At 50.9% G+C, this 136291-nt stretch overlaps 10 protein-coding genes across 44 annotated transcripts; 2 read left to right on the forward strand and 8 right to left on the reverse strand.

The window, feature by feature from the left end:
- Positions 1 to 1606: 1606 nt before the first annotated feature.
- On the reverse strand, positions 1607 to 39965 carry CNTFR (ciliary neurotrophic factor receptor). 5 transcript variants are annotated; one of them, XM_040481516.1, is made up of 10 exons: positions 39824 to 39963; positions 31958 to 32067; positions 19971 to 20055; positions 15518 to 15751; positions 8294 to 8411; positions 7953 to 8119; positions 6544 to 6707; positions 2921 to 3101; positions 2351 to 2519; positions 1607 to 2280 (listed from the first exon to the last, which is right to left on the reverse strand). In XM_040481516.1, exons 3-10 carry the CDS (start codon positions 20053 to 20055, stop codon positions 2199 to 2201), a joined length of 1200 nt encoding a protein of 399 aa, XP_040337450.1. In that variant the 5' UTR covers positions 31958 to 32067; positions 39824 to 39963; the 3' UTR covers positions 1607 to 2198. The 5 variants fall into 5 exon arrangements, with proteins under 5 accessions (XP_040337450.1, XP_040337452.1, XP_040337454.1 ...); XM_040481518.1 differs by having other exon boundaries at positions 1607 to 2259; positions 39824 to 39961; XM_040481520.1 differs by lacking the exon at positions 15518 to 15751 and having other exon boundaries at positions 39824 to 39965.
- Positions 39966 to 58469: 18504 nt separating this feature from the next.
- RPP25L (ribonuclease P/MRP subunit p25 like) lies at positions 58470 to 61950 on the reverse strand. 4 transcript variants are annotated; one of them, XM_040481525.1, is made up of 3 exons: positions 60990 to 61950; positions 60595 to 60663; positions 58470 to 59298 (listed from the first exon to the last, which is right to left on the reverse strand). In XM_040481525.1, the coding sequence occupies exon 3, from the start codon at positions 59262 to 59264 to the stop codon at positions 58773 to 58775; it is 492 nt and encodes a 163-aa protein (XP_040337459.1). In that variant the 5' UTR covers positions 59265 to 59298; positions 60595 to 60663; positions 60990 to 61950; the 3' UTR covers positions 58470 to 58772. The 4 variants fall into 4 exon arrangements, with proteins under 4 accessions (XP_040337459.1, XP_040337457.1, XP_040337455.1 ...); XM_040481523.1 differs by lacking the exon at positions 60990 to 61950 and adding an exon at positions 60760 to 60962; XM_040481521.1 differs by lacking the exon at positions 60595 to 60663.
- Positions 61951 to 62540: 590 nt separating this feature from the next.
- DCTN3 (dynactin subunit 3) lies at positions 62541 to 68383 on the reverse strand. Of its 11 annotated transcripts, none has more exons than XM_040481528.1 (8): positions 68224 to 68377; positions 66653 to 66737; positions 65861 to 65947; positions 64762 to 64857; positions 64558 to 64610; positions 63729 to 63787; positions 63048 to 63107; positions 62541 to 62858 (listed from the first exon to the last, which is right to left on the reverse strand). In XM_040481528.1, exons 1-8 carry the CDS (start codon positions 68317 to 68319, stop codon positions 62804 to 62806), a joined length of 591 nt encoding a protein of 196 aa, XP_040337462.1. In that variant the 5' UTR covers positions 68320 to 68377; the 3' UTR covers positions 62541 to 62803. The 11 variants fall into 11 exon arrangements, with proteins under 11 accessions (XP_040337462.1, XP_040337463.1, XP_040337460.1 ...); XM_040481529.1 differs by having other exon boundaries at positions 64774 to 64857; positions 68224 to 68376; XM_040481526.1 differs by lacking the exon at positions 64558 to 64610 and having other exon boundaries at positions 63690 to 63787; positions 68224 to 68378.
- An 803-nt stretch (positions 68384 to 69186) lies between these two features.
- Positions 69187 to 78339, reverse strand: ARID3C (AT-rich interaction domain 3C). 2 transcript variants are annotated; one of them, XM_040481538.1, is made up of 8 exons: positions 76867 to 78339; positions 75626 to 76012; positions 73699 to 73771; positions 71667 to 71850; positions 71238 to 71521; positions 70489 to 70671; positions 70168 to 70257; positions 69187 to 69707 (listed from the first exon to the last, which is right to left on the reverse strand). In XM_040481538.1, the coding sequence occupies exons 1-8, from the start codon at positions 77221 to 77223 to the stop codon at positions 69607 to 69609; spliced, it is 1659 nt and encodes a 552-aa protein (XP_040337472.1). In that variant the 5' UTR covers positions 77224 to 78339; the 3' UTR covers positions 69187 to 69606. The 2 variants fall into 2 exon arrangements, with proteins under 2 accessions (XP_040337472.1, XP_040337473.1); XM_040481539.1 differs by lacking the exon at positions 70168 to 70257.
- A 5517-nt stretch (positions 78340 to 83856) lies between these two features.
- On the reverse strand, positions 83857 to 86580 carry SIGMAR1 (sigma non-opioid intracellular receptor 1). Of its 3 annotated transcripts, XM_040481541.1 has the most exons (5): positions 86310 to 86580; positions 85965 to 86165; positions 85739 to 85831; positions 85044 to 85064; positions 84806 to 84921 (listed from the first exon to the last, which is right to left on the reverse strand). In XM_040481541.1, the coding sequence occupies exons 1-4, from the start codon at positions 86458 to 86460 to the stop codon at positions 85045 to 85047; spliced, it is 465 nt and encodes a 154-aa protein (XP_040337475.1). In that variant the 5' UTR covers positions 86461 to 86580; the 3' UTR covers positions 84806 to 84921; position 85044. The 3 variants fall into 3 exon arrangements, with proteins under 3 accessions (XP_040337474.1, XP_040337475.1, XP_040337476.1); XM_040481540.1 differs by lacking the exon at positions 85044 to 85064 and having other exon boundaries at positions 83857 to 84921; positions 86310 to 86460; XM_040481542.1 differs by lacking the exons at positions 84806 to 84921; positions 85044 to 85064 and adding an exon at positions 85071 to 85257.
- A 5217-nt stretch (positions 86581 to 91797) lies between these two features.
- On the forward strand, positions 91798 to 95134 carry GALT (galactose-1-phosphate uridylyltransferase). Of its 4 annotated transcripts, none has more exons than XM_040481562.1 (11): positions 91798 to 91932; positions 92238 to 92407; positions 92638 to 92713; positions 92800 to 92848; positions 92969 to 93098; positions 93252 to 93308; positions 93467 to 93589; positions 93868 to 94000; positions 94104 to 94187; positions 94506 to 94660; positions 94956 to 95134. In XM_040481562.1, the coding sequence occupies exons 1-11, from the start codon at positions 91851 to 91853 to the stop codon at positions 95034 to 95036; spliced, it is 1140 nt and encodes a 379-aa protein (XP_040337496.1). In that variant the 5' UTR covers positions 91798 to 91850; the 3' UTR covers positions 95037 to 95134. The 4 variants fall into 4 exon arrangements, with proteins under 4 accessions (XP_040337496.1, XP_040337499.1, XP_040337497.1 ...); XM_040481566.1 differs by lacking the exon at positions 91798 to 91932 and adding an exon at positions 91969 to 92076; XM_040481565.1 differs by lacking the exon at positions 94104 to 94187.
- Positions 95135 to 96686: 1552 nt separating this feature from the next.
- IL11RA (interleukin 11 receptor subunit alpha) lies at positions 96687 to 112838 on the forward strand. 8 transcript variants are annotated; one of them, XR_005792524.1, is made up of 15 exons: positions 96688 to 96797; positions 99758 to 99857; positions 100167 to 100227; positions 100953 to 101122; positions 101259 to 101373; positions 101751 to 101783; positions 101868 to 102034; positions 102709 to 102872; positions 103668 to 103809; positions 104076 to 104195; positions 104308 to 104404; positions 104657 to 104739; positions 108344 to 108437; positions 111550 to 111779; positions 112490 to 112602. XR_005792524.1 is itself a non-coding variant. In XM_040481549.1 (14 exons), the coding sequence occupies exons 2-14, from the start codon at positions 99758 to 99760 to the stop codon at positions 112647 to 112649; spliced, it is 1503 nt and encodes a 500-aa protein (XP_040337483.1). In that variant the 5' UTR covers positions 96688 to 96797; the 3' UTR covers positions 112650 to 112838. The 8 variants fall into 8 exon arrangements, 6 of the variants coding, with proteins under 6 accessions (XP_040337484.1, XP_040337483.1, XP_040337481.1 ...); XR_005792525.1 differs by lacking the exon at positions 108344 to 108437; XM_040481549.1 differs by lacking the exons at positions 108344 to 108437; positions 111550 to 111779 and adding an exon at positions 106634 to 106724 and having other exon boundaries at positions 112490 to 112838.
- On the reverse strand, positions 105751 to 106539 carry CCL27 (C-C motif chemokine ligand 27). Its single transcript, XM_040481568.1, has 3 exons — positions 106405 to 106539; positions 106129 to 106261; positions 105751 to 105930 (listed from the first exon to the last, which is right to left on the reverse strand). Exons 1-3 carry the CDS (start codon positions 106472 to 106474, stop codon positions 105786 to 105788), a joined length of 348 nt encoding a protein of 115 aa, XP_040337502.1. The 5' UTR covers positions 106475 to 106539; the 3' UTR covers positions 105751 to 105785.
- Positions 109317 to 111413, reverse strand: LOC121034615 (uncharacterized). Of its 5 annotated transcripts, none has more exons than XM_040481574.1 (4): positions 111305 to 111413; positions 109893 to 109960; positions 109604 to 109663; positions 109317 to 109483 (listed from the first exon to the last, which is right to left on the reverse strand). In XM_040481574.1, exons 2-4 carry the CDS (start codon positions 109937 to 109939, stop codon positions 109327 to 109329), a joined length of 264 nt encoding a protein of 87 aa, XP_040337508.1. In that variant the 5' UTR covers positions 109940 to 109960; positions 111305 to 111413; the 3' UTR covers positions 109317 to 109326. The 5 variants fall into 5 exon arrangements, with proteins under 5 accessions (XP_040337508.1, XP_040337505.1, XP_040337509.1 ...); XM_040481571.1 differs by lacking the exon at positions 111305 to 111413 and adding an exon at positions 110334 to 110434; XM_040481575.1 differs by lacking the exon at positions 111305 to 111413 and adding an exon at positions 110386 to 110414.
- A 20398-nt stretch (positions 112839 to 133236) lies between the features above and the next one.
- CCL19 (C-C motif chemokine ligand 19) lies at positions 133237 to 135067 on the reverse strand. Its single transcript, XM_040481569.1, has 4 exons — positions 134764 to 135067; positions 133926 to 134052; positions 133599 to 133692; positions 133237 to 133508 (listed from the first exon to the last, which is right to left on the reverse strand). Exons 1-4 carry the CDS (start codon positions 134822 to 134824, stop codon positions 133488 to 133490), a joined length of 303 nt encoding a protein of 100 aa, XP_040337503.1. The 5' UTR covers positions 134825 to 135067; the 3' UTR covers positions 133237 to 133487.
- Positions 135068 to 136291: the final 1224 nt, after the last annotated feature.

Here is a 136291-nt window from a genome sequence, read left to right on the forward strand (position 1 = left end):
CCACTACCACAAAGACAGGAAAGGCGGAGGCTCAGACCCATCCCAGGAATACAATGTCCTGGGTGAGAGTTTGTGACCCCCTCCTCCCTCCACCCGTTAAACCCAGAGTATAGGTTCAGGCCCAAGCCACACCTCACAGGAACCAGACAAACAGGCAAATAGGGGGTCCAGGGTACACAGGCAGGTCCACAGCCACTTCTCAGTATGTCCATCCTGGGAGCCTCTTCCTGTGAATGAGGAGTCATGCATTCCCACAGTTGAGACTACTGTGCTTGAAAAGCCACAGGCCCCTCTACCCTGATATCAGGCCTTTGCTTTCGATAGGATCTCCCACCTGGAACACCCCTCTCCTCCTGTAGTGCCTGGTCTGGAAGAGAGCTAGCCACCTTCACTCTGAGCCTCTCACCCAGCCCCAGGTCCTGTTGAGGCCTAACTCATCAGTGCTTGAGGCACTATGGATCCCTCCTCCTAGTGGCAGGGGAAGGGGCAGGGGCAGGCCTGGTGAGACCAGCAAGGAACCCATTTTCTGACCCTGCCTGAAAAAAGGGCTTGAATTGGCATATGTGTGTGTGGCATCATGGTATTAGCAGCTTAGTGTAGGTATGGTGCTCAGCACCTGCTGTGGGGAGTGTGTACACAAGTCAGTGTATCCATGGCTTTGACTCCATCTCTCTCTCGTCTCAGGAACCCAGAGCAAGGCCAACCCGGGTTGGGGCTCTGGTCTAATCCTTTCCTCCCATCCCCAGGCCAGAGGTACCTGCAAACTTGGCCCCAGACTTAGGCATCCTCAGCTGAGGAGCTGTGGTGGGGTGGTTTCTACAAGGGGGCTATACCTGAGCAGGCCTGGGGCAGCCATGAGCCCCTCCTCTGAGAAGAAATCAGAAGGATCTTGGAATTCTAGTTTGAAAACTAGAGGTGTGGGCAGGGTACAGGGCTGGACCAAAGACTGGGCACCCTGTAAACCCAAAGCCTGCTCCTCTCCCGCTCACATGAAGTCCTGACTGTAATCTAACGCTGGGGTGAATCTTGTACCCCACATTTCTAGTCCTGAAGCACAGGTCCAGTCCCTAGTCACATTCCAAGTGGCCTCCTTCAGGCAGCTTCCTGGCCTGCCCAGGCCCAGAACGCTCTGCGCTCTGTGCCTTGTAGCTCAGATGAGCCCCAGGCCTGACCTGCTAGAAGCCCTGGACTGTATCTCCTGGATGGCAGGGATGACAGTCTTTCCTACCCCAAGGATAAAGTCTGGCCACCTCCCTTCTTGCATCTCTAGCCTCTATGGGTAAAGCCTAGGCATTCGTGGAAGGCAGCTCTGGAGATGAGCCTTGACAGGCTGCTCCCGTCAGGATTCAGCAGCCTCTAGGACTGACTGGACATCCCCATGTGGACCTGCCTCACTGGAACCCCTCAGTCCCTGCAACTCTGTCCGTGGCCTCCAGGGAGCCCTATCCTCCAAAGAAGCGGAAAGCTCCACATGTCTGCCTGAGAGCTAAACTGCCTCTCCCCCCCATATGGATGCCCAACTAGAATTTCTTCCCTCCTCCAGGCCTAGAAGGGGAGAGATCCTTGGAAGAAGGAAACCCTCCCAAAGTGGGTCTGTTCCAAGGACTCATGAAATGGTGACGTTTAATGAGAACCCCCCCACCCTCCCACCCCTGTATATACAACTATAAAAAATTCAAATACAGCAAGTTACCATTGAGTCAGACTAGAAGGGACTGACAGGGCATTAAATACTGTGGGGTAGGAACAGGGAAAGGGGAGGGCCGTACAAAATGGGCAGAGGTGGGGGAGTGAAAAAGTGTGGGCACTGGGGGGAAGGGGTGGCTGGGCCCCCCCAGTGTCAGGAGCTTATAATCTGATGGTGGCAACAGAGACCCTGGGACAGACAGGAGGCTGGGGCAGGAGGAGAAATTATGGATGTGAGGGGATCCCCTCAGAACCCCCCCCCAAGGGCTCCTGGGAGTCGCTGGCGTTGGAGGTTCCAGCCCAAGGGGCCAGGGTGGGGGTAGGGGTGGGTCTTTGGTGGGTGGATTGGCTGCAAGGTCCTCCTCTCCCGAGGGAGGGAGGAGGGCCAGTGTGGTGTGGCAGGGCTAGGGGGCGGCAGGCCCGGGCCTGCCAGGGTCTCTACAAATTATGTCTGAAGAGAATGCAGAAGGTCCTCCTGCCCGTGTGCAAAATAGAAATTGGGGTCTGCGGGCTCAGCTCCGGCCTCCTGCTCCTCTGCAGGTGCGCTGGCATGTCCTCACGGGATGCCGGGCTCTGGGGAGACAGGGCAGGGGGCTGTGAGGGATGAGGGTGGGATAGGGATCCCCTCAGGTTCCCCTCTGCCACCCAACCTTACTTGACTTACCAGATCAGGAGACTGTTGGCAGTGGCGGCAGCAGCGGCCAGGGCCAGGGTCACAGGGACGCCGATTGAGAAAGGTGTCAAGGTTCCTCCGCCGCTGCCCAGCTCCCCAGGGTCACAAATCTTCGTGGTGGGTGGGGGTGCCAGTGAGCTGGTGGTGCTGGTCGTGGTCTCTGGGGAACATGGGGGTAACTCAGGGCAGGGCCAGGGCTACAGTCCAACCCAGCTCTGGGGGGTTTCATGAGGTGTATTGTTCCTGCTCCCTGTGTTAGACAGTGCTGCCTCTCCCATCAGACAGCCCCTGCTTCCTCTCTCAAACACATCCTGCCTCGCCCATCAGGCAGATCGTGCTTCCCCAAGGCTCACAGATGACCCCTCCACCCAATGGCCCCTACCAAGAATGTCCAGAGCAAGGACCAGGAACAGCATGGGCAGGACAGACAGACAGCAGTGAAGCAGCCACAGAGTGCCTGGGCTCTAAGGCTCTAAGTCCTGGGAGGAGTTGAAAGGCACAAGATAGAACCAGGCAACAGTGCAGGTCACTGAGAGAACAGGGGATGGGGGATGGGCTCACCCGGAGCCTGGGCCTCAGTGGTGAGGTGTCGTGGCTCCTCAGTCCAGGGCGTGGCATGGGCGGCCACACTCCAGTCACTCCATGTCCCAATCTCATTGTCCTTGGCCGCCACCTGGATGATGTACTCCTTCCCAGCATAGGCATCTGTGATGGTGTGCGCTGTGCCATCTGACAGCTCTACCTGCAGCCAGACCATGGGATGGGGGTAGGGGGCCCTGGGGGTCAGGAGAGTGAGGCACCCCCAGAGGAACTGAGAACACTTCTGAGCAGAGAAGAGTGAAGACCCCCCTGGAGGAAATGAGGACTTCCTTGGGAGAGAGAGGAGATATTAAGAATACTCCTCAAGGAAGGTAAAGACATGTCAGGGAGGAAACCCCGAGAGAGGGAAGACGATCCTAAAGGAGAGTAAGAAAATCTTTAAGGAGACTGGAAGCACCCCCAGGGGAACAGAAGGAGGACTTTGCTCATTGTCTCACTCTGTTGTCATCCCAGCTTCCTCACAGCCCTCAATCTGAGCCCTGATCTCAGCCCCTGCCTGGAGATGATAAGAGTAACAGGGTAAGAATGGGGATGGTGATATGCTGCCCTCTCCCATCAGAAAGCAGCATTAAAACAAAACAAAACAAAACAAAACAAAACAAACCAAAACAAGCAGCTTAGAAGGAAGGTTATGAACACAGTCATGGAACCAGGCTTCCTGAGTCCAAGTTTTAGTTCCACTCCTTACAAGCAAGTGACCAAGTTACTTAACCTCCATATGCCTTGCTGTGCTGATCTGTAAAATGGCATTTACGATCTATCTCACAGGGGTATAATGAGGACCAAACACACTTCAATCAGCTCTGTCATCATCATGGGTTCCAGCTCAGAGCCTGGCTTCCCAGTTGCCCAGTGCATCCACTTCTATTCAGGAAAACCTCAGTATGGTCGTCACCCTGCCTGAGGTGGACTGGGGTGGGGTGGGCAGCTCCCAAGAGGCAGGACAGCAGGGCAGCTGCTCCATTTCCTCCTGGAGGCATCGCCACCCCACCCCTGCGGAGGCCAGAACTATTCTGCTGGTCTCCCCCACCCTTCAGGCTGGCCTGCCTGTCCAGCGCCCCTCCCAGTCCCAGGCTGAGCTCTGGTTCATCTCAGCGGCACCCGCTGCCTCATTAAGCCTCCTCGTAAACAGGGGCAGCCGGCAGGGGCGGGGGGGGGGGGGGGGGGGGCTGCTCTGGGCCACGTCTGGCTTCAGGGCTTTTTTGGTCCCTGTTCCAATCTTCCTTCCCAGAAAACTGGGGTCTGGGCTACCTACCTGAAAGGCTGTGAGTACATGTGCACACGTGTATGTGCATTCATATGTGTGAAGGTGTGTCTAAGTACAGCAAGAAGCCCCTCCAATAATCCCCCCTCCTGCTCCCATCCCCATGGCCCTGAGGTGGCAGGCACTGGTAAAGGTCAGGGTCAGGGTGAAAGTCATTTGGGGCCCAGACCTGAGCTCAGTAAGTCCTACTCCCAGACCTAGAAGATTGGTGGGCCCCATAGACTCTCCTCCCCTGGAGTTGGGGCCCAGTTCCTCCTCTGGTCCCCTACACCCTTTTGCCCTGCAAAGACCCCCTCTTGCTGAGTAGTCCCAGCTCCTTCAGCTCCTTTTCCCTCTTGTCAGGATTTGACCCTCAGGCCTCTCCTTTGATTCTATCTCCCCAGATCTTCACAACTGTCTTTCCCCAAAGGGAGAGAGCTATGAAAAGCAGATCAGATTACCACTTATTGGTGGGCTTATGGTGGGCACCATACCTCTAGGAATGTGGCCCAGGAACCCAATCCTTTCTTGGCAGCCACATATCCTAAGACTGGGCCCTTCTTGCTGGGTTATCACTGATCCCTTAATCCATCCCCTTAAGAGAATGGCTCTTCCACTGGCAGGAATTCTCTAGTAACTGGCATCTGCCTAGCCTCAGAGTCCTCCGTCCAGTCGGCCGTAGCATATGTCAGGCATGCCCTTCAGCCTCCCTGCTGAGTTAGGGCAAGAACAGAAGATTCAGGGAACCCATGCTGGGTCCCTGTACTTGCCTCCTCCTTGTCCATGCTCAGATAGCCCCTGTGAGACCTCATGGTACCCATTCTTATATAATTCCTGGCCTGTATATTTCATTTCCTCCTGAAAATCCAAACAATGTTTTTTCTCCTCACCCCTCTCTACCCCCTCCCAATCATACACCTGCTCTTTTCCAATATTAAGGATAAGGGAGAGTAGATTGTATTCAGAGCAAAAGTCAAGCTCAAAAGAGCCATAAATCTAACCAACCACAATGCCAATGAGATATGGAACAGGGAAAGCACATGACAGGTCATACGTATTTTTTACCACAGAGTCTGCATATTTTGCTCTGTCCACATCAGTATGGGGGTCAGTTCTGTGGTGCATGGCCTTGGCATGTTAGTCACATGCATGTATGGAGCATGGTTCCTGCTAGGAACCACGTGTATGTATACATGCTCCCATGTGTGTGGTGGGCAGTATGCCAGGTCCACTATGAGGCGTGTGCGCTGCGATGCGCAGGGCTGCTGCCTGTAGCTCGTTAGCAGGGGAGGGGGGCTTGTGAAACTAGACCCTGGTTATTAGCAATGCATTAGGCGCGGGCAGCTGGCCAGGCAGGAGGGACTCCGGACTCTGTCAGGGAATATGTGAGCAGCCTTTGTGGGGGCCAGGCCTACAACCCGGACAGGCACCCTGGAATCGAATTACGCACTTTAAAGGCTAGCTGGAAGTGGGGCATGGGGAGATGGGGCTGGAGCCTGGTGGGTGGGTTGACCCCTGGGTGCCAGCCTGGGTTGGCCTGTGGCCCAGCCCCAGTCTGAGCCCACAGACCTCATGGGCCACAAAGAGCACCTACAACCCTAAGGGCCCTGGAATGTCAAAGGAGAGAGAACCTTAAATCTGCCCCAAACCCCTGGCTGCTCCCCTGAGCTACAGTAGCTTGATCAATACGTACTGAAAAGGTAGGTAGCCCAGACCACAGCCTGACCCCCATACCAGCCCTTATCCACTGCCTAGTTCCCAGCCTAGACTACCTTCTGATCTATAACCCTGAGCTGACCCCTAAGCTACATCTGACTTTGGAGCCCTGACACTAATCATGGCCTGAACTCTTACCCTGGAACAAGCTTGCCTCCACTGACTGATTCTGATCCCTCAAACCCTTGAGACTATGAGTCCTTGAGAATAAGAGCCGTCCTGCTCCTTGGGTCCAGTACAAGCCCACAGCCTGGGCCAGAGTGTATGAGGGAGACGCCTGATCACAGAGGAGAGCCAGAGGTAAGGAAAGGCAAATACTAACTAACTGCCCTGCCTGCCATCTCCCTTCCAGGATTTCTCCCCACTACCCTGGGTGCCACAAAAACAGATGTGTTCCCATCACACTAACAGAGGTCACTGGGAACCCCTTAGGGCCTCAGATCAGGATACTTCCCTCAGACCCATCCATCCTCCCAGGCCTATCTGATCCCTTCTCCCGGAGGAAAGCCTCTCTCGCTGCCCTCAGGCTTCACAGTGGAACAGCTATCAGCTGATACAGGTCGTATGGATATGCCACGTGGCTCTGATTCTGGCACTTGGGATCTGGGCAGGGCAGGGCACTCACATGCTGCCACTGGTCCAGGATGAGGGGTCGGTATCGCAGAAAGAACTTGAGAGGAAAGGACTCAGGGTCAGGCCAGGTTGAAGGGGTCTGCCAAGTCACCTCTAGCCGGCGAGGGTTGCTGGGAACTGGTCGGGCTACCACGTTTTCTGGAGGGTCAGGTTTCACTGTTAAGGAGACACAGCTTCATTACCACACTAATCTCTGGAAAAACCCCACTTTGTCAGCCCCAGTCACCATGTCCACCATCTCATATTGCCAATTCTTGTCATAACTGTCATGGTTGCCACCCCTCTTCTCCGTTGTCAGTTCTGGCAACCACCATTAACAACCATCTCATTATTTCAACCTCTCACATCCCTATTCCCACCAAGGACTGTCACTACAATCACTGTCACCAGCTCATGATAATGATATCCCAAATTTCATCCCATCATCCCAGCCCCATGCTCATGATGACCAGCATCCCAATTACCAAGTCTAAATGATGGCTCCACCATTACCAGCATCGCCTCCATTGTCATCTGGATCACCCCCTCCTGCACCAGCATCATACACTCCCCTCAAGCTCAGCATTTCACCTCAACTCTTCCAGTTCCAAATTGAGATAAAGTCTACCCTGGAAGAGTCTGGGTTTGAAGCTGCTCTGTGGGTCAAGGTTAAAAGACAGTCCACAGGTGTGGCAGATCTGGGTTGGACTCCTGACAGGAGTCTAAGGGCCCAGCTCATGTAGAAACAGTCTGGCTGGGGGATTCAGCCATGGCATGGAGGGCAGGCAGAGGGTCTGGCTGAGATGGAGAAGAAGCAGGCAAGGGGTCTGGCTGGGATTGGGGCAGGGGCAGGCAGAGGATCTGGATGGGGTGGAGCAGGGGCAGGCAGAGGGTCTGGCTGGGATTGGGGCAGGAGCAGGCAGAGGATTTGGATGAGATGGGGCAGGGGCAGGGGCAGGCAGAGGGTCTGGCTGGAGTGGGACAGGAGTAGGCAGAAGGGTCTGACTGGGATGGGGGTGGGGGTGAGGGCGGTATCTGTCCCAGTCCTGTCTCCTGTTCTGACACCTCATTCATCACAGGCCGTAAGGAAGCCATTAGCGGGGGGCGGGGGGTGGAGGCTGCAGCTGCACAAGGGTCTGGCCCAGGCTGCCCCCCCTCCCCCTCCTGAATACTCTGGGAGCCAGAGAGAGTATGGGAAGAGCTGCTGGAAAGGTCTCTTGGCCCCTACAGGTAAAGGACACCCACTCAAATATTCACAGGTATATACATGCCATGAACATATGTACACATGTATATACATTCCACATATACCTATGCACACATGTGACTATCCCCACCAATGCTCATATACACCTCTGGCACACCCCCACTCACACACTCCCACTGGAGTATGTTGCAGGGACCACCCCTCTCCCGACGCACCAATGGTGAACTCGTCGAAGGTGATAGCTGTAGCGTTGTGGCCCAGGGCATTGCTGACACTTATCGAGACCTTGTACTTGATGGTGGAGAACAGGTGCATGTAGCGGATGTGGCAGCGGTTCTTGAGGGCTGGGTCCTTCTCACAGACCATAATTTTGGATCCATGCCTGGGGAAGGGTGAGGCCCAGGCACTGTTACCAACATCAAGAGTCAGGTGGGGCAGAGGTTGGGGGAAGGTCAAGCCCAAGGCTGGGCTAGGGTCTGGACTGAGGGCATGGTGGGTGGCTGAAGGAGAGGTCAGAGGTCAGGGTTGAAACCGGGTCACAGGCAAGTCTACTCACAGCACGGTCACATTGAAGGTGTTGGGGATGTAGGTGGGGGTGGGCAGATGCCAGCTGCAGTAGAAGCCCTTGGGGTAAGTGTTGGAGCGGCAGCTGAGCACAGGCTCCCGCGGCGGCACTGGGGGTGAGGACAGCACAGTCAGGGTATTCTTGGAGCCCCTAGTCCCCTGCACTAGTGTGGGGACAGGTGGGCCCCAGAACCCCAGCTCTCCCCCCTTCAACCCATCAGCAATGCCAGAGGTTGGGGAGGGGTGGCTGTCAGCGAGGGTCTGAGGCTTCCCAGGCTGCAGACAGCCAGATGTTTAATTAAAGAAAAACAAGGCCTATATGAAGAGGGAGCCCCCCCCCACCTGCTCAATGGAGGCAGGAATTGTGGGGGAACAGGGGGCTGCGGGCCTCAGCTCATCAATCACAGGATGGAGATGATGTCTGGGGGAATCGGCCCCAGCCCCACATCTCCTGACACGTTGTGTCCATTCCCAGAGAAAAACTGTGCAACAGAAGCTGGTGGGGGGAGGGGGGCGCGGGGGCAGATGGTCCTGATTGGGTCCTCTGGTTGCGGGAGTAGTCAGAGTGAGCTCCCTGGAGAAAAGTCATCCCAGGCTTCCCCTCAGTAGAGATTAAGAAACACAAGGAGAGGCCTGGTGGTTCCACAGGAGCAATAGCACCGGGTGGCTGTACATGTGAGTATCTGTGTATAGGTGTCTAGGTGCGTGGGTATATATGTCACATGTGTCTCTGTGACATGAATGATCCACAATGGAATGTAGAGGTATCTATGGGCATGGCTCAGAATGTGTGGCCACGTAGGATTGCATGTGTGTGCATATGCCTGTTGAGAGGAAGCTACTGTTCCCTTGGTATATACCTCACTTCCAAGCCCTAGCCCCCAGCTCCTCCATCATAGACCCTTTAAGCAGTTCTTTTCTTGGTCAGCAGCTGCCTTCATTCTAGCATGGGGAGTCCCAGAGAGGGATGGGGATCTGCCTGGGGTCACACAGCAAGCTAGAGTTGGGACTGAACTCCAGGATGGGGATACCCACCTACATGACCACACATACACACTTGGGAAGTCCTTTCTGCTATCTAACCACACTTCTTGCTGCTGTGAGCACTTAGCCCAGCTGTCCCACCCTTAGGCATTGGGTAAGGCGTGAGGACAGCCGGCTCAGGTTCCTGGAAGGAGGCAACTTCTGTGATCTGACCCAGGCAAGGAATGTCCGTCAGTGGCTCCAGGGACACTGACACCTCCCTCCTGTGCCCCCCCCCCCCCCCCCCCCCCTGCCTGACAGGTGGACAGGAAATGGGAGGGGGGCAGTTCAATAAGCCAGGGACTGTGAAGGGGGGAGTGCATGTCTATGCTTGCTGAGTGACCATGGTGACACACAGGGAACTGTGGGCTTTCATCCACAGTGTACACGTGATGGTGACTGATTCTGTGTGATTGCATGTACATGTCCATTGTGTGTGAAGTATATGTGTATTGGGGCTGAAACCCTAGGGCCCAATCTGGCTTTGCAGCAAGAAAGATGAGGGGTCCAAGAGGCATCTGGGAACCTTGGGTGAATGTAGCAGCTAGAGTGGGCTGTGCTGTGGGCAAAGGCAGCTCCATGCCCCAGGGCTGCAGGGAAGAGCCAGAGCCCAGCTGAGCCCCCACAAGGGGCAACCTGCATTCTATCCACTGCTGTCTGCCTCCCCTGGGAAGCTTTCCTGGCCCCGTGTCCATCTTGTGTCTATTCCATGTTCATCCTGTGTGCCTCTGCTATCCCTTCCCTATCTGCCCAGGGGCACAGAGGCATGGGGGTGGGGTGGGGGGTGGCCAAGGACACAGGAAGTGCCTTGTGGGGGCCTGTAGGCCAGGCCAGAGTTGGCAGCCACCCCAGGAGGAAAGGACATTCCGAGGTCGGCTGAGAAGCCTCCACTCCCCCCTCCTGCCACCCCCCTCCTTACCCCCAGCTTCAAAGGAGAAGGGTGCTGGGGGTGGGGTGGGTACTGAAGGCTGCAGAGTCAGCTCCCTGCTGCCTGGGACTCTTTGGAGGGCAGAGCGGGCCATGGCACTGGACTCACAGGCCCCCTCCCCCAGCCAGCCTCCCCACTGACCAGTCCCCTACATTCCCTCTGACCATCCTCCCCACTGAGACCAGCCTCCCCCTCAAACCAGTTCCTCTCTCTGACTGGGCAGGTCATGGGGGACCGGGGGGCCAGGCAGGGCTTTGTCTGTCATCTGGCTACTCCTGCCTGGCCTTGGGCCCTGAGCAGGGAAGGGCTTGGGTTTCCTGACAGGGACCAGGTTTCTCAGAGGAAAAAGGAGGAAAGAAAAACAAAGAAAGGAAGAAAAGGAGTGACTTGCTGCAGCTGGAGCCCAGCTGAGGGGCCGGGTGGGCGGAGGTGGGGGTGCTATGAGAGACCAAGTGTGAGGTTGTGGGACAGTGTGTGATCAGGCCTGTTGTGAGTGTGCTGCAAGATGGGGAAGAAGCTGTTTTTAAGACACTGCAATTGTGAGGCTGTGCGTTAACTCTGAGAGGCTTCATGTGTGTGACTGAGACTGGGCAGTTGCGTAACTCTGCAATTGGCTGTGTGTGATTCCGGACAGGGCAGTTTGATTAAGACTGTCTGTATGTGTATGGCCAAGGGGCTGAGGTACTCTCTGAGAATGTGTGTAAGTGCACCATTGAGTCTGAAATGTAGTGACAGCAAGACGACATACCTGGAACACTATATAGGAGATGGAGCTTAAGCCTGAATATATTTTTTCAAACTGTGGGTGTGGGAAAGTGCCCAGAAGTTCAAGTATATTCACACGTATGAGCTGAACAACATGTGAAAACATGTTAGAGGCTCTGTGTGAGCAAAAGCTCAGAAGCAATTGTGTCATGTCACAGTCTGGTCATACAGACATATTCCTGGATGCCCAGGCATCCCAAGTTGCCCCTTGTGGGGGCTCCTGAGATGCCCAAGTGACTGCATCAGCCTGTGGCAGGATGTCCTTGGGTCCCATGCGGGGCCGTGTATGCGTGTACATTGCCCCCGCTGGCCCAGGGTTTGTTTGTTTTCCTCCTAATTGGCTTGTTTTTCCATGTCCAGTCCACCAAACCGCATGTTTTTCCTCTCATCTCGCCAGCCTGCCTGGGCTGGAGCCCCCGGCACGCACAAGGCCTGCCCGCCGGCCGGCCCAGAGAGGAGGAGAAACAGGCTGCCCACACCCCTGGCCAGGCCAGATCAGGCTGGGTGGGGCAGGGTGACCCTTCCAGCTCCAGCCCTGCCCAGGCCCCACCCACACTCCTCCTGTCTGGCATCAAATCCATGGCCTGCCCCAACCTTATCTCATGACATCTCTCAAGGCACCCCAACTTCTGGACTCCCACATACCCCTCTCCTGCCTTCCCACCTGTCCTTTTCCCCCAGACATCTTCAACCACAAGCTGCTCTTTCCTTCTCAGCCAAACAGGGCTGAGGGGGAAGAAGTACTGAACCAGGGGTTCTGGAGTTCCTTTCCTGACCAACCAAATATAGATATTTAAAAATTGGATAAGGAATTGTCCATTTTAAATTAGTAAATTACTCTGATTTGTTTTAGCTTAAAAACAGAAAGACACTGAATCAGCACTGTCTAGTAAACAAAAGGATGCTACTAAAGGTAACCCTGTGATCCCATTTCCTAATGTGGGTGGTCCTTCCATCATCCTGGGTGGGGGACTCCTTTGGGCTGTTTGTGAGCATCCACCTGAAGGCAGGGAGGTGAAAGTAGTTCAAGGATCAGTCTGGTTAATGGGACTTTCAAGAGTATATATATATTTTTTGAATGTTTATTTATTTTGAGAGAGAGAGAAAGCATGCATACTTGAGAGCAGGGGAGAGACAGAGAGAGAGAAAGAGAGAGAGAGAGAGAGAGAGAGGGAGAGAGAATCCCAAGCAGAATCCATGCTGTCAGTACAGAGCCCAATTTGGGGCTTGAGCTCATGAACCATGAGATCATGATCTGAGCCAAGATGAAGAGTTGGATGCTTAACCAACTGAGCCACCCAGCCGCCCCTCAAGAGGGTATTTTTATGATCAGTTTCCCTTAGAAATAGAAACATGAAAGTCATATATGTTTAGGATAAATATGAAATATTTTTTGGCTTGAATGACTTACAAATCAGGGTTAACTTTGTCCTGTTCTCTGAGTTCTGGCTAGAAGAAGAATAATTTGATATTGAGGGTTGCCAAACCCAGTCTCTTGTTACTAATATAAAGTGACTGAGACAATCATGATTAATGTGCCCTGTTCCTCTGACCACCAACTCTTTTTTTTTTTTTTTTTAATTTTTTTTTTCAACGTTTATTTATTTTTTGGGACAGAGAGAGACAGAGCATGAACGGGGGAGGGGCAGAGAGAGAGGGAGACACAGAATCGGAAACAGGCTCCAGGCTCCGAGCCATCAGCCCAGAGCCTGACACGGGGCTCGAACTCCCGGACCGCAAGATCGTGACCTGGCCGAAGTCGGACGCTTAACCGACTGCGCCACCCAGGCGCCCCTGACCACCAACTCTTTAGAAGGAAATAAGGCAATGAGAGATAAGTACCTGTTACTATAGCCAACTCATGACCAGCTCTCCTCTGACAAGCAGGGCCTGGGGAGTGGTCAGCACTACATATAAAAGGTCTGGGCTCTGGTGACAACAGGGCAGCTGTGGGCATGTCCTGTGGGTACAGACTACAGACATTACTTCCAGACCCTATTTCCCTCCAATGACCTCTCAAAGAAGATCAAGTCATTAGGAATGAGGGCCCATGATCACCAAGGCCTAACCATCATGGCCAGCTGTCTCCATCCTAAGGGCTTCTGGGACTCAAATTGAGAATACCAGGGTGTCAAATTGGTCTCATTCTTCTTCCATGGCACTCAGTGTATGACCTTTTCCGTGTGTAAGGACGTGGGGCTGGGCTGAGAGTTACACTTCCAATGGCCCTCCCTCATGGTGGGCCAGAGAGAATTTAGGTAGGCTGGTCCTGTATTTCTCAAGCTGGCCGACAGGGGTCATTCCACCCTTGGCTTGCAACTAAGATGGCTGGTTATGATTGCCATCTCTCTACTTTAAACACACAGAAGGCTTTTCTGTGTGAAAATGAATATCCCTACCAAAACATATTCTCACCCTTCCTCTAATCCCACTGGTGTGTCAGTGTTTTGTGGATAACCATGGGGAAACTTTCAGTCTAACATTTCCCATGGCTGTCCATACCAATCTCCTGACAATGGGCAAAAGGCCTGCTCTCAGGTCCCTCAAGCATCTCCTCCCCTCAGCAGCTCCCAGGGAATAAAGAAACCATCCTCAGAAAGTGGGGTGCATCACAAAAATTGGATGAGGCCAGCAAAACATGAATCTTTGGCTCAAGGAGAAAAGAAGTGAGCCTGTGAGGAAAGAATATTCTGTTGGTGGGTGCCTCTGGCTGAGATCCAGGTGCCTACTCAGCTGACCCTCAGCAACACTGATAAGCTCATCATTTCAACTTCTCCAACCTGTCTTCTGAATCACATTCACTCACTCCTTCTACCTTCCTGTTGGCTCCTTATCTCTTTTTGTGGCTCATCTCTCTCCATCAACCCTTTATAAAGTGATGGTCTTGAGGGCCCAGTTCTGGGTTCTCTTCTCTCCTCATCCCAGAGTCTCTCCCTTGGTCATGTCACCCCATCTAAGGCCTTTCTTACCCCATCCCCAGCCCAGGTCCCTTCTGAGTCCTAGACCCTCAGATCCACTGGCTATAGCCATCAACTCCCAGATGTCCCCTGAGTACCTCAACCCAACACATCTATAGGAGATGTTGGTGGTGCTGCAACAGATCTCTGGCCCATACCTACTGCCCTCTTCTGCATTTATTTGCCTAAGAGCTTTCATTGGTCACCAAAATCTGCATTGCCTGCTGAGGCATTAGGCCAAAGTGCAGGGGAATTAAAGCATCCCTGCCCTCACCTCCAGGAGACTCTTTCAACCAAGGATGGACAGGAGTTGGTATATAAGCTTCTGAGCTCCCTCACCCCCCAGGCAGGAATACTCCCAAGGTACATGTCTGCCTGGGCTCTCTGAGTTCTCCAAGGTTAAGCTGCAGCTGCCCAGAGGGTAACTGAATAATAGTGACTGGATAACTGTCTTTATTTGTCACCTTAACTTCCTTTTTCTATCACTTTCTCATTTCCTCACTGTGTTTCTGCCACCTGACAAATAAACTGCTTGCATACAAGTTCTCGTCTTGGAATCGGATTATCAGGAAACCCAAACTAAGACTACCTGCATACTACTGTCCAAATAGAATACACTATCTTTTCTTCCACTGACCCTTCCACCTTGCCTCTGTCACAGTGATTGGTAGCACTAACTGTCTTGACTCCTCCTGCTCTCTATTCTCCTGTCCTCTCTACCTCCAATCTACCACCAACTCCTGGAGGTCCAACCAGCCCCTCTCAACTTCCCCAACTCCATGCCCCAGTCCCTGATCCTCATCATCTCTCCCGCACCCAGCAACAGCCTCCTTCCTGCCCTGGCACTGCCCCATCCAACCTGTCTCTCTTCACCACAGTGAGAAGGATCTTTTAAGAAGGTAACCCTGATCATGTTACTCCCTAGCTTGTAGGATCATGATTTGCCCCATCCCCTCCTTTAGCTCCCTTTCCTCATTTACACCAGCCCCCCAGCCTTGAAGTCCTATAGTCATACCTAGCTCTCTGCCAGAAGTGACTTTTTCAATGTATCTTCCAAATCTCCCAAGTCTCCAGTGCCTTCCACTCCAGAAAGCCTTCTTTTTTTCCTTGGAGCCTCCCAGAGTGCCTATTCCTATACCCACAGAACCAGCCTCTGTGAGAGCACACCATGGAGTTGGCTCACTCCACCTTGGAGCAGTGACCCTAAGATTCCTCCCTACCAGGCCCCAGATAGGCCATGCCCTGCCAGCCCTCCCCTGCTCATCTTGTCATAGGCAGTATGATTTTCGGATCTCAAAGACCTCCAGGGGTGGGGTGGGGGTGAGATACCTGGGCAAAATGCCCAGGGGTCTGGACTCAGTGGGAAACACCGGGCTCAGAGGTCAGAAGAGAAGGCTAGGATAGGATCAGAAGGCAAGGGTCGGTGCTGCAGCCCGCCTCCCCAAAAGGAAGAGGACTTGATCTGAGCTAAGGGTCTGGGCCTCACGGACAGTCCTCTTGAGTGGAGTGGTAGGTCAGGTGAGGGCTTGGGAGCAACACTTACAGCCGACATGTAGTAGGACTTGGTGGTGCAGATGCCAAGAGTCACGGTGGAAGCAGGCATAGAGGCCGCTGTGGCCCAGTTCCAAGCCATGGAGCACAAGCTGAGAGCCGTTGAGCAGGTCAGGGGCTAGGTCTGTCCCATTTACCCTCCACGTCACCGCTGCATCCCAGTTTGCTGTCCCACACGGCAGAGTCACATCTGAACCTAGGCGCTCGTACTGCACGTGGGGTGCCTCTGTGGGGGGTGGGGAGAGCACAGGACAAAAGTCACAGGTCACAGAGCTGCCCGGGACCACCAGATGAAATGTGCGTGGATGAGACACTGTGAGGAGTCTAGACCAAGAGGCTCTATGTCTAATGGCCTATCAGGAGATGAGTGCATAAATGTTCTCTATGGCTGTGGAAGTGTACAGGTATGTGAATGTCTCCATATTTGTATGTGTGAGTGCACGTCTGGTGTTTTTATGCATGGATGGGTGATCTTCTACGTGTATATGTGTGAGAGAAAGTTTGTATAGCGTCCTGGGAGGGGTTAAATCTCACTGAAAACCAGGTCACTTTCAGTCACTAGGTCCTTTAGAAAGTTTTCTTGACCCCCCGTGACCCTAACCTCTTGCCACCTATAGGCCCAGCCCCAATCACTGACATCTGCTACCCAGGCAAGCTGGAGCTGAGGGGCCTTACTTCTGGACTCCTCCCTCTGTTTCTTGTCCCCATCTTTGTCTCCGGTCTTGCCACTCTCCCTCTCCCCAACTCTGGCCCCCCTGGCAAGCTAGCCCCTAACCTACCCTGCTTCAGCTATCAGGGCTTGGGCAGCAGCAGTATAAGGGAGATCCAGGATGGAAGCCCTAGGGAACTCCTGGCAGCTATCAACTTTGTGAGGCAGGAACTGCTGAGGTGGGGGTTGGGGAGAGTGCTGGGACCAAGAAAGCTCTCTGACCATTTCTCTCCTGCCCCCAGGAGGGGCCTGTCAGAGCCAAAAGCAAACCCCAGTTCTGGCCTCAGCAACCCAGGCGTGATGGACTGAGCCCAGGAGACTGGAGTGGAAGGGTGGGAGGGAGCACCTGTCAAGAGGCAGCACTAGGTGGGGGAGGTGAGTAAGACACAGAAAATCGGGGACACTGATCTACAGACAACAGCAGAGAAGCAAACATGTAGAGCTGGGTGATGTGAATCTAATCTCCTCGTTCCTCATCCTGCCCCCCAAGCCTGGAAGGACAGATGCTTCCCAGGTCTCAGCCAGATCTGTGGAGAAAGGGTGGAAGGGGAAGAGCAACGTGAGAGGGGGGCAGCGGTAGGGGGGGCTGCGGGATCCCTCGTTAACACTCCCTTACATCTCCCCTCCAGAGAGCCACCCCGCTGAGTTGGGGGATTTTCAGAGGCAATTCCTGTTAACGAGCCAATTAACTTGGGCCAGTGGCCTCTTAATTAGACTTGTTAACACCACCAGGACTACAGGGGGTAGGGATCCCCCTATGCCACCAGCCACCACCCCCTCACTGCAGCCCCCTGCCTGGTACTGCTTTTCTCTGTGCTGGAACATTTGTCCCTGTTTGCTGCCTCTGTCACCCTTCCTGTGCCAGGGTCTCTCTGTGTCTTCAGGTTTCTCCCCCGCTGCCTGTCTCTGTCTTGCCCCTCTCTGAGCCTCTCGGTCCCTGTCCCCTGTCAGAGGAGAGGGAAGTAGGAAACCCAGCCAGCCTTGACCACTCATCTGTGGGGGCCCGGGACCAGCCAAACAAAGGATGAACGGCGGAAGGGCGGTGGCTGGGGGCCTTAGAGGCCACAGCTGTGAGGCTGGACCAGAGACTGAATGGGGGCCTCCCCCTGACCAGGGGCCCAGTGTCCGAGGCTCAAGCCATAGAGCGCCCCCCCAATCCACCAGCCCTAGCCATTGAGCCCCCCTCCAGCCTCCCTTCTCAAAACTTGGGAGCTTCCAGGAAACATGCCAAGCCCCTCTCTCTCTGAGCCCTGCCCCCTCCCTCACTAACAGACATTCTGCATCCAGCTGCCTGAGGAGGAGGCTGAAAACTGACCGTAGGGGAGGGGGCGTGGCCACCATGGTCCCAGCGGCCACACGTCAACACTGACCAACAGCAGCTCAGAACTAACTTGGACCCAATGTGGTTCTTTAGTACTGCAGGGCAGGTACAGCCATAAGATGAGGAAACAGCCACCTAACAGCATAACAAACATAATGGCAACGGGATAACACTCCCAAGCACCCTGTCTGCCTCACAAAGGAAACAGAAACACAACCTGACAACAGTGACAAACCAACAATGTAAGGGCAGGGCAGGAATGAAAAAATGACAACACAATGACAGAAGACAACTACAGGCCACAATATGGAGGTAGAGGGGGCAATATGACATGACAATCACACACGATACACACTGTCACAATTGCTACAATAACAACAATGGCAATACACACAGCCATGCAACAGCTCCAAAGATGCCAATGATTTAATCCTTTGTTTCTGGATAGCTCTCCTCCCGCCCTGTGGGTGCCCCTACTGATGTGCTGTCCATTTCAGAAATTAAATCAAGCAGCAGGGGGAGGATGGGGTTCTTGGCCTTGACGCAGTGACAAATGCTCCAAAGGAATCAGCTGTGAAAAGGTTGTTAGAAGCCAGGATGAGAGACAGAGACAGGATGAGGTCATGGACATGGAGAACACAGAAGGACAGAGCTGACGGCTCCCTCACACCTGCGCACACAGGCTCACATGGGGACCACATGCCGGAAACAGTCCCCCCGGGCGTCCTAAGCAACTTCACGTCGCCACACACATAGGATAATGACAGTCACCACAAGAAGAACAAGCACACACAGAACAACCATCCACAAGGTCACAGCCACACAGGGACACCATCCCACTTCAGGGATGGTTAACACCTGATACAAGATGATCATATGCATGCACAGGGAGGGCACTGTCACCCAGAGGCACAGTTACACATAAGGGCACAGTCTCACATCTGGGAGACAATTTAACAGGGACACAAACATACAAAGAGACAGAAAGAAACCATCATAATATCACACATAGGGTACAATCTCAATTGCAAGGACAAAGCTCCACAAAGAGCATGGTCACACATAGACAATGTCACATGCAGGGCACAGTCCCCAAGGATACAACCACACAGAGAAATGTATTCAAACAAGGACATGGTCTCACTCACACAAGAGCATAGCCTAATGCACAAAGACAGTTATACTCTCAGAGATACAGACTTAACACTCAAGTCTTTGGTCACATGTGGCTCTGTCTTTACATGCAACACAGGGCAGAAGCCAAGCCAATGGGAGTGGCCACTGGCAGGTCTAAGCAGGTGAGGTCAGCACAAGAGCCCAAGATGGACTGACTGCAGGAGGGGGGTTAATGAGTTGACCTGGTGGTCCTTTCAGTCCCTGCCCACTGGGGAGCAGCCCTGAGGTGAGCTAGGCTCTTTCTGGGTCTCAGTGTCAGTCTTACAAGGAAGAAGCCACCAGAGCCTTGACCCACCACCCTCCTTGAACCCACACCCTTGAGGGTGACAGGATCTGCTCTGTGCCTGGGTCCCAGAGGTGCCCCACCTTCTCTGCCTCTACCTAATCCAGCCAAGGTTGGGGTGGGAGCAGAACCCATCCAAGGGGAAAGCTCCTGACAACTTAGAGCTTGCTCAAGGAGTTTCAGGGTCAGACCTTATACTGATGTGGCCATGTGAGGTGTGCCTCAAATGCAGTTTGAGCGCTGGTGGTCAAGTTAAGAGGGCACCTGTTTCCCAGAAGGGGTGCAGCATCTTGCTCTGTGGGCTGTGTGAAGAACTCAGCCTTCACTGGACAAATGGTAGGGGAAGGGCAGGAGGCTGCCAATGGCCCAGCCTGAGCAATCCCTGCCTCCTCCAATCATTCTAGCTGACTGACCTGTCCCCTTCCTTAGCATGCCTGCCCTCTCCCACTTGTCACCCTGCCCATCCTCACATCTTGTTATCAACCATCTCTGTCTCCATCTTCTCTCTAGGATAGGGGAAAGCAGTCTTGGCCACTGTCTCTCTCAGTGCCTTCCACTACACCCCCCACAAACCCCTAGGGGATCCCATTTCATCAGATTAACATACAGGCCCTACCTATAGCAGCCCCCAACTCCTATCTCACCTGCCCGTTACCCCACACAGCCACTCTAGTAGGAAGAGGAAGAGATTATCAAGCCAGAGATACCATCAGCACGGAACCACATGGAGTGACTGGAGGACTGTGCACATGAGATATCAGTGGGTCACCCAGCGTATCAGTGTCATATGACTTATGTCCTTCTGTGTGTTCATGTGTGGCAATGCCAGCAAGTGCCAGTATGTGGTCTTGGGTGGATGCACACAGCTGTGTGAGAAGGGTTCATGTTCAGCTCTGGGTGGGAGTCATCAGGGAGCACCATCCCACCCCCCCAGAATCCTCTCCTCCAACACTCACCCTGAGGACTGTGTCTCTGGGCGTAGACAACAGCAGTGGCGGCAGCAAGCACAGCACAGCAGGCCCACGGGACAGGAGCAGCCATCTGCTGGGAGAAATGGGGATAGGGGATGGCGGGGGAAGGAGAGGCATCAGCCCAGGCAGGAACCTCCTGGGAGCCCCTCCCTATTCTCAGGCAAGACTGGGAAATCCCAGCCCTAGGGCTAGGACACCTTGACCCCAAATGCCCTTCTTAATGGGGCTCAGGATTCTCTTCCAAGCAATAGAAAGCAACATTATTGGCATCTGTAGGCAAACATTTGCTAAGATGGTACAAGGCAACCTACAGTGGTTTGTTGTTCGATAAGGCTGCTGGTTGCAGGATGTAGTCAACCACGGATGAGTTATGGAACATTGGTTATGCTAGGGCCATTTTTATAAAAACAAAAATAACTTTACTGGTGAGGTTGGCTAATTAGCTATAAACATTGCAAACTGAAGGGTAATGTTTGAACTTAACACGAGGTCTATACTTCTCCAAATTGCCTTGAATGGAAGGCCCCCTGCTGTGCTCCTGGGGAGAAAGCCTGAAACCTGGATGGTTAGAAGCCCCTCATATCTGCACCCCCCCCCCACTTCCCCATGAGCCTTGCCACTGGGCTCTGTGATGTTCACAGCACCAGGGTACCAAGGTCAGATGTGGCTTTTGCTTTAGTGTACAGTGACCAGGAGAGAAAGGGTATTTCACATATAAGTCCTTGTTGGGGGACCCAGCCCATCCTTTACCCCAGACATGTGCCCCAGGAGCCTGAGACCCTCAGCCCAGCAGATGTGCATCAGTGTTTACACACACCTACATAGGTACACAAAGCACGGTGAGGATATGTCCCCACAAGTCAGGATGGTTCCAGTGGCCCCCTAATCTGTTATCCTGCTTCATGGGATGGATCCAACTGCACCCCAATCTACCCCAGCACACAATCATACCTGAGGGCAGGGAAATAACTATTCCCTACAGAAAAAGCCTCAAATATGACCCTTCTACCCTAGTGTGAGGAGACAGGGGGACTGTCAACCAGACAGAAGCAGAGATCTAGAAGAGGAATACTGCCAGACACTCAACCAGGGTGAGTGGTACTGTCAGAAATATAGCCTGAAATACAGCCAAGACACTGTGCAGAGAAACTGCCCAAAACAACCAGACAGAATCCCAGAGAAACAGCACACACAGTTGGAGATATACTAAAGACACTGTGTGAGGCACAATCAGATAAAACCAGAGAAACAGGTAGCTATAACCAGATAACCAGGCAGAGACATGGTCAGAGACTAACTGACATACAACCAAAGGATCCACCAGAAATACTGTAAAATGCTCAGCACATGCGAGCAAATGTACCACCAGAGAAAGAGCAAGAAACACAGGCAGAGAAACCATCAGCGACATAGCAAGAGAGCTAGAGACACTGTCAGAAACCATGCCAGAGAAACTGCCTGACACACAAGCAGAGAAATACCAGAGAAACTGATAGACACAAACAGGCATACACCCAAAAATACAGCTAGTGAGAGAGCCAGAGACATAGCCAGATGCTCAGTCAGGAAGTATCCACACCACTAAAAACACTGCCAGGGACACTCAGACACACAGACACACTGCCAGACACAGCCAGAGACACTGTCAGAAATACTGCCAGACAAACAGCCAGACATACAGCCAGAGAACTGCCAGAGAAACTGCAAACAGAGCTACAGCAGGGAGGAGACAAATGTGAGTGTCAGCCTGTAGCAGCGGGTGGGAGAACTGGAGAAAATCTGACTTCCGGGGGCTCCTTTATGGGAGAGGGTTCCTGCCTGCCTGTTGCTACACTAACCCCTCACCAGGTGAGTCCCCACATCTGCACCTGGTTGTCCTCCAGCCACAGCCACAGGTGCTCTGTCTGACTGCTCCTCCCTGGCACAGCTTGTCTCTCTAGGCCCTGGGTGGCTCTGGCTACCCCTCCCACATCAGTGACTCCCAGGGCCTTAGCTACCACTTGGCCTGACTCCTCTTGATCCTCAGCCACTCCCCTATCTTCAACTATTCCTCAGGCCTAGAAGGTTAAGACAATGGCCAAAGTCACAGTCAGCAAGCAGTGGGGCCAGGAAATGAACCCAGGAACTGTATGAATTCAGAAGGAGCTAAGGAGCAAAGGAGAGGGAGAGAGAGAGGCAAGAGGTTGGAGGCCTACCTAGTTCTCCACCTCAATCACTGCAGGTAGCCCTCAGATAGTCCCCCCCAGCACCTCTGCCATCTGTCCATGTCTTTCTCCACACAGCCAGGAAAATACTCTACCTTAGTTCCAGGCCCCACTGCCTACCACATGGGAGCAGGAATCAGGGCATGCGGAGGCAGAGGGGACCAAGGTTAGATCACAGGATGAAAGAAGAGGGACAGGGTGGCCCTCTGCTCCCAGCTCCTTCCTGGTCCCAGTTGGGAGTGCAGGGGAAAGGAGACAGCCTGGCATGAGTGTGCATGTATACAAGCATGCATGTATGCATGCACATGCAAACACACACACACACACACACACACACTCAGGCCCCCTCAGGGGGAGGGGTGGCTTCTTCATCAAAGTCGCCTCCATCAGCCCGATGAGTTACTGTAAGGGCCGGGCCCTGGGCCAACGGGGCTGCAGCCATGGGAGACGGGCGCTGCTGAAAGCAAGTGCTGCAGAGAGTGGGGGATGGGGTACCAAGACAGACACTGCATGGCTGGGGGCACCCAGAAAAGAGAAAGACCCAGGGAGGGGGGAGCATAGAGACAGGGAAAGAGGGAAAGCCATTAGCCAAGACCCAGGGGACAAGAAGATACCAAGATAGGGAGAAAGGGAAGAAGAGACCCGGGAAGAGAGATAGAGACCACAGGGTTGGGGCAGGGATTCAAGGGCAGAAGAAGGGATAGACCCAGAAAGCGTCTCTGTGTCTACCCTACAGCATCTCCCTAAGCCCATCCATCTCCCCCAGTGCAAAAGGAGGATAGTGTCCTTGCAGCGTTCCTGGGGGCTATAGGGTTTCTTTCTCCCTGGAGATATGAGTGCAGCTCTCAGGGAATTAGGGTAGACCAAAACCCCACCCTATCCCACCCCATCTCTGCCCCTGCAGATCCAAAAAGTCCCAAACCAATTTCATTTCCCCCTTCCCTCAAAGTCCCAACTGGGTCCATTCCCAGTTAGGGAAGTTGAGGCCAGAGGCATCCAGACTATAACCTCCGCCCTGCCCTAGCTCACCTCAGGCCACCCATTCCAGGGCAAAGAGTCTCTTTCCCAAGAATTTTCCAAGTCCACACCCCATGACTTTGGGATAGATCTGGAGGATAAATCCCATAAAGCTTCAGATAAGGGCTATGCAAACTGGCTGAGGCTCTCTGTAGACCCCTCCAGGGGGCCAGCCTGGCTTCCAGCCAGCCACAGCCCCACCATGAGGAGGCAACAGAGGGCACTCCACTAACAAGAAAGGAGGCCAGGACCTAGCAACCCAAACCCTGTTAGCACAAGGAGCCCAGAACCTCTCCTGACATAGAATCTCATAGTGTCATCGTTATACACACACAGGTGACACATCAAGAGACAAATCCTGGGCCCCAATTTACTGTCACTGTCCCACTGTGACACAAAGACACCATTACACAATGATAACAACACCCAGTGAACAGGGCACATTTCCATAGTTGACAACGACATATAGGGGTGTTGATAGTCTCTGTAGTGACAATAATGCAGTGAATGACAGTCACGTACAATGACACCAACAAATGGGGCAATGATACCTGTTGACACTGACACAATCACAGTGACAGTAATCTCAGAATCAAAGATGCAATGAGACTGACAGTCACATAGAGTAACAATGATGGTGTGTCCACAGTAACACAAGGATGTTGACAGTCAGACTCAGTAACACGGACAGTCATACAGGATAACACCAGCTCACAGTAATATTGGCACCACGGAGGCTGACAGTCACTAGCAGTGACACAGACAGACACAATGACAGACTCCCAATTAGGGAGCAACCTCAATTTCTCAGTTTGAGTCAGGCTTACGAGGGGCCCAAGACCCCTCTTGCCAGCTCCAGCAAACTTCCAGGTGCCCCGTGCCCCCCACCCTCATCCCCTGCCCAGCTAAAGGCAGAACCTGAGGGAGGGGAGGTATGAATTTGGAGAGCTCCTATTTATCCCTGCAGAAGGTTACACAAGCCCAACCCTCAGGAAACCCTGCTACATCCAGGGTTGAACTGAGGGGTTCTGAGCATCACTGGCTGGGGCCCAGCTCTAAATGTGAGTGTTGACATGCAACAATATGTTCTGAGCTTCAAGGCATTAGTTGGTATGGGTATGCTGAGGTCAGGTAGGCTCAATCTGGTCTGAACAATGAACGAGTAGGGAGGGCCCATGTGGTACTCCCCAAAATTAAAATCCAACCAAAGTCACTGGCCTGGACTACCCTTGCAGGGACTTACAGCAGGGTGAGTTCAGGAACATGCATATCTGCTGGGGGGCATCTGACCCATGGCATAGCCAAGGTGACATCTCCACAGCTTCTAGTCCCCCTAGGCAACCCCATACTCCAGAATCCTTCAGTGTGAGGGAAAAGACACTTTGTCCTAGGGCCTCGTCCCCCTCCTCTCTCCCGACAGCAGTTGTAGAGGACCCATCCTGAGAAGAGGCAAGAACACAGGACAGGACACAGCATGGACTGACTTAAAAGCTTAGAGAGCTCTAGAGGCCTCAGACCTGCAGAAGAATTAGGGTAGAGCAAGGAAAAGAGACACCTTCATTTGGAGGTAGAGAGAGAAAATGAGAGAGCAGTGGCAGTAACAGGGACAAGGATGTGGTGGGCAAGGAGGAGCAGCACTGGCCGAAGGGGAGCCTGGGAGAGACAGTCAGGGCTGGCTGGAAGCTCCAAGAAGGGGAGGAGGGGCTAAGGCCGAGAGGCCCCCAGATCCCACCAGGCCTAGACAGCCTGGACAGCGTGGGCGGTGGGGGCGGGGGCAGAGGCCTGAGCAGTCCAGAGGGTGTGTGTGTGGGGGGGTTAAAGGCCGAGGAGGGAGGCCTGGCCCCTGGCAGCTGGCCCAGCAAACCCCCTACCGGGGAAGGGGCGGGCCTGGGTCAGGGGCCAGCTTCTGGGCCTGGGGCTGGCTGGCCACTGGGCAGGCTCCCACTCTCTGTGGCGTCTCTACCTTCTATCTCTGAGTCTCTTGTCTCTGGCTTTCTCTCTGAATCCAGACTTGGCCCTCCTGTCAGCTACTAGTGCCCCCATCCCAAGGGGCATAGGAGCCATGCCTGGGTTCAGGATTCAAGCCTTATCTCCTCCTGGGCTATCACATCCCCACTCACTCTAGGGTCAAGCCCCAGTGCTCAGGGGAAAGGACCCCACCTAAACATAGGCTCCCATCTCCCTCCGTAGAAGGGGGCAGAAGTTGAACACCAGTGGGAGGGGGGCCAGGAGGGAGGCAGAGGGAGCAGTCCCCTAGCTCCAGCCTCTGGCTGAGGTTGTGGAAAAGGAGCGGCCCAATGTGAGTGAGTTGGGGGGGGGTGGGGGTGGGTATCCGCACCTGCTGTTGTGACCTCCACAGCCAGAGATGGGGGCCTGGGGGGGGGGGGACAAGATTCCAATGGATTTTGGCAGCAGCCAGGACTCTGAGTGTTCAAACCCCCCACCTCCAGCCTCTTGCACCATGGGGACCCTGAGATCAGCATGTGCGTGCCCTGCTGCACGTGTGTACAGGCGTGTTGTGGGGGGAACCTGGGGCCTTCCCATGATGGGCCTGGCTGGGCAGCAGGGAGGTATCCTGGAGAGGTGAGAATCTGAATCCCACCAGCCCATGCCCACATGTAGAGCCCTACTCAGGGCCCTGCATGCTGCCTGGTGACCTGGCATGGGCTTGTATATGCACATATACGCAGGCTTGGGCTTAAGCAGCCCTCTATGTGCAAAAGGTCTTGGCTTTCTCCCTTAAAGGTCATCTGGTCCAATCCCCTTCCCATCAAATGGAGAACAGGAAGGGGCAAGTAAGTGTGTATCTTCCCTTTGGGCACATGGTCTCTGGACAACTTCAAAGAACCTGGGGCACAAGCACCAAATTCCCCATCCTCCTAGCCTTAGTCCAGAATCTCTTCTGGCTTCTAGGAGAATCAGGAGGACCCCGCTACCTAGAAAAGGGCCATGCACCAGTCAGGTTAAGTCTGCAGGGAGTGGGGGGTTGCTCTTCTTGATGAGACAGACAGCTGCAGCAGGAGGTTAGATAGCTGGAAGAACTCCCATTCATTGGTGGGGGATGGGCAGAGCAATGACAGTGGAGGGGAGCATGCCAGCTGATGAGGCAGGGAGGAAAGAGGCTGCAAGGCCTTCCATGGAAACAGGACGGACAGAATAGTTTTCCAGACTTGGGAGCTGGGACAAAGATCTATCTGCCTTAGCATCTCTCACTACACCCCATCCCTGGCCCCATCACTGCTATGGTGCAGACACACCCTCTAATATATACACAGAGGCCTATGCTTGCAAGCTTGTGCACACACACACACACACACACACATACACACACACATACATACACACGGGTGGGGTGGGGGGCAGGGGAGACATTGCATGTGAAGCATTGGTTTCTAACAAAAAGAACTGAAAATGGTCTTTCTGACAGAGCTAGAATGGAGTAGGGGGAACAGAAACTTCGCCTGTCTTCATATAACAATGTCCTGTTCTCCCTGCCCCCCTAACACACACACACACACTGCACACACTACTTCTGAGGAAGCTTCTGGTCTGCTGGGCAAAAGCAAGCCATCCTTCCTCCCCCTTACTCCCTCCTCACAGTGGGGAAGCCAGAGCAATCTGTTCCTGATGGGTAAACACAGGCATGAGTACGTGCGCACACATGCTCACAAACACACCAGCAATTCAGGGTCACATGGCACCCAGTGCTCACTTCTCCCCGAGATGTAGCACACACTGGGGACTCTCACTACCACCTGGCAGAGCTCCCTGAAGCCCTCCCTACCTTTACATACACACAGCCAGAGCTTCACAGACACACGCAAGCAGCCTCTCACAGACACTGGCACCCATAGTTCACCATCATGACTACACATCTTGGCCCTCCCACGTGGACGCCCACTGCCACAGCTTCACACACGCTGTGCATGCACACACGTATTACAGTCACAGTCATACACACAGACTCACACACGCTCACTCAAAACAGGCACAGTCTCACATATGGATGCCATCACACATTCAGAACAGTCTATCTTCCACACAGATATCATCGCACCTCCAGAAACTCAGAGTCCCCCAGTCACCTTCAGCCTCTCATGCTCCCACATCCAGCAGTGAGAAATACAAAGATACACACAGAATAGCTACTCCATGCTGGGTCCTTGGATTGCCCAGGCTGCACTTGGGGGTAGGGTGCTAAAGCTCAGGGTAGCCTAAGGAAGAAGGAAAAGGGAGGAGGAACTTTGTTCATCCCCCAAAAGCAAATAAATATCTGATAACTTCCTAGGTGGCTCCTTCCTCCCCTGACCCTGCTTTCCCAGCATCCCGGAATAAGAGGAGATCCAGGCCAGACAGACAGGGTAAGGTAAGGATCCAGGCCAGACACCCCTGGGTGAAGAGATGGTGGCACTGGTAGCAAGAGCCAGAAAACCCCAGAAACAAGCTCACTCCCCAGACCCCTCCTGCCTCCCCTTAGCACCCCCTCTTCTCCAGGATGAGGATCAGCAACAGTTTTCAACCTAGCCACCTGCTGTATGATCCCAGTCCTCTTCAAAACCTCTCTGTGCCCATAACTATTTATAGTGCACCTGAGTGTCAGGCCTGGCTGCAAGAGGCAAGGTAAGGAGAAGGAGATACGGCTCAGACCTCAACCCCCAGCCCCTGCCAAAGCCCTGTCATCACTGTTAGGCCCAAAGAGAGATGGGGACAGCACTGGCCAAGCAAGTGCTCTTCTAACTAACCATTGAGGACAAGAATTGTAAAGTGTCCTTGGACCCTGCAGCCCTGCCCCCCATCACAAGAGAGGACGCTGTGTCGCTGTCCAGGCAGAATGGAATCCAAGCTGTGCTGGCCAGGCCCCAACCTGGGAACAACTGGCATTGCTGTTGACATCCTTACCACTTGCCACTCCAGGTGTAGCTTGGGCCCTAACACCCTATCATAAAGGGAGCATGGTAGGGCTCCCTGGAAGCCAGGTAGGGAAGCAAACATCAGACTGGAGAATGTAAGGAAACCAGGTAGGGCAATCCCATAAAGCCCAGGTGATAGGGACTTAAGGAAAATAGAAAAGTAGACAGTGGGAACAAAAGAAATCAGGCAGAAGGGTCTAGGAAAACCAGGTGACAGAGCCCAAAAGACCATAGGCTGTGGGGACCAAATGAAACTAGGCAGTGGGGACTATAGTTTGCTAGGAGGTGGGAACAAATGAAGCTAGGCAAGAGGCCCACAGGATGTGAGAAAAGAACGATATCAAGAGCTCATCCCCTCTGTAGATGTCACCCCCACACCCTGCCTGGACCTCTTTCTCTGTAGCCCCCTTCCCACCCAGGTTATGGTCCCCTCCCCCAGGCCAGTGGAAACAGCTAGAGCCCCCTCCTCTCTCAGAAGCCTGGGCCGGTTTCAGCCAATGGGCCCCAGCCCCATCCCTGGGACCTCAGGAAGTCCCAGTCCCTCCCACCGGCTGTAGAAGCAGAGGGGCTGTTGGGGAAGGGGGGGGGGAGAAAGAGAAGAGAGACAGCTTGGCAGGGGGAGCGCGCCGAGCAGCCGCGGGGGGCGGGGGCCGAGAAAGGAGCGGGAAGCTCCGAGGCGGGCTGGCGGGCGGCGCCGGCGGGGGTGTCTCAGCGGCGGCAGTGGGGGTGACAAGTTCTCCGGCCCTGCGGCCGCGCGGCCACTGACCTGGGTCCCCGCGCAGGCGCCCCGTCGGTGCCTCCGGCGCTCCTTGGGTCCGCCCCGCAGCCCGCGGGCATCGGGCGCCCGGGGCTGGGGCCCAGGAGGCCCGGGCCGGCCCGGGGGACCGGAGCCCCCCGCAACACCGCGACTCCGGACAGGCGGGCGGGCTAGGGGCCGGCCCGAGCTGTGAGTGAGCGAGCGAGCGAGGCGGCGAGCGGGCCGGGAGGAGGGGAGGAAGGAGCGCGCCACGAGCGAGGCGAGCTAGCAGAGGGAGCGAGTGAGGGACGGCAGGCAGTGAGGTCATCCTTTGAATCTAATTGTCTGAGTCAGGAGGAGATGTGGCACTTGATGCTGGGGGAGGGAGGGGGAAGGGACCCTCTGCTCCGAGCAGCGGCCCCTCCTCACACCCAGGGCCGCCCGGGCCTCCCTTCCCCCGCCCAGGGCGAAGTTGCCTCAGGCCAACTCCGGCGGACCCCAGCCTGTCTCAGGGTTGACTGACCTCTGTAGCCAGGGGAAATCAATAAGCCGTGAGATGTGGGACCCAGTCCCACATCACCCCTCAGAGAGTGGCCACCTTCCTACTCTCTGGGGGTGATGGCGACCCCCACCCAGGCCCAGGTCAAGGTTCCTAAATTTCTAAGGGTAATGGTAGGTGCCCAACCCACCTCCAGGTCACATTCCTGCCCTTTGAGGATAAAGGGGAAACTTCAGCCAGCCTTCCAAGTTACCTTCCTGCACTTTAGGAGCGTGGAGCCCCCAATTCTATTCCCTAAGTTACTTCTTGCTCTGGGAATATTAGGGAATCTGGACATTGAACCCCAGCTCACCTTCTGACCCTCTGAGAATAATAGTGCAATGCCACCCAATCTTCCAGTTACTGCACTTTGGGGGCATAAAGACTTCCAATTGACCCCAAAGGTCTCCCTATTCTACATGCCCAACTTTTTAAGAGAGGCAAAGACCCAGGCTAGATTCCCAGGGTCCCCTAGGGGCTGGGCTGCCCAAGGAACCAGGCTACTCCGTGGTGGGGGGGGGTGAAGGGGGACAAGATGGGCCCTGGGTCTGTTAGGTATGCACACCCATGCATGAACATATGACCACATGTGCACATGTGTAAACACACAGGGGGTGCGCACCAGGCAGCTGGGGATGCTCACACCAAGGGCCACACACCCCTCCCCTCACCCCCTGGGGGGAGGGGTGATAAATATTTAAGGGGCTTTTAGCTCAGAAGGGGCTGAAGCTGGGGGAGGGAGGGGGATCCACGATGCTTGATTAATGGGGTTACGGGCTTGGATCAATCCATCCGCCCGCTGCTCCCTGCTCCCTCCCCCCTCCTCCTCCCTCCCTCGGCCTAATGCGCTTTATCAGGAGACGCTTTTCTGACTTGGCAGCGTCGGGTGTTTTAAATAGACCCATTTAGAGCAGGGGTTGGGGGAGAAGGGGGGAAGGGAGACAGAGATTGAGACAGGCTGGGAGACAGAGATGATTCAGGAGAGAGACAAGCCCTGGAAGAGAAACTGGGAGAGGAGAGACAAAAGGAGATGCAGAGACATGGAGATAAGAGACTGAGGATGAGATTCCCAGGGAGGCTGATACGGGAGGGGGTAATGGGAGGCCAAGGGGAAGCTGGGGGGTTGCAGAGCAGAAACAAACAAAAAAAGAGACAGAGAGAGAGAGAGAGAGAGAGAGAGAGAGAGAGAGAGGAAAGGAACCACCAGCAGCGGAGAGAAACCCGGAGAGAGGCTCTCTGCAAGGGCTGAGTGCTAGCCTGGGAGACAGCAGATATCTTTATTTCCAAAAACAGTTTTTCATCCACTTTGTTAAATTAAAAAGCTGTTTTTAAAGTGATGCTGGAGGTGCTGTGGAGGGAGGGTGGACAGAACTGCCAAGTCTTCCCTCCCAGCCTCCTCTTTGGGCCCCCACAGAAGCTGCCTAACCCTTAACTAACCCCAGGGGTGTTCTCTAGCTCCCCTGCTCTCTGTGATCCTCTGGGATCTCTAGAGACACAGTCAGGGCATCAGAGCTACTGTTCATTGGCAGGAAGTCCTTCCTGCTGTCTGGCCTCAGTTCCTCCTGCTGCAGGAGCCCAGTCTCTTGCCCAACCACTAGCCTTCTCTTCTCCAGCCCCTGTTCCAACTCAATACGGTGATCCCAATTGTAGGGGGGTGGGATTATATGCTCATAGAAGTAGCTCACTTTACCATCAAATCATGAGACTCCTCCCAGGTGTGCCCCCTATAAATATTTATTATCTATTGTTGTGTAAATCTGAATTTCTATCAGATACCCTACTCTGTATCCTTAGGTCCTTTGGGAACAGTGGATTGGAAGCTTAACTCTCTACAGCTTTCTGGAGCCTCCCTCCTCTTCAGAACCCCACCTCCATTTTAAGTCCCTTTTATGGCCATGTGTCAGCATTGGATACCCCACCCCACCCTCAAAAACATCCCAGTCCTAGTTCTGAAGGGTCAATCAGTCCCCTACTCCTGGGCCGGGAAAATGGCCAGTCTGTTTGGGAGCTGAGATGAAAAGCCGGCTGGCCTTTGTGGGCCTCTGGCGGGTTTTGGACAATAGGCCCTTCCGTTCCGCTCCAGCGCCTCGATTCCTTGGACGCCCCCACCCTGGGTTGCCAATCGGGGGCCTTGGCTGGCCTTAATGAAAGGCAGGGAGAGTCAAGCCCAGCCCCATGGCTGGCCCCAGAAGATTTTGGAATTTCCGACCCCCATCCCATTTACTCCAAGCCCAGCTGCTTCCCCAATCAAGCCAGAGAGATGCTTTGGGGGCAGAGAGGGAGCCTGACAATGAGACAGAAATATACTCCCACATCCAGGATTCAGCACTCTAAGTACAGAACCCAGTTTTCTGACCTGGCTTCGCCCTTGCCTGTGTGACTGCGGGTAAGTCCCTTCCCCTTCGTGGGCCCATCATAGGGGCATGAAAAGCCTCAGAAGGAAGAACAGAGGAAGAGAAGGAAGGGATCTCAGGCCCTCCTTCACGCACATCCCCAAACCTATAGCCCCATTGCACCAGCCTGATACCCAGAGACAGACCTGCCTCATGTGGGTCCCCAGCACATACCTCTTCACCACTGGCCGTACACTGAGCACATCAATGTCCTCCTTCTCCAGACCAACTCTTTCCAAGACTTCCAAAACCAAGGGGATGGGATGATGTGACAAGGCTGGATTCTAGAAGGGCAAAGGGCACAAATCAGAGGTCACAGAGGACCCACAGGCCTTAGTCCAACTAAGAACTCATTCCATACAATGTCTCTCAGAGAAGGGGAGACTGAGGCAGGCAGCAGGTAAGTGTCTAGAAAAGGGAAAGGTTTGTTTTTTTTTTTTATGTTTATTTATTTTTGATAGAGACAGACAGAGTGTGAGCAGGGAAGGGACCAAGAGAGACAGAGGAGACACAGAATCCGAAGCTGGCTCCAGGCTCTGGGCTGTCGGCACATAGGCCGATGCAGGGCTCAAACTCATGAACTGAGAGATCATGGCCTGAGCTGAAATCGGAGGCTTAACCAACTGAGCCACCCAGGTGTCCCTAGAAAAGGGAGAGTTGAGAATAGTCCAGACTCCCTCCATCACCCCATGTTGACTTCAGATGCTAAACCACAGGGACAAAGGGAAGCCACAAGTGGCCTAACATCACATACAGATACATACTCATATCCACAAACAATCCAAAGTCCCCAGACAACCAATTCACAGGCACAAGTACCTCCACATCACACACTTTTTCACACGCAACCAGCAGGGCAAAAACACCCACCATCATACTATCCTCTTCTCATCACCACTACGATTTATTGAGAATCTGTTATATGCCAGGAACTGTGTCAAGCACTTTATATGCATTATCTCATTTAATCCTCATGACTTCTCCATGAGGTAGGTTCTATTATTATTCCCATTTGACAGTTGAAAAAACAAGGTTCAGGGAAGTTAAGTAACTTGCCTCAGACCATATAGCTGATCAGTTCCAGTGCACAGATTTGAGTCCAAGTCTAGCTCCAAAGCCTTTGTGCTCTACTGGTTTGCCTATGCAGTTCTCTCTCTTGCCTGCACAATGCCTTTCCCAGTAATAGTAACAGCTAACACTTGTTCAGAGTTCTTAATGAGTCAGGTATCATGATAAGTGCTTAATATACATTTTGTACTGAATCATCAAAACAACTTTAGAGTTAACCTTGTTTCCATTTTACAGATGAGGAAACAGAGGCTCAGAGAACAAAAGCACCTTGCCCAAAATCCCACAAATGGTAGCTGATAAGGAAGCCAGCTTTGTATTCAGAGCTGTCTTGAAAGCCACTATTGCTTCAATGGGCTCCAGTCACTCAACAGAAGAGATCCTCAGGATCCAACTTCCCCTCCCCCCCTAAAAAATAGGTCCCAGATGTGTTTGCCAAAGGCATGGTCAGGTGCCTAAACACATACCCATGAGAAAGGGTCATCCATGTCATCCAACCCTGACCGAAGACGCAACCAGACAGAGATGGCCACAAACTAAAATAAGGTGTTAGAGACAGGGTGGCTGGTGATAATAGATACAGACATACCAAGAGATAGGCAAACAGAGGGAGACAGAGAGGTTAGAGACAAGAGACACACATCAGGCCAGAGACTAACAGACATTTGGGAAAAGAGACAACAGAGGGAGAGGAAGATACAGGCAGACATGAAAAAACACAAATAAGTACCAACATCAAAAGACACAGACACACATAAGGAGCCCTCTAGGGGTGCCTGACTGCCTTGGTCAGTAGAGCATGCGACTCTTGATCTTGGAGTTGTGAGTTCGAGCCCCATGTTGGGTGTAAAGATTACTTTAAAAAAAGGGGGGGGGGGGGGCTCCAACCTTCACAAGAAAAAAATTGTGTAAGCAAACAAGGCTCAGGCTGTGCGCGGCTTGTGCGTATGTGTGCGTGCACATGTGTTGGGGGTGCATGCAGAGTCTGTATCGCTATGCACATTATACCAGCTGTTCCAGCAATTTCATCTGATTAATAATAAATGCCCCGTAATTACAGCTGCTCCCCCAGCCCTCTTTCCTGTTTTTTGTCAGCTGCCAGGCCAGCCCCTTATGGACCCCACGGCCCTCTCCATCCTCACCTGCTGCCTTCTAGTAGGCTGAGAGGATACAACCTGATGGAGGAGGCCAGACTCCCATTCTGAGGAGGGAATGAATACCCATCTAAGATTAATGCCCTCTACCTCCAAGTAAAAGACCATCTCCCTTAGGTCTCACTCGGTACTCTCCCCTATCCTAGGTATAACCTGTGACTCCTAACATGGCCTAGGGGCCCAAGTCTAGGAAGCAAAGAGATAAACTACAAACTCCCCTTGTCCACCCTTTATCACTCACTGGTTGAGAGAAGTCTCCATTCACAAACTTCCCCTAGCTTTGGAACCCCATAGACTCAAAGGAGGAAGGAACTAGTTCAGCGGCCCCCACCACATCATTCCAACCCAGAATCTCTGCCTACTTGTGTATCCTCCTGCTTTGGACACTGGGTGGCTCCGCCTCCATTCCTGAGCGCCACCCCCCACCCCCCCAGGTCCACCTCCTTCCAGGCCTCCCACCCTAGCTCTCCAAGGCAGCTCTATCAGAATCAGCTGTGGGTTTGTGCTGATCTGTTTCTAATCGCTGGGGCCTGGTTCACGCTTGCCCCCCCCCCCCCAAATATTGATTCCATTATTTGGAGAATCATTGACGTCAGGGAGCTGGATGGGTGCCAAAACCGCCTTCTCTCCGGGCCTGGGCCAGGGCCCAGGCCCCCCCCCCCCCCCCCCCCGTGATTTCACAGAGGGGCCCAGAAAGGTCAGCTTACAGGCCAAGGTCACATGGCATCTGCCCTCAGAGGCCAGGCTTTTCTTACCTTTTTGGAACCACTGTGCAGCATCCATCCCCAGGGAAGAGGGGATACACAGATGCCTGGGAGGTCAGAAGTGAGGTGGGGGCCTATAAAAGGGGGTGTACAAGAACCCCACTGGGACTCAGGCTGCAAGGAAGGGCTCTAGGAGGTAGGGGTGGGGGCAGTGGCTCAGAAAAGGCTACTTAAGGAAGATTTTTTTTTTTTTCTTTGCCACATACTTATTTTGGAATATCTTGAAGCTGGACTTGAAATGGTTACGACTGACTACTTAATTTATACATCTGATATCAGATATATCTTCAAACTCCCCAGGAAGTAAATTCTCTACAGTGTAAAATAACAGACTACCCTAAATGTTGCCATAATTTGAAGAACTCGCACCACTAGTTTTATAAATCTTTGTCCCATATACAACAGAAGCTCTGTCTCTCATGCATCTCCTGCCCATGCTGCCTCAGTTTTCCTATACTCTCCTAGTCTCTTCTGGCTCTGTGTCTATCTTATCAAGATGCAGCCACTGCTACACTAGCCCACACGAGCAACTCCTAGGCTCTGGCTGGACAGGGTATTTTTAGGATCTGAACCCCGTGTTCTCAGACAGACATTAATAACCAATACAGACAGTCTGTGGTGCCCACAGCAGCTAAACAACCTCAGAGCCTAGCCTCAGCAGCTCAGAGATGGGGTCTATTGCCTTAGCTAGAGTCCAAGAAACCAACCTAGAGAGACCAAGGCACACGCTCACAACCACATGAGAAAAGGACTTACCCACCTTCTGAAAAATCCTGAAGCAGAGAGGACAGAAGTGACCTCTGACCTCTGCCACAGAATCAGTCATCCCCATCTCCACCCCAGTCGCCCTTAGTCCCACCCTTTTCAAGGAATAAGCTGCCTATCCTCTGCACCCCTTCCCTGAGTGCAAGGAGATCCTTCCTTTAGCCTAAACTACAAATCATTCAGGTGCCTTTCAAGTCAAATAGGGGTAATACAACAGACACTGCTCTGTCTCAAGCCACAAACCCCAGAGAATCCCCTCTCCCACTCAACAATTCATTCCTCAACATTTATTGAGCACCTAATCTGTGTCAGGTACTGTGCTGGCAGTTGAGGATATGGTCCTGCCCGTACGGAGCACTCAGTCTGATGAGAGAGAAAAAGATGCATCACCCTCTTACCAAGGAGTGTTCCAGGTCTGTGCCAGGGGCAGGGTACAGCAGTGAGCAGAGAAACCCAGTCCCCGGGTCCCACAGAGCTCACAGGCAATTACTACGTAACTTTGCTGAGTTTTGTGAGGGGAAATTATAGTGTATAGTGTGGCATACTGACCATCCCAGGTCTGGAAAAACTCCTTCAGGATTGAGGACTCTTCCAATCCTAAACTCCAGGAGCTCTTGCCCTGACCAGATGTCATCATTATAGTCTAGCCTCAGTTCCTTCCACTGTAGCTGTAGCCCCAGCTTCCCAGAGCTAGTTCTGCAAGAAACAGGGTCTAACTCTTCCCCACATCTGCCCTAGCTCCCCCTTCCACCTCTTGGCCCCCAGAGTTCCTGGCTCTGGTGACCCCCAACCCAGCATGACTCTGTGCTTTGGAGGCTCTCTTTGCCCTCTACAGAGGTAAAGGGGAGTGATGACCTCAGCACCTTCAGCCCACAGGGACCACTGGCCTCCCCAGCCTCTCCCCACAGGAAGCTGGAGCCTGGGTGGGTGTGGTCACCCAGGGCCACAGTTTACACAACTCTCCTCACCCTATGGTGGGACTGGAGGAGGGGTCAGCTCTCTTCTCAGCCTTCTTGCTCTCTGGGACCCCCCCCCCAACCAGGAACACATGGTCCCCCCCCACCACCACCCATCTGCATTTCAAAGAAAATCTGCTCCATATGTTTCCATTCATTTACACTTCAACTCACCATGGGGGGGGGGGGGGCAGAGACCAGAATGCCAGTCCTTCAAGCCCCCCCCCCCAGGGGGGTGGGGAGCATGTGTCCCCTTCAGGGACAGGGAGCTGATAGAGCTGAGCCATCTGAGCCTGAGGGCCAGATCTGTACTGCTGTCGGGGTGCCCATGGGATGATTATGCACCTCAGGCAGCCCTAACTTGCTGGCCTCCACAGCAGGAAGATATGTAAGCCCAGCAGTGTCTCCAAGGCAGGTGGAGTCCCAGCATAGTTTACAACCTAACCCAACCCTCCCCCACAGGGTTACTGCTTTTCTGGGGAGTACAGTAGAGATCGCTGGTCATACCATAGAGACAAGGTTAAGAGCTCCACAGACACTCCAGGAGACATTGTGAGATATAACATAACTTGGCCTCTATCCTTCTCCAGCCAGGGCAGAGGAAATACGAGGGTGGATTTCAGTCCAGTCTCCTCCTTTGGCTACCTTCTCACCACAGATCCAGGCTACCATCTCCCTTAGAATCAGAGATTCAATACCCTGGAAAGGTCAAAGGAGCCAGAGGTCTACCGTCTCACCAAGTCAGTCTTGACACTCCTCCCATACTAAGGATGACTGGGATGGGAGAAATGTCTTGGGAAGACACGAGTCTTTTTTCCCCACACCGATTCCCTTACCACAGAAGGGGTACCCAAAACTATTTAAGGGGGATATGCTTTCACATGGGGACTCTAAGAGTACATAATCACTCCTGTGCCAAAAAGCCACTCAGATCGTCCTACCAATAGCCTTAGTCTCCTTGCAGAAAGAAAGGCAAAAAGGTTTAACTGGGTGAGTGCTTCCCACAACCCTTTCCATCAGTCCACAACCCAAGTGAGTGACACTCCCAAATATGTATCCTCTCTCCTTTCCACCTTTGGAGGGGACATGTCTTGTGGCAGTTGCTGTTCCTTACCCAACTGCCCTGTTCTACACCATAAACCAAAGAAAGCATGGGTGTATTTGACTATGAGTTCACCACAACCCTAGTTTGGGTTTGAATGTGAGCCCCAGGATGGAAGCATAACTGGGTGTGATTCCAAGTGTGAATCCCAGGGCCCCCATGTGAATATATAAAAGTGTAGTGTGAGTCTAAGCCCCAAGACAGAAGTGAGTTTAATGTAATCACCAGAGATGCTAGTCTTGAGTGTGAACACTGAACACTGGGTCCCTGAGTGATCCCAGGATGGAAGTGAGAATCTTGCTAGTGTGAATCTCAGTGTGAGCTCCAAGGTAAAAGGATGAGTCTATGAACCTCAGTGTCTTGTGTGAATCTTGAGTTCAAATATGAGCCCGATGTTCCCCATGAGAATCTGAGTGTGAGCCCTTAGTCTTCATGTGACTCCAGCTATGAGCCCCAGAATATAAGTGTGAATCCAAAATGGAAGTCCAGGGTCTTAGTGTGAATCCAGATGTGAACTCTAGGACCCCAGTGAGATTCTGAGCATGGGCTCTAGGTATCAGTGTAAGTCTATGAGCCTCAGAACAGGAATGAGAATAGAAGTGTCAGCATGAGTCCCAACGTGAGTCTGATGTAACCCTACAACTGAAGTGTACAGTTGGATATGAGCCCCAGAATTTAAGTGTGAATCTGAGTGTATGCCTATATGCATTTAAGCGTCCCAGTGTGAATCTGACTATGAATTCTAAAGAAGCCCCAGGAAGTCTTGAATGTGTAGTTTAAACTCCTAGTTTTTGTCTAAGGTTCAGAGTCCCTCGGAGTATTAACCCTGACGGAATGTGAACCTTAGCTCCATGTCACCAATCCTGACCAGGAACCCCAAGAACCAATCCAGAGGATTTGTGTGGTTTTGACAGTAGAGAGAGAGGCATAGTTTATTGAGACACATAGGCCCTCCACCCCCAAGCCCTGGCTAGCCCTGCAGCCATAGGAATATTCAATTGTTCAAGTCACATTCCTACACAAGCAATGGTACACCATTACACCCAGAGTTAGAACACAAAAATACACTGTTTCAGACGCCCTGGACATACAGCAATTGTCAATGCAAACACACACCCAGCATTTCAAATTCCCACCTCAATGATTACAGCCGCATGAACACCCCCAGTGACACAGACACAAACATACCAAGTATTACAAGCAAAACAACTAGCGTTACAGACCCATTCCCACAGTGGCATGCAGACACACACCTAGTGTTGCAGACAAGCTGCCAGCCACACAGACACACACAGACACTAATCAAAGAGAGAGCCTAGACAGAAAGAGAAAGAAAATCCTGAATTTTCAACAAGGCGTGAAATAGTCCTGCCCGCCTGAAGCTACTGAAGGGGGGAGGGGGCCAAGGGAGCGAGCGAGCGCGAGAACTAGACGCAGGAGAAGAGGCTCTGGAGAGGAGAGGAGCCGAGGAAGAGAGCTGTCCGTCTGGTGACCTCCCCGCGGCCCAGCCCCCACGCACGGGGAGATACACTACTCGGAACAACACAGGGACACCCAAGCCGACTCACACAGAGCCGCACTGGAGGAGACACACACGGGCTGACTCACAAAGAGACGGGGATACACCACAAGCGGACTCACAAACACACAACAGAGGGGGTCTTACAAAGAGACACTGAAGGAAACCCACTACATGGAGATACAGGCGGACTCACGAGGAAACCACAGGCAGGCTCACACCGAGACACACACACGCGGATTCACACGGACACACATACACTGGCAAACGCGCAACCGTCCGTTCACACCCCTGGGCGCTTTTAAGTCTAGATTTCTGCGGGAGAAGGAATCCGCCTTCGGGCGCGCGGGGGTCACTACGACCCCCCAGTTCCGGAATTTTCCCAGACCCCGCGTGCGCTGCTGAGGGGTGAGAGAGAATAGGGACGCTAGGACAATCCGCCCCGGCCACATCCCCCCCGCCGATTGTCCGCCCCCACCATCACCACGCCCAACCCCCGACGCCCCGGGACGCTGGGGGCCGCTTCTCACGCGCCCCCGCCCCCGAGTTTGCGGGCAAAGTTTCCCTTGAACTTTCCCGTTTCTCTCTTCCCCGGGGTCGCGGGCCCACGCGTGTCCTCTCCCTCTTCCCGCGCGCACGAGGGCCGCGGGTCTGTCGGTCAGCCCGAGGGTCTGAGGGTCCGGCCGCGCGCTGTCCGCCGCGGGGTACTTACCGCGCCCTCGGGCCGCGGGGGCTCCGCGCCTCGCCCTTCGACCACCCCGGGCAGGGAGCGAGGCACGGAGCGCGGAGCTAGCACCGCTGCCGGATCCCGCTGCCGAGCCCCGCGCCGCGCCGGCTGGAGCCGCCGCCTCCGCTGCCGCCGCCGCCGCCCGCTCTGCACCGGCTCCTCGGCGCTCGGCGGCTTTAACCCCCCCATCCTCCTCCCTCCCTCGCGCGCTCCCTCCCTCCTTCCCTCGCCCATGTGACCGCGGGCGCCCGCTCGGCCGCGCGCGCCCTCGCTCCCCTCCCCCTCCCGCCTTGTCTCCCCGCGCCTCCGCGGCCGCGCGCCACGACCCCCTCCCGGCCACTGCCCCCGCGCGCCCCCGCCCTGGCACGCTCCCGCGCCTGGCACGCGCGGGCACACTCACTCTGCGCAGGCTTGGGAGCCCCCACTCCCACTAGACTCGCGCTCGCACGAACCCTCCCCCCGCTGGCACACTCGCCCGCACTGGCACGCGTGGCCCCCTCACATTCGCCCTTCCTTGGGAACGCCCGCCCTCCAGACGGCTGTGGCCCCTGTGCTTCACGCGCAGGCCCGGCCGCTGGTCTCAAAAACACGCGTGCACACGTACCCGCACCCACTCCGCCGGGCTCCCTAGGGACGCTGGGCGCGCCCCCTTCTCCCCCTCCCAGGTCGCTCATTCACACTCCCTCTCTCACTCAGCCTTGGCCAGGTCTCTGCTGCTCAGTGCTCCCGCTTGTTCAGGCCTTGACTACCTCGTACAGACACCCTGGCATACCCTGGGCCAATTCTCAGGGTCCTCCCGCAGGCATCTCTATGACAGAAGCACGAGCCAGAGCCCCCAGGACCCATTTTGGGTACAGGAGACCAGCCGTCTCTGCCCCTCCCCTATTCTGCTCCCAGCAATGACCACTCTCACAGTCATACACACATACACCTCTCACGCGGAGGGAAGGGGGCTTTTCGCTACCCTGACCAGGATGGACCAGGCTGGGAGTCCAGGCCTTCTCTCCCATCAAGTCTCCGGTGACACTATAACCTATCCCCTTTCCTCGCCCCGCGGGACACATGGTCTGGGGGGAAACCTCCGCTGGGATGAACAGGGTAGGGAGGTTACACCCTCTATGCCTGGACGGGCAGTTCCAGAATGCGGGGCACGCACGAGTTTGGCGCTGGAGGTTCACCCTTCGAGTTTTCCTTTCGCAGCCTCGGCCCCTGAGGGGCCAGTGTGCTCACTTCACTTGCCCTCGGGCCTCTGGTCTGGCTACAACAAGGGGGATTAAGGCTAGACAACCCAACCAACTTCTGAGGCCACGCGAGAGCGCAAAAGAAAGGTTGAATGCCAGAGGCGGAGAACGAGTGGCCCACCCCTATCTCCACCCCATGGATTTTTCACCCGACCTTTGACCATTAATCCCTGCGCCTGGCCCCTCCCGGGAGCTGCTCCAGGGCTGGGGGCGGGGAGAGGGGAAGGAACTATCTCGCAGTTTCCTCACACCCTTTCCCAGTAGGCTGCCCAAGCGCCGGGCCCTTTCCCAAGAAGTGCTTCAGGGACTCCCTTGTTCCCGCCATTGCCTGGGCTTTTCACTTTCACTTCCGTGGCTTCGGAATCCCCTCAGAGCAACCGGCTGGGGTCAGCCGGGGCTGAGGCTCAGAGAGGGCCAGCTGGGGCTTAAAGATACACAGCGAAATAGTGGCACTCAGCTGAGATCCCGCCCATCCCTACCCACAGTAAGGGTCCCTTAACCAGCCTCTCGGGCCCGCAGCCTCCAGATTCCCAGGCCACGGACGGGGACGGAATGGTGGACCCTGGGAAAGAGCGGGGCCGGCGGGATGAAATGGGGGGTGAGGGAGTCAGGAATTGCCCCTCACCCTGCGCAGCAACTAGGCCTAGATGAGGTTGGGTGCTCAGGGGGCCCCATACCCCTCGAGGGGCCGACTGGCGCCGAGATCGGCAGGTCATTGCTGGATTGACTTGACTTCCAGATCCTTCAGTGTCTTAGCCACTGCCTCCCGCCAGGTTGAGGGCAGTGGGGGGTTCCTCCCCGAACAACGTCCCCTTTCCACCTGGGGACTCGGGGGCTGTAGTCAGCAGTACCGAAGTCCGCGGGTGCCGGGGCAGGGTCTGCGCCAGGCAATCAGGAGCCGGGAGCCGGACATGTCGGTGCGTCCGAGGCTTAGCAAGGACAAGAGACGCACGTCGGACTGGATCCCGGCGTCGGTAGATCCTCAGCAACTTCCAGGCGCAACACCCTGGCCGCGCCCTCTTCTCTGGTGTCGCAGCGACACCTGGCGGGCGATGAGGGACGCGCGTACCCCCCTAAGGCTGCGGCTCCAGCTCAGAGGCGGCGCCCACCTATGGAACAGACTGGGTGGGGCGCCTTCCCTTTGGCCGCCATAAGAACTGATTCTGCTCCCATCTGGATTGGGGCAACAGATTACTCGTGGGTTTCCGCTCCCACAGCTTTCAATGCCCTATCTGCCACGAGCTTCTGGGCTTGCTAAATCTTCGTGTTGAACCCTCCCATACCCCGGCGTGGGGGCAAAGCCAGGCTTCTTAGGTGGGGTTTCAAAGCCTTTGCAGGATCTGGCCCTGTGTCCTCTCAAGCTTTTAAAATTTAATTTTATTATTTTTTTTAAAGAAATCTCTACTCCCAACCCTGAGATCAAGAGTCACATGCTCTAGGGACTGAGCCAGCTAGGCACCCCTATCTCCCATGGCCCCAGCTCCGCGCCAGCTCCCTTCTCTGTCATGCACTTACTCTTAAGCTAAACCAACTTCTTGGACACTCTCCTCCCAGTCCCACCCTATCTTCACCGATCTCCAACATCTGCTTCTCCAGTGAGGGGCAGCAGGAAATAATGCCCTTAGTTCAGAGCCCTCTTGCCCTGCAAGTGATGTAGATTTCAGATTTGATAACCCCAGAAAGACTTGGGAAATTGAGGGAAATTCTTCTTGACTCTTGAGTCCTTGGAGTTTTACGCTTGCCATGAAAGAGGGCTCTGTGGCAGGACTTTTGGCTCAACCCTCCTCCATCATGGATAGCAAGGACCCTTCTCCATTCCTACTGATGTGCCCTCAGGGAAGGAGGCTTCTATCCCACCTACTATGGTCTACCTTTTCTAGTGCTCCTTTGGGAAATGATGCTCTTCTAACGTGCTGGTCCATCAGAAAGTTCCACTAGGGTCACACACTTGGCTATCCGAAGTTACAAACACACATAGGCTCTCTGTCTTGCCTACAAATGCCAAACACACAGTCATGTAAAGTAACATAGTTTCAAAGAGTCAAAAGTTTATATTCAACCTCGCCATGGCACACTGGGAGTCAGGGTCCTCTGCTTAGGACTGGCAGCTAGAGGTCCCAGAAGGGCAGGACCCCCCCGAATCGCACACTTATACACCATCTCCACACACAGACACGGTCACACACAGCCATGTACTCAGTCACACCGCATGTCACATAGGCACACACACTCAATCACACAAAGTCCCACACTGGGGTTTGGCAGTAGGGGCGGGCTCTGGGAGGCAGTTACGTAAAAGCCCTCATAGCTCCCCCCACTCCCCCCCCTCTTGCTCCCCCTCACCGCGCCCCCCCCCCCTGCTTCCTCTCCCAGTGCCAGCGCCCGGGGCGGCTTGGCCGGGGACCGGGAACAGCTCGGCCTCGCGGAGGCTCCAGGCGCCGAGAAACCCGATCCCCACACAGCCCCAGGACGAGCCAGGCAGGGGGGCCCTTGAGCACCCACACACACACTCAGGGTCCAGCCTAGCACCCAGGGAGGACTCACTTCTATCCTGGGACAGCACCTAGGACCCACTTACAACACCCCTATGCTGCAGAGCCCCTTCTGGAATCTTGTCATTTGGACCACTGCCTAAGAGTGCCCTGACCCTTCTAACCTTGGCACCAGGAAAGGGCAAAGATTCCCTAAAGGTAAAGAACAGGAAAGAGCTGAAACTATAATAGGGAAACCTAAATATTCATCCTGGAATTGTCCTCAGCTCTCTGGAGCTATCTATGTACTTCCCTCCTCACTGGGGCCCTCTAAATCCACTCAGATAGAAAGAGGTGGTTTCATTCCTGCTCATGGCCCCCCTCAGATTTGCTACCTACTGATCCCAACATATTCTACCAGAATTCTGAATTATTTGGATATGTCCAAGGCCTCCCCTCCCTCTCTTTGATATCCTCCCTTCCTCCTTAGTTGGAAGTTCTAAGGCCAGTCTAACCCCAGTTCCTCCCGTTTTGCTATGAAGGAAGTTTTGTGGGCAACCTGAGACATTGGGAATGAAATCCCCGAAAGAAGGAAGGATTAAGGCTCAGGAAACCCCTGAAAGCCCAGAGTCTAAGAGAAGGGGAATAAACGTCTGTGTCCCCCCCGCCCCCGCCACCCCAGTAAAACCCCCCACCCTGCTCTGCAGCCCAGACTCTATTTTTGACAATAGGTTTTGGGTATTCGCCTGGGCTGCCCAGGCCCAGGCAAAAAGGGAATTTCCCCCTATGTTTTCTGCTAATGAACAAAACATTTCATGTTGAAATTCCTCCTCTGCCCCCAGCCCAGTGTCTCTAGGGCCCCCCAGCCTGACCAAGCAGAGGGACCACTAGGAATGGAGTAACAGTAGGGGGAAGCCTCCAGGGGAAGCATAATTTACATTGGGTGGGGGGAACTTTTTTCATAAATAATTAGAGTGGCTTTTTTTTTTTCACTTTTGGCTAAAATTACCCACTCTGTGGCAGCTTCCCAGAAAGGGCGGCGGGAGGGCAGCCGGAGCTGTCCCAAGGCCCAGGACATGGCCCCCCTCCCCTGGGCGAGGAGCTTTCCCCAAGTTGTTTTCCTGGTCTCTTCCTTTTGGATGTTTTTTTGATCATTAATCACATTTTCCATCCACAGGCTCAGTCCAGACCCCCTCCCCCTGGGGTCAGGGCTGGACAGAGGAAGGAAGAACAGACTCCAGAAGGATGAGTTGGGGACAAGATGGGCAATGACCCCTGGTCTTGGCTGACCTGAAAGAGGCTGTCAGTGGTATGTCACGGATCACACCCTCACCATCCTGGTACATAGTAGGACCTTATAGACCCAAGTGGACTGAATGAATGAACAGGTGTCCAGCTCTCAGAGCATCTAGCTGGCACTGGAAGGTAAAGCCTCTACTGTCACTCCCCTTATGCTACAGACAAGGAAACAACTCAGAGAGGGGGAGTCACCTGCCCAGAGTCACACAGCAAGTTAGTGCCTGGGCCAGAGCAGGACCCCAGGAATGCAGATAGCTCCCCCATTTATAAGGCAATCAATAAGTATATATTGAGCATCTACTATGTACCAGACATTGATGTAAGTGATAGAATATAGCAATGAAGCAAACAGACAAAAAGCTCTGCCCTCTCAAGGACATGGAGCAATTAGAACTCCACACACTACTTGCACGTGTATAAGTTAGTACAGCCACTTTGGAACATTGTTTGGCAGGATCTACTAAGTTGAACATCTATGTACCTTATTACCTCACAAAGAATGTTCATAGCAGTTTTATTCATAATAGTCTCAAGCTGGAAACAACCCAAATAAATGAATAGATTATGATACAGTTACAGAAAAAAGAAAACAAAACAACAACAACAAAAAAACAACAGCTATAGCTACACACAACAAAAATGGATAAAGCTCACAGACAAAATGTCAATCTAAAAAAAAAAAAAAGAAACAGAAAAGAGTACAGCATATTGAATGATTTCATTTATGCAAAGCTCAAGAACAGGCAAACTCATTTATGGTGATAGAAGTCAGAATTGTACTTACCTTTGTTGGGGGGGGGGGGGATGTTGGGTTCCAAAAGTGTAAACACATGTGTCAAAATCTGATCTGTACCCTTAAGGTTTGTGTACTTTACTGTTTACTTTTTGTCTAAAAAAGTTTAAAAATCCCTTGTCCTCATGGGATTCCCATTCTAGTTAAGGAAGATGGATACTAAGCAAAATAGGCAAGTATACAATTTGTCCATGTGAGAGTGCTGTGTCTGAATCCATGGTCCTCTTAGGCGAGAGGTGACAGCCTAAATATCACCTAAAAGAAGCCTAGACTAAGCCCCTTTTTCTTCTCCCATAGTGCCATAGTCTTTTTCCTTATAGTAATTTGTGTGACGTTAAACTACCTAGTTACTTGTGTGGTGCCTGTGAGCTCCGTGAGGGCAGCCCTGTGACAACTAGAGCTGGGTCTGGCATAGAACAGGTACTCCTAACATTTGAACTAGATTTAAATAAATGTTGAATGAATGAATGAATGAATGAATGTGGTAAGCAAGCAGGACAACATTGGCCCAGAGAAGAAAAGTCCCAGGGCACAGGAGAGGGAGGCTATCTGAATGGGTTACATCCTCAAGGGATGGCAAAGAGGATTTGGTGTCCAGTAAGGGATTAAGCAGTGACCCAGAAGGCAAAAGGCAGACTGAGATAGCCTGAGTGGCTCAGAGACCACATCCTGAAGTGCTTTTAGTGCCAAGGCCATGCAAGTCTGGAAAGGCATAAAGTAGGTGAGGAGCATAACCAGATCTACATTTTAGAGAGATCACTGAGGCTGCTGTACAGAGTAGTGAGAAAGGCTAAGGCTGAAGGTGGGGCAGCCAGGGAAGAGGTGTCTGCAGTTACCCATGGGAGGGAGACCTCCAATCTAACCCGGGGCAGGGCCCTGGGGCTGAAGAGAGAACAGGGCTTTGTCAGGGGAGGTGGGGGAGGGGAGGGCTCAGATTCATCTCCATCTGCTCCCTTGACAGAGGAACCCCTGTGTTGCCCTATACACAGAGAACAGACCCCTGGACACTTAGTCTAGAGTCTGCTCTTCCAAGGACCCTCCCCCAGTGATCCCAAGGTCTGGGATACGTTTGGAAAGAGTAGTAGATGGTCAGGGAAGGAATAGGGGAATCAGAGTGGATGGTGGGGAGAGAGACAAAAGAGGACAGAGAAGTCAGGATTAGGACACCAAGTGTGTTTGAAGGCTGGAGCAAGGACACAGACTTGCAAAATCACAGATGCCGTTTTTCTTCATGTTGTGTTGCAAAATTTTGCATGAAACTAATTCCCTGCTCAAAAACACAAAGAACTTACCCTTCCTCCCACTCCAGTGGGTCTTGATCCTTTTCTCCCCAATTCTTCATAGAAGGCATATGTCTTCAAAGGATTGTCTCCTTCCAGTGCCAGCCCAGAGTCTGACCTTGATCCTTGCTGCTGTAGAGCTGCTTCCCTATTTCCAAATAGGACTGAGGGCCACATGGCCCCAAGATTGGTTTCCTCCCTTCATCTCCCACAGCTCCATTTCCAGCGAGCCTGTGATTCCCTGGGGCAGGGACAGAGGGAAAAAAAGAAGCCCCAGCTTCTCCCTCAGAAACTCAATTGTAGTGATTGAGAAGACAGAGAAAAATTAGAGATTTAAAGATTGAATGCCAGAGACACCAAGTCCCAGGGAAACAGACAGAGGCAGATGGGAGTCCAAGAGAGAAAACTGAATTAAGCTCAGTTCAAGAGACATTTATTAGCACCTACTGTGTGCCAGGCCCAGAGGGAACATTGTGTACAAAAGCATAGATGACTCCCAGGTTTTTGGCATGAGTAACTGGGAGATGATGGTGCCATTCACTGAGCTGGAGAGAGTTGGGGCTTGACATATCCATGGAGTTGAAGGTCTGTGGGATGGTGACCAGCAGCGACAAGGATGGGAAGAACACAGAAGGTGAGAAAGAGCCACCTGGTTGGAAGTGTGCAGTCCCTGTTTGACTTCTAATGCCCCCTGTAACTGGCTCTTGCTGGTTGTACGGGCATCCATCAAAGTCTTGGACTGATCTGGGCACTCTGAACGTGCTAGAAGATAACAAGATAGATCACAGGAGCAGGGAGAAAAAATGATGAGAGGCAGGAGGAGGGGAGGAGAGGATTGAAGCTGAAGCCCTAGGAACCATGATTAATACACAGAGTGGGCAGAGGGATGCCTGGGTGGCTCAGTTGGGTAAGCATCTGACTTCAGTTCAGGTCATGATCTCCTGGTTTGTGAGTTCGGGCCCCTCGTCAGGCTCTTTGCTGACAGCTCAGAGCCTGGAGCCTGCTTCCGACTCTGTGTGTGTGTATGTGTGTGTGTGTCTCTCTCTCTGTCTCTCTGCCCCTCCCCTGCTTGCACTCTGTCTCTCAAAAAATAAAAAAATAAAAATAAAAAAATAATTTTAAAAAACAGAGTGAGCAGGGAAGGTGTGGTTGCCCCAGAGGCAGAAGGAAAGCCAGGAGTCAGGGTTGTCACAAGACCAAAAAGGAGCCTGATGAGGCCAAGAAAGAGCTCTGGGCTTTAGCAGCCAGGATTGGGCTGAGGCCAATGGGACCAAACTGGTGCTAAGGAGCTGGCTGATGTAGACCCTCCATAGAAGCCTGTGAGCAGAGTGTAGGCCCCTCCTTCCCCAGCCTCCCTGCTGTCCCCAGAGTCCTGCTTGGTCTGGCGGCCTCTCTCAGCCAGACACATGGAAGAAGAGGATGGAAATTCTCCCCTGCCCCCAGACTCCTATCCCTGAGCCTCTAGTTTCTGGCATTCCCAGGAGAGTCCTGAGCCTCCCTCAAGCTTGGGAGCCCACAACCATCAGGGAAGCCTGGGGACCCTGGGGGTAATTGAAACCAGGGTTAAAACATTAGAAACCATAAAGCCAACTCCCTGGCTCCCTCAGGATAGTTCCTGGTTTTTTTTCTCAACCCTATCCTCCCTACTGCTGACAGCTCAGCTCTCTAGGCCCCACCAGCTGGGCCATGAGCCTCTTCTCCAAACCAACTAGAAGGGGCCTCCAACCAGAAGGCACCCAAAGCCAGCCCTCAGGGGCCTCTTCTCTGTACTTGGCTAGAATAAGCCTCCATATCAAAGTGTCCCCAAATTCTAATCTTGATCCCTTATTGCAGAACCTATCCTAGGGGATTGAAGTTAGACAATGGGAAAGACTTCTCAATAGTGAAAGAGAAAGAGGTAGGAGATGTGGAGCAGGAGTGCCTCTCTACTAAGTAGGTGCTCAATAAATTTGTGTGTGGGGAGGTGCCTGGGTGGCTCAGTTGGTTAAGCATCTGACTCTTGATCTTGAGTTGGGCTTTGTGCTGACAGTGTAGAACCTGCTAGGGATTCAATCTCTCTTTCTCTCTCCACCCCCTCCCATGTGCTCTCTCTCAAAATAAATACATTAAATTTAAAATAAATAAATACATTTGTAGGGAAGAAAAGTGGATCTCAAAGCCTAGGCCCCACCAAAGCAAGGTGTCTGCTGGGCTAGATCTGACTCAGGGGCAGGACAGGCTGCACACCTGGCAGGAAGGAGGAAAGTCAGATAAGGAATTCTGTGGCACAGAGTTCCCCTTCCATCTCTCTCCCTGCTTTGATGTCTTTGTCTCTCTCTCCCTCTATGTCTCTCTCTGTCACAGTCCTGGACTCTGATAGAAAGGATAGGAAGCTGCATGTTCTTCGGCCTGTGGGAAGGCTTTCCCCTGAACAGCTGCCTGATGATTCCAGGAGTCCCAGATTTGCCATGAGTGGTGGTGTGAGAATTTGTCCCAACCTCTGTCTCTATGTCTGTTTGTCTTCTTGGTTCTTCAGTGAGACTGAAACGTTCAAATACCTACTCACCATTTACTGGCTTTGTGACCTCAGGGAAATGACTGAATGTCTCTATGCCTCAATTAACTCAGGAATAAAATGGGATCATAACAGTGCCTATTGCCTATGACTGTTGTGAGGATTCAATTAAATGAGATAATCCAGTCAAGTGTTCAGTGCCAGCCTGGTGGGTACCAGAGCCCCCTTCGTCTGCTGGCTTTGGTTTTCTACCCATCAATGTTTATGTCTCCTGTATCTTTCAGTCTTTCTCACTCTCCATCTTTCCCCTAATCCCTTTTTTTCTCTCCATGTGTGGCTTTGCCTAAAGCCCTCCAGACAGCCTTGTTTGACCCTGCTCCAACACCCATTGGCACAACTGGCCCAGGTGGGGTGGGGTAGGGTGTCCAGGGAGGTTTTTAATTCAAAGATGGAATTCCTGACAGCATAATCACGCCTGGGCCTGAACATGGGTGAATCACAGTCAATGGGAAGAGTGATTATGTCTGTGTCCTTTCTGGCGAGACAGGAGAGCTGGGGGCTTAGCTTGGCAGTCTCTTGGAGGAGGAGGGCTTGCCCTGACTGCTCTGACTGCCCCCACACCTGGGCCCCAGCCAGATCCCCCATGTCTAGTGCTTCCCTAGAGGTTAAGGCATCCTGCCCAGGGCTGAAAAGGGAAGCTTCCTCCTCTACATAGGGTGGCTTACCTGCCCTCAAAATACTCTGGCCTACCCTCACCCTCAGTCCTGCCCTAAATTTCCTATACCCCATCCCAAACCCTGTATGGAGACATATTGCCTCCATAGATCCAGTTACTCTTGTCTCTATCTCTGTGTCTCTGTTTCTCCTAACCTTGATCCATGACTTTTGCAGCTGCATATGCTTTATACCCACAAATGAGCCCACCAGGGATAGGAAGCTATGGGAGTTGAAGGGTCTGTGTTCTTCCTTCCACCTGGACCAAAGAGACCCTTCTTGGTGGGGAGGGGGAAGATGCAAAAAGCCCAGATGACATTTCTCTATCACTGTGGACCTGTGAAGGCAGAAGCATGGCGTAGAATAGGTGTTCTATAAATGTAAGCCCAATCAATGGCAGAGGGGCAAACAAAGGACCCTGAACAGGTAATTGGATGTTTAAGTCTGCAACAGGCAGAAGCATGGATAGACTGTGGATAGGCTGCTGCTTGATTTTGTGGATCAGCAAGAAGTCTTCTCTGGGGGCCAGGATTGGTCTCAACTAGCCCTAGACACCCTCATACCTGGGCCCCAGCCAGACCCTTCACGTCAGCCCTTGGGCAGAGGGCCAGATGGGTGAACCACTAAGACTCACCTCTCACTTCTCTATTCTCTATACCTCATTGCCTCAAGATGCCCACCAGCTTCGAGAGAGATGGGACTACAGATCCAGAGAGAGAAACACTAGGCAGGGTCACACAGTAGGCAAAGGCTAGAACAGGAGCCCTGGTGTACTGGCAGCCAGCATAGGCCTGTCACAGGGGTCCAATGGCAACACTGACAGGGGCCAGACCTGCAACAGGATTTTATGTGGGGAGAGCACCTAGGAATCTTTGAACATGTGGGTGGCTGGGCCATCAGTCAAGAACACATGTGCAGCTTCCTGTCCTTCCCATCAGAGACAAGCATTGGAATAAGAAGTTCAGAGAGACAGAATCAGAGTGAAAAGAGAAGGGAAAGAACTTGGAAGAAAGACCAAGAAATAGACACAATTAGAGAGAGTCAGACACAAAAATAGAGATGCAGAGAAAAAAAGATGTGAGTCAGAGACATGGAGACAGGGAAATGCAGGAGGGAGAGCCATGGAATTTAAGACACAAAGATGGGGGAGACATGAAGTCACAGAGAAACATTGTCTGAGAGTCATAGAGCAACAGTGACATGGAGTCAAAGATATATACACATGAACAGACAGAAGCTCAGAGACTGACAAACAGAAACAAAAAAAACAGGAGGGATAAATAGAGATAGAGACAGAAAGATCAAGAGGGGCAAAGAGATGGAAAGAGAGAGCCCGGAGACAAAGAGTGAGGCAAAGAAAAAGATTAAAACAGAAGGAAAGGGAAAAGCAGGCGACAGAGGAGATCCTCCTGGTCTCCAGTCTCTCCAGTCTGGTCTCCCCAGGGTTTGGGCCCCCTTTTGCTATTCTTTGGTTTCCATAGCAACAAGAAGGGCAGCAGAAAATTTGCATATACATTTACATCCTTTCGGTCTGCATAATTCAACAGGTTCTGTGCATATTCATGAGACTGAAGGAAGGTGACTCTCCCAATCGCTGCTCAAAACCTGGCTGTGGTGCCCCTTGCTTGCAGTACTTGGTCATGGCTCAGGGCCCAACCTTGAAGGCCCTGACCAGTCCCTTCCAGACCCTGCTAACAACATCCCCCTCTGCTCCCCAAACACTCCCTTGTACTTTCCTACCTCCAGACATTTCCTCAGGTGACACTCCTCTGCCTGCCAGGGATGCCCTTCCTTCAGCATCAGTCCTGTCAATGATACACGCATATGTGTATGCACACACATATGTTTGTATGAATGCTGGCTGGGGGCAGCGGGGGCGGCAATGGCAGAGAGTGACAGCCCTAGTGGAGGAGGCCCCTCAGTCACATATCTATCTGGTGTTTCTGTCAAAGAAGGATGTGCATGAAAGGATCACACTGAGGGAGGCTGGGATGTAGGTGTGCTGAAGGTTGACAGATCTCCCAAGAGAGTGGGACCTAAGGAAGTTGAGGGCCCCACATGGAAACTGACAGAAACACTGGTTCCAACCAGGATAACCAGGGGAACTAAGGTAGAGCCAAAAGAAACCTCAGAAACAGAAGGGCTGAGGTGGCTTAAATGGCAGGGAAGTGGGTGCCAAGGGCCAAGAACTCTTTCAAAGTGCCAGGCCATGAAAGCTCCTGTGAGCTAGGAGAGCTTCTCTAAGGCCTGCTCCAGCCATAATTTTGGCTTCACCATCTCCCCCTGGATCCCTACAGCAACCTCCTCACTGACTTTTCTGCCTGTGCCCCCAACCCATTTTCTACACTGTAGCAGCCAGAGCTCTCCCTAAAATACCAATCTGATAATGCCACATCATTTCCTCCTTAAAGGCTTCAGTGACTCTCCATCACCCTCAAGAAAAAGTCCAAGCTCCTTGGCCAGACGCTCAGGCCCTTCCAGTCTGGCTCCCACCCACCTTGGAGCTTGATTCCTCACACTCCCCGCCTTGAACTTCATGCTCCAGTGATGATCTCTGTGCTTTTCTCACCTCTATACCTTAGTTCATGCCTGCCCTTTACCAAGAATATCCTTTTCACTTCTTGTGCTTCTTCAAGATTCTACACAAGCATAATGTCTTCTTCTTTGAAGCTTTGACTCTTCCTAAAGACTGGACAGAGGGCTCTGAACTCCTGAAGTCTAATGAACTTCCCTAATTTCTGTACTTATACCAATAGTGAAAATCCCTATATACGTGGCTATAGCTGGGGCTAGAGGTTCTGAAGCCAGTGACTATATTTGTCACATTATGGGTGATCACTAGCTGTTTGTGGAACAAATGAGAGATCTCTGAGCCCAGTGAGGCCAAATTTCAAGCCTAGACTAGTACCTTGGTCTTGAATCTCCTGGCAACCTCTGTACAAACCCTGCAAGAGGGTGGGCTAGCCCTTTGTAAATGCTGCCACCTTGTGCCCATATTCAGAAGTGCAACCATACACCACCTTCCTAGTGCAAGGACGGAAGTGGTAGCTGGAGGTACCTTACAGAATCAGGCCTTATCCCAAATTGAGAGGGGTTTGGGAGTGGAGAGATAGGTCCTCAGGAGCAAGCGCTCAGAGCTTATTACTAGTGTCCTTTGAACACTCTTGATGGGTGGCAAGCAGACAAATGGCAAGAGCAAAGGTTCAGAGGCAGAAAATCTCATGCATGTCAGAAGAGTAAGATGTTAGTATGCCCAGAGCCCAGGTCCAAAGGGATTAGGCCAAAGATAGACTAAGCCATGGCAGTGACCAAGCAAGGAGGTCCTTTAAGACCATCCAACGAATTAATTTGGATTTTGTCCTCTAATCTGGACATGGGAAGGCTGAGGGAGAATGACAGGATCTGGGTATGGCCACACACTTGGAGGCTCAATAGCCATTCGTTCTTATATTAACCAGTCATCAATTCATCAAACACCTACTATATGCCAGTAAGTGTTCAAGATCCTTAGGTTACATTAGTCAACAAAACAAAGATTCCTCACAGTTCTTTCTGCCTATGGGTTCTGTCCCCACGCTTTAATAAAATCACTTTTTTTTTGCACCAAAAAAAAAAAAAAAAAAAAAAAAAAGATTCCTACCCTTTCCAAGCTTACATTCTCATCAGGAGGAGACAGACAATAAACAAAACACTATTTTAAAGAAGTAAATTATATTTAGAAGGGGAAAAAAGTGCTTGGCTGCAGTGTTAAATGGATTGGTCAGAATAGGCCTTTGCTGAGGTGACATTTGAGTGATGGCTTAAAGGAGGAAGGGAGATGGCCATGCAGGTATCTGTCAGAAGAGCATTCTAAACAAAGGGAAAAGTTAGTGGCTTGGTTTGGAGGAGAGCTCAGAAGGGAGTGAAGCAGGGAAACCAGTAAGGAGAATGTTACAAGATGCTGAGAGGCACAAAACAACAGAAGCTGTGGGAATGGAGACACCTAGGAAGTAAAATTGGCAGGATTTGGTGCCTGCTTGCATGTGGCAGGTATATAACCCCTCCAGTCATACTGTGGTCTTAAGTCCCCATTTCAAGGGGAACAAACTCACTATACACACCACCTCTAAGGCAAGCAGTGAGAATGCTCAGCACATTCCATCCTGGATGACCCCATTGCCCACCTTGAAGCCCCCCTCCTGCCCCCAACACACACATCACCACCCTCCCTAGCCTCTTAATTCCTCAACCTTGTCTTCAGTGACTCTCTCTCCAGGCCACTCAGCTATCCACTCCCAGGCCCATAACCAAAACTCTCAAATCCACAACTCCTCCATCTCATCCTTTAACTACTATTGAATTATCTCTTTCCATAAAAGATATGTTTAAGTTCTAACTCCTAGTACCCCAAAAGGTGACTTTGTTTGTAAATGAGATCTTTACAGATGTAATCAAGTTAAAATGAGGTTATTAGGGTGGGCCCTAATCCAATATGACTGGTGTCCTTATTTATTTATTTGAGTTTTATTTTGAGAGAGAGCACTTGTGCACACGTGCGGAGGGGGAAGCAGAGAGAGGAAGAGAATCCCAGGCAGGCTCAGTTAGCCCAGGGCCTGATGTGGGGTGTGAGATCATGACCTGAGCCAAAACCAAGAGTCACTTAACTGACTGAGCCACCCAGGTGCCCTGACTGGTGTCCTTATAAAAAGAAAATTGGACATAGAAACAGACATAAGGGAAGGAAATGTGAAGATGAATGACAGGAGTGATACATCTAAAAGCCAAGAAAGCCAAAGACTAACAGCAAACTAGAAATTAGGACAAGTCAAGGAAGGATTCTCCTACAAGTTTCAGAAAGGGAAATGGCCCTGCTAACATCTTGACTTCAGACTTCTAGTCTCCCAACACCATGAGACAGTAAATTTCTGTTGTTCTGAGACACTCAATCTGTGATACTTTGGTACAACAGCCCTAGAAATGCGTAGTGACAATGCCCTGTCCTAGTTCACTCAACTACTCCATTTCATCCCATCCCACCCCAGACATTTTCATGGGGATGTCCAGGACAGTGACCCCTACCCCTATCTTTACTTCTCTCCTGACCCACTTTGGATTCCTTGATTCTTCACTACATCTTGCTAGTCTCCTCACTATTCTTCTATCGTTTCTGCCTGTCTTAACCTTAGTCTGGAAGGATGCAACAGTGATTCCTGAGTCCTCACCTGTCCTATGGATGCTTCTGAAGCTCACACACCCTGACTGATAACACTACAAGTTCATGGTCACCAGCCTTACCTGGGCTTTTAGCCCTGCCTGGTCATCCTCCTATGACCCCCTGGTTATCTCTCCTGCAACAACGATCCCATACTTCCTTCCCACCAGCCTCCTCATTCCACTCTCAGCAGCAGAGCTGGATTCCCACATCAATAGGAACCTTCTGAACTTCCTCATGTCCCACCTTTGCCTCCACACCCACTCGTATGCACACCCATCTTCAACTTCTTCCCTGGGAATTTACAGGGAATCATCTCTCCTCTTCCCTTTGGAAGGCCCATACCTCCATGCTTCTGGATCCCATTCCCTTTTACCCCTTGCAGAGTCTCATTCTATGAGTTATCCCGAGTCTCTTGCCTCTTCAATCTCTTTTACTATTAGCTTCTTCCATTAACCTACAAATATGTTCAAATCTCTAACTCATTAAAATAGAAAACTCTGCATCCACATTCCTCTACAACTATTTATCACCTCTCTCCTCCCATTCACAATGCCACTTCTTGAAAGAGCTGTCTCCACTTCCTTACCTTTCATGCCAAGGCATAACCTTTTCTAACAAATTATGGAGGTAGAAGCCATACTGGAGTGAATTAAGGAGGAGGTATTGAATGGGAAGACACTGAATCAGCAATTACATACAACTCTTATGCTCCCTCCTAAATTGGGTCAAGCTTTCTGATTCTAAAGGACTATTTCTCTCGGGTTCCCTTCCTAAAATTCTTCCTGTGGCCTATTTCCTGATTCTCTGAGCTATCAAGAGATTTTGACCCCCTCCTCAGTTTCTTTCACACAAGCCCTGCCATCATCCTGGAGTTACTAGGTGGTGCCTTAATGAACTGCCCAAATGGGAACCCTTCCTAGGACCCCCAGAGCTTGTAATACCACCTTACTGAATCATCCCCTGAGCACAGGTCAGCATGCTTATTCCATGTGATTATTCCACCCTGGCCACAGCAGGCTGGATCAGGATGGGATGCTGAGCCACACATCAACAGTCTGCAAGTGGCCTAGCCCCAAAGCTCTGGGGAACAATGACGCTCAGACAGCTCTTTATGGTAGAAAACACACAAGTGGAGATACTTAGAGAAAAAGCAATACACAGAAGCTGGGAGGGAGCAAAAACCTGAGTTAGCCACAAAGAGAATGGGGAGAAGTCAGGAGTTGCTGGTAGCAAGACACCAGAATCCCTGCCACAGCCTCTAGGGGTGTATTTGATGCTCCTTGACCCTCTGTATTTGAGAGGCCTGACTGGGCAACAGTTCAGAGGGTTCCTGTCTCTAATATCCCCTGAATCTGCATCACCTGCCCTTCCCTCAAGGTCTTTCACATCACTCTGGTCAACCTATCTTGAAAAGCACAGAACAGGGGCACCTGGGTGGCGCAGTCGGTTAAGCGTCCGACTTCAGCCAGGTCACGATCTCGCGCGGTCCGTGAGTTCGAGCCCCGCGTCGGGCTCTGGGCTGATGGCTCGGAGCCTGGAGCTTGTTTCCGATTCTGTGTCTCCCTCTCTCTCTGCCCCTCCCCCGTTCATGCTCTGTCTCTCTCTGTCCCAAAAATAAATAAACGTTGAAAAAAAAAAAAAAAAAAAGAAAAGCACAGAACATAGTGTTCAAGTTTTGACCATAGCCTTCTGGCCTTCTGGTCCCCTCATCCCTGCCCTAAGCCCTTATTGAGGCCTCCAATTGTTGGATTTCTCCCAACAATCCATCCCCTCCTGCCTAGACTCAGCCAAACATCAGTTCAACACTCTCAAATTGACGGGCTCATCCTGCCCGTCTGGGCAGGTTCACAGTGTGAACCCAGAACAGCCCCAAGTTTATGCTTTCCTAGTGACTGGACACTCAGTCACTGGAAATATTGGGGAAGACATCAAAATCCAGTGGGAGACCCAACTGATTCAACTCTTCACTGAGTCTACCATTGCCCACAATCCTGCTCTGATCCCTGCAGACCCCTGGCTACCATTGCAATCTTTACCTCTCTCCTCATGCCCCTGACCTTACCAATGTAAGTCTGAGAGTCTAAGGCCAAGTTGAGACAGAAAAGGAGTAGCTAGGGGTAAAAAAGAAAGGATGAGGCCTGGAAGGGAGATATGAGACTGAGCTGGGGGTTTTTTTGTTTTGTTTTGTTTTTTTAGTTTATTTATTTAAGTAATCTCTACACACATGGGGCTCAAACTCACAACCCTGAGATCAAGAGCCATATGCTCTTCCAGCTGCACCTGCCAGATGCCCCATGAGCTATGTTTTTAAGATAGGAAAATACATGTTTGTAAATGGAGTCATTAATAATGATAGCAATTAACATTTATATAGTACTATATGCCCAGGTGGTATCTAAGAGTCATATGTGCATATTTCTACATCTAACCCTCATGGGGGCGCTCTGTCCTGATTGAGGGAGCTCAATCCTCTGGGTGGGTCTGTTAGTTAAGTGTCTGACTCTTGGTTTTGGCTCAGGTCATGATCTCACAGTATGTGAGATCGAGCCCTGCATCAGGGTCTGCGATGACAGTATGGAGCCTGCTTGGGATTCTCTCTCCCTGCCCCTCCCCTGCTCGTGTGCTCTCTCTAAATAAATAAATAAATAAATTTTAAAAAATCCTTGGGACGCCTGGGTGGCTAAGTCAGTTGAGCATGACTCTTGATTTTAGCTCAGGTCATGATCCCAGGGTCATGGGGTTCAGACCTGCAATGGGCTCTGAGCTGACTGCATGGAGCCTGCTTGGGATTCTTTCTCCCCCTCTCTGCCCCTTCCCCACTTGCTCTCTCAAAATAAATAAACATTAAAAAAAAATCCTCATTAACAACCCTATGAGGTAAGCACTATATATATCCTGTTTTATGGATGGGAATACTAAGGCTCAGAGCAGTAACTTGCCCAAGATCACAAAGCAGTAACTTACTAGCAAATGGCAGAGCCAGATTCAAATTCAGGCAGTCTGTTACCTGAGACCATGACCTTAACCACTATACTATAATAAATGCTGCAGAGAAAGAAAAATGTCCCTAAACCAGGGGCAGGGGGGTGCAGGGACTCCCCCTCCCTTAATCCCACTTCTACACAGGTCAAGCAGAGGCTCATCAGACAATTAGGCAGAACCTTTATTTCCTAACCACTCCCTGGATTTCTGTCAGAAGAAAGGACAGAAGCACAGTAGGGAGAAGGTTGAGTAAGCCCTTCTTAAGCAATCCAGAAGCCACCTAAGACTGCACACCTGTCACTGTAGCAGTCCCTTTTCACACACCAGAGAGAAGGGGAAGCAGGACAGGGAGGCTCCTTTCTGTAGATTCAAGTCTTGTTGGGGATGTTGAACAGTTACAGAGATTTCTCAGAGAAGGCAAAGCCATCATAGACATTCATGCCTGGGGAACAGCTTGCTCAGATCTTCAGGACCAAGTGTCTCGAACCCTTCTTCGGGGTCGTGGGCCACAGCTGGAGCTTGATGTGGGGCCCAAGCCAGGGGGTGCTCCTGGAGGCTGGTAGCCACATTCATTAGGGTCCAGGGGGTCCCGGCTGAGCAGTACCCACACTGCAGGTACATGGCGGCGCACCGTGAGGGGATCTAGGCCTGTGTCAGGTGAGACTGGCACCCAGCTGTCCTCGGTCTGCAGGAAGCGCAATTTGGTAAGCTGATGGAGGCCTGGTACCCGCCGCTTGACAATCTCAGCACAGCTGACCGCCTTTCCTGCAGCCCTGCCAGAACCTGAGAACACCACATGCCGTGCACTACCACCCTCCAATCGACCCAGTGCCAGCCCCAGCAGGTTGCGGATTTTGCTGCCATCTCGGACCCGCATCTCCAGGGTATCAGGAGGTAGCTGGGGCATCGGAGAAGGTGCTGGGAGTTCCACAGAGCCAGCTTTCCGGTAGTGCTCCATCCCACTTGCTGTTGTGTCTGAATTTCACGGCCCACTGCAGGGAAGTGTCAGATGAATGCTGGGCAATGTGCCCCAGGACACCCCACAACCCCAGCTCTCTAGGATATGGTCCTATTCATCCCGGACTTCCCAGGAATAGGACCATATCCCCTCACCCCCGGCTTCTAAGAAAAGGTGCCATGCCTACTTTACCCTGGGAAGGGACTGTATCCCACATACCCCATTCCTCTGGACAGGGCCATAACCCTCCCTCCACCCTGGAGTCCCTGAGACAGGACCAAATTCATCAAACACTGGGGTCTTTAGGATAGGGCCAAGCCCCCTCATCCCAAGAGCCATAGGACTGGGAATGAGCCTCTCTCATCTTGAGCTCCTTGGGACAGAGCATGAGCCTTAAACAAGGACTTCAAGAACCTCCATTTTTACCTCAATCTATACTTTCTAATTAATAAAGTTCTTTCCAGGGGCACCTGGGTGGCTCAGTTGGTAAAGCACTGACTTCAGCTCAGGTCATGATCTCATGGTTCGTGGGTTCGAGCCCCACATTGGGCTCGAGCCCCACATTGGGCTCTGTGCTGACAGCTCAGAGCCTGGAGCCTGTTTGGATTCTGTGTGTGTGTGTGTGTGTGTGTGTGTGTGTGTGTGTGTGTGTCTCTCTCTCTCTCTCTCTCTCTCTCTGCCCCTCCCCCGCTTGCACTCTGTCTCCGCCTCTCAACAGTAAATAAACATTAAAAAATCTTTAAAAAAAAAAGTTCTTTCCAGTTTATATTTTCCTCCCCACATTTTTTTTATTTTTAAGTAAGCTCTACACCCAATGTGGGGCTCAAACTCACAACCCCAAAGATCAAGAATTGCATGTTCTACAGACCATCCAGGTGCCCCTCCAGCTTATCTTTTAACTCAGGGAAAACATCATGCAGGCAAAGCATCCCTTGATGGGAACCAAAAATACCCCTCAAGCAATAACGGCTGCCCTAATGCCAGCAAGACCCCCTTGACTGGCCCCAAGACAATGATCAATCTGCCCATTACTGCTTCTTGCACCTACGGACCGACCTTTGTCTCACATTCTCCTTATATAAACCTAGAAGTATTTTCAGCACTTTGAAGACCGTCTTTGAGCCTAGTCCGCTGTCTTCCGGTGTTGGCCTCACTGAAATAAATTACTTTATTGTTTCACCACCACTTGGCTCTCTGCCTTCGGATTTTGTCAGCCAGGAGTGGCAGAACCTGGTCTGTTTGGGATCCCAAAGCCAGGTGCTCTTGCACTCCTGGGCCCCGGTTACACCCTTGCCCTAGACTTTCGAAAACCAGACTAAGCGCTCCTCACCTACAGCTCTCCAAGACCGGGACAAGGCCCCCTCACTCCGCTCGCAGAGGCTCCTATACTCCAAGCTCCCTGGAAAGAGCCAAGAACTCGTCCAGATGCTCCTCTAACAGAACTGAACTCCTCTCCCACTCCGGGATCCTTAGGGTAGGGCCATGCACCCCTCACCTTGAGATTCCCAGTGTCAATGCCCTCAGCCCAGATCCCTCAGAAACGGCAGCAGAGGCTTGACGCGGAGGGCTGCCTGGGCTACTCATAGAGTGGAGTCCACAACCTGGCCGTCTCCACCGCCACGGGCGGACTCCAGAGCTCAGCAAGCCGCAGAGACCAAGGACCAGCCTCCCCTCTCTTCCCTCTACCTCCAGGGTCCCCCCACCCCACTGCGTTCTCGCTCTCACCGCCCTGGCCGCGCACGCCTCAAATTCGATCAGGAGCCAAGATGGCGCCCAAGCCGGGAGCGCGCCGAAGCCGCGGGGCCGCGCACGCCGTGTAGGGGCGGGACCTAAGGGGCCGTGCTTAGCGGTGCCTCAGCGGGAAAGCTGAGTTTCGCGGGGACTTCTAGGAGTCAGCTAAGCCAGAACATCCCGAGACCATGAACATGTAGACAGTCTCCGATGTTACATCCTGGAGCAAGGGCATCCCTACTGGGGTGGAGAGAGAGCCCTGCGGAGAGGAGCCACCATCAGAGACTCGTGTCCCAAAGTTGGGAAGGATCTGGCCCTGAGAAGATGGTTCCGCTGGCGTCACCAGCTGGGCGCACAGCAAGAACAAAGGCGAAGCATTGGGTTTTACTTTGGACAGAGGCAAGGGGTTCCGTTCGAAGTGACTGCTGCTGCGCGGGGGAGTCCCTTGGTCACCGAGTTCTGACATTGGACTTCATTCTGTGAGCATGGCAAGCCACGGAGGGTTTTCATCAGGGGGCAAACCAATTTGTGAGCAAACCAATTTGTGCTGCCGCCAGAGGGGGTGGGGGTGAGGGAACTGGGCCTCGACCAACGGCCGCGGGGTCCCGGGGGCGTGTCCACTGAGACTCGTATGTTGCCTAGTGTATAATAGGCGCTCAAATAGTTGTTAAATGATTTGTGAGAATTAAGAGAAATGGCAGTGGGAATACAGAAAAGTAGATTAAGCTGGGAGACGTAGGTTTGGTGAAGAATTGGTGACTGAACTGAGAAGGAAAGAGTCTAGGATGACTCCCAGTTTCAGACTTCTTTTCGACATGCTGAATTTGAGACGCTAGTGAAATCGTTGGGTGGCCAGCGGACTGTTAAAAAGGGATCTGGGACCACAGCACTCCCTGAGACCACAAGGGGGCAGCAAACACTTGGAGTGAAGCACCACTCTTCTCCACTCTTTATCCTCAGGTTCCCTCGCTCTCCACCCGGCAACAACCCCCCCCCCCCGCCCCCCCGCCCCCAACCCCACCCCAGAGCCCAAAGCCCTGCAACCAAACCTCTTCTGGGCTCCTCTTCCCGCTTAATAGCACCAAGTAAACTCCCATGAGAGAAACCTCAAGGTTCCTCTCTGCTTTGCACATGCTACTCCCTTGCTCTCAAACATCCTGCGTATCACCCTCCAGGACTGCCTCCCCCATTCCTTTTTGTTTTGTGCCCACTTGGTAGGACTGCTCTTTTCTTTGACTGTCTCCCCAGCTAGTCTGTGCAGAGCAGGGATCAAGTGGACCCTACCTGTGTCCTCCTCACCTACTATGGCACGTGACATTTAGAGGATACTTGGTAAATGTGGGATAAATGGATACACAAACAAATATTCCACTCATATCAATCAAATGAGAGCATTTGTCCTGAGAACTCTACATCTCCCAGAAAGCCAGATCAGGATGAGAATACCTCCTGGTCCAACCACTAGGAAGGCTGACAATTCTGCCTTCTACCACCCCCATCCTCACCACCACTCCCATCCTAGACCAGGAAGTTGGCACACTGCTCCAGTGATTTCTATAGTTTATTGTCACTGGAATAGGACACTGATGTGGGGAGTGGATGCAAATAGCAAATCTCAAGTAGCCAGACCTCTGATCTCAGAGCCCCTGAATACAGACAAGTAGGCTGTGAACCCAATAAATACAGACCTGCCTCTGCCCTATTACAAAGGCAGGTTAACACAGGGCCCTGGAACCTGGCTGTCCTGGCCCACCCTGGGATGGGGAGCAACCATCACTCCTCTGCTGGCTTCACTTGCTTGGCGGCCTCTAGCTGGCAAAGTAGCTCATCCCACTGCACAAATTGTTTGGAGAGAAGAATTGTCTGGTGGCAGGTCAAGGTGAGAACAGAAGCCTGAGTGAGGGACTGGAGAGATTTTGCATTTGCCAAAGGGTAGGGGAGGAGCGAAACAGGTTGATTGGGATGGGATGAAAGAGACAGAGATGGAAATGGAACAAAAGGACAGGGCTTTGGACAACATTCCTCAGGGGCCTGGCTGAGCAGAAAGGATACAGTTTTGTTGTATTCCTCCAGGAGAGCCTTGGACTCCTCAGTGATCTCCACACACTGGTCCTACGGGGACAACGTATGGCAGAGAAAGGGGTTGGATAAAGCCCCCACTTCCCATTAACTTTCCTGCCTCGTCAGGGACCTTCACAGCCCATAAAGCCTAGAAAAAGTAGTGTTTCACCCCAGAGTCAAAAGGAGGAAATTTCTAATGGGGCTCCGGGATGGGTACCCTAACAGCAGTCCTAAGGGGGAGTGAACCACACATTTAAGGAAACACTCCTGCTAGTATATGTGTCCTCCTCCCCTGCCCCCTATATTTGAACCCTCTTTAAACTTTGGGGCCTGGGAATGGCAAAACAAAATAAAACAAAACAAAACAAAAAACCAAAAAACAGCTCCTCCACCCATAGTCAAGGACACACCATCCCCAGAAATTCTTGGGTACTTCCCATCATCAATCTTCTGGTATCTCAGAATAGTGCTACTCAGAGAGTCAAGAGATCCTGATGTGGCCAAGCAAGTCCCTTTCCCTCTCTAAAGCTGAGGAAGATAAAAGGATAAACCCTCAGGTTTTCCCTGGAGCTGACATCAGGGTAGCCTGAGGCTGCTTGCCCAGGCGGCAGCGGTAGGGACTAGGAGCCTCACCACGTCTACTTTCTCTTCCAGTCCTCTCCCCTCCCATACCTGCTGCTGGATGTGGATCTGGGCCAAGCGCTGCAGGCGGGTGGCATGCTCAGGAACGGCTGTAAAACACAACACACACTGCCCGATGATGCTTGTGCCTTCCCCCGGGACTGTTCAATAGTCTATTAGGTCTTCAGCAGGATTAGAGTATTGAGTGGAGAAGCTAAGCAAACGCCAGGCTTCATCGACCACTGCAGCTAAAGGTGGTGGTGTGGCTCCCTGCCCATCCCAGTCTTACTCTCGGACCCAAGGCGGGGGTGGGGGCTGGGATGGGGATACAGGGCCCTAGGAGAAAATAAACCTTGGGGTCCCCAGAGTTGCCCCATACCCCCACCCCAATGCTGTAAGCAAGGTGAGGTAAAGAAAGCTTTCCCTGTTATGGGATCTGTTCCTTTGCTCTCAGTCCAGTGGGTCCAGGTCTGCCTAGAAGAGGGAGCCTGAAGGTGGGCTGAGGATGAATGCAAGGTTCCTAAGCTGGACACCTAGAATCCAACACCCAGAGCCCTGGCCACCATGCTGAGCCCATAGCTTAAGGTTGTCAAATGCTCAGCAGATAGCTGATAGGGGGTAGGGAGGGGGAACAGGAAAAAATACCTCCAGAGACAGACAAGATGGATATCTGGATTCAATTAAAGTCACTGTCTGTTTGTCAAAACTCAGGCCCAGGGACTGTTCTCAACAGTGCGGCAGGAAGAATTTATACACATTCACACACCTGGCAGGAACTCTTATAGTAAAATCTGGGCTATATAGCAGCCTAAAGGACAGATGCTGAGGGGTGAGGTAGAAAGTAAAAGGAATACTCAGAGTTGGGAGCTGCTGGACTTACACTAGTGTCCTTATGTCCAAACTGCCTGAGGTTCTGAAAATGAATTCTCTGCTCTGGCAATTTTCATCCCAATGCAGATGACAGGTATCCCCAGGGTTGAGGTAAAGACAAGGAGCAGACTTAGCTTGAACTCAGGGAACCTGAAGCACAAGGAAGTCCTGTCCATCCACCCACCTCCCCAAGCAGAGTGGTAGAGCTGCAGACCTAAAGAGGTACCTTTGATGTGAGCGCTGTCCAGCATAGGCACCAAAGCCTCCACCTGTTCCAGGAGTGCAATCTGGGATAAGATAAACTGCTCCTCTGAGACATAAACAGACAAGATAGTGGCAGTGAGGCAAACCTGGGCACTGCTACTTCCATGCAAGGGACTGAGGACCTGACAGGGTAGATGGCTGAGTCCTGTAGCATGGGGCAGCTACTCTGCTCACTGCCCCCTTCTCTAGGTGCACAGTCCCCCATTCTGCTCCCACCTCTCCTAGATGCCTCTGGTATGACCCGTCTTGAACCCAAGGAGCCTCTAGGTTTCTCCAAATACCACCTTTCTTGAAGTTTTAACTCTAAGGCCTCTTCCTCTAGCCTGCTATAACAAACTCAGTGAATCCAGGCAGACAGTGGCCAGGGAGGGAAGGAAAGGCTGGACTCCAATGTTAGTATAGGAAAAGATCTCCTGAACTTGGCACCTGAGCCGCGGCAATGGTTCAGGGGCATTCTGGTTCACCACTGTATGCCTCACACTGAGGATGGTCTGGATCACAGAAAATGATCATTAAACATCTTCTGAATGAATTAAGAAACACAGGTACTTGGCAAACCCTACCTCATGGAGTGATTGACTAAATTGAGCAGCAGACATTGCCAGGTGAATAGTTCCTGCCTAGAACTCTGAAACACCTGTGCCTTCTCATATGAAAGGAAAATGCTGAAACCCGTGCCAATATTCTCACCTCTCCCAAATGCAATGTTCTCTGCTCCCACCCTTTCCTAGAAGCTCCTTTATGTAGTGAGCAGAAGTGAGGAAGGTTCTGAAGGAAGATCCTAGAGGCAGACCATTGTTAGAAAACTGAAGTAGTTCCCACTGTTGCTGGTACCATGGCCTCAGCTGGCTCAGAAGTATACCATACCCAATGCTCACTAGAAGACCACAGGATGACCTCAGGCCTCAGCCAAGAGCCAGGCCAGAATTTCAGACTGCAGCTTCCAGTGCTGTATCCATGAGAGGACTGGCAGGGAAGGCATCTCCATGCCCAACTTCCCCCATAATCCATAATCCCCAGATGCATGTGCACAGATTGGCCAGCACTACCTGCTAAGATAAACTGCAGCTTAGAGGCATCAGGTATGGCAATGCGGTCAATGTACTCAGGATCCAGATATTTGATCAAGTCTTCAACTAGAAAAGAAGCAAGACAGAAAATGGCATAGGGGTGGGGTGTGGGAAATCTGTCTTATGAAGGATATTAGAAGGATATTAGTGATCAACTTTGGGGAGAGCCTTGAGTGAGGAGATGACACCCACAATCCCACAATATCTATCAGCAGGCCTCCACTGGGCCCCACCTCCCTGTCTCTCCCCTGTGAATACCTCCTGGCCAAACTCAGCCTTTACAGCTGGGAACACAATTGCCTCCACTATCCTGGAACCCTCAGCATTCCCACTGACCTATCTTCACCAAAGGTGGAAGGCCACTTGCTCCTCAGTGCCACCAAGACAAGTGAGAGCCTTTTCTGATTTCTAGGTTGCTGGCTCTGACATAATCAAAAAGGCATGGCTGAGCCAAGCCTGGGCTCTCAGTGCCTAATTTCCCTCCTGCCTCTGAACCTTGCCTGTGGAAATACTATACCTCTCCTCCCTCCTTCACCAGAGGACTTTTGAGGCAGGGCCCTTATCCCATAACTTATGACACTGTCATGGGCTTGGAGTTTAACCACAAAGTAGAAATCACACCCCATGACACCACTTCAGCAGGGAAATATCTTCACATTCTGTCCCCAAAGAGTGACTCCAATGACCTACTGGGCTGGAAGGCAAGGGCCAAGTCCCAGGAAGCATAGGTATGGGAAGGAGGGAAGGCAGGCACCCTATGGAATCACTTACTCTTTTTGTACAGAATCTTCACCCTCTCCCTCTTGCTGGCAATGTTCCCCAAAGCCACTTGTACCTTGACCAGGCCATCAGCCACCTGCAAGGGGACTGAAAGTTAATTCCAAGGTTCGCTGCTTGACCAAGGCTTGAAAGAGGTAAAGAACCCCCATTCCTTCATCTCCCAAATCTCTTTATCCCAGCAAAATAGGTTCGCCCCTTTCTCTTGTTTTAAAGGAGATGCCACCCCACCTTCTGGGAATCCTCAGTATGAAGGGGAAGATAGTCATGTAGTCTCTGGGAAGTTTTAAGTCTGATTGGGAAGGTAATTAACTATGTTAGAGTTTATAGGACATTAGCATAACCTGGTTCCTACCTCTCTGGCTGAACCTACCTAGGCTCCAGGGGTAGAAGGTAAGGAATTCCCATATTAAAGGATCAAATAGAGGGAGAGGCTATGAAAGTGAATGATCTTACCCAGGTTTTAGAATATGGGGTGAAGAATGCTAATATTCAAGGGTCAAATATATGGGGAGGCAAATGGGACTAAGCAGCAACAGCCACAGAGGTAGAAGGAAAACAAGGAGGATTTTTGTCATGGATGTCAAAGGGAGAGAATGTTTTGAAAAATCAGTTCTCAAGTGGGGCACAATCTGCTAGTGACAATTCCACAAGAAGTATACAAACAGACATCATTATCTCTGATGCATCTAACTCCAGGGTATGCCTGACACTCTTTTACCTTCCCTCCCTGACCGTCCCTCCCTTACAACCCCGGGGGGCGGGGGGTGGGGGGAGAGGGTAGGAGAACTAAGGTTCACGGTTGTCAAAATTCAGTCACTGGTGTGAAAGAGTGTTCCATCCATATCTAAACACCCGGTATTCTGGCCCCTGGTGGCTCGGTGGGTTAGGTGTGGGACTCTTGGTTTTGGTTCAGGTCATGATATGACCGTTGGTGGAATCCAGCCACCCCCCACCCCCACGCCTATAGCAGGGAGCCTGCTTGGGATTCTCTCATTCTCGCTCTCTCTGGCCCGCCCCCCCCCCACCGTCGCCTCTAAATAAATAAACTCAAAAAAACAAACAAACAAAAAAAACCCCACCCGGTATCCAATCCCTTCCCTCCTAATTCTGGCTCTCTCAGACCTCATCTCTCATTCCGGGAGCCTTCCTTATCCACCTTTGCTCTGCGCCCTCCAGTGTCCCACGGACCTCTTTCTGCACAATATTTAGCAATTGATTACGCAGGGCTCTGTGCCAGCCCTTCCATTGTGGACTTCAGCTCTTACAGAAACTCTCGTTAGTCAGATTTTCAAGTGTGTTAGGTCTCCAGCCCGAGAGGACAGAGGCAGTCTTAGTCACAGTTTACAATGAGCCCATCGCAATCGGTCCTAATAACGCTGAGTGTCCTCCATGGAAATGGAGCCCGTGGGTCCGATAAGCTCCAAAAGGTTTCGAACCTTTGTTATTCCAAAGGTCCGGCTGCGGGGCGACGAGGCTGGAGCGGTTGCACCTATCCGGAGGACCATGCCAGTAGTCCTCTTGCTCTGCCCCAGAAAGGCAGCACTGTATCCCAGATCACTCACCTTCCGCGAGCCGCGCGGCCCGCCAGACCCGTACACCCAGCGCTCCAGCTCCTCCACACGGGCCTGTAGCCGCTGCACGTCGCTGACAGCCGCCATAGCTACCTCGCCTCCGCCTCAGCCGAGGAACAGGCAGAGGGCGGGACGTCCGGCCAAATAGAGAAGGCTGGCTAATCAGAGCGCGGGGGCATCCCTCAATACGAGAAGTGACGTTACGACTCAGCCCTCGGGTGCCGGAAGTGACCGGCAGGGCCAGTGAAAGGTGTCAAAAGCTGTCTGGTTACCTAGGCAACGACTACCTATCAGGCTCTGTCCTAGTTTCCAGTTCCTGCTTGTCCAAACTTTTACTTTTCTTTTTCTTTTCTTTTTTTTTAATTTTTTTTCAACGTTTTTTATTTATTTTGGGGACACAGAGAGACAGAGCATGAATGGGGGAGGGGCAGAGAGAGAGGGAGACACAGAATCGGAAACAGGCTCCAGGCTCCGAGCCATCAGCCCAGAGCCTGACGCGGGGCTCGAACTCACGGACCGCGAGATCGTGACCTGGCTGAAGTCGGACGCTTAACCGACTGCGCCACCCAGGCGCCCCATTACTTTTCTTTTTCTAATTGAAGGGTACCAAAGACGTTTCCTACCCTATTCCCCGAGGTTGCCGATATAAATACACCTATTATTTCAGGATTGGTCTATTCCCATAGATCAGTAGGAGACTCCCTGAGATACCATGATCTTTAGGAGTCTTCTAAGGTTCAAGCGACTAATGCCTTGCCCAAGGCCACTCCGCACTATAGTAGCAGAATCAGGATTTGAACCCAGACAGTCTGAATCATGAAACCCAGGCCCACTACTTTCACGGCCCTTTGCTATTCTGTCTTCCCCTCTTGAGAACCCCTGGCCCAAAAACAACCTGTGTATACCACATAATTCCTTCCTAACCCCCAGACCCAAACAAGAAGAGGCACTGGAGAGGGAGGGACTGCAGCTTTATTATTCAGATGTGACCTGAGGGATATCTCCTTCACAACACCCCAACCTAACCCTTCACCTGGCTTCTGAGGAGAAGCAGGTCTGATTTGAAGAGGTGGGGTCCTAGAGATGACACTGACACAGGGAGGCACATGAGGAAATGATGGGGGTTAGGGAGGGCAGAACTCTTTGGTAGATGCTGCTGGAGTTGGCCAGGGAGGAGGTGCTCTCCCTTTACAATGAGGTAGATGTAACATCAAAAGAAAACTCTTTGGCTTCAAGTCCACAGGGCATGGATGGGTGGGGGTGGGGGTGTCATCTCCCAGGGCTGGGTCCTAGACTGGGTGCCCTAGAAGAATCAAGGTGAGGGGGGGCCCACTCAGCATTGGGGCTGGGACTCTTAATTCTGAGTGGGAGTTCTCAGGGTGAAGTGCTGGAAGGTGGCCCTGTAGGGAGTGGGGGTACAGGGTTGGTTGGGCCCTGGGAAGCTGGCACAGGCTGTCGGCGAGCAAAGAGGACACCTGATAAAGGGGTGAGGAGGTGGTGGAGAGAAAACACAGGCAGGAGGAGGTAGGCACAGAAACAGAAGAGGAAAACAAAAGTCAGTGTCCTGATTGTTACAACACCACACACATATCCCTGCCACAAACCAATGTGGACAAGCTCCTTAGGTCAGTTAGAGACTCCTATGGCAATATAGATACCCTCAAACAGGTAAACAAGAAATATTTACACTGATACATAGGTCCATGACAAGGCAGACATCCCATGGTATCCATGCCAGAGAGGTCATGCCTTAGACCCCATGCCATTGTAGACACCCTTTAACCCATGCCATTGTAGCAATCCCATGAACCCCACATTACCCATGCAAGTTTGGATATCCCTGAACCTCATGCTAGCTGAGAAAATCTAAAATCCCCATGCCAGAGCAAATACCCCTGACCTCATGCCAGTGTAGACAGCCTGCAGTACCCATACCAGTGTAGACCACCCCGTTGATCTCTAGGGCCATGTTGATACTGCTGATACCACTGCCTGCCAGATTGAGAGGCCCATCCAGCCGCTCTTCTGTCCAGGAGGGACAGGGGAGTCACATTTTGGAGAATCAGACTTGAGACTTTCAAGCTCCCCCCTCCATCCTTACAGACAGCCCCCATTCCACTTCAGCCCCACACCTATAATCACACAGTTGTCTATTGAGGGATTTATCTGTCCCACCTCCAACACCTATTAGGTGATGGGTCTGTCCTCCCTCAGTGTATAGGCCCGAAGCCCTCTCAGCAACAAGCCCCTGCTCACCCCTCAGGGGAACCTTGCCACGGGGCAGGAAACTAGGGGGAGCTCCAGGTCGAGGTGGGTCCATGTGGCCCATCAGCACAGCCCTCTTCTCTGGGGGCTCCTCTGGTGCCAACTTCTCCCTTGCAGGTCCCAAAGCCAGGCCCACAGGCAGTGCCAGTCGAGGGGTTGGAATTCCGCTTTCCTCTGGAAGAAAGGTCAGTCAACTCCCATGGCCCAACCAACTCTGCCTCTGCATTTGGTTCTCCCCCTAGGGCTGGGGTGAAGGGAAGTCACCCAAGCTCAAGCACCAAGTTCAATTTTCCCTCCCATCTAGAGTCTCAGCCTGAGGCTCTGAAGCTGGAGGGCCCAAAGGGCCAATATATACATGTCTAGGTTGGTCCAAGACAATTAGGGCCTCTCCTTGCGCTCAGTTATTAAATAATACAGACCACAGGAGGCAAAAACTACATGCCAATAGGAGCCCTAGGTGGACAGATGTGGAATGGAGTTCCTCTAGATAAAGGACCTTTTCCCGAGCTTCAGGCCCACACCGCAGTAACCCGTACCCCAGACCTTCTACGGTTTCACTGACCCTCAAACCTGAGGACCCCTAAACCTTCGCGTGCAGCAAACCTCAGTGCCCTGTCAGTCCTTACTACAGACTTCAATGCCTCTCAGACTTCAGACTCCCCACATTTTAGTGTTCTCTGTATCTCAGCGCACCCCCAGGTCTCACAGACACCCAAATCTCAGACCCTGTCCCCTCACACCTTTCTTAATGGGGCTCGGGCTCAGCTGCGCGCAGGCGTGAGCAGGCAGGCCGGAGGCGGAGCCCTGGGCAGGGCGTGGGCTGGGCGTGGGCGGGGCGGGGCCAGGAACGGAGACTTGGCCGGGAGTACCCCGAGGTGTAGGCCCAGCTAAGCCGTAGAGCGGGGCGGCGGTGTAAGCCTGACGACGGCCCTCGCGCCGGTTGCTGTCGATGGCTGCCTGGAGCTCCCCTGGGGAGCTGAGCGCCCGCGTCTCGCACTCGTACGGGTACAGGTACTTCATGTACCTAGGGGCGGACAGACGAGGCGGGGTAGATGGGAGGCTGGATCCCACTGATCAAGTCCCACAATGAAACACCCGCCCCTGGGCCCTCCACGTCCTGCGACCCCTTTCCCGCTCCTTGCCCCCTCCGCTCGCGCGCCTGGCCTCACTGGGTGCGTAGAGTGAAGGCTGCCGACGTGATGGTGGTGGGCAGGCTGAGGCCGCGCGTGACCTCCCGCCACACCTTGCGGTTGATGACTTCCACCAGGCCGCCTTTGGCTGTCACCAGGCGAAACAGCGCGTACAGGTCCAGCACCTGCTTCGCCATGATGGGCACGCGGTTCACTGGCGTCCCTGGTGAGAGGTAGGCAGAGAGTCAGAATACTAGGACTAAGAACCTGTCTGCGGACATCCTCAAGGACTGAAGGAGTCGGTTGCCTGGAGGCCAGGGTACAGGACGGGATCTCAGAGAAAAGGGAAGAGGGAGGGGGGGATAAGAGGGATTCCAGGCGGAGCCCACAGAGCTCCCAAGATCTGGCTTGTAGCAGGAAGGACAGGAAGCTAGATCAGGGGTCGGCAAACTTCTTCTGTTAAGGTCCAGACGGTAAATATTACAGATTTTGAGGGCCAAACCTCCCCTTCAGAACTACTCCACTCTGCCATTGTAGCTTGAAAGCAGCTATGGAGGATATTGAAAGGAATGGGCCCGGCTGTGTTCCAATAAAAACTTTATTTACAGCCTCTGAAATTCGAATTTCACACGTTCTGAAATTTTATTCGTCTTTTAATTTTTTTCACTATTTAAAAATGTAAAAACCATGCTTATCTCTCAGGCGGCTAGATTTAGCCAGCCGGCTTTAGTTTGCCAACCCCTAGGGTAGACCGTAGTAAGGACTTCCTGACAGTGCTGAAGAGCTGAACTCCCCTAAGCAGCGGCCCCGGGGTGGCTGCCAGAGACTGGGGGATGGCGGAAGTGGCGGATGGGAGAAGCAGCAGCCCCCGCCTCGGCTCGCCAACTCCGGCTCGCCAACTCCGTAGCTCGCGCCGCCCCCGCCGGCCAGTCCTGACAAAGGGGCCTGTCTGCTCTGAGCGATGGGCCCCAGTTAATTCTTTACCGATCCCGTCCCCTTCCGCCGCCTCCTTTGGACCCGAACAATTAGCTGCGGCCTGATTAATGTGGGGAAATTATCGGTCCCACGGGACCTCCTCCCCCCCGCCCCCCCCCCCGCACCCTCCCCCTCCCGCAGAGGGAGCAGAGGGAGGCAAGGACCAGAGGGAGGCAGAGCTCCCGTCCTGAGGGTGATGGAGGGAATGCTGGGATCTGCTCAGACCACTCTACCCCACTTTCCCCAGTGGAAGGAAGACCTCCCAGGGAGGGTCAGGGAGGAGACACTGGGGCCAGAATGACTGGGCCTCCCTGGGGACCAAAAAGACCTGGGACCCCACTGAGGGTCCCTGGTTAGAAAGGATCCCAAAAGGGATGCTGGGCCTGTGGTGGGAGCTGAGGGACTTTGACCAGCAGCTGCACTAAGGGAGGGGGGTGCAGTGCAGCCAGTTAATTAGTGGCTTATCAGGCCAAGCTCCGAGTGAGTTAATTAGCTTTGTAGAGAGAGATAATGAGTCAGTCTTCGTACCCATGAATCTGGGGAAAGCCTAAGTGATGGACTGCCGCCCACCCTGATCTCCTCCTGGACCCTTGCATTTTCTTCTATCTCTGAGATTCCTGGAAAGGAATTCCTCCTCCTCCACAACCCCAACTCACATGGCCCCCAGCCTACCCTTTAGAAGTCCTTCCTTCAGTCTAATCCCAGTCCTTTCTGCTGTAGAGCATATTGGATGTCCCCTGCCTGAAGCAAGGGGAAACTGAGAGACAAGGCTGGACGAAGGGCCACTGAAAGAGGAACAAGGCATTCCCAACCCCCCAATCCTGGGAACCCCCCAGGCCAGCCCCCAACCATTTCCCCTCCCACCCTCCCAATTGATCCCACACTCATTAACCTGCCAGTGGGCTGGCCACTAATTAATCCCTGGGTGGAGGAGGGGGGCAGGGTCAGAGGTTAAAGACGCTATCGAGGGCCCAAAGGCTAGGTGTTGCCAAGCTCAGGCCTCTGCAGAGAGGAGCCAACCTGGGGACTAAACCCTGGGGTCTCCCTTCCTCAAAACTGGTAGGTGGGGGTCCTTCCCTTACATCATCCCACTCACCCCTCTTCTGCATGAAGCTAAACAGGTCATCCAGAAATTCCTTCCTCTTGGGGTCTGCATCAAGCTCGTACAGCTGGGGAAGGACTGAGGTCATTTTTCAGCTCCACTGACTTCCCCCCCTCCCCCTGGGACCCCAACTCAGGTTAAATCCTGAATAAGGGTTCTCAGCTAAAGGGGTGAGTAGGGTCTGAAATGTGGACTCCCTGGCATTAGACTCTCTCCCCCTGGGCGCAGGGAGGGGCACTTTTTCCTAACACACACAGAGACCGGAGATCCACTGGCCAGGGGTGCCCTGGGAAGCTCAAACCATCCCTCTGGGGAATAGTGGACTAAAGGTAGCTTAGGAAGCTTAGCCTGCCCTCCAGGGCATGCAAAGATCCCCAGGAAGGAAGTCAGGCTGGGACTGTGTTCTATACTGAGGAAGCTGACAGATGTCTCTGAGGTGCTTGCTCATTCACGCTTGTTTATTCTTGCAAGGGCTTCTTGCTTTTCACATCTCTGTGTGCCATGGCTGGGGATGAGGGACTGAGATGCCTCTAACCCATTGTTCAGGCAGAGTAGATGCTCGGAATCTCTTGGATTGACACCTGGGGCCCCTCAGCCCCACTTCTGGTCTGTTTCCAGGGGCAGTGACCTACCCACTACAGAAGCTGCCACAGAGGTAATGGCCCTACACTGCCCAGGACCTGGAGGGTCAGAACTTGAAAGACCCAGAGGTCATCCCAGTCACCTGGAGCCCCATCTCCAGTATCACCTCCCAAATACCACCCAGCAGAAACAAGCCCTGGAATAACTAACAGTCATTTACCCAGAATAACAGTCCCTGAGTAATACCAATAGGTAACACTCCATTCCCCACTAAGAACTCTCAGAATTAAAAACAAACAAACAAAAAAACAGAACCCAGAGATCCACTTTAGACCTATACTCCCCAGAAGAACTAAGCCCAAAGCCTTAGATGGATCCCCAAAAATAATACATATGCTCTCCCAAGTAATAATCCCCAGAATTATACCCAAAAGAAACAGTCACTAGAGCAACAGAGCACCGAGTAACACTCCAAGTTTTACATTAATGCCACAGAGTACTAGCCGCAAATTAACACTTTTGGGAAAAGTCCCCAAGACCAACATCCTCAGAGTAATATCACCAGAACAGCACACCTGGAGTCAGAGCCCTTTATAATACATTCATAGTGACAGCCTGAAGTAGTGCCTTACAATAACATCCAGATGGGTTCCACAGAGAGGAAGAACCTCAAATTAAAGCTCTCAGAGTAAGATCTTGTCACTCCCATCTGTACAGGAGCCCTTTAGTCACACTGCGGCTATAGTGTGGCCATCACAGGCTAGGAACTGTCACCCATAGAACTCAGGCCAGGGAGAGGATTTGGATGGGGGCAATGTGACAGGGAAGAGATGAGGGTATCAGCTTGCGAAAGGAGTGGCAACCTCCATTCTGCTTCCAGAGACAGAAATATGCAGCCCAGGAAACCCCCACTGGTTGCTGGAATATGACCTTGTGACTTGATGTGTGAGAAGGTAGGGTAAGATGGTGCTGGCACTGGAATCCCCATTCCCCAGATCCCATTCCCTGAAAAGAATTCTTGAAGCTCCTACACCCCCCCCCCCACTTTCCCTTCTAGCCTCACCAAAAGCCTCCAGTCTGTCATGCCTCCACATTTCTAGGCGTCTCCTACATCTTTCAGTGTGTGTCTATGCACTTCTTTCCATGTCTCTGGAGGTCTCTTTCTGCTTCCCTGTCACTATCTATCTTACAGTCCTCCCACTGTCTCTCTCCAGGTCTCCGTGTCTCTGTTTTTCCATCCTGCAGAGGGCAGTGGGGGTGGATGGGCTATGAATCACCTGGCTTTGCTTTTGCCCAGAGAGGAGGAAGGGGAGGGGGCCAGACATGTAGGGGGTCCTACCTGCTTGAACTGTTCCTCGTAGGTCCATTCATGGGGATGAGGTCCAGGGGGTTGACTTGAAGGTGAGCTGGGGCCCCGGGTCCCTGGACGGCTCTCCTCGGCTGCCTCCTCCTCTGCCCCGGCTTCCTCCCCTTCCTCATCCTCTTCCGCATCCTTCTCTTCTTCAGTCCCAACCTCCCCCAAGGCCCCTTCAGGGGCCTGCAGGGTCCGAGGGCCAGGCAAGGGAGGTAGTGGTGGTGGCAATGGGCGTTGAGGGGCCAATGGCCCCACCCCTTGGGCCAGTCGGGCTGCCTGCTGCCTCTGCAGGGCCTCCATTACAGCTTCCAGGCGCAGTCCCCCCGCTGGTGGGGGGGCTGGCACCAGGCGGGGCCCCGAGGAAAGGGCCGCCTGTGGGGGTGGGAATTATGAGTGTTGGGCCCTGCTGCCCCCACAACCCCCAGCACAAGAGGAGGTGGTTACTGATTCAAGGAAGTGCAGGGGGCCATAGGAAAAAAGGCAAAAAGATAGATTTCCCAGACATTGACAGAGACAGAGGTAGAAACAACAGGAGAGACAAGAGACCAGACCCAAAGAAACAGAAATGGATATTGACAGAGGACAGGTAAAGACTGAGTAGATCAGAGAGGGTGACAAGGACCAAGAAACAGAGAGGACAGGAGAGGAGAGAGAGAGAGTGAGCAAGCGAGATCAGAAAGAGAGACAATGACAGGAGAGATACGGAAAGAGAAATGGAGATGGGACAGAGAGACAATGAGAGACAGGTGGGGACAGACAGAGATAATCAGGCAGAGATAAGAACAGAGAGACAGAGGTGGGGAGAGATGAGATTGATAGAGATATTGGGTAGATAGGGAAGGTAAGAGACAGAGAGAGGAGTAAGAGATAAATATCAAGACCTGAGTGACAGGTAGTCCAGAGAGAGAGACAGGGACAGAGATGGAGAGAGACAAACAGTGAGACAGTGGTTGAGAGAGAGAGGGAAAGACCGACGCAGCAGGAGACAGAGACTGAAGAGAGAAGAGAGATTAGAAAGAAACAAGGGGAGACAGCAAATAGAGGGAGACAGAGACTGAGGCAGGGAAAAACAGACGGAGAGACGGGGCAGAGAACGCAGAGGGCTAGCACTGAGGGGCCGCGAGGACAGAGGGTGGCGGGGGGCAGAGCCCCGGACCGGGCGGGCTGAGGACCGCTGGGTCTCGACGCCCGCTCTCTGGCTCCCCACGGCCCGCGGCCGCACTCACCAGCCTGGCGCGCCCCGGTGCCCCCGGCGTCTCCACGGCGTTCCCTCTGCTCTGCCCGCCTCTCGGGCAGCCCCTACCTCGGCTCTGCTCCCTGCGCGGGGTCCCCAGCCGTGCGCTCCCGCAGCGGTGCGCTCTTCTGGCCGCGGTGCGCTCACGCGCCGCTCTGCTGGCGGCGGCCGCGGGGGCGGGACCGGAGAGGGGCAGGGCGGGCGGGGGCGCGGGGGGAGAGGCCCCCCGGGGCTCTGCCGCTCCCAGCCCCCCAACAGGTGTTCCCCCTCCACACTGCCAGAACGGGAGGAGGGGGCGCTGGAGAGCTGCCAGGAATCGTTCGAAGGAGAGTGAGGAGTCTAACACCATTGGACTCTGGACCAGGGCCCCGCCACACCCACAAGTCGTGCCCCCCACATCCACACTCAGTGCCTGGCATTCACACACGAACAGCCGTGTTCACACACCAACACATACTGTCACAAGTTCGGGCACACAGCTGCCCTGTCTCACATACTTGGTAACATAGACACTACAGCGCCAATGGCCTGGGCAGGTTGTGATCATGAAAGGGGAATCACTCTGCAAGATACTGAGATGAATATGGAGGGTCTGCACAGAGCAAATGCTTCTCCCCCTGCCCTGCACAAGTGCTGTCCCCAACCGCAGGGAGGTTGCAGTTTGTGCAATACGTGCCCATGGTGGTGGACTCCCATGTCTGCACTCTGGCACTCAGAGGTCTCTGAACTGAGTCCACATCCATGGCAGGGTACACACATACCACATGCAGATACATAGTCACACTTTTTTCTTTTTAATCTCTTGTGACCTTCTATTATGGAAATTTTCAAACATATACACAAGAATGGTGAATAGTATTATGAACCTCTGGTACTCATACCACATTTCAACAGTGATTAGAATTTTGCACATCCTCAACCCTGTGTGTGTGACTCCAGTCTTTATCTCTAGACCCCTCAGCCAACTACTCCAGGTCCACCCTAACTCTAGTTATCCCCCAGATGCATATTTCTTATTTCTTATTTTCTTTTGCCACTGTCCTGAGTAGCAGGCCACAATTTCTTCTCTCAGCAGCCTGGACCCCATTCCTCATAGGAACCCTCATACATTCCTCAGTTGCTTCCTGTGCCCAAGGGGGTGGGCCTACCAAATGAATGAACAAAACAACCTGTATCTGTCGGGGTGACACCTGGCATGAGTATGAAACTTGGCTATATCACACCCAGTACCAGGGGCCATCTCCTGACCTCATACTTAGTGAGGTGCACTGTTCCCAGGGCCAAGATTCCTCTAGGAGGCAGAAATTCAGGTGTGACTTTTGCCTACTTTCTCCTCCCACAGTCAGTCCCCTCCTCTCACACCCAGCTTGCCCCGGCCTGGACCACTAGCTCTTCTCACCAGATTCTTGTGGTAGGTGACACCCCTCTGCTCTTTTTTTTTTTAAGTTAAAAAAATTTTTTTTTGTTTTAAGTTTATTTTTATTCATTTTGAGAGGAAAAGAGAGAGCGAGAGAGCAGGGGAGGGGCAGAGAGAGGGGAGAGAAAGAATCCCAAGCAGGCTCTGCACTGTCAGCGCAGAGCCCAACTTGAGGCTCTATCCCACAAACCTTGAGATCATGACCTGAGCCAAAATCAAGGGTCAGACGCTAAACCACCTGAGCCACCCAGGAGCCCCACCCCTCTGCGTTCCTTGTCTCTATCCTCCACACTTGTCCCTGACCCACATTCCACTGTGGCACTAAGTCCTTGTTCTCTTTGGCCCACCTCTGGCCATACTGAAGCTCAGTACTGCTCATAACTTTGGCTCACTCCAGTGTTCCGCTCAGATTTCAGACCTGACAGCCAGTCAGACCCCAATCCCCCAAGAAGCCTTGGTCATCCAACTGTCCTCAGTACTGATGCTCCCTCTCCAGTGGCTTTGGCTGGTGTGAATACTCCTGGAAAGCATCAAGCCCCTTCCTCTGGGCCTAGAGGGGAGAATCTGAATACGCCATGGTAAACATGCCCTAGGGGCTCCTGGCAGAGGGTAGAGCTCTGCAGAACTCATATGGCCAGCTTGCTCCCCATACACCCATTTCCCTTTCAGTGCTCAGAGAACAGGAGGTGCCTGGAGAGAGATAGATGGTAAGATTCTTCTTGGAAAGGTAGGAACTGGCTTGGAGAAATTCTAGTTCTGGGAGTTTTGGAGATTGCTTCACAAGGGGCAGAGGAGGAGAGGGGTAAGGGACTGAGCAGCTTCACCCAAAGAAAGGAATCAATCATTAATCAAGCATAGTAAACCTATCTTGGGGGTCCAGACCAGGAGGGTTACAACTGGGAAGGGTTGAGGGGAAGCAAGAAGCTTGACTGGGACCTGGTTTATCTCTCTCTTCATCTGTGAAGAAGAAGGGATGTCTCTCATACCCTCACTTAGCTCCCATCTGATTCTATACCTCACAGAGACAAAGACAGATCTAGATCTCCATTGATCCAACATATATTTACCAAGCAGCTACTTTGTGCAAGACATTGTTGGAAATAGGAGTAAATAAAACAAAGTCTTTATTATAATGGTATAATTCCAGTGGGGAAATACATAATGTATCAGATGGTGATAATTAAAATGGGGAAAAATAAATCTGGGTTGAGGGGAATAGAAAGAGATGGATGGATGTTATGTATTCATAGTAAATTACACTCAAACTTAGTAAGCTTAAAACAACATTTATTTTCTCACAATTCTGTGGATCAGGAATTTGATAGTGGCTTAGTTGGATGGTTCTGGCTCACTGCCTCTCATGAGGTTGTAGTATAAATGTTGGCTGTAGCTACAGTCACATGAAGGCTTGACTGGGACTGGAGGATCCACTTCCAAGATGACTCACTCACATGGCTGTTGGTAGGAGGCTGTTCTCCCCAGGTGGACCTCTCCATAGGAAAGGATCTCCTGCCTGAGGGTCCTCCCTACATGGCAGTTGGTTTCTCCCAGAGAGAGTGACCCAAGAGAGACCAAAGGAGGCAGCAATGCTTTTTTGGTCTAGTCTTAGAAATTACATAGTCACTTCTGCCATGTATTTGTTAAAATTACATGAATATCCAACCCACATTCAAGGGGAAGGGAATTAGTCTTCACTTCTTAAGGGAGATATATACTTTTTTTTTAATTTTAAAAAATGTTTATTTATTTATTTATTTAGAGAGCAAGTGAGGGGAGGGGCAGAGACAGAGGGAGAGAGGGAATCCCAAGTGGGCTCTGTGCTGTTAGGTCACGAGATCATGACCTGAGCCCTTATCAAGAGCTGGACACTTAACTGACTGGGCCACCCAAGCATCCCAAGGATTATCAAAAATTTTATGGAGTTATTTTAAAACCACCACAGAAGGAGGGGGTGTGGCTGGCTGGTTCAGTTGGTAGAGCATGTGACTCTTGATCTCAGGGTTGTGAATTTGATCCCCACATTGGGCATGGAACCTACCTAAACACACACACACACACACACACACACAGAGAGAGAGAGAGAGAGAGAGAGAGAGAGAGAGAGAGAGAGAGAGGGAGGGAGGCTGCTATTACAGAAATGTTAGGGGAAGAAGCAAGAATTGAAGGAGGGGAGGAAGAGAGCCATAGGAATACCTAGGGAAGAGCTCTGCAGCCAGAATAGCAGGTACGAACATCCTGGAATGGAAGTTTGCTTGATGTGTCAGAAGGAAAGCAAGGAAGCCACTGAGCTAAATTGGGGTAGCTGGGGTAAATGGTTGGATGTTTGGTCTATAGGTAACAAGGGCCTTGGGAGTAGGTTCCTGGAGGCAGTGAAAGGACTAAATGAGATGGAAACCATTGAAAACGTCTGAGCAAAGGAAACAAAACAAAACAAAACAACAAAGAAATGTCTGAGCAGAAAGTAGAAGTCTTGACTCTGGCTACTGTGTAGAGAATCCTCCACACAGGATATAAGCATGAAGATCAATTAGGAGGCTATTGCAGTAATCCAGGCAAGTGATGATGGCTTGGACCAGGTGGTAGCAATGGAAGTGTTAAGACATAGGTAGATTCTGGATATGTTTTTAAGATAAAACTGACAGGATCTGTTGATGGCTTGGATTCTCATTCTCATTCTTTCGATGTGAGAATGAAAGATATCCAAGATGGGGAGCCTGGCTTGTGTACTTTTACTTAAAAATAAAATCTCAAAAAAAGAAAGGTATCTATGATGACTCCAAGGTTTTTGGCAGCTGAGTAAATGTAGGTACCTTTAACTCAGACAGTAAAGACTGTAAGATGTGTTGGTTTGGGAGAGAAATCAGTTTGCGTGGCCATTTTAAGTTTGAGATGCCAATTAGACAGGGGAGAGGGAGGCAGTCAGATATCTGAATCTGGTGCTGAAAGGTTTAGGCTAAGATAAAAAACTAGGAGTCAAGGGGTGCCTGGGTGGCTCAGTCGGTTGAGTGTCCGACTTTGGCTCAGGTCATGATCTCAGTTTGTGAGTTTGAGCCCCACATCGGGCCCTGTACTGACAGCTCAGAGCCTGAAGCAGCCTGCTTCAGATTCTGTGTCTCCCTTTCTTTCTGCCCCTCCCCTGCTCGCTGTCTGTTTCTCTCTCTCAAAATAAATAAACATTAAAAAGCTAAAAAAAACCCTTGGGGCGCCTGGGTGGCGCAGTCGGTTAAGCGTCCGACTTCAGCCAGGTCACGATCTCGCGGTCCGTGAGTTCGAGCCCCGCGTCGGGCTCTGGGCTGATGGCTCAGAGCCTGGAGCCTGTTTCCGATTCTGTGTCTCCCTCTCTCTCTGCCCCTCCCCCGTTCATGCTCTGTCTCTCTCTGTCCCAAAAATAAAATAAAAACGTTGAAAAAAAAAATTAAAAAAAAAAAAAAGCTAAAAAAACCCAAACAAACTAGGATTCAAGATGTACAGATGGTCCTTGAGGTCCATCCATGTTGTTGTAAGTGGTAGGGTTTCCTTTTTTATGGTTGCATGATATCCCAGCACATGTATGTATGTACTTTTTTTTTTTAATCCATTCATCCTTGTGGGCATTATGCTAAGTGAAGCAAGTCAAGATGAAGACAAAATACTGTATGTTCTCACTTATATGTGAAATCTAAAAAAACCCCAAACTCATAGAAATAGAGGACAGATTAAGAGTTGCCAGAGGCAGGGGGTATGGGCAGGTAGAGGTGGAATGGAGGAATGAGAAAGGTGGCCAAGGGGCATAAACTTCCAGTTATAAAAAAGTCCTGGGGATGTAATGTGAAGCTTAGTGCTCTTATACTATATTAGTAGTATATTAGTACATTAAATACTATATTGTACATTGGAAAGTTGTTAAGAGAGATCTTTAAAGTTCTCATCTCAAGAAAAAAAGAATCTGTAACTATGTGAGGTGATGGATGTTAACTTATTGTGGTAATCATTTCACCATACATAGATCAAATCATTATATTGTACACCTTTAAGTAATTTATGTTATACTAACTATATTTCAATAAAACTTTTTTATTATTGAGGGACAGAGAAAGACAGAGCATGAGCAGGGGAGGGGCAGAAAAATAGGGAGACTCAGAATCCAGGCTCCAGGCTGACAGTAGAGAGCCGGATGTGAGGCTCGAACCCATGAACTGTTGAGATCATGACCCAAGCTGAAGTCAGATGCTAACCAACTGAGCCACCCAGGTACCCCTCAATAAAACTATTTTCAAAAAAGGCACATAGATGGTATTTAAAGTCATGAATGGTTAAGAACTCCTGGGAAGGGTATAGACAGAGAAGTTTGAGAATTAAATCTTGGGAAGTCAAAGGCTGGAGATAAGAAAGATCAAGCAAAGGAGGCAATTTTAGGAAGAGTAGTGTCCTAGAAGCCAAGAGTGTTTTAAGAGTGTTTCAAATGAAAGTTAAGAAATAGCCACTGGACCTAGTAGCTGAGACAGGGAGGAGCCTGGAAGCAGAGTCTTATGCGGAAGGGAAGGGGGAGATTATAAGGGAAGCTTCCAGGGCATTTCTGATAGATGTGGGCTCTGAGCATAGAGGGAGAACTGGCTTACAGGGTGGGAGAAATCCTTGGAGGTTTGGCTTTGCATTGTTGTCAATGAGGCCTCGGCCAAATTCTGTCATGGCCAACATGATGGTGCGAATGGGGTGTTGGAATGGTCATCTTGCCTGGGCCTCACATTCACTCAGAGTAAGAAATTTATAAACTTAAAAACAATTTTTTTTAACGTTTATTTATTTTCGAGACAATGCAAGAGACAGTGCAAGCAACGGAGGGGCAGACAGAGGGAAACACAGAATCCGAAGCAGAATCTAGGTTCTGGGCGATCAGCCCAGAGCCTGATGTGGGGCTCGAACTCACGAACTGTGAGATCGTGACCTGAGCTGAAGTCAGACACTCAACCCTCAACTGACTGAGCCACTCAGGCACCCCAGAAATTTATAAACTTTTGATGTTGTTTCCAAATGGCCGTACATGTAGTCTTCTGTATTTCGTTCACTAGAAATTTGAGTTTTTAGAATCTACAATTTTTATAACCATGTTCCTTCCACTTTTGATATATCAGGAGGCCTAAGAAGTGAGAGTGGCCTGGATCTTACTCAACCTCAGAGAAGGTGAGGTAGGTGAGGTGTCAAGGTCCAAAATTTAAGAAGGCAAATGCAGAGTCCCTGGGACGAGTGTACCTTACACACCTCTTTTGCCTCACCCACCTCAGACACCACCAGGGGGTATGTCTGCTCTCTACCCCTGGGGGCCTCTACAAGTCAGGTGTCCTGGAGAAGCTAAGACTTTCTACTCTGGGTGGGGGTGGACAGGATATACTGGAAAGACAAAAATGATTATCGTGCCTCCATTAGCCCAAAAGTGGGTATACACTGCCACCCCGTGGCCACCCAGGATCGGACTCCAGGACTATTTTCAGAATGGCACCAGCAGAAGGCAAGACCAAGACACACCATCTTACCCACCCCTGCATTTCAAGTTAGCAGGTTTTCCTGCTGTTCAGACACACAAAGAAATGACTGTTCAACAAGTCTTTATTAACAGAGACAGGTGGACAGACATCAAGGGCAGAATGTGGAAGCTGTGATGAGGGTGTATGTGTGCAGAAAAGGCCTTTGTAGGCCAGGGATGGCCCCCTGGACCTAGGCTAACTTCTCTAGGTCCTCTGCCCAGCAGTGGGCCCTGAGCTGAGGCCAGCCTCCCCCAATCACACTCCTAAGGGACGAATGGGGGAAAGGCATGGGGTCTTTCAGGATAGAAGGACCCTGACCTCAGCATTCTCCATTCTTACGGTTCTCCCAGCTGACTTAGTTGCTAAGAGTGGGGACAGGCCATGAGAGCACTTGCATAGTAAGGGGAACAGAATGAGGTAAGGCATATGGTGAGGATGGGGAGATGAGGGGGGCCTCCACAGGCAACCCTTCATCTCCCTCCCACCTCAGCTGCTATTGGGTTGAAGGGTCAGGCCCAGACAGAGTATAATACCTACACCCATCACCAACTCCAGAGCCTTGACTGGTGGCAGGAAAGCTCTGGAAAAGGCTTGAGTTAGTGATTCAAGCTTGTGGTATGTCTGAATATGACTGGCCCCCTTGGTACATGTGGGGTTCCCTCTCTGGATGGTTGTGAACGTATGATGCTGCCGTACACATGGGACTGTATCTGCGTGTATGTCCCATATGTTCCCACGAGTCTCTGTATTTGGTTACATAAGCATGTGTGTCCCTGCTCGTACATCAGGAACTTAGTAGTTGCATGTTGTGTCCCTGTCTTTTCACATGGGCTCCAGAAAGTGGATGTATGCAGGCCTGCCTGCTCCTGTCCATCCACAGGTCCTCGTTCAGGCCTGGCTGGTCAGGGGTCCTGGCCAAAGAGATAGGTGGTGAGCTCAAGCCGGAGGCCCCGGGCATAGGCGCGAAGAGTATAGAAGAGCGTGAGGAAGTCCTGGGTGCTGAAGATTGTGTCAGCCAGCGCGAAGGCCAAGGTAGATGGGATGACACCCCGACCATACTCCACCATCCATGTATTTGGCCCCCATTCCACAGCTGTTGCCTCACCAGGCCCGTGGACCACGGTCTCCCCTAGAGGACAGGGAGCACCCACATAAGGAGCCTAGCCCTTCCATTGCTGCCACCTCCCTAGCCCGTGGGCTGTCTAGGGGCAAGAAACAGAGCAGGAGCATCAGGAAAGGAAAAAGCCTTACCTCACTGGCCTGGTCGCCCATCTGGAAGAGTAAGAAGCCAAGATGGCCACTCCTAAGTTTTCCTCTGTGGCATCACCTGGCTCATGTCCTCTTTGGGGGTAAGCCAAGGAGGGCCACCTCACATGGCCAGGGGCCACTGTATGGGAGTCCTGGAAGTCTGCATTCCCAAGCCTCACTCATGTCAGGCAGAAATTTAGCTAAACTTGGGCTGGGCCTGTTAGATAGGGAGGGGTGGTTATAAGACTTGTGTGGCTGTCTGAGAAATGTTCAATTATAATGCCTGTCATGCCTGTAACTTATCAATCTGAAACTTATGTGGAAATCCATAGCTCTACTTTTTATGTAAAAAAATGTTTCACTATAGAAAAAATGAAGACAACTGTCTGTCTTGTCTTTGGGGGTATGACAGCATATCTGATTACCCAACTGTCTCTCCAACAACTGCTGGAATATTGGATGAATCAAAACAGTGTCTTGGTATATAAATATCGGACGTGGTTAACAGGAAATGGTTAAGTTTTGTTTCCTTTTGACAGAAGAAGTCCTTGGACAGGGGCCCTTGGACCTGCTTCAACCAATAATGACCTGTGGCTTATCTGAGGGGTAAGGGAACCGAGGGGAGAGCCCCCAACATACCCCCTTTCCATGCCATGACCCTCCTCCAATTATGGGCACCCCAGAATGAAGGGACCCACCTGGGTAGAAGACCTCACTTTTGGTAGTGCCCTCTCTCCACTGGTGGAAGGTGCCAGAGATGATGGTGTCGGAAATCTCAGCCCAGTAGCGCCCTGAGGGACAATCAGATGCACACCGAATATCAGGGTATCAGCACCAATATATGTCTTGGCCAAACATCAGAAAGGAGGGCATGGACCCTTGTACAGCCCCAGCCTCCCAGTTCGGCCCGCTGCCAGCACTGACCCGAGTGGCCGCCAGAGCCCAGGGCGGTGCCGAAGAGCAGCACGTACTCGGACAGCGAGGCGTGCAGAAGGCACATGGCGCCCATCCAGCCGCCCGCGTTCACAAACACCCACTGCAGCTCCTCGTCGGGCAGCACGTGGCCTGGGTGCAGCCGCCGTAATTCCACGATCAGCCGAGAGAACGCCAGCTCGTGGTCCAACCCTGGCGGAGGCAGAGGAACAACAGAATCTAAGCTAGAATCACTCGGAACTCGGGAAAGACGTCTCTGAAACTCCCAACTAAGCTCGGGCCTCCACACACCCCTGCCCTCCACCCGTTCGCTCCCCCGGTGACCCGTCGGCTCACCCGCATACTGCCGGGCCAGCTGCGCGATCTCTTCGTGCTGGAAGACGAAGCTTTGCGTGCCCAGCCAGAGCCAGACCACCTGGGCCAGCACAGCAGCGGCAGCCAGGAGCAGCGCGGCCCACACCCACCGCCGGCCCACGGCCCACTGCATCCCGGCAGGCGTCCTAGCAGGGAGAAGTGAAGGAACAAACCGGGGCCTGGAGCTGTGACTTTTACAGCCTCAAAACCTGCGGCGCGCAGTTCACAACCGTACCCCCGCCACAGTCGTGGTACGGCTCGCTCTGGCCAATGAGAACAGTCCGAGCACCCGGGCACCACCCCTTGGGTTGAACCATTTCCTCGCGGGGAGTGTGGATCGCCGAGGAGTGGGGTGGAGCTGCGCGCGTGACGCGTTGGGACTGGGCTAAACCCTCCTAGCTGTCAGTGTTAGGGCCTAAGAGCAAGGTCTTTCCGAGTTCCTTACCGCGTGTGGGTGGTGGTCGGGGTAGGTGGCTGTGACAAGCAGAGTGGATTGGCCCCCTTCTCAAATTTGCAGCAGGCGATCGACTTGTGATTGTGATCTTTGCTAGCACAAAAAGTGGGAGGAGGCGCTTCTACCTACGAAAAGTACGGAAGGCTTTCTGGAGGCGGTGACGCCTCTAAATGGTGTTTAGAAAAATGGGGAGGGGCATTCAGCGAATGAGACGTACTCTAAGAACAAAAGCACTATGAAGAGATAGCAAGGAGTCTTTTGGGGCCTTTTGGGGCCTACGATTCATTCTTTGTTTTGGAGCACAAAATGTGAGAGGAGAGCATTGTACACCAACAGGGTTATGGGGAGGGAATGATAAAGGAAGAGAAGCAAAAGAGAAAAGCGGCAGCAGGGTGCAGTGATTAAGAAAGAAACGCTGGAACTGGATTGGTTGTTAAAAGACTGGCTCCTGCCAACCTACCAGTTGTGTGTTTCTTGGGTAAGCTACTTAAGCCCTGTGACTCGGTTTTCTCATCTGGAAAGTGGGATGAATAAAAGTGTCTACCTCATAGTACATACTTTAATTGTGATGAAGGTTAAATGAGTTAATATTTATAAAGCAATTAGTGCCTGGCAAGTGGTGTCATATGTGTTAGTTACATAAATAAAACACAAAGGAGAAAAGAACTAGAAGGACACAGCATCACAAATGATAGTGATGGAATGAAGGGTCAACACAGTCAAATGTAATTAAGAGGTCTGATAAAATATGGGAAATGGTCATTAGGTTTCTCAGTAAGGGCATGCAGCAGAGATGATGCTATACAAATCTATTTCTTTTTGCTCTTGGGCAGCCATATTACATTCCACAGTATACTCTGTAGCAGATGAAGCCATATGATTGTGTTCTGGCCAATGAAGTATAGGCAGGAATGAGGTATGCCACATCCAGGTATGGCTCCCAACATCCTCTGAAATTCTTTACATTCTTACTCTTCCCCCATCTAATATCTTACTAATAGGGAATTAAGTAGTGGAGAATTCTGAATGCTGCTTCGCCTCTCCCCCCACAATACACTTGCTAAGCCACTGAGTTTGCGGGGGAAGGGTGTTGTTTGCTACAGTAACTAAGTTTACTTAACCTATTACAGGCTGCTAGATGTGTAGGTAAGAGTAGAGGCTGGGAAGCTGGACTATTTTCTGAGAAACTTGGCCAAGAAGGGAAAGATAAAGAAGGGATTATCTAGAGGGGAATGCATGGTGGAGGGAACATGTTTTTGTATTGGCTCTGGCTTCTGTGATGCTTCTGAGCTGACCATCCTCTTAAGAACCTTGAGACTGAGGGGCTAACCTCAAAATCTGGTCTCTGCACCCCTGTTCCAGGCAAAGCCCTCTGGGACTGTCTAGGCCTGTGGCTTCCTTGGTCTTTCACAAGGATAGCACACAATGCTTTAAAAAAAATGGTCACAGCCATATTCTCCAGATGTTAAGAAACAAAATTCAACTGAGGGGCACCTGGGTGGCTCAGGCGGTTAAGCATCTGACTTCAGCTCAGGTCATGATTTCACAGTTTGTGAGTTTGAGTCCTGCATCCAGCCCTGTGCTGACAGCTCAGAGCCTAGAGTCTGCTTCGGATTCTGTGTCTCCCACTCTCTCTGCCCCTTCCCTGCTTGCATTCTGTCTCTCTCAAAAATAAATAAACATTAAAAATTAAAAAATAAAATAAAATTCAACCAAGTAAATTTGAAGATATAATTGGCCTTATTAAACAACTCATGAATCAGGCAGCACCCCATCTAGCAAGTAGAAAGGACCTCCAAGCAAGAGATACACAAAATGTAAGATTTTTATAGGAAGAAATCTGGAAAAAAAAGTTTTTAGCAAAAGAAAAGGACAGTTCCAGGCAAGTTTCTTTTCTGTTAGGGGGAAGAGCAGGGGATTTTACCATGCAGATTACCTTATCTTCCTCTGGGGGAAGGAAAGGGCCCCATTGGTGCTAATTAGAAAATTCCTGACTGACCAGTTAAGACTACATCTCTGGGAAGGTTGAAACTGATGGGGTTTTATAGTGATGAGGGTTTGGAGCTGACAGCCAAGAGAGAATTTTCTTGAGACGTCTTTGGTGCAAAAAAAGGTGATTTTATTAAAGCACAGGAACAAGACTTGTGGGCAGAAAGAGCTGCACTGGGGTTGTGCAGAGTGACTGGTTACCTACTATGGAGTTGAGGGAGGTAAAGGCAAAAGGGAGACCTACAGGAGGACTTTGATATGCTAAAGAAGACTTATACATAAGATGCCTGCGACCTTGCTATTGCCAAGCTAAGGTTGTTTTCCCTCTAGTAAGGCATTAACATTAAAACAGTAGAAGGTTCCTGGAGAAAAGTTACACTCTATTTTTACCTCAAGTATTTGTCAATGGGCTTCAGGTTATGAGGAAATTTAATTTTACCCGCCATTTCCTTCTTCCCTTTGTACCTGTATCACCATGGAGGGGAGGGTGATACTAGGCGTTCCAGGAAACTGGGTCTGTAGGTTTCTGGAGATTAGGCTATTGATAAAATTGCCTTTTTCTTGTAATTTACTAAGATATTTGTAAACTGATGGAGACTCATGTCCTGTATGACTGTGATCTCTGTCAGTTGGCCATTTGTTTTCTTTCCTTTCCTTTGCTCTTGGGCAGCCCAGGAATGCCTGAGGAATATCACACATATCCTACCTGGTGTGTGTGTGTGTGTGTACACACGCTTTGCCCTCAGCTTGCCTTTTGCTCCCTCATCAAAACCACAATTAGTTTAGGCATTAAGCCCCAGTTTGGAGACTCCACTTAAGTGATGCGGGTTTGGGCCTGTGGTTTTCTTTTTAACAATGTTGCAGAAGAGATCACTCCTCTGGGATTTTGTAGGCAGAGAGCTCCATAGGCCCCATCTCAGCCATTCTACTCTTCCCCCAAAAAGTGATCTTGGGGAGACAGAGGGGAAGTTTGGAAATGTTCCTGAAGAGATGTTTCTGAAAGGGATTAGGAATTAGTTGGTATGATCCAAGAAGTGGCACCAAAGCATTGGTGTTCTTGGAAAAATAGAGCTGCCTCCAAAATCCAGTGACCCCAACAACAAAGATAGCTGAGAGAGAAAGGAAAGCAAATCTTGTATCCCAGCTCCACCCCCAAGGATGAAAAGCCAGTGGTACGTGTAAAATCCTCGTTTCTCAGTTCCCTGCTCCCTGCCCCCTACCTAGTGGCCTCTTCAGATTCCAGTCTGAGGACCTAGGGCAGAGATTAGGTAAATGAACTGTGACCCAGTTTTTGCATTTGAGCTGCAAAACACCTGGGTTGACCTGGCCTGGGTTGGGGGAAGGGGCCTTCCTGCTACTGCCAAGCTCTGTCCTGAGTCTCACTGAAATCTCAGAGCCATTTTAGAGCAGTGAGAAGAATCTGTAAACTTGGGTTCAAATTTTAGCTTGGCCAGTCATCCTCTGGGTGAATTTGATGCTTCTGTTCCTCACTGTGGAATGAGGAGGAGGTTCAAACAATATTTAGACATCTCTCTAAAATTGCTAGGGGAGAGGGCACCTGGATAACTCGGTTGAGTGTCCAACTTCGACTCAGGTCATGATCTCACAGTTTGTGAGTTCAAGCCCCATATCAGGCTTGCTGCTGTTAGCATAGAAGCCCACTTCAGATACTCTGTCCTCCCCTCTCTGTCCCTCCTCCACGTCCCCGCGTGCGTTCTCTTAAAAATAAATAAAACATTAAAAAAAAAGTGCTAGGGGAAGGGCGTTGGGTGGCTCAGTCAGTTGAACTTCTGATTCTTGATTTCAGCTCAGGTCATGATCTCAGGAGTTGGTGAGATCGAGCCCTGCATCAAGATTGAGTCCTGCTCTGCCCTATCAGTGTGGGGGCCTGCTTCGGATAGTCTCTCTCTCTCTCTACCCCACCCCCCACCCTTAACCTGCTTGTGCTCTCTCTCTAAAAGAATAAACATTAAAAAAAAAAGAGTCTACAACTCTTTTAATGTTTATTTATTTTTGAGAGAGAGAGAGATACAGAGCACAAGTAGGGGAGGGGCAGAGTCGGATGTTTAACCAATTGAGCCACCCAGGCACCCCAAGAAGTTTACAACTCTTGATCTCGGGGTCATGAGTTTGAGCCCCACGTTTGGTGTAGTAATTACTTAAAATAAAATCTTAAAATAATAAATCAATGTGCCAGCAGAGGGATTGATTTGAATTTTATCCTAGTATTAGCCAATTGGTTTGATCCAAGGAAACATTGGGAGAAGGGAAAGGGGTATGTAAAGGAAACACCCCTGATCCCACCTAGATGGTGGTTGGAGCTACTGACAGTCAAGCCCTCTCCCCACTTTCAGGTTTCTTGTAGCCCTCTCACACTGCCCACTTCTTGTGCTTTAGGCATGAGCATATAAGAGAGAGAATATGGTTACTTAGCCTTTTTTCCCCCAAACCTGTTCTCCTGCCTGGAGGGGATGGGGTATGATTTTGGTAAAGTATTTACTCCTCCATGTAACAGCTGAGGCCAGGGGTACAGCGGAAGCAGATCAATCCCACCCTCACCGCCATGCTAGTTTGCCTCTTCTACACCATAGGCATTGAGCAAGTAAGTGAGGTGATTGTGGATCCAGGGTTATATCCTTACTTGGCCGTAGAACTTAAGCCGCGGGAAGGCCGAGGCCATGCCTGACTTGTGTAGGGGATCCCTTTGTCCAAGTGGAGCCTAGGTGCCTGGCACACAGTAAATATTCATAGATATTCAGTAAATATTTGCTAAACAAATGACCTCGAATAGAGCAAAGAAATCTAAGCACCTTGGAGCTGAGGAATCTGCCATAAGCAGCTTTTACAGAGATTCTTCTAGGGTAGTAACTTAGCCCTGGGGTGTACGAGGAGGACCAAAGTCACCCCCCCCAAAATACCAGGCTTTCTAGAGTCCCGCCCGCGGTTGTGCGGGCGGTCCCTTACGCAGTCACGTGCAGGCATATGGCCAATCACCGGGGGAGAGGCGGGGCATACCCAGAGGGTGGGAAGAGTCCGCGCTGCTGACTTTTCAGACGAATTCCACACCCGCAAGTGGTCTGATGTCGCGCAGCGGATCAGTTCCTGAGCAGCGCCAGCAGGCGTCGGAGGCGGACGCCACGGCCACAGCCTTCCGGGCGAGCGGTAACCGCAGGGCTTCTGGGACTCGCTGGGACGCGGAACCGAGTCCTCCCTTTCCTTAGGAAGTTATCGTCCCTACCCCCAGGTCCGCGCGCCCACCCGGGCAGGCCTGCGAGACGAAGGGGCACGCCTGAGTTGGGGCCGCAGGTTAATTGGAGCTGGAAAAGCTCAAGCCCCGGCCTTTTAGCTCCTTCCTGAACGGGACAGGGCCAAGAGGGTGCTTCCGAACTTGGGCCTGCTAGTGAGTGAGACCTAGGACAGAGGTGGTCTGAGAGTTTGGCTGACTGATCGTGCCTCTCTGTCCCCAGAACATCAGCATATCCGCTATAACCCACTACAAGATGAGTGGGTGCTGGTGTCAGCTCACCGCATGAAGCGGCCCTGGCAGGGGCAAGTAGAGCCCCCGCTCTTGAAGACAGTTCCCCGCCATGACCCCCACAACCCTCTGTGTCCCGGGGCCACACGGGCCAATGGAGAGGTAAGACTTTAGAACCTACATGTGCAGCTGGGCCAGGAGTAGTAGCTTCCCCTTAGAGCTGCCCCTCACCCACAAGGAAGTGGACCTCCTTCTGGGTCATGTCGCACCAAGTCTTTCTGATCCCACAGCAGGCCTTCCACACTCCCTTGTAACCTGTCCAGTCCCTGAAGCCTGCCAGATGACAGGTGGGTATGAAGCAGCAAATGCTTCTAGCCCATTCTTGTCAGTAGGTGAATCCCTACTATGATGGCACCTTCCTGTTTGACAACGACTTCCCAGCTCTGCAGCCTGATGCCCCCAGTCCAGGTAACCTGGCTCTAGATGCTGTTGGAAAGAGAGGCTGGACCTCTTGGGGGACTTCTGCTGCAGAGAGTGATACCCCTCTTTCTCAGGACCCAGTGATCATCCCCTTTTCCAAGCAGAGGCTGCTCGAGGAGTTTGGTAACTATGGATTTCCTCACTTACCTTCAACCCAGGGCTTGGACTGAGCACGGGAATTGGACCCTGCCCCTAGCACAGCCAAGCCCTATATCTGTCATCTCTCCCTCCATCACCACCTAGTAAGGTCATGTGCTTCCACCCCTGGTCGGATGTAACGCTGCCACTCATGTCAGTCCCTGAGATCCGCACTGTCGTCGATGCCTGGGCCTCAGTGACAGAGGAGCTGGGTGCCCAGTACCCTTGGGTGCAGGTCTGTGAGGTCGCACCTTTCCCCGAATGGGCAGAGAGGGGGTGGTGCAGCTTTCGTTCTGGGAAGTGGTATTCCTGTTTTCACAGGGTGTGGTCTGGAGGGGCTGATTTGGTGTCTCTTTGGCTACTAAAGCTCCCTACCCCTACTTGATAGATCTTTGAAAACAAAGGGGCCATGATGGGCTGTTCCAACCCCCACCCCCACTGTCAGGTAAGTAAGTGAGTCAGGGGCTCCAGGGGATTTCTGGGGTGAGTCCAAGACAGTCCTGTGGGGAAGGGAACTAGAGGGACAGAGTAAGTATGCTTGTAATGTGGAGGCTTGGGGGTGAAGGATCTATCTGCCTATTCTCTCCTCCTGCCCCTTGATAGGTGTGGGCCAGTAGTTTCCTGCCAGATATTGCCCAGCGTGAGGAGCGATCTCAGAGGGCCTATCAAAGTCAGCATGGAGAGCCCCTGCTAATGGAGTATGGCCACCAGGAGCTGCTCAGAAGGGTAGGAGAAAGCCAGACCCTGTTTCCCCAAGGAGCCCCTAACCTCACCCCAAAAGAGAAAGGTGTGTGAAGGATGATAGAAGGAAAATAGCAGAGAGGCTTGATGGGAAGCCACAGCAGTAATCTAAAGGAAAGATGATGGTGGGTTAGATTAGAATGGTAGTGGTGGAGGTGGTAAGAAGCCATTAGATTCTGGGTATATTTTTTCTTCTCCTGCCTATCTGCTGACAACCCCCACCCCTCCACCTTGATGACTTCATCTCCAATTGGTCTGGCCAGGAACGTCTGGTCTTAACCAGTGAGCACTGGTTAGTATTGGTCCCCTTTTGGGCAGTGTGGCCCTTCCAGACACTGCTGCTGCCCCGTAGGCATGTGCGGCGTCTGCCTGAGCTGACCCCTGCTGAGCGTGATGGTGAGTGTCCCAACTGGGATCCTGGGGCCAGGCACTGGGTACAGGTGGCTCTGGTAGGGCCAGCATCTGCGCCTCAGGCTGAGAGTCAGACTCTTGATTCCAGATCTAGCCTGCATCATGAAGAAGCTCTTAACCAAGTATGACAACCTATTTGAGACATCCTTTCCCTACTCCATGGGCTGGCACGGTAAGGCTTTTTGAGCCCCACCCATGTCTAGCCCCAACACCATTTCTGAGGTCCTGAGACCTAGCTCAGTAGACTGCAACCCCTAGCGGGCTTTGAAATACTTGCTGAGGGAAGTGTCCAGAGCAGGGATGCTGGGACTGAAGGTGGAACTGCAAACTTGGTGCAACTATGTCTCCCAGTGTTTTCCTATGTCTGGCCTACTCACTGGCAGGGAATGCTGGGAGATGTAGTTTTCATGTACCTATCCTGGTTTGGGTGTCAGGGCTAGTATATAGAACTAAAAAATGGCCCTCCCCAATTATCTCTTTTTCCTGTCAGGTGCTCCCACAGGATCAGAGGCTGGAGCCAATTGGGACCATTGGCAGTTGCATGCTCATTACTACCCTCCACTCCTGCGCTCTGCCACCATCCGGAAATTCATGGTTGGCTATGAAATGCTTGCCCAGGCACAGAGGGACCTCACCCCTGAGCAGGTCAGGTTTCAGAGCACCCTGGTTCCTTGGGTTCCCTTTTCTCTCCCATTTCCCCAAAGGAGCCCAGTGATCATGACCCTGAGAACCTGTATAACACAGGCATTCCTGAGGACTCAGGAGCTGCTCAGCTCTAGCCTCTGGTTATTCTGGCAGTCCTTATCCTCAGCCTTCTGATCCTACAAGCCTTCCCTCCGCTGTCTTCTAGGCACTCATTACCACTGTTCTACTCATACCACTTCATACCACCATTCTGGGCAGCCCTTATCCTCCCTCATTTCCCCCTGTTCTCTTTCAGGCTGCAGAGAGACTAAGGATGCTTCCTGAGGTTCATTACTGCTTGGGGCAGAAGGACAGGGAGACAGCAACCATCGCCTGACCACGCTGACCACAGGGCCTTCTGCTTGAGGGATCCAGGGCCTAGGGTTTGGGAAGATGTGGGATCAATAAAACTAAACTGTGTTTCTCAAACTTTAATCACATAGTCTAATGCCAGAGGATTATGAACTATAACCCTTGGGGATCTGGGTTAAAGGCACAGTGCCAGCCACAACTTTCCTTTGTCTACAGATGTGCAAAAACTTAGAGTACAAATATTCCACCCCAAATCTCTGAACAAAATTAATACTTAATGTTATGTCTGGCCTATAGATTCTTTTACTCCTGGAGTAAACAAAGGCATCACAGTTTAAGAAACTTTTAAAATCTTGTGTTCTTGTCTGTGGCTAAGGGTTTGGAAAAGCCAAAGCACCCTTTACTGCCACCCCTAGGGTGTCAGCTCATCAAGCCTGGGCCTGAGGGTTTGGTGGGCAGCTGGTGAGCAAGATCCTGGTACCGGTGGTCAGTGGCCAGACACTGGGCTGCTGGCCAGAACCTTAGCTTTGTGAGAGACTGCAGCTTGGCTCTGCTCCAGCCCACAGGGGCTGAAGGGGCGGGTAGGGAGTGTACATGGCTTTGTGTCCTTCTCTAGACTCTCACGTGCAGTATATATGTGCAGACTCTGCACACTTGTGTTCCCCATATGCCCCAGTCATTGCAGGGGAAGAAAGGAAAAAAACAGCTCTGGCAGGGAAGGGGCTATCAGAGTTAGGAGCCGCAGCACCTAGAAGGAGGGGGTGGTTTTTGGAGGGACCCTGGGTTCTACTCCCTCTCCTCTGGATGGTTTCCTTGGCAAGAATGTATACTGTAACAGTAACGGGGCATGCAACTCAGGAGACCTGATGCCACCTAGTATCCTCCAAACTTTTAGGTGAGGATAGGGCTTGTGAGCAATGCAAGGATGGCCAGAGGCTTTTTATCTTCATCTTCTCTCAAGGGACCTGAGTTTGGCAGGGGCTACCATGCCAAGACTAGACAGTGATGACTTGGCCCAGGAGAACCTTGGCTGCCTGCCTTCCAGTCCAGGGTTTTTTCTTGAGACCCTGAACAGGTAGGGTCTGGGACTTGGAGTCTCTGGAAGGAGCTCAGAAAGACATGGTACACATCTTCCTTGAGGTCCCAGTGACTGGGGAGTGGATGTGAACCCTGGGTGATTGGCTGGTTTCTTAAGGCATACACCTACACAAACACCGGACCCCACACTCGATTTGGCTGCCTTTTGGAATCATTTGGGAAATTTAAACACTGATGCCAAGGCCAGTTTCCAGAGATTCGGATTTAATTGGTTTGGAGTGTGGCTTGGCAATTTTAAAACCACAGTGTTCGGCAAAGTTTCAGAACCATCGCACCACACAAGTCCTTATCTGGAGTCAGGGGTACCACAGCTCCTCCAGTCACCTGCCCAATGGCTCCTGAGCCACTGAACTTGAGGTTTTGTTTTTGGACTGATGGAAGGAAGAGGGGCCTGAAAACTTCCAGTCCTGCGGTCCCAGGACAGGACTCTAGGCAAGGACCTAGGAATCTAACTCCAGACTCCGTCTCTCTCAGTCCCGGACGGGACAGGAAGTGTCCGGCAGAGGTGGGGTGGCGGTGATTGGCAGTTGGAGGCTCCAATGGGCCCAGACCCTCCCCCTTTTCACCCTTGTCCTTCCATTGGTGCCTGGGTGGAGCCGCCCCCACTGCGGGGGCCCCGGGGCGAGAGGGAGTAGAGGCCGGGGCAGAGGGCGAGGGCGGAGGGCGCTGGCGGCGGAGGCCGCAGAAGGTGAGGCCTGGTGGGGCCGGCGGGAGTATTGGAGGAAGCCTTGCCAGGAGAAGGCGGGGCAGGGTAGTGTACGATCTGAAGGGCCTGGAGTGATTGACCGACTGTCAGTGTGTGTGTGTGTGTGTGTGTGTGTGTGTGTGTGTGTGTGTGTGTCTCGATGTCAGTGTGTGGACCTGTAACTGAGTGTCACTTGGTGCAACTGGCAGTTAATATGACTGCGTGTGTCAGTGTGCGTGTGGTTGAGTCTGCATGTGGCTGTGCAAGTGTGGGATTATGTGTTCTGTCAATGTGCAGTTTTTGGGTTGTGTGTTTGTGTGAGAGGGCCTGTGACCACATGGGGAATGTATTTTGGGAAGGTCTCTGTGGGATTTAAGACTGTCTGCCAGTGTGAGAGTCGGGGGCTGGGTTTGTGTGTACCCTTGTGTGACTTCAGCAGTAGCAGAGCAAGAGTGAGAGTTGTACTATGTGTGTGTCCTGTGTCCTGTGTCCTGTGTTAGACTAGAAGTGGAGCTGTGTTGTACTTGGGGACCAACTTCAATAGTCAGTGGGACTGACCTTTCTATTTTAATGTCCAGAAAAGACAGACTCACCCCAACACACTTGGCTTCCCTTCCTTTCTGTGCTCTAGAGTCCCTGTCATTGGTCTACTGCTCCTTATTTTCTGTTTCCCTCAGTTTCCTTATATGTCTTTTTCTCTCCCTACTACTGCTTTCCTAGAGCTGTCATTTTCTGTGTCTCCTCACAGTTTTGTCTCCCCTGGTATCTCTGTATATCTGGTTTTTAGTTCTGTTTCTCGTGTCCTGTGCATCTCTGTGCCCCTATGCCTGACTTCCCTGTTCACCTTTGTCTTTTTGGCTACGTGGGGGCCTGGGGCAGTGATGAGATGTGGGATTTGCCATACTAAGAGCTCCCTAGAAGAGGGGACTCAAACCATGATGAAGATTTGCTTTTAGGGAGTGCTGTGACCCCATTGAAGGGGCAGAGTGCTAAGTATCTGTGTATCTATGTGAGGGTATGAGTCTGAGTGACAATGAGTGTATCCATGTGACTGTGAGTGGCTGTATCTGAGAGTGTGTGTCTGAGGGTAAGTGTGGGTCTTATGTATCTGGCACCAAGGGACCAAAGGCATTTCCTGGTGCTGGGGCCCAAAGAGTGGAGGGGGAGGTGAGAAATGGCTGGAACGTCCCGGGGCGGAGGAACTGGACTCTGGATTTTCTTTATATCCCCCAACCTGGGGCCTCCTTTCCCCTCAAAAAACAGCTAACTATGCCCTAAGGAAATATTTACTGGGGAGTGAAAAGAGTGGGGCATGAATCTCTGATTTTTCATTTGGTTATGTCCACATGTGTCCAAGGGAGTGTCTTTTTACTGATTGTGTCTATTAAGTCCACACATGAATGTGGCTGGGTGAAAACATAGGGAATCTCTCCCTGACAGGGATATAAGCAGCCCTCCTTTCCCTCTTGCTGGCCCTGGCTGTGCCTGTGGCTTCATTTCCAGACTGGGGGGAGGCCTCTTCCCTTCCCAGGGCCTCGGGTGGGAGGGGGGTGAAAGGAGAGGAGGGAGGAGGAGAGAGGGAGGTGGGGGCCTAGCTCAGGGCGGCTGAGCTCTAGGGCCCAGAGGGGCGGGGGGAGGGAAAGGGAAGGAGGGGATGATTCTGGGGTCCCAGAACTGAGTGGAGCTGAGACGGGTGCTGTAGCTGGTGGGAGGAAGTCCTGGAGGCCATGGACACTCAACCACTGGGATCACCGAGGTAGGGCGCTGTGTAGGGTAAATGTTCTCTGGGTGGGGGGTGGGGGAGTGGGTAGGGGTGAGCCACTAGACACATTCAGACAGACACATGGAGGCCCTTACTCTGCTCTACTTGAGAGGGATCTGTGCTCTTCCTCTCCTGGAGCCCTTGCCTGCCTGGGCCCTCTCTGTTTCTGCTTCTTCTCCTGTCCGCATGGCCACTTCCCCACTGCTTTTCTCATCCTGCCCTTCTCCCATCCAGAATCCCTCTCTCCTAGCACCCCCACCTCCATATACACATGGTTGCTTACTCCCTCTGCCCTTCTACTTCCCTGCTGCCCAAGCCCATCCCTTGCCTCACTGAGCCCCTACCACCTCCCAGTCCTGATTTCTGAGCATCTCCTGGTTCTGTAGCCTCCACTCCAGGCCCCTTTCCCTGCAGGCTCCTAGCTCCTCTCAGCCTCCTCTCCCCTCCCCGACACCCTGTCTCCATCTCCTGGCTCTTCGCCCGCCCCCAGCCTCTGGCAGCAGCCAAGGCATCTGGATCTGCTTAACTCTGCAGTCTCAGCCTGCACCCTCGCCCCATCCAGCCTCACAGGCTCAAGACCAACAAGATTCCAGAGTCAGGCCCAGATGAGTGGTCCAAGGAGCCAGGCCCAGGAGAGAAGAGGCCTGGCAGCCAGAGCAGGGCTAGGCCTCATGGTAGGAGTACAGAGTGGACTCAGACCTACCATGACAGCCCTCCACCCAAGGGTGATGAAGGCTGTCTCAGGTCAGTCAGAGGCAAAGACTAGTCCTGGGCCAGGTGGGGGTAGACACTGGAATTCCCAACAGCTGGGTTGGAGGAGTTAATGGGAGTGACTGCGCTGGTGCCAGCACTTGGTGCCAGGGGTGGGTGCCAAGAGTGGTGTGTGTGTGGGGGGACTGCTGGCACAGTCTGTCGCCTCCGGCTTTTGTTCTGGGCCCTAGGCCCAGCACTGAGATGGAGGGTGTGAGGGTGTGTGTGTGTGTGTGTGTGTGTGTGTGTGTGTGTACATGCATGCACACGCAGCACTGGGTATATGGTGGAAAGGAGACTTAGATCAGATCCCCTAATGTTTTCTGATATCCTTACCCAATTTGGTACCTTAGTTTTCTTCCTAGAACATCACAGTTTAGAAGAGGAAGAGGCAGGCTTTAGCCTCCAATCTGGGAATGGGGGATTGCTGACCCTACCTCTCTCCCCATAGATGAGCAGCAGCTGCTCAGGGCTGAGCAGGGTCCTGGTGGCCGTGGCTATAGCCCTGGTGTCCACCTCCTCCCCCTGCCCCCAGGCCTGGGGCCCCCCAGGTGAGAAGAATCCTGCTATATGACTCTAACTCCGACTTGTGACTTGCCACCCTCACTGTGGGCCCTTTCCATGCTTAGTCTATGACTCCCCAACCCCTGACATGAAACCTGGCAACATTCCCTCTCTACCCTGTCTTCTGACATCTGTCTCCAGATTATAACATGATGCTTTGACCCAATGACCCCCCCCCCCCACACACACAGGGCTTAAAAGTCTGCCCCCTTACCCCATTGTGCTCACTGAGTGGGGGCTGGGATGGGAGAGAGGGAAAGGAAGAAAGAGCCTCTCCTCAGATGTGCCCTCCACAGGGGTCCAGTATGGGCAGCCTGGCAGGTCCATGACACTGTGTTGCCCTGGAGTGACTTCTGGGTAAGTGCCCCATCTGCCTATTGGGCTGATACTCATGACCCTTTCTTACTCTGTCCAGTCCTCATGTCCCTCCCATCCTTGCCCCCTGTGTCTATAATTCTCACCTCTCTAGCTATCCTAATCCTCAAACCATCCTTATTCAACAGAAAATTTCAACCAACATGTATTGAGCACCTGCCAAGTCCCTGGTCTATTTTAGGCTCTGGGATCCAGCAGAGCACAAGCCTGGCAAGAAGCCTGCCCTTGCAGAGGTTACATTCTAGTAGGGCAGATGGACAATAAGCAAATAAGTATGGTACTTGCCAGGTACTAGTACCTGCAGGGCAGAAAATCAAAAGAAAGTGATGTGGAAGAGATAACTGATAACTGATTGGTTACTTTTTATTGGTAATCAGGGAAGGCTACTCTGAGGAGGTAATATTGAAGCTAATTTCTGAAGGTCAGGAAAGAGGCAGAGGGAATAGCTAGTGCAAATGCCCTGAGGTGTGAATGAGCTCAATACTCTTGAACAGAAAGAACACAAGTGTGACTGGATTGTGGTGGGTGAAGGGGAGAGAGAGAGGATCTGAAGAAGGAAAGGAAGGCAAGGGCTAGATCACCAGGGGCTTTGTAAGCCAGCAAAAGGACTCTGGTTTTTATTGGAAGCACAGTGAGAAGCCGATGGAGAGCTGTGGCATGGCTTACACTTTAAATCTTCCCTCTATCATACGTCATCTCACCCCCAGGGCCCCGGTGTCCTGGTTTCGGGATGGGGAGACAAGGCTGCTCCAAGGACCTGACTCTGGGCTAGGGCATGAACTGGTCTTGGCCCGGGCAGACAGCACTGATGAAGGCACCTACATCTGCCGGACCCTGGATGGTGCACTTAAGGGCATTGTGACCCTACAGCTGGGCTGTGAGTTGGGGAGAGAGTATTGGGTGGCAGTGATGAGATAAGGGGCTCTTGGAGGGAGTCCAGGGCCTGAGTAAGCCCTTTGGGATGGGGAGGACCTGGGGACTTCTCAGATTCTGGTTGTACCCTCTGCCTCTAGACCCCCCAGCCCGCCCTGTTGTCTCCTGCCAAGCAGCTGACTATGAGAACTTCTCCTGCACTTGGAGCCCCAGTCAGGTCAGCGGTTTACCCACCCGCTACCTCACCTCCTACAGGTGTGTGCATGATTGGGTGTGTGTGTCTATACATTTTTTTTAATGTTTATTTTGAGAGAGAGAGAGAGAGAGAGAGAGAGAGCATGCACACAAGTGGGAAAGGAGTGGAGGGGGAGAGAGAGAGAGAGAGAGAATCTCACTGTCAGTGTGGAGCCAGACATGGGTCTTGATCTCATGACTGTGAGATCATGACTTGCGCTGAAATCAAGAGTCAGATGCTTAAATGACTGAGCCACAAGCGCCCCTGTGCCTATACATTTGGGCATGCAGGCACAACGTGGGTATGGGGGGCAGTGAGGGAGATCTTGAGGAAGGCTTTAGAGAGAGGGAGGGTCCTCTTTTCCTTCCTGAACTCAGATGGCACCCTTCCCTGCCAGGAAGAAGACAGTACCAGGAGCTGATGGCCAGAGGTAGGACATAACAGAGAGGCTGGGGGCTCCAGCTAGGTCCCGCAGTGAGCCTTTCCAAGCTCAAGATCACATCCTCCCTCCTAGGATGAGTCCATCCACAGGGCCCTGGCCATGCCCACAGGATCCCCCAGGGGCTTCCCGCTGTGTAGTCCATGGGGCAGAATTCTGGAGCCAGTACCGAATCAATGTGACTGAGGTGAACCCCCTAGGGGCCAGTACACGCCTGCTGGATGTGAGCTTGCAGAGCATCTGTGAGTACTCATTCCTACTGCTTCCTCAGATCCCCACCTCAGAGACCCCAAATGGACTCCAGAGTACAGATAGTCCAACACAGAACCTCCCACTGTCAGAGTACCCAAATACTTCCTTCCTGACATAGACCCCATTTTAATATACAGATAGCCCCCATGGAGACTAAAAAGCCAAAGAGATCAGAGCCCAGCAGGCAGAGTTACTTCAGTCTCTAGAGGCTGCTGCCACTATCCCTCCTGGCTTCCTAGCCCCAGAGTTGCCTCTTTGCTTCTAGCCCTGTGTTGAAGGCCACCATGTCTCATGTCCTCCCTGCCTGGTGTAAGCCCTTGCTGGTCTCTCTTTCCTATTGATCTGTGTGTGGGAGGGGGGAACTAAAGCTCTAGCTGAAATTTAGGCTAATTAATTTTCTTCCTTGAATAGAAAGCAAAATCACTCTTTAATTCACTAAACAAACACTTCAAAAACCTGTCCCTAGATCTCAGCTCATTTTATAATAGGGATGACAGACAAGTCCTGAGCCCAATGGATGGTCAAACTTAAGATTTCCCCATACCCCTTGAAAGTGCCTCCCTCAGGTACCTTTAGGCATGCACCCACCTTCCCTTCGGAGGTAGTGGGGAGAAGGGACGGGTACCTGCTGCCTGTCCTGACTTTGTGTCTCCACTCCCCTCAGTGCGCCCTGACCCACCTCAGGGGCTTCGAGTAGAGTCGGTACCTGGCTACCCCCGCCGCCTGCATGCCAGCTGGACATACCCAGCCTCCTGGCCCCGCCAGCCCCACTTTCTGCTCAAGTTCCGACTGCAGTACCGTCCAGCGCAGCATCCAGCCTGGTCCACGGTGAGACCTGGAGTATGTCCCAATCTGGGGCTATAGGTTCTGCCTCTGGTTTCATGTTCCTGGTTATTCTTCATTACTTTCTGGCACACTAGCAGGTCACTGAAGTCCTGTAACCTCCCCCCATATAGTGCTGTCCATGGGCCAGCCTTTGTGCTGGGTGCTTGGGTTGGAGCAGGGCCTGACAGGCCTAGCCTCTGCCCTGGGGGGCTGTAACTCTAACATAAACCCATCCGTGGGAAGACAGGAGTGGCTTTTTACAAATAACTTTTCTAGGAAAAGGAGTGCCTTCCACCCAGAGGCACAACCTCATACAAACATTCATACACCCAGATGAAGATAATAGTGAATTCCCACCTCTGGAGATGTTAAAGATTGGCTAACATCAAGTCAGGGGAGCAGCTGCCTCAGATAATAACCAATATTTATGGAGCACTGTCTGCTCGCCAGGCACCATACTACACATTTTACATGCATTATCTTGTTCAGGTATATTCACCTCTACTTTACAAATGAAGAAACCGAGGCACAGAGCAGCCCAAGTGATATAGCAAAGATTTGAAACCTGGCAGTCTGATGACACAGCCTGTCTACATAACCACTATGTACTTTTGTCTTTCAAACACTAGGTGTAGACCTGACACCACCAGCCACCCCACATGAGGCCAGATGGCTCCAGCAGTCTGACAGGGACAGGACTGGGAGGAAGGGGTGCTGTTTGCTAACTGAGTCTGGAAGGCAGGTAGTCTTGGCACTTACAACCTGGATAATGGGCCAAGGAATCATCTTCATTCCCAGGTGGAGCCAGCTGGATTGGAGGAAGTGATCACGGATGCTGTGGCTGGGCTGCCCCATGCTGTACGAGTCAGTGCCCGGGACTTTCTGGATGCTGGCACCTGGAGTGCCTGGAGCCCCGAGGCCTGGGGGACTCCAAGCATTGGTGAGAGACTGAGCCCCTGAGCCCAGGGCATGGGCGGAGAGCTGGCCCCACAGTCTCTGTCAGCTGGACGGGTTTTCCGGTCTATGGTCTTCTTCGCTTCAGCTTGGGTTGCCTGCGGCCCCGCCCTCGCTTAAGCTCTGCCCCTCAGCTTCCACCTCTGTTAGGTTCCCAGAAGCTGGCTCTCCCCTTTCAGCTTCCACCTCCTGGGTACCCTCCCCCGCTCTTCCTTGTGTGGGCAATTCTTCTCAGGTCTCCCCTCCCTTCAGGGCCCCTGCCAAAGGAGATACCAGCTGGGGGCCAGCCACACAAGCAGCTGGAGGAGGAGCCTCAGGCAGACTGCCCTGCTTCCCCCAGGCCCTCCCTCTTGCCAGATCCACGGCCACTTGGTGAGCTTGGGCAGGTGAACCAAGGTTGTAGAGGACAGGAAAGCCCCAGAGAGAAAGGATTTGGTTAGGCAGCCTCACTCTCACAGTGGCATGTGACCCTCCCCTCCCCCAGACCACAGGGACCCCCTGGAGCAGGTAGCGGTGCTGGCATCTTTGGGAATATTCTCTTTCCTCGGACTGGCGGCTGGGGCCCTGGCACTGGGGCTCTGGTAAGTAACTGCCATTGGCTCTCAGATTCTGATCGCACACAGACGCTCTAATACCCACAGACCAAACCCATTCCCACCCTTCATGATTTCCCACTGAAAAATTTATGATTCTGGAATGATTCCCCTACTCCCTCCAACCCCCAACTTCATTATTTTCACTGATTTTTCTCCTGACCCTTTACTAATACACTGTTTTGGAGGAGACAGATGCCCCACCATTGTCAGGGAGACAGCTGCCTTTTTATGCTCTAGGCTGAGACTGAGACCAGATGGTAAGGATGGACCCCAAAAGCCTGGGTTCTTGGCTCCAGTGATTCCAGTGGACAAACTTCCAGGTGAGTAGGACCTGTAGGAGGTTTGGACCTGGAGATGTGTGCCCTCATTTTGAGTGTCTGGATTAAGAGCCAGATGCTCTAGTCATTGTAAGAGTGTTGGAAATCAGAGTTGGGTCACCTCATTCTTCTGTCTGAGCTCAGGAATGGAACTTTCATTCTTGAGTCCTTGGGCTCAGAATGCAGTCTCTTCCTTCTCTTACACAGTATTTGGGATCCTAGATGGGCCCCTTATTTTCAGGGTGTTAAGCTCAGAGTTGGACATCTATCCTGATTCTTGGGGTATCTTGGATCAGAGCTGGGTCCTCTCCCTTATTCTTAATGTACCTGGGCCTAGAACTAGTTATACTCCCTCATATTTAGGGTATTGGGGTTCAATCAGAGCTGGGCACCCCTATTCATTCTTGAAGTGTTGGGCTCAGAGCTGGGTCCCTTCCTTCATTCTCAGGGTGTCTGGGCCAAGATCCAGTCCTATTATCTCCCTTGATTTGCCTCCTGCTTCTTCTAGGAGCCCCAAACCTGTAGATGACCCAGGAGGGCTTCAGCTGATTCCACCTATAACTCTGTCTTGCTGGTGTGGATGGACAGACAGATAAAACCCAGGCAGGATAGATCCCCATGGAGGCAGGGGGGCGGGGAGTGGCCTCAGCTGGAAGTTCTGTTTGGAGCCCATTTCTATGAGACTCTGTGTTCCCAACCTGCCAGCTGGAAGTGTCCAGACGTCTGATTTCATCTCAGAGTTGGAGGTCTACCAGAGTAATGTGTGCAGATGAGTACGTTTGTGTCCATGTGTGCCCATGTGTATGTGAGGTAGGGAATGTGTGTTCTCTAAATTTATGCATGTAGGTGCCTGGGGAGTATGTGTGGGTCCTTGGCTCTTGACCTTGCCCCTGGAGGGGTTTGTGAAGATGTGAATAAAGAGAATGAAGAGGTTCTTCTGTTTATTGACATGTCACCCAGCTTCAGATTCAGGGCTCACAGGAGAACGCATAGAACTTGGAGACCACAGTCAGAGACTATTATCCAATGATGCTTTATTATTTTGGCTATTAGGGCCCCTGGTCCATTTTCCCTATCAGCTCCAAATTCAGGTTAGGCAGAATACCCTGGAATCTCCTCCCTTGGCGCTCAAACCACCGAGCCAGGCTGCGGTTCTGAGGATGGATGCAGACACTGCGTCGAGACAAGTGAAGCCTGGGAAAGGAAAGGTGCAAAGCCATAGTCATAGCTTGGAGATGACATTAGGGTCCAGGGGTTAGGGCAAAGGCTAAATGAAAACCTGAGTCAGCATCAGAATTAGCAACTGGGGCTGGGGCTGGGGTTGGGGTCAGCATCAGGTTGGGACTGAGGTCAGAGTCAGGGGTCAATATGAGGGGCAGGGTCAGAGCTCACACGAAGGCCTGGAGGTGACAGTCCCCATCAGCTTCCTGCAGTTCCACCCGGATGACTTTCCTTAGTAGCTTGTTCGAGAGTGGCTGGCGGTAGAGCTGAGTACAGCAGGTAATGCTGGGTGACAGTAGCAGTGCTAGGGGACAATGGGGCCATGTGTTCAGAGGACTCCTGACCCCAAACCCTTCTATCAGACAGCTGGAGGATGGACTTCCTGGGTCCCTTTCCCTCCACCCCATTTACCCAAATCCCTGGCCTTCTAGACCCCCAAGCACTCACCTGCTCCAGGGTCTGGGGTCAGCAGCAGCAGTAGCAGAAGGAGGCTGCTTGTGGGTGAGGGCCCCTTCATGCTGCTCAGCTTGGATACTTCTCTCTTCTCCTCCTCCCCTACCTTTTATCTGGGTGCCTTTTACCTGGGGCACCAGGTGAGTCAGAGGCAGGTGAAGATGTATTGCTCATCCTGTGACATTCCTGAGCCCTAATTGCCACAGACCCCTTCCTCTTCTAGGGCTGCCATTTCCCATGGCTTCTAAGCCCTGGACAGAGAAGCTGGAGAGAGGGGTACTGCATGATGTGAAGGCTGATGACACAGTGGCCAAGTAAGGGCAGCTAAGGATCCACGGTGGTATCCAATGATGGACATTCATACTCATATACCCATAGTCACATTCATAGTCACACCTCAATCACTCAGTCAACCTCACATGGTCAGACAACCAAGGACAGAATCATATAGCCCCAGTTGGCCTCAAAGTCCCACTCCCACACAGTTGTGTCTTCACAATCATCCAGTCACACAATCATATGAACACAAATTCTGATAGGGGAATTTTGGGTGGGGTGGGAGCAGAGGGCAGGCCAGCACCAACTTGCCTTCATCTTCCCCTCTATATACTTCCTGTCCTAGCCTGCCTGTCTTATCAGGAGAAATTGATGAGAATGGGTCCCTAAAGCAAGTCCTTCTGGCTGAGGATGAGTCTTGGCTGGAACAGTTACATCCAGAGTGAGAAGCCGGGACAAGGCCCTTTTTGGTACTGGGGTACCTTGGGGATGATGAAGTAGGGGCTGCTTTTCCCAGGGAGATGAGACAGGGAGGAAGGATGGGGTGGAAAGATGAAAGAAGGTAAAGTTCTTTGGTGCCAGGTTGCTGATGTCAAACAGGGAAAAGACCCAAGAAATCTTACCTTCCTGTTTTTGCCTAGTCCTATCCCAGAAATGCCAGCCTCTTGCCAGGAGGGGTGCCTGGGGTTTCCAGAATCAGTCTCTGGTTTATGCAGACATCAGACTCAAGAGCTCAATGAGCTTTCTTTTGTTCTATTCAAATTCCAGCCAGGCCCTGCTCCCCAGCCAGGTCCTGTAATACCACCCCTGCCCCAACCCAGGCCCCAACCCTTACTCTCTGCATCCCATCCTCTTGCTAAAGCCCCAACCTCTCATCTCCTCCCTGTCTCTTCTCTCCTATCCTATAACCAGCCTTAATTCCCTTTTTCCCCTCACCCTCTAAAACAAAAGTTCTTCTCCTCTTCTTGTGCTTTCAAGGAAGCTGGGAACTGCCTATGGTGGGGGCAAGTTGCTAAGTTTAGTGCCCCTGGCACCTTGAAGAATTTCCCACTCCTGGTCTGGGGATTTCAACCCTCAAGTCTTGCTCTGTATTCGAAACATAAACTGAGTCATAACCCAGTAATCCAGACTTTATCTGGTTGTCGCAGGGGTCCCTCGTGCAGCCTTCTGCTCTGTGGCCATCTATCCTCTATGGGGCAGGCCTTCTCTTGGGATAGGGACCCAAACCTATCCTGGGCATCTTTCTGCTGCAGGGTTGCTGAAACAATCAGGAGGGACCATCAGTTCCAAGAGTAGGAACTAGTCCCCCCTCCCATGCTGAACAATTCAAGTTTCTCCTCTCTTCTGTCCAGGGTGAGGCTTGAAGGTCTTTCCCTGGAGTTTGTCTTGTGAATACTCAGGAATTCTGATAGTGTCCTGGTGAGGTGTAGGCCCTGGGCTTGACAGAGTACTCTACTTTTGACAGGGTTCTTGATGTAGACATTGTGAGGAAATGGCTCAAGAGTCTGGGTCTGTTCTTGAAGGTGGCCACAACCCAGAGGTCACTCATCTTGAACTGATAGTACCAGAGGCCTTAGGGTCTCTCTCCCACCCTCCAGTCCGGACATGTACCCCAGAGCTCAGGTGCAGCTCTTGAGGTGCCATTGTTTTATTACAGATCTCCATCAGCTGGCTGTCTGCCATATACTTTGTGGTCTTTTCTGGACCAATCGGTCCAGACACCTGGGAAGGCAAGAAATGAGTTCTTTTGGGTATGTACCCATTTCTCCCCTTTGGCTTCTCCAAAGATAGGGCCAAGTGGTTTCCCCAGCCACAAGCTGCTGTGGCAGGGGCAGCTCCAGGCTAAAAGTTAGCTTTGCCCTCATCCATACACTGGGCTGTCTCTTTAACTTAATCTTCTGGTACCTTTTCTGATGCTGGAACCAGTCCCTAACAGAAGCAGGCCCACCAGGAGGCCCTCACCCTCAGCACTTTAGGACCTAGAGGGTCTCAGGTTAACTAGATGACAAGATAGAAAGGGGTGGCAGGGAGCAGTGGCCTTTGAGTTCTAGGGACACAGCAAGAACTGTTAGGTAAGCTGATGCCAAGTATCTTTAAACCCGGGAAAAGACTGGAGGAGCCAAAAGTTGGGTTATTAACTGTAAGAAAGATCTCCAACAGTCCCAAGTAATTCCCCTGTGGCAGGTTGAGGGAGTCAGCCTCTAAGAATCTTCCCCTCCCCTCCCTGCCTACTTCCTACAACCCTGTGCTTAAAATATTTTAGATTCACTCTCAGACAAAGAAGATGCTTCAGACACCTGGCAAAGTCCTTTCTAGGAGGGAAGTGGAACACATCTATGTGGGGATACGGGTGGGAGAAAAGACCAGGACAGGACTATTTAGTTCTCTGCATATAGGCTACTTACAGGGAGGGGTGGGGGGTGGGGGGTGGGGAGGTTAGGTGGCGGAGGGCAGTTAAAGACAGTAATGGGAGGCCTGATACTGATGAGGGATCCTTAGGAATAACGGGGCCCTGGATATGGAAGGGCACCCAATCGGAGGGAGGCCCTGTCAGTAACGAGAAGCAGGCGTGTAGAGGGGCTCCCAGACCGAATGGCGGCAGCGGCGGCAGAGTCAGGAGGGCTGCACGGTGACTTCGGTTTAAATCTTTAATGCACCGGCTGGCTGGGCAGTGGCGGCGGGGGTGCGGCGAGGGAGGCCGCGACCCGAGCGCTGGGGGGCAGGGCCCAGTCCGCTTGACAGACAGCTCATCAGGCCTCGCAGAGGCTCCAACTTCTGCTCCCGCGGATGCGCCGAGCTGCAGGGCAACCCGACACTGGCATAAGGCAAGGAGGGGACTCCCAGATTACCCCCATCCGTCCCCCGAGGCTGAGCCTCGTATGCCCCGGGCGGGTCCGCGGCGTCGCAGCCCCCTCACCTCCTGTCCCTCCGCCACATGCGCAGCCAGGGGAAAAAGTAGAAGCAACCCCAGTAGATCCTGCGGAGAGAAGGCAGAGCCGGCCGGGGGGGCGGGGCTGACCCCACAGACTCTGCGGTTTAGACGCCTCGCCCCTCTCTAGGAAGGCTCCGCCCCGCCCTTTAGAGGCGGTTCCCTTCGCAGCCCACGCCCCTTGAGGGGCCCCACGCCTCCCGCCCGCAGAGAACTCGCGCCCTCCCCCACCCCGGAGCGGCTAGGTTCCTCCTCCGCAGAACCCGCCTCCACTCACTCCTCCTCCGCCTCCAGCGCCACCTCGTATCTCCTCAATCCCGACATGTCCTGGGCTCCGAACGTCTCCTGGGGAGCAGCATGATTGGGTCAAGGATTCTCCAACCCCATGTCCCCCTCTCTGTCATTCTCAGGACCCATCTGACCTGTTCTCAGGTAATCTGAGGCAGGTGCCCCCCGGAAGCCTCAATTGCCACATCGGGATAGGGTGGGGGATTGAAAAATTGGGAGGCACCAGACGTTAAGGAATTAGGAGGTCGGTCACCTCGGGGATCTGGGACATTTAGGGGATCAGGGAGAAAGGCTTTGCGGTCATGGACCTGGGATATTCGGGGCCCTGGGTGAGGATTTCGGGGGTGGGGATCACCTGGAGGGGGGCTGAGGGGTCGGCGCAGCCTAAACTCCCGCCCTCCTTGGCTCCACCCCGGAAACAGACCGTTACCGTTACGTCATAGGGACTCCGTCGCGCACCAGGGGTGGGGCTTGCCTATTACCCGGAAGGAGCGAAGTCAGGGCATTCCTTCAACGGAGGCGGAGTCAAAGTGACACACTGGAGGTGGAGCCAGGGTCTATCTATCCTAAGGGGGCGGAATCGGGCCTTATTACTAGGATGTGGAGCACAGGACATTTCTTTTACAGGGATAGAGTCAGATTTTGTAGCTCTCTCCCTGGAGACCAGGGAGCAAGAAAAGAGCTTTGGGACGCAATCCAGTACTGTTTTCCCAATCCTCTCTCCTCTTTCTTTGGCTTCTGCCCTGCCACTTGTCTTTCTTGTCTGCCTTATTCCACTTGTATGACCCGGGTCTGAGGAGGAATAGGTCTCCAGAGAGGGCCCAGCCTAGATGGAGCAGGCTGCGGGAGTACTTGTGTGAGTGGCCTCGTTAATGGTCAGAAGGTTACAACCCTTCCTCTCTGAGCTGAAAGCTATCTTCCTGTGATTTTTGTTCCTACTGTCATTCAATTCAGCAAATTTATCATGCTATGAATGGGTATACAGCAGTAGAGAATACAGATTATTACAGTACACAGCACACTGGATGGAGGCAACAGAGGGTGCTGCAGTAGAGTCCAGAAAGAGCAATTAACCCATTATGAAACGTTGGACATAGCTGCCCCAGTTGGTCTGGGGATGGAGGAAGGGAGCCTTCTAGCTGGACTGTAAGGCAGAGAGTGACCACAAATAAGTGAAGTGAAAGTTCCCTCAGGCTGAAGTGTGGAGAATGGAGACAACTACTCTCTCCCCTCATCCCACCTTCTTTCTCCCTGTCTCATACCTCTTTTCCTATGCTTGGGCCACAAGATGGCAGACAGATCCATGGGTACTAGTTGGGCTTTATTGGAAACATTACAGTCTGGGTGTGGAGGAGAAGCTGTGCTCCTGCCACACTCATCCCTGCTTACACTTAGACTCATATTCACACTGCAGGCCCTGTCCCAGCAGGGTCAGGTCTGGTGCAGAGTTGCCAGAAGGCTGGTCCTCTCTTCTGGTCCTTTGTTCCTCAGAGCCTCGATGATTCACGGGGCTCCCTCTGAGACTGTCATGGGTTAATGACTGTGGTACTTGTTCTAGGGGAAAGAGAGGCAGGGTCACGGGTGTCTTGGGCAGGGGCTCTGAGGGAGAAGGCAGGGCTAAGGGAGAGCTGGGCTTGCCTTTGCAGAGTTCTGCGATTTCCAGATGATGTGGTCCATCGAGGGCTGTTCTGGGGTGTATAGAGCTGGTGACCTCTCAGCACAGTGAACCTGGAATCAGAAGGAATGGAACAGCCCTGAAACCCAGCTTCCTGGCAGGCCCTGGTGTGAGGGGCAGAAACTGAGGACCATATCTGGGAACCTGTTTCAGGGGCTTCCTTGTGGGGAGGAGCTTGGCAAGGAGAAGGGGAGTAAGATGGTGAGTGGAGGCCCAGGTGATGGAGCAAGTGATTGGGAGAAGTAGAGACTGGTTACTCTTCACCCCCCACCCACAAGACAACAGCACCTTGTAGCCATTGTTGAGGAGGAGGTAGCAGCAAAAAGTCATCAAAAATGTTCCTGGGAATTGGTGTTGGTTCACCAAGAGAGTCCTCAGAGTTGTTGGCATCATTCAGAGCTGGGTGGGTGGGTGGGTGTAGGGGTTAGGGCTTGAGGGGCTTTAAGGTGGGAAGACCATAGTCCTGACTAGAATTCAGGATGCCTGTGTCCAGGGTCATAGCTTTAATGTTCCTCTCTTTCCCATCCATGTGCACTGTCCTTTTCTTCCTCTGGAAACGTAAGCTAAAGGAGATAGAGCCTCTAGAGAGAAGGGCAGCCAGAGTACTGACCCATGTAGGAATACTGGGGACACAGGCACATCTATATCACACAGGTGCACACATGGGACACAGGAACACTCACACTACACACGCCCATGTATAGATTGCACAGGAATATACACAATGCACAGGTAAACCCACAGTACACAAGGACACATAATCACAAGGACACACCCATTTGGCACATGTACACTGTCAGGTTCACAGACACACTTGGACCTGGGTGTTGACCTGAACTCACAGTCTCTTTCACAGATTCCCTGATCCCTCCTCTGCCCCTCATCTTACCATTTGCTTACTTACTTTCCAGGGGAGACCAAGAAATCAGTATGCTGAGAAGAGGAGAGGTGCTGTGCGGGGGGCCATGGAAGATGGATAGAGATGGACAAATGGGTAGAATTTTTGGGAGCAGCAAATGTGTGGCTTGCAGGAATCCTTCTGCTTTGTGTGGAGCCTGTGTGAGACTGTGAGACTGGGTGGAAGAGAGTGAGTGGAAGAGTGAGAGTGAAGGTAAGGGAATCCACGGTGGTCCCATGATGTGTGCGTGAGCCTGTGTGAGACTATAGTTATTTCTGGTTTATGGCCTCCTGAGGCTTTCTTTTTTTACATCCAGAAATTTTTTCCTTTCTGTTGTGTAATAAAGAATTTTGACTGCTCTTTGTTCCTGATTTCTGAAAGTTAGACTTTAAATCTTTGAATTTCCCGAGTAATAGGAGTGTCTTTGTTATTTATGAGTCCTGCTGATTGTCACACCTGAGTTTTTGCTAAGAGATGACATGACTTAGGATCATCTGGGGGCTGGTCACCAGGAAGACTAACCATGTCACTGGAGAGCTGGAGCTTTGAGCCTGCACAACCTCTGGGAAGGGGAGGTGCGCTGGAGATTGAGTTCAGCCAACAATGCAGTCAGGCTTACATAATGAAATCTCAGTAAAAATTCTGGACACCAGGGGTTCCTGGGTGACTCGGTTGGGCACCTGACTCTTGATTTTGGCTCAGGTCATGATCTTGCGGTTTGTGAGTTCAAGCCCTGTGTTGGGCTCTGTGTGGATGGAGCAGAGCCTGCTTGGGATTCTTTCTCTCCTCTCTCTCTGTCCCTCCCCTGCTCTTACCTACATGAGCTCTCTCTCTCAAAATAAATGAATAAACACTTAAAAAACCACAAAACTCTGGACAGCAAAGCTCATAGAACTTCCTGGTTGGTGAACACACTAATATGCCAGGAGGGTGATGTGCCTTATGTGTCTTAGTGGGATTAGAGCATGAAGTTCTGCATTTGAGACCCTCTCAGACTGCCCTGTGTGTCTTTTCATTTGTCTGTTCCTGATTCATATCTTTTATAAAAACTAATTGTAAGTATAGCATGCCTGACTGTTATGAGTCATTCTAAGGAATTGTTGAACCTGAGGGGTTATGGGAACTCCCTGGGCTTGTAGCCAGTTGGTCAGAAATGCAATTGGCCTGAGGACCCTACAAGTGGGGGCACAGATGTTGGGGACTGTGCCCTGAAACTTGTGGAATCTGACACTACCTCTGAGTGGTTAGTGTCTGAATTGAATTGGAATATATGAGTTGGTAGGATACCTTTATGCTACATATTTTATCCACTGTCTCTATCTGGAAGAACCTTTTTCCCTTTCATAACTCCTCAGTAGCCTCCCGGTCCCCATTTTCCATTCTTTATCTTTAGGTCTGAGAATCTTAGCAATCATCAGATTGGACAAGGCAAGGTGTGTGCAGGGTGTTTCACTGTCACCCTTTAGGGGAAGGTTTACAGTGTAATTTCCTTGGAGGCATTTGAACAATGAGTCTCAAGACTAGGAGTCAAGGCTTGGTTCCAGATTAGAGGTCAGAGTAAGGAGTGCCTCCTTCTTTCCCAGGCTTCTCCTCCTCCCTGCAGCTCTTTGTGGTTGTATACCTGGGGGTGGGAGGAGTGGGAAAAGTGGGACTCACCTGGTTCTTCATATTCCCCAGAACAATGACAAATGGCAGGGAAAGCTGGAGAAGGTCCCTTCCTGGGTTCACCAAGTCTCCCCGGGACCCATCACAGTGCGTATGCATCTGTCATCTGAGACCTGGTCTTCCCTTGGACAAGCTTTGCTAATGCGAAAGATTTTTGGAAGCAGGTCTAATTCCTGTATCTCACATCTAAGGACTCTAGGGCTTCACTCTCCTGGCCCAGCCAACACTGACCCTTTCCCCAGTTGACCCATTTTCCTATGTGCCAAGCTGAGTCAGAGGAATAGCATGAGTGAAACCTGGCCTAGAATATCCACTTCTACCACGCCTTCCCTGTCCTGGGAATTGAGAGAGAATTTCTGAGGAAAAGAGCTGGTCAGCTCACAGAGACAAGGAAACTAGAAATGAGGGAGAGGAGCAAGTGCTTTCCCCATCTGATGAGAGGCCCCAGAGACAGAGACCAAAGGGGGAGACCTCTCCTAAGAGACTAATTGTGGAGTGCTATTCTGTTTCCTTTTCCAGCCCTAGAGCATATGATGTAACAAACTTAACTGTGGGTACAATTTTTTATGCCTTCTCTATTATCCATCTATGTGTCCATATGTTCACCTATATTTGTCTCTTTATCAGTTTATTCTTCCTTCTTCCATCTTTCATTTATCTTTTTATATCTTCATTTCTATTCCCTCATGCATATGTTCAACCATTATAATTCAATCATCATTAATGCATCTATTCACCCATCTATTATGCTAATAATTCATATTTGTTGACACTGGAGTGCCAGGCACCATGCTAATTGTTTCATGACAAATCTATGAAGTAGAGTACTATGGGCTATGCTTTTGTTCATGTAGACACTTTTTATACTCTTCTTTTTCTTTTTTTTTTTTCCCAAAGTAGGCTTTACACCCAGAGCAAAGCCCAGTGCAAGGCCTAATAACTCACAACTGTGAGATCAAGACCTGAGCTGATATCAAGAGTCAGATGCTCAACCAACTGAGGCACCCAGGCTCCCTGCTATACTCTTTTTTTATGTTTTCTTTAAGGAACTCCTCTCCCATCTCATGTGGTTTTGGTGGGTCTGTCAACCACAGTGCTCTGATCAGAGTACTCCACTTTCTGGCCACTCTAATATATTGAAGAACTGAGTATGTGTTATAACCACAGTTAGTTGGAGCTTTTCATGAGATTTGCTATTAGGAGAAAGAAGGCCTCTGTTTATTTATTTTTGTATTTTTAAGATTTAAAAGCAAAAAAATTTTCTTTAATTTACATCCAAATTAGTTAGCATACAGTGCAACAATGATTTCAGGGGTAGAGTCCTTAATGCCCTTACCCATTTAGCCCATCCCCCCTCCCACAATCCCTCCAGTAACCCTCAGTTTATTCTCCATATTTAAGAGTCTCATGTTTTGTCCCCTCCCTGTTTTTTATTATTTTTGCTTCCCTTCCCTTGTGTTCATCTGTTCTGTGTCTTAAAGTCCTCATATGAGTGAAGTCATATGCTATTTGTGTTTCTCTGACTAATTTCATTTAGCATAATACCCTCTAGTTCCACCCATGTAGTTTCAAATGGCAAGATTTCATTCTTTTTGGTTGCTGAGTAATAATCCATTGTGTGTGTGTGTGTGTGTGTGTGTGTGTGTGTGTGTGTGTATACCACATCTTCTTTATTTATTCATCCATCAATGGACATTTGGGCTCTTTCCATACTTTGGCTATTGTATGTGTGTGTGTGTATACCACATCTTCTTTATTTATTCATCCATCAATGGACATTTGGGCTCTTTCCATACTTTGGCTGCTATAAACATTGGGGTGCACGTGCCCCTTCGAAACAACATCCCTGTATCCCGTGGATAAATGCCTAGTAGTGCAATTGCTGGGTCGTAAGGTAGTTCGATTTTTAATTTTTTGAGGCACCTCCATACTGTTTTCCAAAGTGGCTGCCCCGGTTTGCATTCCCACCAGCAATGCAAAAGAGATTCTCTTTCTCCACATCCTTGCCAACATCTGTTGTTGCCTGAGTTGTTAATGTTAGCCCTTCTGACAGGTGTAAGGTGGTACCTCATTGTGGTTTTGATTTGTATTTCCCTGATGATGAGTGATGTTGAGCATTTTTTCATGTGTCGGTTGGCCATCTGGATGTCTTCTTTGGAGAAGTGTCTACTCATGTCTTTTGCCCATTTCTTCATTGGATGATTTGTTTTTTGGGTGTTGAGTTTGGAAAGTTCTTTATAGATTTTGGATACTAACACTTTATTTGATATGTCAATTGCAAGTATCTTCTCCCATTCCGTCGGTTTCCTTTTAGTTTTGCTGATTGTTTCCTTTGCTGTGCAGAGGCTTTTTATTTTGATGAGGTCCTAATAGTTCATTTTTGCTTTTGTTTCCTTGCCTCTGGAGACGTGTTAAGTGAGAAGTTGCTGCAGCCAAGGCCAAAGGGGTTTTTGCCTGCTTTCTCCTTGACGATTTTGATGGCTTCCTATCTTACATTTAGGAATTATCTTTCATCCATTTTGAGTTTATTTTTGTGTGTGGTGTGAGAAAGTGGTCCAGGTTTTTTGCATGTAGCTGTCTAGTTTTCCCAGCACCACTTGCTGAAGAGAGACTGTCTTTATTCCATTGGATACTCTTTCCTGCTTTGTCAAAGATTAGTTGGCCATACGTTTGTGGGTCCATTTTTGGGTTCTCTATTCTGTTCCATTGATATGAGTGTCTGTTTTTGTGCCAGTACCATACTGTCTTGATGATTACAGCTTTGTAATACAGCTTGAAGTCTGGGATTGTGTTGCCTCCTGCTTTGGTTTTCTTTTTCCAGATTGCTTTGGCTATTCGGGGTCTTTTCGGGTTCCATACAAATTTTAGGATTGTTTGTTCTAGCTCTGTGAAGAATGCTGGTGCTTTTTGATTGTGCTTGGATTGCACTGAATGTGTAGATTGCTTTGGGTAGTCTTGACGTTTTAACAATAATTGTTCTTCCTATCCAGGAACATGGAATATTTTTCCATTTTTTTTGTGTGTGTGTGTCTTCTTCAATTTCTTTCATAAGCTTTCTATAGTTTCCAGTGTATAGATTTTTCACCTCTGGTTAGATTTATTCCTGGTTAGATTCCTCTGGTTTATTCCCTGGTTTATTCCTCTGGTTAGATTGCTTTAGGTAGTCTTGACGTTTTAACAATAATTGTTCTTCCTATCCAGGTGCATGGAATATTTTTCCATTTTTTGTGTGTGTGTGTGTCTTCTTCAATTTCTTTCATAAGCTTTCTATAGTTTCCAGTGTATAGATTTTTCACCTCTGGTTAGATTTATTCCTAGGTATTTTACGGTTTTTGGTGCACTTGTAAATGGGATCGATTCCTTGATTTCTCATTCTGTTGCTTTTTTGTTGCGGTATAGGAATGCAACTGATTTCTGTGCATTGATTTTGTATCCTGCAACTTTGCTGAGAAATGGATCAGTTCTAGCAGTTTTTTGGTGGAATCTTTTGGGTTTACCGTATGGAGTATTATGTTATCTGAGAAGAGTGAAAGTTTGACCTCCTCCCGGCTGATTTGGATGCCTTTTATTTCTTTGTGTTGCTGATTGCTGAGGCAAGACTTCCAATGCTATGTTGAATAACAGTGGTGAGAGTGGACATCCCTGTCTTGTTCCTGACCTTAGGGGGAAAGCGCTCAGTTTTCCCCATTGAGGATGATATTACCGTTGGGCTTTTCACATATGGCTTTTATGATCTTGAGGTATGCTCCTTCTATCCCTACCTTCTTGAGGGTTTTTATCAAGAAATGATGCTGTATTTTGTCAAATGCTTTCTCTGCATCTATTGAGAAGGTCACATGGTTCGTGTCCTTTCTTTTATTGATGTGATGAATCACATTGATTGTTTCATGGATATTGAACCAGCCATGCATCCCAGGTATAAATCCCACTTGGTCATGGTGAATAATTTTTTTAATGTGTTGCTGGATCTGGCTGGCTAATATCTTGTTGAGGATCTTTGCATCCATGTTCATCAGGGAAATTGGTCTATAGTTCTCCTTTTTAGTGGGGTCTTTGTCTGGTTTTGGAATCAAGGTAATGCTGGCTTCATAGAAAGAGTTTGGAAGTTTTCCTTTCATTTCTATTTTTTGTAACAGCTCAAGAGAATAGGTGTTACCTCTTCCTTAAATGTTTGATAGAATTCCCCTGGAAAGCCATCTGGTCCTGGACTCTTGATTTTTGGGAGATTTTTGATTACTAATTCAATTTCTTTACTGATTATGATTCCGTTCAAGTTTTCTATTTCTTCCCGTTTCAGTTTTGGTAGTGTATATGTTTCCAGGAATTTGTCCATTTCTTCCAGGTTGCTCATTTTATTGGCATACAATTACTCATAATATTCTCTTATTGTTTTTATTTCTGCTGTGTTGGTTGTGATCTCTCCTCTTTCATTCTTGATTTTATTTATTTGGGTCCTTTTTCTTTTCTTTCTTTATTTTTTTTTAAATATAATTTATTGTCAAATTGGTTTCCATACAACACACAGTGCTCATCCCAACAAGTGCCCTCCTCCCTGCCCAACACTCACTTTCTCCTTTTTTTCTTTGTGATCAAATTGGTTAGTGGTTTATCAATTTTGTTAATTCTTTCAAAGAGCCAGTTTCTGGTTTCATTGATCTGTTCTACTGTTTTTTTGTTTTTGTTTTTGTTTTTTTTGGTTTTGATAGCATTGATTTCTGCTCTAATCTTTATTAATTCCTGTCTTCTGCTGGTTTTGGGTTTTATTTGCTGTTCTTTTTCCATCTCTTTAAGGTGTAAGGTTAGGTTGTGTATCTGAGACCTTTCTTTCTCCTTTAGTAAGGCCTGGATTGCTATATACTTTCCTTTTATGACTGCCTTTGCTGTGTCCCAGAGGTTTTGGGTTGTGGTATTATCATTTTCATTGGCTTCCATGTATTTTTTAATTTCCTCTTTAACTTCTTGGTTAGCCCATTCATTCTTTAGTAGGATGTTCTTTCGTCTCCAAGTATTTGTTACCTTTCCACATTTTTTCTTGTGGTTGATTTTGAGTTTCATAGCATTGTGGTCTGAAAATATGCACAGTATATGATCGTGATCTTTTTGTACTTGTTGAGGGCTAATTTGTGTCCCAGTATGTGGTCTATTCTGGAAAACGTTCCACGTGCACTGGAGAGGAATGTGTATTCCACTGCTTTAGGGTGAAATGTTCTGAATATGTCTGTTAAGTCCATCTGGTCCCATGTGTCATTCAAAGCCATTAATTTCTTGATTGTCTGTTTAGACGATGTGTCCATTGTTGTAAGTGGAGTGTTGAAGTCCCCTACCATTATGGTACTAGTATCAATGAGTTTCTTTATGTTTGTGATTAATTGATTTATATATTTGGGTACTTCCACATTTGGAGCATAAATGTTTATGCCTTCTTGGTGGATAGACCCCTTCATTATGATATAATGCCCTTCTTCATCTCTTGCTACAGTCTTTGTTTTGAAGTCTAGATTGTCTGATAGAAGTATGACTACTCTGGCTTTCTTTTGTTGACCATTAGCATCATAGATGGTTCTCCATCCCCTCACTTTTAATCTGAAGGTGTCTTTAGATCTAAAGTGGGTCTCTTGTAAACAGCATATAGATGGATCTTGTTTTCTTATCTATTCTGTTACCCTATGTCTTTTGATTGGAACATTTAGTCCACTGATGTTTAGAGTAAGTGCTGAAAGATATGAATTTATTGCCATTATGTTACTTGTAGAGTTGGAGTTTCTGGTGGTGTTCTCTGATCCTTTCTTGTTTCTTGCTTTGGGTGTATGTATGTATGTATGTATGTATATATGTATGTATGTATGTATGTCTTTTCTCCCCTCAGAGAGTCCCCCTTAAAATTTCTTGCAGGGCTGGTTTAGTGGTCACGAACTCCTTTATTTTTTGTTTGTCTGGGAAACTTTTTATCTCTCCTATTTTGAATGACAGCCTTGTGGGATAAAGAATTCTTGGCTGCATACTTTTCTGATTCAGCACATTGAATATATCCTGCCACTCCTTTCTGGCCTTCCACGTTTCTGTGGATAGGTCTGCTGCAAACTTGATCTGTCTTCCCCTGTAGGTTAAGGACTTTTTTCCCTTGCTGCTTTCATGATTCTCTCCTTGCCTGAGTATTTTGTAAATTTGACCATGATATGCCTTGTTGATGGCTGGTTTTTGTTGAATCTAATGGGAGTCCTCTGTGCTTCCTGGATTTTGATGTCTGTGTCTTTCTCCAGGTTAGGAAAGTTTTCACTATGATTTGCTCACATAACCCTTCTACTCCCTTTTCCCTCTCTTCCTCTTGATTCCCTATGATTCTGATGTTGTTCCTTTTTAATGAGTCACTAATTTCTCTAATTCTTAAACTGTGCTCTTTGCCTTAGTCTCCCTCTTTTCTTTTGCTTCATTATTCTCCATAAGTTTGTTCTCTATATTACTTATTTTCTGCTCTGCATCACCCATCCTCCGCCATAGCATCCATTCGAGATTGCAGCTCAGTTATAGCATTTTTTCATTTCATTCTGTCTAGCTTTTACTTCTTTTGTCTCTGCAGAAAGGGATTCTAATCTATTTTTGACTCCAGCTAGTATTATTATCGTGATTCTAAATTCTTGTTCAGACATCTTGTTTGTATCTGTGTTAGGTAAGTGCCTGGCTGCCATTTCTCCCTTCTCTTTCTTTTGGGGTGAATTCCTTCGTTTCATCATTTTGAAGGGAGAAAAGCAATTAATGAGGTAAAAAAATAAAAAAAAAATTAAACTTAAAAAATTAAAAATTTAAAAACAACAAACACACACATAAAAAAGAAATAAATGATGCTAGAGCCTAGGTGTGTTGTGGTCTGGGTGTTTAAAGGGGCTTAACAGTTTAGAGAAAAAAGGGGAAAGAAAAAAAGGAAATCGTTTGAAAATTTGAAAAAAAAAACACTGAAATAAAATGAAGTGATGGAAGTAAAATAGAATTTGAAAATATTTACACAAAAGTAAAAAATATAGTAGAAAAAATAAAGAAAAATATTTTCATTAAAAATTGAAAATAAAAATAAAATTTTCTCTTTCTCTATTCAAGAAAAAGAAATGAAAAAGAACAAAAACAAGAAAAAAAAAGAAAATTGAATAGATGGACCAGCGAACAGACTGAAATACAATTGAAATTACTTCGTTTTCCCCTAGAAGTCAAACTATGAAGTGCTTTATAGTCTGTAAACTAAGCAGGCAGAGAGACTTGTGTTCCTGAAGAGCGAGGTTAGCCCATTGCGGTGCGGCTTAGTGTAATGGCTCCGATCTCCACTAGATGGTGCTGCTTAGCCTACTGGTGTGGATTGTTGCGGCGCTTGTAGGTGTGTATCTGCGTGCATGGGAGAGGTGAAAATGGCGTCACCTAGCTATCCAGCCTGTAGTATTGGAACTCTGTTCTCCTAGGTCAACAATTGCGCCCCCATCCTTTGTCTTCGGCTTCTGCCTGCTCCTCACTTTTACACTGTCTGTGACCAAGCCCCAGGCAGCACCTCCCTCCTGAGTTTTATTTCAGATGCGGCTGTGTTTCCTGACCCCTTACTTCTGAGGGACTTTGGCTTTGACCCAGTCTGCCCTTCTGCGGGAGGTTCTCACCCAGCAATGGCCAGGTGCCGGCTACACCCAGGAACATTTGCGGTACTGTGCTGCTGCCGATGGCCCCAGAGACTGCTGTGGGTTCCAGTCCACCACAGAATAAGTTCACGTGATTGGATGGCAGCAGTGTTTCAGGGATTATGGCCAATCACAGCACACATCTGACACCAGGCTTCACCCCCAGCGACCTTGTTCCAGCACCAGCGAATGTGGTTGTTCTCCAGGGCCCACTAGAGCCTTTGCCTTTGGGGGAACCACAGAGCCTCTACCAGATGTCTTCCCAGCGGGGGAACCACCTCTCCTGTTGTGGCCTGAAGACCCTAAACTTCACTCTGCTCCTGGGGATTCACCCTTCCCACCAAAGCACCACCAGGTATCGAGCTGTGGAGTTTCAGACTCTGCACTCCCCCTCTTTATATAGTCTTAGTGGAATTTAAACCCTCTCCTTTCTCCTTTCTCCCTTTTTAGTGCAGTCCCTGTAGCTGTTTCTACTTTTCCACTTTCTCTCCTGCTGCTTTATTTTGGGGAGGGGGGGTTGCTTTTCCTGTACTCTCCCCCTGTCTCTGTCTTCTCTCCACAAGCAAAAACAGCTCCCTGCCCTCCGCTGCTTCTTTCTCCTCCAGTTCACCTCTCCACACCACATACCTGCTGAGTTCTGTGGTTCAGGTTGTGCAGATTGTTGTGTTAATCCTCAAATCAGTTTTTTAGGTGTGCAGGATAGTTTCGTGTTGATCTGGCTGTATTTCATGGATGTGAGACGCAAAATTCCATGCTTCCACCATCTTGGCTTCTCCCCCTCTTTTTAAATTTTTTTGTTTTTTTATTTTATTTTGAGAGAGACAGAATGCAGGAGAGGCAGAGAGTAAAAGACAGAGACAGAATCCCAAGCAGGCTCTGCACTGTCAGTGCAGAGCCTGATGTGGGGCTCGAATCCACAAACCATGAGATCATGACCTGGGCTGAAACCAAGAGCTGGATGCTCAACCGACTGAACGACCCAGGTGCTCCACAAAACCTCTTTTCTAGGAGAAAAGATTATGTTCATGTGTGTTTGTGTGTCTGTGACTATGTGTGTGAATTGCATGTGTCTGATACGCCTCTGTGTCCATATTGTGATTATAAGATTAAATGTCTATGGTGTGTCCTCTGATGCATATGAGTGATTGACTAGGTGCCTGTGTATGTGTATGTGGGTATGGACATATGTGGGTGGGGGAGGGTGTTGGCATTTGTTTGTTTGTGGCTGTGTATTCTGGCTGCTTCAGTCTATCCATTTGTGGTTTCCAACCTCACAGGGCCTACAGGGAGCATCTATTGCATAGGGTAAAGGGGTTAGGAGGCCCCTGGCCTGGGCTCTAAACCTCAAAGGGCCTCTAGAGGGCATCTAGTGTATACAGAAAATGAAAATGTGTGTCTCCTGGCCTGAGGAGCCTGGGCTGTCTTGTTCCAGAAAGAAGCTGGAATTGAGCAAGAAACCAAATGACTCAGCCCCTGAAAGTCCCTGATCCTTGGGAAGGGGTCTGCTTCACACCCCAGCCTTCTTCAAACCTTCTGTCGTATCCAGAGGGTCCTGGCCCAGCCAGAGGGTCAGAGCTTAGCCCTTCAGTCTCAGAGTGTGGGTAGAATGTTGCACAGGACTTCCAGAGGTGACAGGACATCAGAATGGGGAGAAGTCTTGAGCAATAGTACACCCCCCTTTCCTACCTTCTGTGCTCTGGGCTTGAAGTAACAACATTGCCAGGGGTTCCTGAGCACCTCCTCTCCTTAATTTCCTGCACTTTGGGCTAATCCTGGCCCCAGAGTTCCTGGGCCTGGGCTGAGCTTGCTTGGGGGAAGTATAGGAAACAAGTGCTCCTGAACCCAGAGCAGAAAGTGATTTTTGTGGCTGGAGATGAAGAGCCCTGGGGCCCCAGAGAGAATGCAGAGGAGGCTGCATGAAGGAGGGATCTCTGCAGAACCTCGAGGATGGGTGAGGCTGGAGGGAGGATATTCCAGGTAGAATAAACAACAAGTACAAAAGCTCAGAGGAGAGACAGGGGTTTGGGATTAATCCCAGTGTGGGTGAGGAAGGGGAAGGGTACATGGTAACAGAGGCTATGTGTGTGTGGATAATACCTGGGGTACTTGGGGCGCTTTCCCCTGGTGATGCCATGCCTAGTGGTCAAAGTTAATGGAAGTCCCATGTGACCTTAATCAGGCAGGACTACTAGGGGCTTGTCTTCCTTGGGCATGAAGGTTTGGGTCCCTTAGCAGTCATAGAATGTCAACCAAGTGAACTACCAGTTGGAGGTAGAGAGGGAATGAATCACAGAAGAAGTGTGGTGAACATAATTCTAAAGTTCCTGCCCCCTGGTGTGTATGCTCCTTGCTTTGAGGAGATCCCCTTGACCTCTAGACCTGTATATGATGGGATATCATTCATGGGATTAGGTTATGATATATGGCAAAATGGAAGGATTTTGCAGATGTAATTAAGGTCCCTAATCAGTTGACTTTGAGTTCATTGAAAGGGAGATTACCCTGGATAGGCCTGACCTAATCAGGTGATACCTTTAAGAAAGTGTCTAGGGGCACCTGGGTGGCTCAGTCAGTTGAGTGTCGGACTCTTGATTTCGGCTCAGGTCATGATCTCACAGTTCCGGAGACTGAGTCCTGCATCAAGCTCCACGCTGATAGCTGATAGTGTGGACCCTGCTTAGGATTCTCTCTCTCCTCTCTCTCTGCCCCTCCCCCTGCTCATGCTCTCTTTCTCTCTCTCAAAATAAATAAACATTAAAAAAAATGTCTAGAGGTAAGAAAAAAGCAGCAGCCTAAAGTTTTTTTTTTTTTTTTTTAGTGTTTATTTATTTTTGAGACAGAGAGACAGAGTGTGAGCAGGGGAGGGGCAGAGAGAGAGACACACACACAGAATCTGAAGCAGGCTCCAGGCTCTGAGCTGTCAGCACAGAGCCTGATGCAGGGCTCAAACCCACGGACCATGAGATCATGACCTGAGCTGAAGTCGGATCCTTAACCAACTGAGTCACCCAGGTGCCCCAGCCTTAAAAAATTTTTTAAAAGGTGTGCCTGGCTGTATCAGTTGGTAGAGCATGTGATTCTTGATCTCAGGGTCATGAGATCAAGCCACACATGTAGCATAGAGTTTACTTTAAAAAAGAAAAGAAATAAGCATCAGCAAATGCTCTCATATTGGCTTTGAAGAAGCAAACTACAATGTTGTAGACAGAGCCATGTGGCAGGCAGCTATAGGAACTCAGGGCCTCAGTTCTACAAGCACAACTGCCAATATTTTGTGAGTTTGAAAGAGGACTCTGAATCTGAAATGAATTTGCAGCCCTGGCTGACACCTAAGTTCAGTCTGGTGAGACCCCGAGCAGAAGACCCAGTCAACATTTACCTGAACTATTGATCCCCAGAAACGGTGAGATAAGAAATTTGGATTTGCTAAATTTGTGGTGATTTGTCACACAGCAATAGAAAACTAGTATGAGAAGGAAGTACATAATAAATGCTAATTAAGCCTCAGGGCTAGTTTCAGAACTACTGACTATGGCATTTAACCATATTTTTCTCCTGGTTTTGAAGTGTCCCCATTTCTTTAACTGACTCCCCTTTTCTTTCATCCTCATTTAATCCATTCTTGAAGATAGATTGTTGTGGTGATATTATTATTACTCACAAAGATGGTGATTTATTTCTCTTCCTGGCAGTTGCTCCCTTAAAGTTAAGCATGGTTGTATGACCCACTTTGGCCAATGAAATGTGTATAGAAATGGCATGTGTCATTTGTAGATAGAAGTGTTTAAACAAGAGTTCCCGTGACTGTTTTTCCTGGCTGCAGTGATCATGGAAACATGTGTTGAGATGAAGAAGCATGCTGAGAGATCAAGGCAGTCTGGAATGTTGAGCTACCACATGGAACACAGCTGTGCTAAAGTCCCGCCTAGACCCACAGCAGGCTTGATATGCATGGGGAATAGAATTTTGTTGTGTTAAGGTACTCAGATTTGGTGTCATTTGTTATTTCAGCATAACCCAGCCTATCCTTGACCAATCAGGTGTGTTGGTGGTGGTTACAAGGTTTTGTAGAATAGAGATGATATAATAACAAACTAGAAGAAGAATGGATGCCACCCTGAGATCTTGGATTTAGAATTGGATTTTTGCTATGGGCTGAATTGTATCCCCTGAAAACTCATATGTTGAAGCCCTAAACCTCATTGTGACTATATCTGGAGATAGAGTCTTTAGGAAGTAATTTAAGTTAAATGAGGTCAAAGGGTAGGACCTTAATCTGATAGGACTTAGGCCTTATAAGAAGAGAAAGAGAGGGGCACCTGGCTGGTTCAGTTGGTTGGGCGTCTGACTCTTGATTTCCGCTCAGGTCATGATCTCATGGTTTGTGGGTTTGAGCCCTGTGACAGTGTGGAGCCTGCTTGGAATTTTCTACCCACCCCGCATCTCCCCCATGCACACACACACATTCTCTCAAAGTGTATAAATAAGCTTTAAAAAAATTAAAAAAAAAAAGAGAGATCTCTCTGTCATGGGACATAGTGAGAAGGTAGTCATCTGCAAGATAGGTAGAGAGGTCTCACCAGCTCTCAACAGAAATTGACTATGCTGACACCTTGATCTTGAACTTGTAACCTATAGAACTATGAGAAAATAAATGTCAACTGATTAAGCCACCCAGACTATGATATTTTATTATATAAGACCAAGCTAAATAAGACAGATGTGGTAATTGCTAAAGCTCTAAACAGTGTCTCTTTGGAGAGGGGTGAAGTGTTTTGGTTGTGTGAGCAAAAGAGATATTATATTAGATGATACCCTTAAATTTTTAAGAAGGCTAGGGTTTTGGACAAATGGTGTATGTTGATGTTGGATAGCCAGAGGATAGACTATAGAGGTATTTATCATTGTTTTCACTGCCCACAACCTTAACTCCTCCCTATATGTGAGGAATTTCCCATTGTATTAGTATTAGTCTTAGTTAACCAATAGTTACTTTCCATCATATAATACCCAAAGGTCACATTCTAATTCTTCTAGCCCCCTTGGGCACATGACTTAGGCTTAGCCAATTAGAAAAACCTTACCAAGATTGTGAATAGGAAGATAGTAGTGATGCAAAGGAGCAGGAGTAGTAGAGAATATATTTTGATAGTGGTAGGAATGGTGGCAGAGGTGACATGTGTTTTCCAGGGGCACTGTAGCTGTGATTCCAGATGTAGAACCTGGCAAGCTGATCACCGGATACTTGTGGGGCTTGAAGTAACAGTACAAATGAAGGCCAACATACCGTGTATCTAAATATTTAAAAGTTATAAATCAAATAAAAATATAGCTTTCTTACTGCCTTGAAAAATATGCTTTTAGAGCATCTTGAAGGTCAGGTTCAAATTTAGAATTCTTAGACTCCTTGGAGTTCCATGATGGAATGAGGTGATAAGGGGAGCTTACTTCAGTGCTCTACTTGTCCTCCTCCTTTTCCTACCCTCAGTTATATCCTGTACCACGAAGAGCCTCATGTGCCTGGTGTAGACATTCTAGCCCCATACATACAAGCTCCTTCCATGTTCCCTGGAAATAGCTACCTCTTGGCAACTCTCTGGATGCAGAGAGTGATGCAGTCCATTCTAGGAAGGATGGCTCTGTGGAAGAGGACTGCCTGACTCTGGAAGCTGCTTGGGACTACTTGGGCAGGGAATTCTCTAGTTTTCAGTTCCTGAAATGTGATCTAGAAGGAGAAGCACAAGCTACAGGTCAGCATGTCTCCTTATTCCTGTGTCCTCTGTGTCCTGTGTCCAGAGATATGACTGGAGGAGAGCCAGAGTAGAGCCCTCTGAAACATGGAATGCAGGGCAGGGGCTCCAGTTGTCTGGACATAAGGGTGGTACTGGAATTTGGTATCCCCTTCTGGGGATGCTGTTCTGGAGGGATGTCTGGACTATCCTGGTTCTATTGCAAGCTTTGCAAATGGTTCTGGCTGCTCAGCCTCCCTTAGTCATCTATTTTCTACAACTTCCTATGGTCTTTTCAATAAATTACTTTTCTGTTTAAATCAGGTAGTGAGTTTCAATAGCTTGCAAGTAAGAATCTTTATTAATACATTTGTATATTTGCCTTTTTTGGTGTGGTGTGCAGGTACTGTAACCTTTGTTAGAGGATTTCTTGAGCTTCATGAAGCCCAAGACCATATCTGTCTTGTTCACCTAGAATGGTGCCTGTTAAGAATAAATGTTCTGGGTTCCAGTGATGTGGCATCACTTTAGACACAATGATTTGCCAAGCTAGGACCCTATTTCATGGTAGCCCTTAAACTATGGGGGGTCCTACACTAACAGATATTTTGACACTTAGGGCTGCCATGCCAAGAGGTTCCATTTACTTAGACTACAGGGAAAATGGTGTCCCTGGAGTTGTACAATGTGGATGTCCTGCACTGTACATCCTGAACACCAGGCCTGGTCTTCCTGACAGTGATAGACTTCCCTGAGAGGAATAGTGACCTTATAGTAATGGGGGACTTTGACATTCATGGGGGTTCTGTCAGCAATGGGGACATTATTAGGTATTGAGATGTCCTGTCAGTAGGTGTTCTTGGATTGATGGAAGGCTTTTAAAGTGTTGGGCCCCTGGAAGGAAGGGGTGGTTTCTTCTTGGAGGATGCTCCTTGAAATGATGATCTGACGGGTATGAGATCAGCAAGATGATTGAGGTTTTGATGGTGATGGGTCCAGATTTCCAGGGACTGTGATTCTGAGAACCAGAGCCCTGGGGGATCCGGTTGTCCTGGTAGGGCATTGTGGAAACTGCTGGGGTTCAAACCATCCCACTTCTGCTGTGTTGGAGCCCAGGAAATCTCACATCTTGTGCCTCCCCACAGGAGCCATGGAAGACTAGAAGGTCCTAGGAACAGGAGTAGGGCCTCCTCCCCTGTCCTGCCTGATCCTGGCCCCTCAGAAGATGGACATGGCCCTTAGATACCAGTCCTTCTGGAATCTGATCCCACCCCTGTGGTCCCCAGATGCTCTGCTCTGTGGAGGTTCCCTCCAGAACCTGGCTGGCTCAGAAGCCTGGCCCCGCCCCTTCCAGGAGCCTTGCCCACAGCACCCCAATGTCTGGCCCCTACTTTTTGGGATCCCAGGTCCTACCCTTCTATTCCTCTTTTCCTTTTAACGTCACCTGGTCTTGGCCTCTGATACTCCCCTGGGAATGGAGTTAAGAATGTGGGCATATTTGTAGCCTGATCCCCATCTCCACTGCTCCACTTTGGGAAAACTGAGGCTTGAATAGACCTGGAGAGCTGTGCTTATTACCTCCTGGAAGCTTTGGGGAAGCTAACTTCCCCTTAGCTGGAGAGCCCAGGAGGCTAGAAGCCCTCCAGGCGGCATCTCTGTGTCTGGGCTCAAGCACTAATGTCCTGTCTGAGCCTCCAGCTTCTCCTCTGTTTTTTTACTAGCTTTTCCTAGCAAGCCAAGCCTTTCTATCCCAACTGAACATCTCAGCCCTCAGCCCTCAGCCCAAGTGCTACCCCTCAAGCAGTCTTGGGGTGCAATCTCAGCTCTGCCACTCACTAGTTGAGTGAACTTGGTAGTTTACACTACCTCTCTGGGCCTCAATTTCTTCATATATAAAATGGGACTAGTGATCTCCATCTCATAGGGTTGCTAGAGAATGCAATGATATAATGCACATAAAGGACTCAGCTTGGAGCCTGGCATGTGATTAGCACCCCAAAGTAATGACTTTCCCTGTTCCAGACCTGGCCTTGCTGTATTGTTTCCCACTTTTATTTAGGAAATGGGTCAACTCAGAGAGGTGGTATGTGTTGTAGCTAAGAGTACAGATTCTGGAGCCAAACTGCCCAGCTAAGACCCCCCCCCCCCCCAACACTTCACTATCTGTCCAGCCTGGGCAAGCTACTTAACTTCTGCACCTCAGTTTCCTCAGCTGTAACGTAAGAATGATACTAGTACTTAAAGCAGTGCCCAGCACTAGTGGTGAAATAGCTGGTATTACAGAGCCATGTCCTTCCATGTGGACAAGTCTCAGGGACCACTGAGGACGTTCTCTGATCAGAGAAATGCTGGCTTATTCTTACAGAGGGGTTCTTAGAGGAAATTCCCCCACTTGGGAGTCCTGCTCCTTTGTGAGACTGTGATTTCCAAGATTTTCTGGCTGGTTCAAAGTTTCCCGGAGACCAGAAAAGGGGGGGGGGGGGGGGGGGGGGGGCTTACCAAGAAATTGAACATGAGCTGATGAAAGTATGATCAAAACCGTATGGGGCTGGCTCTTACCAAACACTTACCCATGCAACAGAGACAACCCCCATGTCTTGAGAACTGGATGTGCTCCAGGTATGAGTGGGATGGGGTATTGTGGGAAAGGGCCATTTTCAGTTACATTTTTTGTTAATCAAAAGAGTACTGAGCCTTGTTCTGTGCCAGCCCCTGAGCAGAACAATATTGACAGTTGAGATCAACAGGTCCAATCCCTTTCCCTGGGAACTCTATCAATAGACAGGACAGAGAGCTTTTTGTCCATCATGTAGATGGGAGCTGGGGAGCTCTCTGAGAAGGGATGTCAGGTCCCTTTAGGGAGATGTTGTTTGCTAGGGCCATAGGCCTTCAGGATAGGGGGCTTTCACTCAGCTGCTGACCTTAAACCTGTAGCAGGTGCCATGGGTCCTAGACAGGAGGGTGTCTACCTAGAGCCAGGCAGTAAGGCCCCTGTCTTCTGGTTGAGGAGCTGGAAGTCCATACTATCCCTTGGAGAAGCTAGAAGCCTCATCATTGTCAGGTAGGCTTCTGGCCTGCCATAACTTGGCAAAATGACATAACACTTGTGGGTAAATCATAGTGAAACAGGGAGCAGGTGTGAACAGATAAAGTCACAATGCTGAGAATATTTGAGTGGGGAAGGACAAGTCTCAGATTGCTGGGCTAAGAGCAATCTCCTGTATCTGGCAGGAGATAAGAGGATAAGACTGAGTGCCCGGGAGGGGCTGGTGGCTGGGGAAGAGAAGGCATTGGCTGGAGAAGGGTTGGGGAGGGCTGCATCCCTGCTCCCTGTGGTACTCTAGTGTTCACCCCCTCAGACTTCCTTGAAATTCCTCACTCACCAGGCCTCCAGGGTGTGGCAAGAGGCTGTTCAATCCAAGCTCCTTCACTAGCTCCCGAATTATTTTCTCTCTTCCTGAATCTCAGCTTCTTCTTTGTTCCCAGAGGGTATCCCTTGGGACCCAAGAAGTAGGGACATTTCTGAATGTGCATGACTTTGCCGGGGGAGGCTATGTGAATGCTGCGGTTTTAGCATTCACCCAAAAGATGACCCAAAGATGCATGAGTCAAATCTTTGGAGGGACTCTTAAAAATTAGGTTCCCCTCCTTGTACACCTGACTTATGGGGGAAGTAAGGTGTTGGAGATGGGGAGTAAGGAAGGGACTTGATTGGAGTGGTACAATGAAGTGCAGAAGTAGGATTGGGGGCTGGGCACTGAGTTCAGGACTTGTTCCTGTCCCCCTCCGTCCATCTCCCAGTGGCAGTATCAGGGAGATAGTGTTCAAAGGGCTCTGTAATTGTAGCATTTCCCTCAGGGCTCCCTTCCTCACTTCCCCTCCTTTATCTGGGTTTCTCTCCCAAGAGTCCAGAGGTAGGTTTTGTGTCTGCCTCTGTGGCAGGCTGACCTCCACTTGGCTTCACTGGAAACTGAGAAGGATTTGAGGCAATGTGCTCCCTTCACACCTGTGTTTGTCCTTTGCCTGCTGGAGAGCAGGGCTCAGGGTTCAAAAGGTGTCTATAGCTGGGAGCTCTGGAGCTCCATGGTTGACTGCCTTAATGAATGGATGGGTAGATGGGTTGATGGATGGATGGCAGTCTAATGGATGCAGAGACAGCTAAATGGATGGATGCATGGGTGCATGGATTGGATGAGTAATTTCTTCCAGGCATCACAGCCAAATTTCCCAGCCATAGCAGTTGTTTTTGCAAATTATCACCATCCCACCCATTCCTTGTGACTCTAAGACCTGGGATATCTGAGGTTTTGAATACCTACTTCTGGAAGCAGAGGGCAGGAAGAAGCTGCTATGATTTCAGCTCAGTGTGGAGGGGCTGGCACAATCCCCTCACCACTGCTCCACTTTCCAGGCTACCCAGGCCTGGTTTTGTTGCCAGATGAGGAATATCTGGTACAGTGATGACCCTTCTTCTCGGGTGATGATGCTCAGTCCATTGTCATAGCTACCATCCAACCTCAGCATCACAGACTTGCTGCTCTCAGTGGGACAGTCCCTTAGAGGCCATAGTTGGAGACCAGCAGCTTCCTCAGGGGACATCGCAAGCATAGGGGTTCATTCCTCCCAGAGCAGCCCTGTAGTATGCTCCAAGAGTCACAGGGCTTTCATCTCTCAAAGAGGAGACTCCTTTATAACTCCCTGGTCTTAGTGTTGCCTTGGACCTGGTGCCCACATGGGCTGCAGAGGTAGTGGTGGATTCCTCCATGCTGAATCTCCCTAGCTCCCTGGCTACTCCTTCTTCCACTTGCTGGGCCCTTTCCCATTCTGACTTCTGGCTCCCAGGTCTATCTATCCCACACTACCAGATAAGTGTGGCCCCAGGATTGCTCAAATGGGGCTGGTCCTGGCCCAGCCTGACTGAGTGAGAGAGGAAGGCTGGCCTGAAAGTCAGATTCTGTATGGGCATATGGACACTCACTGCTGGCTGTTGAGCCTTTCTTCACATATTTATTCATTTTCTAGACAAATATTTATTGAGCGACTATTTTGTGCCAGGCAGTATACTGGACACCAGGGAGACAGTGGAAACCAAAATAGGCATCATCCCTATCCAGGAAGGCTGACAAACTATCAGTTATAACTCAGTGTGATGAGTACTGCAAGGGGAGAGGAGCAGGGCTCTCTGAAGACTTGGGATGAAGGGAGGCTACCCAACCCAGCCTAGAGTCAAGGAAGGCCTCATGGAGAAAGAGTCATTAAGAACCAGATGGGAAGGTAGGTGAGCCAATGAGAGAGAAGAGTGTTCCTGACAGAGGGAATGGCATGGCTGTTTGGGTACTTTCCCCCCAGATAGTAGAGCTGGGCCCCTTCCTGCCCCTGGCCATGAGAACTGGTTCTTCATAAGCCCCTTCCCGCCCTGGTGAAACCTGATCCCTGAGACATCTGGATACTTTGCCTTGGAGAGCAAAGACTGGGAGGCGTGAAAGAGTTTGGCTCAATAATTGAACAGACACAAGTTTGAGTGTCACAGTGCTGTGAAGAGACATGAGGTGGGGGCCCTGATTGTGGGAGTTGATCCTGAAAACCCAAGGTATTAAGTAGGAGTCCATGAGAAGATTGCTTATGTTGCAGAGTGAAAATTAGATCTTGCCATTCCATCTCCCTATTTCCTATCCTGGTCCTCTTGGACAGAAAACAAACAGCAAACAGACAGATCCATGGGTACCAGTTGGGCTTTATTGGAAGCATTGCAGTCTGGGTGTGGAGGAGAAGCTGTGCTCCTGCCACACTCATGCCTGCTCACACTCACACTCACATTGACACTGCAGGCCCTGTCCCAGCTGGGTCAGGTCTGGTACAGAGTTGCTGGAGGCCTGATCCTCCCTTTTGGTCCTTGGTTCCCCAGGGCTGCAGTGATTCATATCCCCTCACTCAGACACAGGGCTCCCTCTGGGGCTGTCATGGGTTAACTGCTGTGGCGCTTATTCTAGGGGAGGAAGAAGAGTCAAGGTCATGGGCTGGGGTCTTGGGCAAGGACTCTGAGGGAGGAGGCAGGGCTGGGGAGGGCTGGGCTTGCCTTTGCAGTGTTCTTCTGCAGTCTCCGGATGATGCGGTCCACCCAGGGCTGGTCTGGGGGTGCACAGAGCTGGTGACCTCTCAGTGTGGTGAACCTAGAGTCACAGGTCAGTTATCAGAAACAGTGGAGCCCTGGAACCCAGATCTCTGGTAGGCCCTGGTGTGAGGGGCAGGAAGATGTGGGGACCACATCTGGGAACCAGTTTCAGGCGCTTACTTGAAGAGGTTGGGCTTGGCAAGGAGAAGAGAGATAAGATGGTGGGGGTATCACCAATGGCTGATGGGGGAGAGGAGGCTGAGGCTAGACAAGTCCCTCCCCACAACTCACACGACAGCAGGCACTCTACAGCCATCCTGGATGAGGAGGTAATGAAAGGCCCGCACGATATTCCCAGGGATGGGGCGCTGGGTTACAGACAGGCAGCAGTCTTCAGCATCATTGGCACCACCCAGAGCTGGGATATGGGAAAGAAAGTAGTGTCAGGGCATAGGGACCCTGAGGAAGGGAGGCCGTAGATAGCCCTAACTGAGGTTAAGGACACACGTCTGTGTGTGTAGGCAGCTAAATCAGTTATTCAGCTGGTATATATCAATATGGCCCTAGTGGTTGCTAAATATATTGAAGTACTTCTAAGCTGTTTGGTAAACAACCACTGCCCTAGGCCTCATAAATGCCTTTCTCTGCCCTGATCATCCCAACTTCTCTTCCAGGACCTCTCAACTGCTGCATCAATGAAGAGTTGATGCTGTTCACAGCACGGGGGTGGGGAGGGGAGGTGGGGAGTCGGGGGTGGGGAGTAGCAGGAGGCTGGGGTTAGAGGACTTATGAATTGTTAAATATTTTGACTACTAGCCCTGTCTCCCATTCTCTCTCCTGTAAGCAAATATATACTGTTTTCTCCTGTCTGGGAAACTGAGGCAACAGGAAACAGGCTTCAGAGAGAAGGTAGCCATAGGCCTTGGGATACACCAAGAGACAGACAAACATTGGAATTCAGGGGCCCAGGCACTCACAGGCACACACACAGGCACACACACAGTCACACACACAGTGTTCAAGGAACCTCCGGATTCACCCAAACATGGAGACCTAATTCAGTGTCCCCACATCCAGCATCAAATAGTCTGACATTTAGACACCCCCACCCCCTGTCCCCAGGGCTTACCAGGAGAGGTCCAGAGAATCAGCAGGCTGAGGGTCAGTAGTGCAGCTGCAGGGGATGCCATGGAGGGTGAACAGAGGCAGACCAGCAGTGAGCGGGAGTACGGGTGAATCTCTGGGGTTGTGCAAGAGTCTGTGTGACACTCAAAGTTGGCTGGGAGTGGGAGGGAGCAATGGGAAGTGCACAGGAGTCCTTGTGCGATGTGAGGGGGTCTGGGAATGTGAGTGCGAAAGCCTGTGTGAGGCTGCGACTGCCTCCTATTTATGGCTTGGAACTTTCACTTTCCCTGCTCAGAAATTCCCCTCCACATCCATTCCGTGGATTCCCCTCTGCCCCCCTTTTTCTGACAGAACCTGACCCTGCCCTCCCTTTTCCCGCCTCAGTAGCTTCCCTGCTCTTCTGCTTTCTTTGGCTTCATCTCGGAGAAACTAAGCAGTCTGCCGTCTCGCCAAGAGAAGGGACCTTGCAATGTCAGCTCCAGATAGAGGTTCTCCATTATTGCATCAGTGGCATTTGCATCATTAACCATGGCTTTCAGTGGTGATAGTCAGGATTGGGGTGGGGTGCAGACTGAGGAGTTGCATACCCTTCCCTAGCCTTATCCCTCATTTTCACTCTTGTCTCTGTGGTTATTCTCTCTGGTATGGGTGGTGGTGAGGAATGCTTCTCTGGTGCTCTCAGAACAACCATGGAGCCTGGGGTAGCCTCCTAGTGCCTGCCCATCCATTATCTGGGAACCAGTCCCTTCCTTGGGAGAAGTATAGTTGAAAGGGAATTTCCTTGGGAGGATGCCCAGCACCTATCCCACATCTCAGGCCTCTGGGATTCGACTTCCTGGCTCAGCCAGCACTGCCCCTTTTCTCTTTTACCATGTTCAGATGTTTAACACTTGGGTCAACAGAACAGCTGGAGGGATCCTGGCCTGGAATAGCCCCCTTCATCTTTCCCCTCCTCTCAATCCTGGGAACCAAGAGGGGATTTTTAGGGAGAGGTACTGGTCAGTTCATATTCAGACAATCCCCAAATTTCAAGGAATCAACAGATGGAGCAGGGGACAAGTGATTTCCCATCTTTATGAGAAAGGCCAGAGATAGATGAGAAGAGAAGGACTCAAAAGGGAAATTAATATGGGAACACCCATTCAAAGATCCCACTGAAGTTTTAGACCCTCTTTTGGATTGGGGAGGTGTTTTCCTCATAAGTTTCTAACTTATCTTTCTTTCCATACATTAGTAATAATAATAGTAACAGTATTTCTAATTGTTTACTACACGCTAGGCTCTCAGTCAAGGACTTGATTTTACTAGCTTCCCCAACAAAAAGTGTGAAGTAATTTTTATTATTATCATATTATTATTCTGTTTTACACATAAAGAAAATGAGGCTCAGAGCACAAGGTCACATGGCAAGTAGGTGTCTTGTACTTACGGGTCTTTTGCTCTAAGGTTTACACTCTTTACCACTATCGCACACTGCCTGTCTGCCAACTGTCCATTGATCATAGAACAGTACAGATGAGTGAGACTCTACA

Source organism: Herpailurus yagouaroundi, unplaced genomic scaffold, assembly GCF_014898765.1.
Source record: "Herpailurus yagouaroundi ecotype Mexico unplaced genomic scaffold, PumYag 160, whole genome shotgun sequence".
Lineage (NCBI taxonomy): Eukaryota > Metazoa > Chordata > Mammalia > Carnivora > Felidae > Herpailurus > Herpailurus yagouaroundi.

Excerpts from the sequence above, each read along its gene's own strand:
- CNTFR (XM_040481517.1), bottom strand. The coding sequence starts at position 20,055 with ATGGCTGCTCCTGTCCCGTGGGCCTGCTGTGCTGTGCTTGCTGCCGCC. Across the intron at positions 8,412-15,517 it reads AGTCCTACTACATGTCGGCT|TGCCGCCGCGGGAGCCTGTG; the intron begins GTAAGTGTTGCT and ends CCTCACCCCCAG. Across the intron at positions 6,708-7,952 it reads CTTCGACGAGTTCACCATTG|TGAAACCTGACCCTCCAGAA; the intron begins GTGCGTCGGGAG and ends TCTCCTTAACAG.
- RPP25L (XM_040481521.1), bottom strand. The coding sequence starts at position 59,264 with ATGGAGCACTACCGGAAAGCTGGCTCTGTGGAACTCCCAGCACCTTCT.
- DCTN3 (XM_040481526.1), bottom strand. The coding sequence starts at position 68,319 with ATGGCGGCTGTCAGCGACGTGCAGCGGCTACAGGCCCGTGTGGAGGAG. Across the intron at positions 63,108-63,689 it reads TGGAAGAGAAAGTAGACGTG|GACCAGTGTGTGGAGATCAC; the intron begins GTGAGGCTCCTA and ends TTGTCCCCGTAG. Across the intron at positions 62,859-63,047 it reads TGGAGGAATACAACAAAACT|ACAATTCTTCTCTCCAAACA; the intron begins GTATCCTTTCTG and ends ACCTGCCACCAG.
- ARID3C (XM_040481538.1), bottom strand. The coding sequence starts at position 77,223 with ATGGTGTTAGACTCCTCACTCTCCTTCGAACGATTCCTGGCAGCTCTC. Across the intron at positions 73,772-75,625 it reads ACGAGGAACAGTTCAAGCAG|CTGTACGAGCTTGATGCAGA; the intron begins GTAGGACCCCCT and ends GTCCTTCCCCAG. Across the intron at positions 70,258-70,488 it reads TGGCAAGGTTCCCCTGAGGG|AAGAGCGGCTGGATGGGCCT; the intron begins GTGAGCAGGGGC and ends CCTCCTGGACAG.
- SIGMAR1 (XM_040481540.1), bottom strand. The coding sequence starts at position 86,460 with ATGCAGTGGGCCGTGGGCCGGCGGTGGGTGTGGGCCGCGCTGCTCCTG. Across the intron at positions 86,166-86,309 it reads GCTGGCCCGGCAGTATGCGG|GGTTGGACCACGAGCTGGCG; the intron begins GTGAGCCGACGG and ends TGCCTCCGCCAG. Across the intron at positions 85,832-85,964 it reads GGGCTCTGGCGGCCACTCGG|GGCGCTACTGGGCTGAGATT; the intron begins GTCAGTGCTGGC and ends ATTGTCCCTCAG.
- GALT (XM_040481562.1), top strand. The coding sequence starts at position 91,851 with ATGTCGCGCAGCGGATCAGTTCCTGAGCAGCGCCAGCAGGCGTCGGAG. Across the intron at positions 93,309-93,466 it reads ACCCCCACCCCCACTGTCAG|GTGTGGGCCAGTAGTTTCCT; the intron begins GTAAGTAAGTGA and ends GCCCCTTGATAG. Across the intron at positions 93,590-93,867 it reads ACCAGGAGCTGCTCAGAAGG|GAACGTCTGGTCTTAACCAG; the intron begins GTAGGAGAAAGC and ends TGGTCTGGCCAG.
- IL11RA (XM_040481547.1), top strand. The coding sequence starts at position 99,758 with ATGAGCAGCAGCTGCTCAGGGCTGAGCAGGGTCCTGGTGGCCGTGGCT. Across the intron at positions 99,858-100,166 it reads CCAGGCCTGGGGCCCCCCAG|GGGTCCAGTATGGGCAGCCT; the intron begins GTGAGAAGAATC and ends TGCCCTCCACAG. Across the intron at positions 102,035-102,708 it reads TGTGAGCTTGCAGAGCATCT|TGCGCCCTGACCCACCTCAG; the intron begins GTGAGTACTCAT and ends CACTCCCCTCAG.
- CCL27 (XM_040481568.1), bottom strand. The coding sequence starts at position 106,474 with ATGAAGGGGCCCTCACCCACAAGCAGCCTCCTTCTGCTACTGCTGCTG. Across the intron at positions 106,262-106,404 it reads GACCCCAGACCCTGGAGCAG|CACTGCTACTGTCACCCAGC; the intron begins GTGAGTGCTTGG and ends ATTGTCCCCTAG. Across the intron at positions 105,931-106,128 it reads TGTCACCTCCAGGCCTTCGT|GCTTCACTTGTCTCGACGCA; the intron begins GTGAGCTCTGAC and ends TTCCTTTCCCAG.
- LOC121034615 (XM_040481574.1), bottom strand. The coding sequence starts at position 109,939 with ATGTCGGGATTGAGGAGATACGAGGTGGCGCTGGAGGCGGAGGAGGA. Across the intron at positions 109,664-109,892 it reads GCGCTGGAGGCGGAGGAGGA|GATCTACTGGGGTTGCTTCT; the intron begins GTGAGTGGAGGC and ends TTCTCTCCGCAG. Across the intron at positions 109,484-109,603 it reads ATGTGGCGGAGGGACAGGAG|CTCGGCGCATCCGCGGGAGC; the intron begins GTGAGGGGGCTG and ends GTTGCCCTGCAG.
- CCL19 (XM_040481569.1), bottom strand. The coding sequence starts at position 134,824 with ATGGCATCCCCTGCAGCTGCACTACTGACCCTCAGCCTGCTGATTCTC. Across the intron at positions 134,053-134,763 it reads GATTCTCTGGACCTCTCCTG|CTCTGGGTGGTGCCAATGAT; the intron begins GTAAGCCCTGGG and ends CCCATATCCCAG. Across the intron at positions 133,693-133,925 it reads TGTAGAGTGCCTGCTGTCGT|GTTCACCACACTGAGAGGTC; the intron begins GTGAGTTGTGGG and ends CTGTGACTCTAG.